At 35.6% G+C, this 133,081-nt stretch overlaps 18 protein-coding genes across 21 annotated transcripts in view; 6 read left to right on the top strand and 12 right to left on the bottom strand.

Annotated features, from left to right (window-relative positions):
• The window catches only part of LOC18614376 (zinc finger protein ZAT1), a 1,978-nt gene extending 768 nt beyond the window's left edge, over window positions 1–1,210 (bottom strand). The window contains exon 1 of the mRNA XM_007052112.2: window positions 1–1,210. This exon is cut by the window's left edge and continues 768 nt beyond it. Within this exon, the coding sequence (XP_007052174.1) occupies window positions 1–826 (826 nt within the window). The 5' untranslated portion in view covers window positions 827–1,210.
• LOC18614377 (tetraspanin-7) lies at window positions 3,663–4,620 on the bottom strand. Its single transcript, XM_007052113.2, has 2 exons — window positions 4,108–4,620; window positions 3,663–3,980 (listed from the first exon to the last, which is right to left on the bottom strand). The coding sequence occupies exons 1-2, from the start codon at window positions 4,618–4,620 to the stop codon at window positions 3,663–3,665; spliced, it is 831 nt and encodes a 276-aa protein (XP_007052175.2).
• LOC18614378 (putative expansin-B2) lies at window positions 5,918–7,341 on the bottom strand. The gene is made up of 4 exons (XM_018118454.1): window positions 7,158–7,341; window positions 6,953–7,065; window positions 6,547–6,734; window positions 5,918–6,245 (listed from the first exon to the last, which is right to left on the bottom strand). Exons 1-4 carry the CDS (start codon window positions 7,339–7,341, stop codon window positions 5,918–5,920), a joined length of 813 nt encoding a protein of 270 aa, XP_017973943.1.
• LOC18614379 (putative expansin-B2) lies at window positions 11,705–13,435 on the bottom strand. The gene is made up of 4 exons (XM_007052115.2): window positions 13,160–13,435; window positions 12,955–13,067; window positions 12,507–12,694; window positions 11,705–12,197 (listed from the first exon to the last, which is right to left on the bottom strand). Exons 1-4 carry the CDS (start codon window positions 13,341–13,343, stop codon window positions 11,864–11,866), a joined length of 819 nt encoding a protein of 272 aa, XP_007052177.2. The 5' UTR covers window positions 13,344–13,435; the 3' UTR covers window positions 11,705–11,863.
• On the bottom strand, window positions 20,077–21,477 carry LOC18614380 (cyclin-U2-2). The gene is made up of 2 exons (XM_007052116.2): window positions 20,634–21,477; window positions 20,077–20,536 (listed from the first exon to the last, which is right to left on the bottom strand). Exons 1-2 carry the CDS (start codon window positions 21,041–21,043, stop codon window positions 20,272–20,274), a joined length of 675 nt encoding a protein of 224 aa, XP_007052178.1. The 5' UTR covers window positions 21,044–21,477; the 3' UTR covers window positions 20,077–20,271.
• LOC18614381 (transcription factor UNE10) lies at window positions 27,526–32,183 on the bottom strand. 2 transcript variants are annotated; one of them, XM_018113996.1, is made up of 6 exons: window positions 31,747–32,179; window positions 30,929–31,631; window positions 30,702–30,800; window positions 30,323–30,388; window positions 28,181–28,540; window positions 27,526–27,822 (listed from the first exon to the last, which is right to left on the bottom strand). In XM_018113996.1, the coding sequence occupies exons 1-6, from the start codon at window positions 31,845–31,847 to the stop codon at window positions 27,739–27,741; spliced, it is 1,413 nt and encodes a 470-aa protein (XP_017969485.1). In that variant the 5' UTR covers window positions 31,848–32,179; the 3' UTR covers window positions 27,526–27,738. The 2 variants fall into 2 exon arrangements, with proteins under 2 accessions (XP_017969485.1, XP_007052181.2); XM_007052119.2 differs by lacking the exon at window positions 30,323–30,388 and having other exon boundaries at window positions 31,747–32,183.
• On the top strand, window positions 34,305–37,429 carry LOC18614383 (F-box protein At5g51370). The gene is made up of 2 exons (XM_007052121.2): window positions 34,305–35,887; window positions 36,654–37,429. The coding sequence occupies exons 1-2, from the start codon at window positions 34,596–34,598 to the stop codon at window positions 36,925–36,927; spliced, it is 1,566 nt and encodes a 521-aa protein (XP_007052183.2). The 5' UTR covers window positions 34,305–34,595; the 3' UTR covers window positions 36,928–37,429.
• On the top strand, window positions 38,924–39,304 carry LOC18614384 (protein transport protein Sec61 subunit beta). The gene has a single exon (XM_018125140.1). The coding sequence runs from the start codon at window positions 38,926–38,928 to the stop codon at window positions 39,169–39,171; it is 246 nt and encodes an 81-aa protein (XP_017980629.1). The 5' UTR covers window positions 38,924–38,925; the 3' UTR covers window positions 39,172–39,304.
• LOC18614385 (CCR4-NOT transcription complex subunit 1) lies at window positions 39,485–57,767 on the bottom strand. Its single transcript, XM_007052123.2, has 51 exons — window positions 57,482–57,767; window positions 56,481–56,778; window positions 56,137–56,365; window positions 55,631–55,970; window positions 55,409–55,522; window positions 55,166–55,294; window positions 54,891–55,082; window positions 54,598–54,792; window positions 54,193–54,330; window positions 53,969–54,091; window positions 53,625–53,878; window positions 53,231–53,334; window positions 52,633–52,727; window positions 52,270–52,506; window positions 51,566–51,754; window positions 51,408–51,489; window positions 51,197–51,264; window positions 50,186–50,331; window positions 49,962–50,070; window positions 49,726–49,872; window positions 49,528–49,575; window positions 49,318–49,446; window positions 48,951–49,190; window positions 48,729–48,869; window positions 48,547–48,632; window positions 48,352–48,457; window positions 47,773–47,868; window positions 47,492–47,644; window positions 46,890–47,063; window positions 46,587–46,801; window positions 46,364–46,499; window positions 46,154–46,279; window positions 45,581–45,625; window positions 45,261–45,338; window positions 45,049–45,165; window positions 44,504–44,630; window positions 44,327–44,427; window positions 44,063–44,200; window positions 43,898–43,981; window positions 43,001–43,147; window positions 42,759–42,890; window positions 42,611–42,658; window positions 42,393–42,539; window positions 42,259–42,320; window positions 41,516–41,669; window positions 41,229–41,420; window positions 41,048–41,152; window positions 40,669–40,806; window positions 40,165–40,401; window positions 39,970–40,071; window positions 39,485–39,885 (listed from the first exon to the last, which is right to left on the bottom strand). Exons 1-51 carry the CDS (start codon window positions 57,578–57,580, stop codon window positions 39,736–39,738), a joined length of 7,242 nt encoding a protein of 2,413 aa, XP_007052185.2. The 5' UTR covers window positions 57,581–57,767; the 3' UTR covers window positions 39,485–39,735.
• Window positions 60,235–63,888, top strand: LOC18614386. The gene is made up of 9 exons (XM_007052126.2): window positions 60,235–60,658; window positions 60,748–60,814; window positions 60,910–60,987; window positions 61,383–61,435; window positions 62,263–62,346; window positions 63,025–63,077; window positions 63,168–63,232; window positions 63,325–63,383; window positions 63,563–63,888. Exons 1-9 carry the CDS (start codon window positions 60,353–60,355, stop codon window positions 63,650–63,652), a joined length of 855 nt encoding a protein of 284 aa, XP_007052188.2. The 5' UTR covers window positions 60,235–60,352; the 3' UTR covers window positions 63,653–63,888.
• On the bottom strand, window positions 65,443–66,734 carry LOC18614387 (GATA transcription factor 4). Its single transcript, XM_007052130.2, has 2 exons — window positions 66,259–66,734; window positions 65,443–66,141 (listed from the first exon to the last, which is right to left on the bottom strand). The coding sequence occupies exons 1-2, from the start codon at window positions 66,487–66,489 to the stop codon at window positions 65,554–65,556; spliced, it is 819 nt and encodes a 272-aa protein (XP_007052192.2). The 5' UTR covers window positions 66,490–66,734; the 3' UTR covers window positions 65,443–65,553.
• Window positions 71,650–77,293, bottom strand: LOC18614389 (pre-mRNA-splicing factor CWC22 homolog). 3 transcript variants are annotated; one of them, XM_018129755.1, is made up of 8 exons: window positions 75,418–77,293; window positions 75,118–75,307; window positions 74,418–74,521; window positions 74,196–74,298; window positions 73,785–74,089; window positions 73,254–73,559; window positions 72,447–72,825; window positions 71,650–71,968 (listed from the first exon to the last, which is right to left on the bottom strand). In XM_018129755.1, exons 1-7 carry the CDS (start codon window positions 77,041–77,043, stop codon window positions 72,448–72,450), a joined length of 3,012 nt encoding a protein of 1,003 aa, XP_017985244.1. In that variant the 5' UTR covers window positions 77,044–77,293; the 3' UTR covers window positions 71,650–71,968; window position 72,447. The 3 variants fall into 3 exon arrangements, with proteins under 3 accessions (XP_017985244.1, XP_007052195.2, XP_007052194.2); XM_007052133.2 differs by having other exon boundaries at window positions 71,689–72,178; XM_007052132.2 differs by lacking the exon at window positions 71,650–71,968 and having other exon boundaries at window positions 71,985–72,825.
• Window positions 78,563–84,098, bottom strand: LOC18614390 (T-complex protein 1 subunit alpha). Its single transcript, XM_018114197.1, has 17 exons — window positions 83,816–84,098; window positions 83,636–83,700; window positions 83,177–83,266; window positions 82,987–83,073; window positions 82,788–82,847; window positions 82,636–82,686; window positions 82,185–82,280; window positions 81,735–81,800; window positions 81,378–81,595; window positions 81,069–81,165; window positions 80,892–80,978; window positions 80,320–80,454; window positions 79,835–79,939; window positions 79,421–79,549; window positions 79,215–79,318; window positions 78,996–79,086; window positions 78,563–78,905 (listed from the first exon to the last, which is right to left on the bottom strand). The coding sequence occupies exons 1-17, from the start codon at window positions 83,886–83,888 to the stop codon at window positions 78,822–78,824; spliced, it is 1,638 nt and encodes a 545-aa protein (XP_017969686.1). The 5' UTR covers window positions 83,889–84,098; the 3' UTR covers window positions 78,563–78,821.
• On the top strand, window positions 85,343–87,109 carry LOC18614391 (probable plastid-lipid-associated protein 11). The gene is made up of 4 exons (XM_007052139.2): window positions 85,343–85,868; window positions 85,954–86,019; window positions 86,388–86,523; window positions 86,818–87,109. The coding sequence occupies exons 1-3, from the start codon at window positions 85,399–85,401 to the stop codon at window positions 86,485–86,487; spliced, it is 636 nt and encodes a 211-aa protein (XP_007052201.2). The 5' UTR covers window positions 85,343–85,398; the 3' UTR covers window positions 86,488–86,523; window positions 86,818–87,109.
• LOC18614392 lies at window positions 100,859–102,044 on the top strand. Its single transcript, XM_007052141.2, has 2 exons — window positions 100,859–101,140; window positions 101,539–102,044. Exons 1-2 carry the CDS (start codon window positions 101,043–101,045, stop codon window positions 101,810–101,812), a joined length of 372 nt encoding a protein of 123 aa, XP_007052203.1. The 5' UTR covers window positions 100,859–101,042; the 3' UTR covers window positions 101,813–102,044.
• Window positions 106,609–108,090, bottom strand: LOC18614393 (metalloendoproteinase 4-MMP). The gene has a single exon (XM_007052142.2). It carries the CDS (start codon window positions 108,004–108,006, stop codon window positions 106,930–106,932), a length of 1,077 nt encoding a protein of 358 aa, XP_007052204.2. The 5' UTR covers window positions 108,007–108,090; the 3' UTR covers window positions 106,609–106,929.
• Window positions 116,170–120,212, top strand: LOC18614394 (squamosa promoter-binding-like protein 7). Its single transcript, XM_007052143.2, has 3 exons — window positions 116,170–117,702; window positions 118,042–118,163; window positions 119,646–120,212. The coding sequence occupies exons 1-3, from the start codon at window positions 116,993–116,995 to the stop codon at window positions 120,098–120,100; spliced, it is 1,287 nt and encodes a 428-aa protein (XP_007052205.2). The 5' UTR covers window positions 116,170–116,992; the 3' UTR covers window positions 120,101–120,212.
• LOC18614396 (squamosa promoter-binding-like protein 8) lies at window positions 127,051–129,591 on the bottom strand. Its single transcript, XM_007052145.2, has 4 exons — window positions 129,445–129,591; window positions 128,368–129,136; window positions 127,526–127,707; window positions 127,051–127,432 (listed from the first exon to the last, which is right to left on the bottom strand). Exons 2-4 carry the CDS (start codon window positions 129,027–129,029, stop codon window positions 127,281–127,283), a joined length of 996 nt encoding a protein of 331 aa, XP_007052207.2. The 5' UTR covers window positions 129,030–129,136; window positions 129,445–129,591; the 3' UTR covers window positions 127,051–127,280.

Below are 133,081 nucleotides of genomic sequence, written 5' to 3' on the forward strand. Positions count from 1 at the left end.
TTGATTTTGTGGGAAAGAATTCTTCGTGTGTGATAACATCGTGGTCTTCATCAGCTTGACTATCATCGATATGATCAAGCCGAGCTGCAAAGCACCCCTTAACCTTCTTGTGACTAGCTCTATGTCCACCCAATGCTTGGTGGGAATTGAACACTTTCTTGCATGCTTTGCACTCAAACAACCCTTTGGCTACGCCCTTGGCCTTGGCCTTGTCCATAGGTACCCTACATGCAATAGGAGCAATGAAATTCATTGTATTTCTTCTCTCCTCTTCTTTGCTGGCAGAAGCACAAGACTCCTCAGGCTCAGTGAAGAAAGGATCAACGGTTGCATTAGATAACATCATTAAGCAATTGGCAAGATCTTCCTCTTCGCTTGACGGGCAATTCGAGTTGAAATTACCCACTTTAGCTCTCAACGACCTTTTCCTTTTAGACCAACCGCACCCTCTCCTTGTCACACCATCGTCACCGTCTGATCCTGGTGAGGACACAAGCGACTCGGCGTCCTCGGAGCTACATTTACCATGCTCAAGAAAAGATTTCCAAGACAAAAACTCCTTCCCACAATTCTCACAGACCCTACAGCTCTTCAACCGATTAGGGTTCGTTCTTAATGCATACATGCGCTTATTGCTAGGTGGCACATTCCCTCCTAATTTGTCTTCCCAATCACTTGCAGGATCATCGTCATCAATGTGCCCGCTCTCGTCGCCTATTCCATGCGCCCTCATATGCCCACCAAGCGCTCTCCCACACCCAAATCCTTTCTTGCAAATTTTACAAAAGTGTTTAAAGTTTGATTGTTGATCCACAATAAAAGCCATACAACGAAACGGGAAAAGGGAAAATCTGATGAAGTGAAAGAAGAATAGGGGAGAAGGGGGGATGAGGGAAGTTGTTCTTAATAGTGAAAGGTTGTTGCAGAGTTTTATGGTGAAAAGGGGCACTAGTCCTAGTTTTTAGTAAGAGTCATGGCTTGGTTTTTTGTGGATGAAAAATAGATTAGAATAGAAGAGGGCAATGGAGAGTCGAGGAGTGTGGTGACAAGTGGTAGGCGGAATAGAGGCTAAGAGACTTTTTCTACTGCTTTGTGGTGGTGGTGGCGCCGCCGCCGGTCAAACATATACTACAAAAACCAACGGAGTTCCGTACAACCAGTTAGTGTTTTGCAGTGTGAGCTTTTGGCTTCTGTTGCATGTGTGTGTGTGTGTGTGTGTGAGAGAGAGAGAGAGAGAGTGAATTGAGTGATCAGTGAAAGAGATTAAGAGAGAGTGGTTCTAACTGCCATACCTATTCATATCCCTTCAATTCCAAGCCAAGAAAACTAACCCATGCTTCTCCTTGTCTGTCGGTTGGTTCAATCTGCTTTTCCACAGAATTTTCATATCTCAACACATTATTATTACCTATTATTATCTTCAAAAACCCTTTTTTTGGAGGGTGGCAAGGATTAAATATATATGGTTTTCTCTTGCTTTTTCCCTTCATATAACAATTCTTTAATTACCACAAGAGGAAAAGTAAATTAGCTTCTCAATAATTAGCTTTAAAGGGTATATATATATATTATATAATTCCAAGAGGTTGCTCATGCTAATTAAATTCCTAATTAAACATAACTATGTCATCTACACAAGAACAATGAATCAAGTTAGGGAGATAAGGGGATTCAAAGTACTAATAATTAAGATAAAAGTTAAAATTAAGTTATAATTGGTTTAGTCAATGTTAATTGAAGCTTAATCCATTAGGTTTAAGAGAATTTATACCAAGTTAGTAGTGATTAGATCAAATTAGCTAGTCAGTGAAGTACTCTTGGCTAAGCAATGACTTTGCTTCCATCGGTACGGCAGTGGGTTTAGTCTCTTTAATCAATCAATGATATCATTCTTTTTGCTTTGATTCAAAGCATCCCCAAAGCCAACTAGCCAGTCAATTAAGTAGTGACAGTGATTAAGCAAAGAGATATGATTCCTGGTTAGTCCAGGCCATGTTGAAGTAAGCAGTCTACTGATCATCAACTGCATCTTGAGCTCACGAAAATTCACTACGATTGGGACAATTCATGATTAAATTTGATGGTATGTAGAGGTTGATGGCAGCCACCTACCATTTTCAATTAACCATTTGTATTTTATTATTCTATAAATCGCCCTCGTATATAAAGCAGTATGTATGTTTCTTGGCTAAATTTTTAGACATTTTCAATGAACAGCATGGTGAAATTGCAGTATTTAATCAAGGCATTAAGGCATTAATTATTTTGAGATGTAATGTAGCTTTCTGTCTGAATATTTTCCATTTCACAAGCTGAATTGCAACTTTTTTTTTTATGGTTTTGCTGAATTATATTTTTTTTTTCATTTTTTTGATAGGCAATCTTTATAAGAAGCTGTATAATGATACATCAAAATATTCACTCGAGTCTCGCATCCATTACTAGATTTGATAATTTTGGACACGATACATTAACACGACACGAGAAGACACAGGTTAAACAGGTTTTGGGTTTACCCTTAACGTGTTTCGTGTCTAATCGTGTCTTAACGTATCAGACACGACAAACACGTTTAAACAAGTTTACTTAATCGTGTTATCGTGTTTAAACATGTATATGTGTTTAAACGTGTATACGTGTTTAAACGTATATATATGACACGTTTATTAACCTATTAAACATTAATAGTTAAAAACTATTTTAACCTTATATAAATAATTTTTAATAATTATTTAATGTGTATTTTAACCTTATGTATGATAATGAATTTTATGTATGTTATTTATATTAAATTTTATTATATTTGATGTTATTATTATTTTTTTTGTTATAATTATTTTTATAATTATAGATTTTAAATTTAAATAATAAAATTATATTTAATTATAAATATTTTTATTTAATCGTGTTTAACGTGTTATTAATCATGTCGTGTTGTATATTGACACGTTAATAAACGTGTAAAATGTGTTAATCGTTTCGTGTCGTGTTACACGTGTATTAAACGTGTATGTGTACGTGTTTTAAATTTAAGACACGAATATTAAACGTGTCGTGTTCGTATTTAGTCTTAACGTATTTCGTATCTAATCCTGTCTGACACGTTTAAAATACGAAAACACGAATTGTCATATCTATCCGTTACCATGAACAGCTCAATTGCAAACTCGATACAGTATTAATTTGCTACTAATTATTTCGATAAATCATAAGACAATTAAAAGGAAAAATCTAACTCAGCCATCTCACCTGTAAAAGATGTTAGAAAATACTGATCTTGATTTAAAAATAAAAAGTAAACAAATATATATATATATATATATATATATAAACAGATTCCTCTCCCTAATGGCTTTAGCAAGGGTACATTCCAACTTCTAATGGACTGAATCCTCCTATATATATTGGATACTAAGTCCAAAAGAGGTTGCTTAAGCCCCCATGGGTAAGCTCGGGTGCTAGCCAATTTGAGTTAGCCAGTGAGGGTTGTCCAGAGCCCAATCATGATCACACTTGTTGAGAACTGGTCCAAAAATGGGCTAAAATAGAAGCGAGAAGGGATAGAAATTGAGATCATGTATATATATATTGACGCAGACACCAACAGAAACAAATAAAAAGAAGCCATCAAAAAATGAAATAAACCTAATTGAACAAGCTGATCAAGGCTTCAACCCTCGGTGATACTCAGCATGATCGTCTCGCATGCTGTCTCTGAAAGCACAGTAAGCACAGGAATATACAATGATGAGGAAGATAAGGAATATGACGTTGATACGGGCTACCTTATGCTTCTTCCAGGAATTCTTGACGTTGTCTAGAATCCCAGCCTTGCACGATTGGCAATTGAAGCATAGAACTTTTGGATTATTATCCCATTTTTTGCAATCGGGATTCTTATATATCCCATGCTCCTTTGTCCAATTAGTCGGATTCTTATACGTAAATCCGCAGTCGTTTGACGGCTTACAACAACCAGACTGCATTTATAAAAAATAAGGGTTCGATTAAGGAGTGTTTATTAATTTTATATTAATTACAAAAATCGTTTTACAAAAATTATATTATCAAAAAATTTAAAAAAAAAAATAAAAACGAAAATCGTACCTGAAGAGCATTCAAGGGCTTATGGTGGAACTTCTGCAGACTATCATTGTGAAACTTGCTATGGAAATCGGTGCAAATCCTGGATTGAACCAAACAAGTCTTAACCTTATTCCAATTCTCAGCGTTGTTCACTATCCTTTGAAGCCAGATAGAATAATCCCCCAGCCTGTACTCTTTATATCCCTTCCCGGATAACGACCGTCCAGCACCTTCATTCGTCACCACAAAAGCGAAGGCAGTGAAAACGACGCCGCCCAAGATGAAGAGAAACATGAAGACGAGGTAGATCCAGAGCAGTCCCGGCACTCTGCAGCACGTGCCGATGAGGGCTGTCAAAGATAGGAGCATGAGAAAGAGTCCGACCAAGATAAGTGGCTTGTCGAGGAGGCGTTCGCATTCCGTGACGGCGTTCTTGCTTAGCAATAATCCCGCCGCGAAGATCGTGATCGAAACTAATAAGGTTATGAGGTTGAGGATTCCGCTGACGTCGTTGCTCGGACGGATCGATGACATGATAATCTTTTCCTGGTTGGGTACTGGGAAAAATCAGGGATCTGACGGGAAAAGAGAAAAGGTTCGAGGAAGTGGAGTAGTGGGAGTCTTCGCTATCTGGTTGGTTTTTAAATATGCGCGGGGGATTTCGATTCGGGAAGGGAAAGTCCGTTAAATTTGGGCACGTGATTAAGGGAGTACGTTAACTTTACACATTGGCAAATTGTGAGCGCGTGAGGGATTTTTGGACTCCTGTTTGACTTTAATTACTGCCGCGTGGCATCTATGGAAAATACATTATTTTTTGGGGGGGAATCAAATTATACTTTTTTCATTCAATCTTTTCAATTTATTTCTAAACATTATTTAGATTACCCAATGGATAGAATCTGAATTATACCAAAAAAGAACATACATTTTCTTTTTAATTTTTGACACCCTGAATAATGAAATTTTAGAATTGAAATTTTCATCCAAATTTTTTATCTTCATCGATCAGCTCATTCTTATATGAATTTTTTTATAAATTATTAAATTATATATATACTGATAATACAGATTTTTTTAGATGAATTATTATATTATAAAAGATACAATATGTAATTAAAATTGATTATAAAATAAAGTAAATTCACTTGAATCATATAATAATATTTATTTAAAAAAATTCATGAATCATATATTTTTAAGGACGGCCAAGAATTTTACAAAAATAAGTGTAATTTTCTAGATAAAAAGGTGCTACATGTCTTTTAAAAAATTAAGATAATGATAGAGATAGCTTTGATTCTATCAAGATAAATTTCTAGTACTTTAATTGATTTGAAATACTTTTATTCTTTAACCTATTCTTTTGTATCCTTATCATGTGTAACTTAAATTGAACAGAGTCTTGAAGCCATTTAAAGCCAGCTAGCAAGGCCTTAAATCATCTCTCTTTATACTATTATCCATCTTTTGTTTTTGGAATGTCTTTAAATTTTTTTTTTCACTTTTAAACATTTAATATTTTCGTGAAAATGAAAAAATATTTAAAATAAAAAAGGAATATTGTAAATAATTTTTTGTTCATTTATATATATATATATATATATATATAAGCCGTCACGTGTGTAAAACGGGTGCTATATATATAAATTGTCAAACAAGGCTATAAACTGTATTTTATTGATAATTCTCCCATAAACATACATAATCAAGCAATTAAGACATGGAAGAATATCTTCAGGTTGACTAACAGGACAGTTATAAACGTGGTACAGAATCGAATACATTATATCGTATAGAGATCGCTACGTTTAGGGTGCCTTACTAGGCATTAAAAATTAACGACTGATGTATAGGTTTGTCCGGGCTGCCAACCAGCAGGAATGACACCGGTTGCCACAAGAGTCTGGCCAGAGGTGAGTGATGTCAGCCTGATGGAGAACGGAGGCCGCAACGTCGAGCCGCTGTCGAGTTTCCAGACTGCACCCCAGGATTGTTGCATGGGAAGCCAGGGGTCAGAGTTAAGCGCCTGTTTGAGTTCAACTAAGGCAAGGTCACCATCTCCATTTTGGTATATAACTAGGGTGGCGAAATAGTAAGGGTTGGAGCCGGCATCAACTTTGAAGGCAATGGACGTCCCGGGATAGTTACATTGCACTCTGTAAGCCAATTTTTCGTCAATGAACTGAGTGGTTAGAAAACGTTGAGAATTTGACAGCGAAATGAAGGTTTAAAATTATTTGAAGAATAATCTAATCCCATAGGCAGTAGGCTTGGTTTAACAAAGTCAATTCCCAAGAGTAAATACCACCTATAGTGCAATTAACAAAGTCAATTCTTCTTCACCTTTTTTTGCAGGCTGAGGATATGTTAAATTCTTCATGGAAAAATTGTACAAGAATATTGTCATGCTACTTCTCTGTTCTCATCCTCTCTTTCTAATCGTACGTAGAATCTTACCTTCTATATTGAATCTGCAAGACTCCAGCGTTACGGAGTTGATCAGCCTGGCCAGACTTTGCCATGGCACCAAAAGCAGTACCACTTAAGTCAAAATGAACGGACTCCGAGACACAGCCAGGGCATTCATCGGTGATAACTACAGTCACAGGATTTTCCGAGCACGCTGAATTTGTCGTGCACTGGACCTGAAATTAAACCATATTATGCATGTTAAACAACATTGAAAGGTACCCTTTGCATGCGAGAGTAGGAAAAAGGAAGTATATGTATATGGAGAATCATCATGAACACAAAGGAAGTTTATCAATCTTTCAAACTGACAGAAAAGTTATGGAGTTTTTGGACATGGGAATGAGGCATGATAACAAACTGATGAATATATATGTATAAAATTGTATGTCACCTCGTAACAGGCTCCACATCCTTTGCCAGATTTGAATAGGGAAGGGCCCCCAGCCGACACCATCGCCGAAAATGGGGCTTGCTCCACAGCACCCCCATAACCACAAGCTCCACCTAGATACAAAAAAAAAAAGGGTTAAATTTCATAAAATTAAACAATTTTCTATGTGTAAATAGTCTCAATCATTCTCCATGCTCATCGTTACCATCACTTCCAGCCCCCGTGGGGCTGCCATACCACGTTGCTCCGGCTGGGGACCAATCGGACTCAGATGCTGCCAAGGAGGCATTAAGGAGCTTAGGGTAGAAGCAGTAACAGGAGTTGAATAACAGAGAAAATGTGGCCGCAAAAGTGAAAAAAGAGAGCATGTTTCGAAGAGCGAAAGCCATGAACACTTCGATCAAAGAAACTACTAGTAGAAAGGAATTAGCAAAGCTAGCTAAATGCAAAGTTTAAGCTCTGTTTTGCTGATGGGTTTAGCAGATCAACGACGAGGTACTTATAGAGCCAAAGGCTAGTGCATGTGGTTCTAATGCAACCACTTAGTGAAGGACACGTGCACGTTTTTAGAAGGATTTATGCATTATTTTCTTCAGGAACAAGCGAAATGAGTAAGATCCTTGAGATACGAAATCCTAATAACCTATACTACTTTAATAGACTTTAAGTTAGAATTTGGCTAAATTCCCATACATTTCTATGACATCAGCTAGAAAAGTCTAATTACATTCGTAAGCACATAATTAAATTGATTGAAATCGGAAGTACAAAATGCCAAAGAGTAACACAACACAAAACCCCAGAGAGACCAGAAACCAGAATCAAGAACAGAAAAATCAACTCCCTGTTGTCCAGGCAAAATTTGTCAGAGAATCAGAAAATCCGTCTACTTCTCTATAATTGAACAAAAATACAATTCATTTGAGAATCAACCAAACGTTCCATGGCCTAATAATTTCAATCACCATGCACACACAGTTGAAAATAAAAGAACTTTTGTTCTGTCCAAATCACAGTAATACTCTTGCATGGTTACATCAGTCAAATTGCTTGTTTCCAGGCTTCGTTGCCGGAGCCGGGGGAGAAAGAAAAAAACAAACGCAAGATCTGATTTGCTCTTTTTATCTCTGTTTCTCTGACTCAGACGTACGTTTACAGACGAAACCTAACTACCAACATCTCTCTTTTGTCTGTTTGTGACAGTCTACGTTTGCAATCGACCACAAAGCGGTTATGTCTCCGACCCGCCCCCGGTAGGAAGGTTAACATCGGGCCCACGTCATCGACTGCTCCAAATTAATATTTTCGTATGTTTCTTGCCCCAAATTCAAGGGAATACGTGTTCGTTGATTTTGCCGTTGATGGTGGTTAATGCCGTTTAACATTCCCCATCCGATGGACCGAGTAAACCCTGAGGATCCTTCCATTTCCGTTTAAAAACTACAGCACGTAATATTTGGCGGGGATTTGGGCTCTGTAATTTTCAAATCGTTTATTAATAAATAAGATTGATGAGATTGTATGATTGCGATTTAATGCTTTTTTTTTTTTACACCGAAATTGTAAGATTGACATCTCAATGAAATATATATGCAAAACAATTTTATGTTTGATATTCTGTTAATTTAATATTTTATATTATTAGGTAATAACGGAATATCAACTCATAAATATGTACAAATAAAAGTTCAAAAGTTTTGTAAAATAAATATTCTTTAGAGTATAGTGTTTATTTTTAAAGTTTTATAATTTTTAAATTTAAAATTTATATTTGATGCATTGTCAATTTATATTATTTATATACTATTTTTTAATTACATAGTGCCACCTCATGAATGTACAAAGTTAAAAAAAATTCAAAATAAATATATTTAAAATTATGTGTAATTATTTTTTATAATTTTCAATAATTAAATTTATTTATTATTGATATGACAATATTTGATTCTCGCTTCTACTGTATAAAATTTGTACACTAATAATACATTAAGTAAATATAAATTATGAAACTTATTTGTTAACAAAAGGATAACATTTGAATTACTAATTTTTTCTAAACTTTATACACCAACAATATATTGAATATAAACCTTAGTTGTTTTTTTTTTAATGGGAAAAAAAATTCAAATCTGACCTTTTAAAAAGAAAAATTATGCATAAATCAATGTACCAGATTTAAGCTTTTCTTTTAAGCCTAAGAAACCAGAAAGCGTTTTTTTTGTTTTTTTGACCAAGGAATGAATTTTTTATATGAAAGAGTTTTAGCTGAGGGAAGCCCACATGGCTACCTCCATCAAAGTGGAAGAATGAGTCCCTACTTCCGAACAAGGTGATTGAGACTACACGTGGCCGACGTTTTCATGCCAAAGATGAGGTGAAGAGAGATGTTTGCGATAAGGAGAATTACAGGACAAAATTAGTCAACTATTATTAAAAGTCTAAAAACTGAAAAATAAAGATTAAAATTTTTAAAATTTAATTAATAATAAAAAATTTCTAATAGATAATAATTTTATATAATATATAAATTAAAAAATTTAAAATAATCTTTTAATAATATTGTGCTCAAAGATATTAAATTCAAATTTATCAATTGTTAACCTTGTACTAAAAGGCATTCGTTTCTTCAAAATTGAATCTTAGATCCTATAAATTATACAACAATACGACTCTAGCTTCCAACCGTAGAAAATAAGCTTAAAATGTATAGACACATTTTTTATAAGATTATTGATATATATTTTAACTTATTCAGACAAATCTTTAGTTAGTGACATAGAACTAGGAAAAAACATATATCCCTTATGGAAAATTCGCATTATGCGTGCATTTAATGTTGAATTAGCAGCTGATCACCAAAGTTAGAAAAGATTCTATAAGATATAAATAATAATTACTATATAAATTATATATGTTTTTAAAGTGTTAAGTTAATAATTATATATTGAAAAACAATTACAAAATAGATAAATAATGTTTTAATTATTTACGATTAAAATTTTATAATATTAATTTATAAATTATTCAATACTATAAAAATTAAGAAATTTTTTTTAATGACAGTCATTTAATATGATTAGAAATTTTATTTACAAATGCTTAATATTTATAATAAAATAATATTTTCAATCAAATTCATTCGATTAAATATGTAAAGTTGTTATATGTATTTATAAATTTAAGATTTATTAATATTAAGAATAAAGAATTAAAATGAAAATTTAAAAATAAAATAAACAAATATAACTATTTTCATCAATTAAAAACCTTTTCAACATCCAAACTTTGATATAAAAATATAAATATATTTATTTTATAGATGTGGATATTGCTTTATTCCTCACCCTTTAACCTTGTTATCAACTAGAGGATTCTTACCCTGCCTATTTTTGCAATCTTCTAGAAAGGACCCTAGAGCCCAATAATTATTTTGGACCATCCAACGCCCTATAATTTGTGTTGGCAGAGCACATCAAACAGCAAAGAAAAAATGGTCGAAGCTGCTAACAGAAACCAATTCAGGGCCTGAACGATCCAATGTTCTTCTGGGGTTTGGACCCCGGAAACAGAATAGGCTTCACCAGATATACCAGGCAACGCCCCCAAAAAACAAGACCACGTTACCAATTGACTCGGGCTGGGGAAAATGGCTCATGACCCATTTAACCTCGGACACCCTTTGTGCTAGCCCAGTTATAAAATACCAACTATCTCCATGAAACTTGCCTTGAATGTCTTCCTCTTTCGTCATGTTCTTTGCCTTGTGATTTGTTGTGAAGGTTTTTGCCTTTCGTTTTTCCTTTTTGCTCCTTCTTTAAATGAAAATTGGAGAGAAGGATTTGAGTTTGAGTTTTTTTAAAAAAAAATTGGAATTCGATGTGGCTATTTAATTAAAATTTAGACAAAATGGTGGCAATTAATACTAATAGCTACTCTTTTCTCAAAAGCAAAATTAGATAATGTATAAGTAAGTAAATTGACAGTGGTCGTCTCTAGACCTATAAAATCTATAACGTGTATATACTTAAAAGTTCAATCAAACTTCTTTATTTATTTTTATTTTTAATGATAGTGACATAACTTCTAAGTGACGTTTGGTCTCTTACAATATAATGTAATTATTGATAATGTAATTATAAAAAAAATAATATTACAACATTTGATATATAAGAGAAAGTGCTAATTAAAATATTTAAAAAATAATATTACAGTATTTGATTTACAAGTACTTACTAAGAATATGATATTAATTTTTTAAAATTATTCTTATATATGAAAATACAAATTTAATATACTTATATATTTTTTTGTGAGCATCACCTAAAAAAGATGTATCTTGTAGTGGAAAACAAAAATGAAAAACAAAAAATATTTAATATATTTCAGCTTTTTTATTTTGATTATTTAAGAAAAATTGATAATGGAAAAAAAATGTAAAACAAGAATGTTTCTTTTGATATGTGAATTAACCTAAAAAAATGTTTAATAAAAAATGTTTCTTTTATTTTGAAATGCATGTGCATCACCCAAAGGAAAGAACGATAATGTCAAAAAGTGGGCACTGCATGTATATGTGTATATATATATTTAGACGCTTAATATTTTTCCTTATATATATAATATTTTCATGAAAGTAAAAAAAAAAGATAAATATTTCAAAATGGAGAAAATATATATTATAATAATTTTTTGTTCATTTGTTTATATAAGCCGTCACGTGTGTTAAAATGGTGCTATATATATATATAATTAGTCAAACAAAACTATCAACTATATTTTATTAATAATTCTCCCATTAACATACATAATCAAGCAATTAAGACATGGAAGAATATCTTCATGTTGACTTAAAACTCGCCAACAGTACAGTATTAAACGAGGAATACAAGCGTACAGATAGAGGGGCGGGCCTTAGCCATTAAAATTAACGACTGATCTATAGGTTTGTCCGGGTTCCCAACCAGCAGGAATGACACCGGCTGCCACAAGGGTCTGGCGAGAGTCAAGCGATGTTAGCCTGATGGAGAACGGAGACCGCAACCTCGAGCCGGCGTCGAGTTTCCAAACTGCACCCCAGGATTGTTGCATGGGAAGCCAGGTGTCAGAGTCAAGCGCCTGTTTGAGGTCAACTGAACCAAGGTCACCATCCCCATTTTCATATTCAACTAAGGTGGCGAAATAGTTAGGGTTGGAGCCGGCGTCAACGTGAAAGGCAATGGTTTTTCCGGGGTAGTTACATTTCACTCTGCAAACCAATTTTTCGTCAATGACCAGAATGATTACAAAATGTTGAGAATTTGACAGCGAAATGAAAATTTCAAATTATTTGAAGAATAAACTAATCCCATAGGCAATAGGCTTGGTTTGTCAAAGTCAATTCCTTGACATAAAGACATTTCTTCTTCATTTTTTCCTGCAGGGTGAGGATTAAATTCTTCATGGAAAACTTGTACAACAATGTCATACTGCTTCTAAATTCTCATCCTCTGTTTCTAATCTCCCCCAAGTCCCAACAACAAACCCCACACGCATAGAAACGTACGTAGAATCTTACTTTCTATATTGAATCTGCAAGACTCCTGCGTTACGGAGTTGCTCAGCCTGGCCAGACTTTGCCATGGCACCAAATGCAGTACCACTTAAATCAAAATGAACAGACTCCGAGACACAGCCAGGGCATTCATCGGTGATAACTACAGTCACAGGATTTTCCGAGCAGGCTGAATTTGTCGTGCACTTGACCTGAAATTAAACCATATTATACATGTTAAACAACATTGAAAAGCACCCTTTGCATGCTAGAGTAGGAAAAAGTATATTGGCATATAAAAGGAAGAATATGTATACGGAGAATCATCATGTACTCGAAGAAAGTTTATCAATCTTTTCGAACTGACAGACATATTATGGAGTACAAAGTAATGAGGCATGATAACATACTGATGAAGTTAAAAAGTATACGGATATTGTGATAATGTATATATGCAAAAATTGCATGTCACCTCGTAACAGGCTCCACATCCTTTGCCAGATTTGAATAGGGAAGGACCTCCAGCCGACACCATTGCAGAAAATGGGCCTTGCTCCACAGCAGCCCCATACCCACAAGCTCCACCTAGATACACAAAAAAAAAGAGTTAAAGTTAATAAAATTAAACAATAATCTATGTATACATAGTCTCTATCATTCTCCATGCTCATTATTACCATCACTTCCAGCCCCTGTGGGGCTGCCATACCACGTTGCTCCGGCTGGGGACCAATCAGACTCAGTTGCTGCCAATGAGGCATTAAGGAGCTTAGGGTAGAAGCAGTAACAGGAGTTGAATAACAGAGAAAATGTGGCTACAAAAGTGAAAAGAGAGAACATGTTTCGAAGAACGAAAGCCATGAACACTTCGATCAAAGAAACTACTGTCTTTAGTAAGAGGAATTAGCAAAGCTAGCTCAAATGCAGGTTTAAGCTTGGTGATGGTTTTAGCAGATAAAGGATTAGGTATTTATAGAGCCAAAGGCTAGTGCATATGGTTCTAATGCAACCACTTAGTGGAGGACACGTGTACATAATAAGAAGGATTTAGCCATTATTTTCTTCATGAATAGGTCAAATGAGTAAGATCCTTGAGATATGAAATCCTAATACCCTATACTACTTTACTAGACTTTAAGTAGAATTTGGCTAAATTCCCATGCATAGCTTTGACATCAGCAAGAAAATAATAAATTAGTAAGCACATAATTAAATTGAATAGTAGTTACTTCAAAACAATTGATTAAAATCAGAAGAATAAAATGCCGAAGAGTAACACAAAGCACCAGAAAGACACAAGAAGTCAGAAGGAACAACAGAAAAATCAACTCCCTGTTGTCCACGAAAGATTTGTCAGAGAATCCGAAAACAATGAATCAGCCAACGTTTCCATGGCCAAATATTTTTTATCACCATGCACCCACAATGCAAATGGCAAATTTTAATCCACATATGCAGCAAGAAAAAACCAAAGGAAAGAAATTAACTTTAACTTTGTTCTGTCCAGTTTACAGTATACTTTTACATGGCTACATCAGTTAGATTGCTTGTTTCCAGGCTTTGACGCCGGAGACGGCGGAGGAAAAAAAAACGCAATCTGATTTGCTATTTTGGTCTCTCTTTCTCTGACTCGGGACTTTTACAGACGAAACCAAACTACCATAACGTCGTGCTTTTGTCTGTTTCTGACATCAACCCGCGAAAGCGGTTATGTCTCCTGATGTCTGGCCCCACCAGGACGGTTAACATCGGGCCCACGTCATCGATTGGTCCAAATTAATATATTTCGTATATTTCTTATCAAGTTATCCCCAGTGCCCTAAATTCAGGGGATTACGCTGAATTAATTTCCAATTAAGCGGCTTTAGTTGAGAGCAAAACAAAACACTTGTTCGTTGATTTTGCCGTTGATGGTGGTTATCACCGTTGAACATCATCCCACGGTCCGTTTAAACCCTGAGGATCCTTCCATTTCCGTTCAAAAACTACGGCACGTAATACTTGGCGGGGATTTGGGCTCTGTTATTTTCAAATCGTTTATCAATAAGATTGATGAGATTTGATGATTGTGATTTAATGCTTTGTTTTACGTGGAAATTCTAAGATTGATATCTTAATAAAATATACATTCAAATTAAGTTTACATTTGATACATTGTCATAATATAGTATTTATATATTATTACTTAACTATAAATATGTACAAATAAAAATTTCAATTTTTTTCAAATAAAATTTTTATATTTAATACACTGTTCATATATAATATTTATATATTATAATTTAACTACAAAGTATCACTTTATAAATGTGAAAAAGGTAAAAGTTTAAAATTTTTCTAAAATAAATTTTTTTAAATTATAAATATTTATTTTTAAAAAATTCTAACAAAGTAGTTACATTTGATTTAGTGATAGTGTATAAAATTGATATATTGAAAGTGCATTCAATATAAATTTTTAAATTTATTTATTAACAAAATAATAATATTTAAAAATCCCTGATTGTGTATAAAATCTACACAATAACAATAAATCAAATATAACCCAAATTTTATTACCTTTTTCTATGCAGACAAATTTAACGTTTAAAATACCCTGAGGGGCTTTTTGACCATGGAAGGAGAATTCTTTATATGAAGAGTTTTAGCTGAGGCAACTCACATGGCTATCTCCATCAAAGTGGAAGACTGAGTCCCTTATTCCGAACAAGGTAACTGAAACAACACGTGGGCGTCGCTTTCATGCTGAAGATGGGGTGATGAGATAGATTTGCAACAGGAAGAAATCCCCCTACAGGCTATACGACAATATGGCTCTAGCTTATGACCATAGAAAATAAACATAAAATGTATAGACGAATTTTTGATAAGATCATCACTTTATAATAATTTTTCCTTATTCCGGACAAATTTTCGGTTGGTGAAACAGAATGTTGCTCCTAAAAAACATGTATCCCTTATGGAAAATTGGCATCATGCATGCATTTAACGTTGAATTAGTAGCTCATAAAGAAGAATTTCTATTACCAAAGTCATTCCCAAGATTAGAAAAGATTCAATAGGATAATCTCTTCGCTTAAACTCTATTTACATTTCTTTTATGTTAATTATATATATAATATTTTATATCACTATTGATTTCAAACAAGTTATCACAATATATCTTAATATAAAATTTAGTCTATTTGTTTACATTTACAAGTAAATTGATAAATTTTATTAAATAAATTAACGATATAAATGATAAATAGTGTTATATGAAAAAAAATTAAAATCACAAAGTTAACTTTCTGGGTATCGGTTTAAATAATTAATTAATGTAACTTTTTTTCAAAAAGGGCACCATATTCAAATCAATTAATGCAACTTTTCTTGCTTTTGGATTACCTGACTTTAGAAAATGTTTCCAAATCAGATTTGAATTTTTGTAAATTATTTGAGGAAATGGCACATGCACGCCATGGTTGAAAAGAAATACGTGTTCTCTCTAGATTAATTAGAAAAAAAAGCAATACACGTTCTCCTCATTTTGACGTTGAAAATCATAGCCTTGATGATAGAGGATTATCGTGAGGGTTTTAAGGGGAAAATATGTCTCTCAGTACCTCAAGTCTACGCAATTTAAAATTCAACTATAGATAGAACTTGTCGTGGATGATAAGGCGATATACCATTGTAATCTTCTTTTAGTATTTATTGTTAATTGTTATGTGTATATGAATATTTGTTCTTTTTTTAATAACAAGTATATAAAAGATAAAGGATACTAATGTATACAGTTAACTATTATAATTGAAATTTAATTATATATAAAATGCAATTAATATTTCAATTATTTATAATTAAAACTTTTATTTACAAATGAAATAAATCTTGTTAATATTTATAATAAAAAAATATATTTAATTAAAGTCATTCTATACCATTAAAATTTTAATATATATAAAAATTTGATAACTCTTATTAATAGTATTAATATAAAATTAAAATAATAATATAAAAAATGAATAAATATGATTATTTTCGTCAATCAAAAAGCTTTTCAATATTCGTACTTTTGTATATATATGGATATAGATTTATTCCTAATCCTCGCTTTAACCTTGATACCAAGGAGAGGATCTTACCCTGTTTTTACAATCTTCTAATGGACTCCGTATGACAAAAGATCCTGGAGCCCACAGCTTAGGCCTTACGACACTCCAATGGAACACTTTCAAACGAACGAAATGGTCACAACTCCAAACAGGCACAGCAACCAGTTCAGGGCCTGAAGAATCCAATGTTCTTTTTGGGGTCTGGACTCTGGAAACAGCATAGGGCCTCACCCAACATATCAACGTACCAGGCCAACGCCCAAAAAATTAAGACCAATGTTACCGCTTGACTCGAGCTGGGGAAAATGGCTCATGACCCACTTGACCATGGACACCCAAGAAACTTGCCTTGATTGTCTTACTCTTTCTTCTTTTCTTCTTCTTTGCCTTGGGTATGATTGTGAAGGTTTTTGTCTTCTTTTTTTTGTTTGGAGTTTTGATGTAGTTATTTATTTAAAATTTAAACAAAATTGTGCCCATTAATATTAGTAGTTATTTTTTTCTCAAAAATAAAAATATATATATAAATAATTAAAGTGAAGGCTAACGTTATAACTCATAATTCCTAATTATCATTTTTTACCATAAACTAGCTGAATAATATTATTTGAAAATCAAGATAAAAAAAAAAGTCAACTGCTTGGTACTATTATCAGAATTGCCTTCTTCTCTTTGCATAATCATATTATTAAGTAGCAGCATGAAATTCTGGCAGGACATAAAATCAAGAGGCATATCGTGCATTTAAATTTTTTTAATAAACCCATAATGAACGTAATGGAATTATTTAGGTGTGAGCGTTTGGTGGGTGCTGGGGGACATGGCAGCATGAATTTGGACCTAAAACAAAGCCACATGTTCATTTAACCGATTGCAATTTACAATTAAAAAGAAATGCTTTTGATGATTGATGATACTTTTTCATCATCATCATTAACCCTTTTATTCACTCAAATCATATAGCATAGCATTATCAATAAAACTGATTTATTATGTCAAATCAAACTACGGAAATCCTCTTGTCAGGAGGACCAGACCAAGCTCAACAAATATGATTGCATGATTGAAACTTTTTCTTTTTTAATTTAATTCTATATCATCACCATAGTTATAAAGCTGACTTTAATATATGAATATTACATTAAAATATTAAATATAACTCTTACTGAATGTCAAAAGAGGAACTCACCACAAAATAGTGAACAAATTCAAATTATATATGTGAATTCGAACCCAAATCAACAAGGGCAATAAGCAAAGTCAACAGGAAAGTTCATGGCAGAGAAGTGGAGTTCGGGATTGAGCTTGAACAAAATAAAAAAATCAATCAGGGTGCATCTAAGACTGTGTCTACTAGGAGGAGCAAATTCAAGGGGAATAATTTGTCTGGTAAGAAAGAGAGCTCAGTTGGCTGAGTTATTAATTACAAGTATTAATAATTTAATATGTTAAGAGTGGGTCGATTGGGGGACAGCCTTAGTTGTAACAAAATAAAATAACAAGTAACCAAAGAGTTGAAAATTTAATGTCTGTTTGACCATTAAGAAAGTGGTCGTAGAGAATGATAACACACCAAACTAAACAGGGACATTGCCGCCCTTAGTCTTAACTCAATCCATTGTCGTTTTCTTCAAAGCCCAAGCTTCCACCTTCTTTCTCTCCGTTGCATTTTTATATATATTATTGGGATTATGAACCTTTTGGTTTCTTTCGGGATGGGGTGGGAGAGATGATTGACTTTTCCTTCCACTTCGGAGCGGCCACGATTCCTCCTTGGTTTTAGTGGTTGCCCTACCACCGAACCAAAAACCTATTTTACTTTTCTATCCGTACATCAAATCATCACAGGACGACTAACTCTTTTCTAATTATGTTATGTTTAAAGATAAAGCTTTTTATTAAGAAGTCATGACGGAGCTATTTACCCTTTCTTATATAAGTGTAGTGACAGCTCTTTAGAAGCGTTACAATGCAGTAATGTAGCGCGTTTTTACGTGACATGTCGGATTTTCTTATTCATCTACTTGATTCATCTCTTTTAAAATGTGTGCGTTTTAATACAATTTACGATATAAATTATATTTTAAAAGATAAAAAAATGAGATGAGACACATAAATTTACAATTCATCGTCTTTATTTGTATATATTTTCAATGTTAATAAAAAATTTTAAGAGAACAAGCGGATTCATTGACCCTTTTGATTTGCTTTTAATTGTAAACAAAATGAGAATATAATCTTTTCTAATTTTTTTTGTATGGTTGCCCTGGAATTTCCCAAGAAATTTATGAATAATAGGCGACGTAGCTCGTCGGTGGGTGGCACGGCCACATCTTCTAAAGAATCAAAACAAATTCGGCTTTATTTGGGGATGAACACACAGCATTTAGACGCATATCCACTGTAATTAGATTCTGAATTTAGCCATGGCAGAACATGTTTTAGACATTAACAGCTATATCAAATGAAGTAATGTTTACTTAGACCAATTAATCATTTTCTAAACTTTCCCCTTTTTCCTTTTTAGTCTAAAGTAGAAAAGGGGATGCTTCCTTTCCTATTTCCTCTGCCAGAAGTTGTCTTGTGTTGGTAATACATTACAATCAAACTTCGATGCAAATGCTTTTATTGGGTTTTTACATTTTTTAATATTGGTCAATTTTTGTTAATCTTAAATGTTTTCTTTTTAATTTTTATGGAAATTGAGATAAAAAATGAAACAGAATTAATACATAAGAGTTGATGTGATGCAGGCCTTCGCTTTTGCTTCAAACTAAGAGAATAATTTTGTTGGATAAAATTAATGTTCTTCCCAATTCTACATCAAAGTTTCAACAAACTGGATTTTATTACATTAATGGATGCACTTTTTTTCTGAACAGAAGTCATTTTCTACATATGTCTAGTTGGTTAGTGTGCCATTGAAAGGATATATTATAAACAAAAAATTGTACCATTGGGAGGAAGCTGGATAGTGAGATGAGAGCTGAATTAGCCTTTAACAACTTTAAATGTATAAAAATGTTTATGTACTCTACTGTCTCACTCATCTGTTTATGTCAATTTACTGGAAACTTTTAACCGTTTCCTTCAAAACCAAATTGGGTTTTAGTAAAATAGAAAGACAATGAGACAATCTCATTGTGTTTCTAGTTAGCTGTGAAGAATATTGAGAGACTATAGAGCCAGCCAAGGGCCCCCAAGAAATTGGTCTTATACTCTTATATGAGAGGAATTCAAATTTCAAACCAAGGTTGTAACCTGTACCCTTCAAATATGCTTAATTAAATCACAAGAATTGTGCATTCAGCTTTCAATTTTCATATTTTTTATTACAAATCATTTCTCGATATCAAGGGATTTAATGTTTTAACATAAATTTTACTATCTTGTCGATGTTTTATGAATATTATTGGAAGTTCACACATAAAAATAATATCAAAAAATATATTTATATTTAATCCATTGTCACTGTAATCAAACACATTTATGCAATATAATAAGAAGTATTGCATTTGTTGAAAATCATAGCATAGTTTTAGTTATACAACACTCCCCTGAATTTTGGCCCTACTTCAAAGCAAACCATTCATATTTTACACTTCCATCTGTACACAAAAAACCTACAGTATTAATTACCATTGCCGAAAGCAAAAAATTGGGAGAATGAAAATTCCCTCAATGATTGTAATTTACAACATAATGCGAGCAATCTGATTGTATCTTCTTTCTTCGTTCTGTCTTGATTTGATTTCTTCAGCACATCTTAGAGTCCTCTCGATGTGGTAACCTCCTCCGATGCTTACTTCCCTCTCCAGGTGACAGCAGTAGCTCTCGAACACGCTCACGTTTACATGCAACTTGAAACCCATCAAGAACAAGAATTCGAGCTCCAAGTTATTCAATTCGTTCGTTGTCAATCCTCCCACTCGTGCAAAGTATGAATTTCTGTAATTCCTGCTCAAGAAGAAAAACACCATGTCAGGGCCTGAAGTTCTTGATTTTAGCATCAAAACGAAGAAGAAAGGTTAAAAGAGAAAGAAACAATACTCACATGTCCTCGACATACTTGGAAGCCACCATGATAGTTGTGATGAGAAGCCTATGTACATTTCTTGCATTAATCCGAAACCCAGGATTTGCCTGGCAAAACCGATCAATATATACATATGCAACAACATAAACCGACGGTCCGGCTTTGGTGTATCGGAATATTCTCTCTAGGTAGGATTGAATTGTCATGTCCGGCGTCTCATGGCAATCGAAAACTCTGCTCCTGTAATCTTTTGTCAACGACCACTTACAATTCTTGGCAATCCTTTCATTTCTTGTCATTGTTCTCTCAATCAGAGAAGCAAGGACTGATATCACCAGTGGGGTGTTTGCATCATTCTGATATGAATAACAGTACAGATCGGATCGGAGCTTTCTTGGAGAGATTGTAAGGGAATTAGATGCAGCCATTTCTGAGAGTCCAAAAAGAAACGTTTTTCTCTGTATGGGGTCACACAGAGAAGGGGAGGAATGTGGTTTGGCTAAAGAAAAGGAAGTTATGAGAATGATTTATAAGAAGAATACTTCTCTGAGCTTGAAACCTTAAGAGAAAATGAAGGGGAGACCTTGGCTGTGGGGTATTGAAAACAATGTGAGATTTTAATGAGGATTTATAGCAGGAGGGGGTTGAGATAGAAGAATGGGAGGAAAGGGTTCAGATAATTAGCTGTGACAGTGAATAAAGAAAGAGAGAAATGACATTGGTTTGGGCCATTTGGAAGGTGGGTGGAAGCCAAGATAATACTAGTATGATTTCCTTAAAGATTTGAATGCTTCCTCCTTGTAAAGCCACAGTACAGAGAAACCAGCTAAGCTTTTCACCATTATAAAAATCACACAAAAACTTCATCTGTGTTATCTAACTAACCCCTTTTGCTTTTGGGGTCAAATAAAAATGAGCTCGCCGACAGTGTGTTGAAGGGCAAAGGATGGGCATGAAAGAGAAGTGTTGCGCTGAGCAGCATCCCTGGTCAGGCTTTGGACCCACAAAAACCAGACGGCATTTATAGTTAGAGATGTACTTGTACTGGCCTGGAGATTCGTGTCCTACGAAACTCGAAAGACTCAAGTCCAAGTGGACTACTTCCAGTTCCAGGTTACACGTGCAGTAGCAGCTATTTGAGTCTACCAAGTCATCAAAAATCTTGGTTTTCTACTTGCAGTTGTACCACGTGCAGCTTCTCCATCAGGGTGATTTCACTCTTCAGCCGGCAATTCATTTACTACTAGATCATGCTTTTCTCCCTTGCTGATCTGAGAGTAGAACCTCCACGTCAACAAGATCTTTGGGTTTTCTTTCTTTTTCCTTTTTACCCTAAAGTTATGTGCATATTTTCATGACACTTGAAGCGCACCGACACTAAATTCAACTCTTTTATTGTATCTGAATGTGATTGAGAAACATATCAAACTGATGGGGAAGTCCTAGCAATTATATACCAAAGATTTCTTATAGTACGAAATTATTATATATTAAAATCAATTATATCAGTAATATATAAAGAAAAACCTATACTACTATTTTGTGATGCAAGTGGCCATAGTCTAAAATGATTAATATGATTAATCACCATTTGACTAGATTCCCAGCATCAAATCTGAATCCTAAAAAAGCAGAAAAATAAAGTCATTAAGGCATATGATAATATCAAATAAAATCCCACTGTGCATTGATCGAAAGATCTGCATTCTTTTTTCTTTTTCTCTGGAATTTGCATGATTATTTTGATTATCCAGTCCTGCAAAGTGGGTCGAGTCGAGTACTCTCGTTAAGATGACAAGTCGTGGTGCAGAGCTTGGTACTCTTACTTGTACCCTGATCCTTCTTAACCAAATTAGAAGCACCATCTAGTTTGCAAAAATTAAATACTTTCAAAGGGATTTCGGTCTTTTGTGCAAGCTATCGGACGGTCCATCCAAGAAAATATCTAACCAAGTTTTGAGGCCAGCTATATATATCGGACTAGATCTTGTCGATAATGGTCATGTCTTTTAATCATATCATATAATTATAAGATATTAATGAACATATTTATTGGATTTAAATATGCACACGAATATATTTATTAAACATGTTATATGATACGATACGAATAACGATTTTATTCAACAAGTCATGTTAAATTTTATACGATATATACGATTAACAATTCATTTAAACATAATTAACACAGTTAATATGATGAATGTGTTCAAACTTGTAAATAATTCACATAAATCGAATTATACAAGTTGACACAATAATCTGATTAATTATTAAACAAATTTTAAAAACAGTTAAGTTAGTTTCGTTTAAAACATATAATTATTGTGTCTTAAATGTAATCATAAAATTAATACCATTAAATTTAAATTTAAATCCGTTTAATCGTATTTTCATGTCTTGTACAAAGTCACCATATATGTATCTAACTTACTATAAACCCCTTGGAGTTCATTTGTCTCTCCTTTTACCCTTAAAATAGCACCTATAATGTGAGCTTAATTATTCGAACCGACACTTTCACTGGTTGCATCCCATTCCTGCCCAAACAGTTGAGATAGGCCCAAGCAGTTCCTTGCTTGAGACTTACCAAAACTGTGGCTTGAAAATCTCAGCTGGGCCAGACTCTGTTGCAGATCAAGTCCCATTCTTTCATTGTGATCCACAATTTTTTGTTGAAATGAACTTTGATTGAGAGTGATTTGGACCACCAGAATCTTATACATAGTTGATTTTGCCTCAAACTTGCCTTACTAAATCTTTCTCAATGAATAGAAAAAGGGAAAAAAAATCTGTATTGTTTTCCTTGATGTGATAATAAAAAATGAACCCCAACTGGCACTTACTTTTCTAGATTTTGAGTACATCTAATTATTAGTATATGTATGTGATTTTATTGTGTAAATATAAGATATTAATAATTATATGGATAAACGTGAATACAATATGATTAATTAATTGTGTTAAGATCTTAAACGCGTATACAGATATATTTAATAAATGTGTAATACGATACGATTAATATATTTATTAAATATGTCGAGTTAAATTTTATACGACACGACACAATTAATATAATTAAAATTTATACAATTTATGACATGTTTACACAATTGATATGATTAACACAATTAAATTAAAATATACATGATTTTATTATTCAAATTTACAATAAAAATTTTAAATAGAATAATATTTATCAAATGTAATAAAATTCACTATAGATAAATCTTAATTATCATAAAAATATTAATATTTACATAGATTAATAAATGGGTCTTAATCGTGTACGAAATGTGTCTACATGATACGTAAACACGGTTAAATAAATAAATAATAAACAAATAATTGGTAATATAAGTACACGATAACTCGATTAACTAATCATGTTTCAGATGTGTCTTAGACGGATCAAGCAAATTTGACACGATTAATACACGAAATATAATTAACTTAAACTTAAACTAGCTTAAATCCATGTTGTATTACCATATCGTATATAAAATTATTGGGTCTAATTTCGAGTCTGAATGAAATTTTGCCCAAGTCAGGCCGAGAGAATTTAGTTTGCTAGGCCAGACCTGACCCCCAAGGCCACAGAGATTTTAGCCAACTTTAGCATATACTCAAATTAGCAAAAAGATTATATTTTATGTACATGGAGATTTTGGGTTTTTTTGACCAACAAAGTCCATCTTATCAACCAGAGCCCAACAGGCATCATATGTACACAATAAATGGGATCCAGGCCCAGGACTAAGTCTCCTTCTTTAGGTACAAAATAGAATTCCAAGGCATTAGTAATTTTTTTTTTTTGGGTTAATATAACCTATAATTTCAATTTATTCATTGATATTCTCCGATTTAAGTTCAAAATATTTCAAATTTTTTTAATTTTACTTTAAAAAAATCATGAAATATGTAATTGAAGGAGAATAATTACTACATTAAAAAAAACTCTTTTCCGTTCCTCAATTTTTGTGTTTTTTTACTTTTATGAGAATTAAGATAAAAATTTTAATTTTGATGCATTTTACATTAAAATTTTAAAATATATTTATAATATGAATGTGTAAAACTTTTTAATATTAAAAAATTGGGAAAAAATTTATAGCATCAAAAAAAGAATATTAAGTATGTAAAAAAATATTTTAAAAAATTAAAAAATGATTTAAAAAAAAAAAGGAATGAGGGAGTATAAATTTTGTCTGAAAAGGATATGTTGTGCATAGTTATTGTCAAAGTTGTTGTTAACGTAAAGCAAAAAAAGAATAAAAGTAAAAAGTTGTTGTCAACGTAATTATTTTTCGATCACCATCATATATTAAACTCTTTTAGAATTCACATCATAAATATCCACAAGAAATTGAGATATTTTAGAAATTAAATTAATTATTGGTATAATACTTACAAAAATGTTTAAATTATTCAAAAAATTTTAAAAAATTACATTTAATTAAATTTTTATATTTTTATTTTAAATTAAATAAATTCTTATATTAACAAGATGCTTTATTTATCTATCCATTGGCATTCGCTCTTTATTTTTTTGTGTGATTCACAAATACTTATACTCTTGGTCTATACCCTATTTGATTCTCCAACAATGTAAGAAAAAGGAACATGATCCATAGGCCAGATAGGACATGATCTTCCAGCCCATTAGCTTTCTTTTGGATGAGTTAAGAAACTATAGCCATGCAATGCAAAACATCTCAAGTGGCTTTCTGAAAATGACCAACTCTGTTGGGATTTGTAATAAAAAACAAATGGTCCAAAGGCATCTCTTGAGAGTTACAAGGTCAATTTGCATACAAAGAGTTTTTTTTTTTAATAATTTCAAAAAAAAATTAATATTTTGAATACAAAACCATTCACCAATCACCAAACTCGATATTAAAGTGTAATTTAGTATAAAAAATTTATAAAATCTTTAACATATGACACACACATATATATATATATATATATATATATATTTCCACTCTTATGATCTTTCAGATTATTGTAAAATCATATTCGCAAAATTGACACTTATTTATAATTAATCAATCTTGCAATTCATTATAAAATATTATAAAATTTTTGATATATGATAATTAATTATTTTATATATATATATATTATCACTTCTTGCAGCAACTCGAATTGTTGTATCAAAATGAATGCAAATCCCATCATTATCTAGCTTCCAGAGTTGCTTTGGTCTATTGTTTTTCTTTTTCTTTTTTGCTTTTCATATCCCATTAAAGAGGTATTCGAAGAGATCACTAAGAAAAGTTGACTTCATTCTTTCTCTTCTGTATATTTGTTGGCCACAACGAGTGATAGAAGAGCAATGAGATTGCAACCAAAATGGAATTAGAACAAATAATCTTGTGATGGGACAGAGCAAATGACATGTGCATCTCCAAATTGGGGAAAAAAAAAAAGGTAAAAAGCCAAAAGAAAAAAGTTAGGACATAAGAAGAATATGGTATAATATATTTTTTTGGTAGAACATGGGACTAGTATATCATATCACGGTCCATGCACAAGTCAAAAGTTTCACGTTGCATATGATTCTCCCTTCCATTACATCTATTACTTCCCTTTGTTTTTTCTCACCTTTTTCTTTTTCCTTCACTTTTCCCCCCAACTTTCCAATGGCATTGAGGGGACTCAAGGATGATTTAGGACCTTTCTGTTTAAGGCCTAGACACCCTTCAACAAGACCCTTTAGGGATTGTTTCCTAGGATTTGGTCCAATACATCCGACCGACAATTTTTTCTTTTTCGTAAAGTAAATAATAAAAGTATCAATCAAACATATCAATATCGAATTTCAATAATGCTTTTAAAACATTATTGATGCATTACAAAATCTAAAAGTCTAACAATTTTTTGAGAATTTAATTATCCAATCTGAAAAATCCAACATTAATGTTGAAGCGTTGGATAGATTAATTTTTCTTTAGGTGGGGAAAAATCGAAAGAGAGGCTAACTAAATCTTCAAACATAAAAGGCATTTTGTGGTGATCTCATGGTCCAAGCGTCACGTTCTATAATCATATACTCTTATCTCTCTCTTAAATTCGATGAGGCCGGCAGCCTATCACATTCACATCACCCAAGCACTACGATGGTTACAACAGCTCAACGTGAAGTATGTTGGGGTCCCTCGTTGAAAAGTAGCATGAATGTTTTTCTTCATAGGTTTTTTTTTTTGTAAAGATAAAAACAAAAACGGTCCCATGGAGCATTCGTCTGGTATCTCATGGCGTTATATCCTTGTTGAAGAAATCATACAAGGTGCCTCAATGTCTATCTTTGAAGCTTTGGAAGGTTGATTCTTGGTGTGTAACCATTGTTTCAAAAGTGAAAGTTTAAGCATGGTTTTCCAGCAGAACTCAACTTACAGGTACAGCCTGATCACCAGAGACTCCAAAACGGAAGGGAGAATGTGAAGGAAAGGAAGAAGAATTTGTACTGTAGGCTTGGGAATTTTCATTTCTCTCATGATTTTGTCCGAAAAGGCCAAAGTCATTCATTTATTATATGGGGCAAATGATAGTGTTGTGTGGAACCCATTGGAACAAACGTGTGGTGATTCCTAGATTCAAGTTGACAAATGAGCATCCAATCATTTACATGTTCATCTTTTCATGAGCATTACACGTTTGATGTCTCCCCTTAGGCTTCGGAATCGACAACCAACTATCAGATATTGATTGAATATCCACCATTAAGTCATTTTTTATGTGAAAACAGATATGCTTTCTCTTTTGCAGGGTTAAGTTTCAACGCAGAATTGAACCTTCATTTAGCAGAAGGAAGAAGCCTTAGATCAAGTTTCAGCTGAAAATTTTGCTTTTAAATTATATTTGATTGAGACTTGGAAAGATACAAAATTTTACACAGAATAAAAGGTTGAGGAAAGGGGAAGATTCGAAGCTCTTGGATCAATGGAACCATGATACTACAAATTCAGAAAACAACAAATTTGCAGCAAAGTTACCACCCACAACGCTAATAATTACATGAACTAGATCGTACCAAAACCCTGTGCCAGTGTGAGAATTAAAACCCAAGTTCAGGTTTTTGTACATAGAAACGCAGCTAGCTAGGAGTAAGGCATGAAGCTTAGTTCTTCGAGCTAGAAGCCGGTGGATGTTGCATCTGCTGATACATGGCGGCCATTCGGCTGTAAGCATCCATGGTGATTGGCTGCAACAAGTTTTTGCAAATTGATCAAACAACTGGTATATATACATATATCTCACGTCCATCTAGATTATTTGAAAATTTAATTATGCTGATTTTTAAGATACTGCGAGTTGCTTCTCTTTTTCCTTAATGAAACATATATAGTAACCACTGATTATAACTAAATTTAATATGATTTGACTAGTTAATGACCTGATTGGTACACCGCAACCACCGAAATTTAGTAGTTCTACAATGAGACAAGCATGCTGGAGCCTAGAGCCTAGAGCCTTTAATATGGACCTTTCAAGTTTCAATATACTACAGAAACTATAGTATAGTAAGATATTTTTAACATGATATAGAAAGCAAATGCTACCTGTGACTGGCACGCCAGGAATGCTGATAGAGGGTCTGGCATTACAGCTGCTGAGGCAGCTTGTAACCGGTCACCAGAGCCATCCCAAGGAGTCATAGTCACGAAAGGATTAGGCAGAACTGGAGAGATGCCGGTGATGTTTGGCCGTCCCATGGTCCTCATGTCCATGACCCCCATTCCTATGCCCATGCCCATCCCCATTCCCATCCCCATCGGGGCCATCATTGACATCTGGAGTTGCTGTTGCATCGTCATCGGGAACATCATTGGGGGGATGTTCATCCTACTCATCATATGCACTTGTGCTTGTAGTTGTTTCAGATATTCAATCACTTCGTCTAGCATTGAAGCTTTGTCAGTCTGTAATGAAAAAAAAAATCGCAAAAAGCTTGTGTTAAACAAAATAATATAGTGAACACCAAATTACTACACATTATAGTAACTTAGAATAACAACTAAAACATAAAAAACTTTTTAGTTTTTGAGTTTGTTATTTGTACTTTGTAAATGAGAAATCTCGAGAAAGGTACACCCTAGAACATCATTTGAAGAACCATGTTCATATCATGCTTTTCTTTTGTTGATCTCCTAAACATGCAAAGCATCATATGCCCGCTTGCCATGTTTACTGGAAATCAGTCTTTGATATGCGGGTTTTCTACATTAGTTGCATTGAAATCAACTTAATCTTCAGTAAGACTTGAACCATTCCAATAGTTCCATGCTTGTTTACCCTTTTCTGATACATAGTTTATTCACATACAGTTGGAATCTACAGTTAATATCAGTTGTTATTTATTCAGTTAAGGATAGAATGAGCTCAGAGTTCAGACTAGGCAGAAGGCTTAGGCACTTTTCATAGGTCAAAAGTATACTCTACAGGCCCTTATGGCAACTGTCTGCACCACACAATTCTTCAAATCTTTTTATTTTATGAATAATCAGAGTCAGAAGAAACACACATCTCTCCCTACAGTGTTAATTGTGTCACTATATTGGAATTGCATTGCTTGCAATGCATGACCGACTCGGCAAGGCGTGTACAGCACCATACTTACTTCCCTATACCATTTTCCAGTTAATATGGATTAGAATCATGGCGATGAGAGATTTCAGACAAGCCCCAGAGCAACAGGGGCCTACCATGAAAGGGTATTTATGTGGTAGCAGGTGATTGTCTCCACACCTAACAACCTTCCATCAAGTTGTCCCCATGGCAAAATTGGTTATGTGGCCTAGGATAATTGAAACAGTCCCGAAATTCCCACAACCATTTGAACTAAAGAAAAATTGTTTTGGACCACATTAATATCATTCTATGTCTGCAGCTGTCTACTGCAGACTAATCTGGGAGGTTTGAATCTCTTAATCTGAAGTCATGTTGGATATATATGTTGATGCATGCATGGAATAGATCCCAACTTTCTACTGCTGTCTCTCGGCGTATAGTTTTTCAATCTGCCAAGAACTGGCAAATATTCCAAACTGCATAACTGTTCTATAAAATATGGATACCATCTATAAATCAAGCTACCAATGGACAAATAATCAAATCTTAGATATGCAACTACTTTACATCTAATCTTATATCCATAAAGAATAAAGTTCTTTATGGATCCAACTTGTTTCAAGTTTAAAAGACACGATAGCCATATCAGTAAAGGTAATTCTCTCCGTTGGAACAGAAAAAAGAAGTACTCTTTTATCTTTTGGCAAATACATGGGAATACCCCAAAAAAGTATCTAGTCGAGGATAAGGAAGAACTACCATAGAGAAACCTCAGCCCACAAAATTATTAAGTGATAGCGAAGGCAGGAAGACTTCTACAAATAAAACTAGTACCATTTTTTCGTCGGCCTTTTTGTTCTGTTTTTTTCTATTATTGCTTACCTTAAGGTGGGTCCTTTTTGAGATATCCTACAGATATGCCTCCAAATCTTCTTTAACTTTAGCAGGACAAAAGATGTACTACTACTCACTAATTACAAAGAAATAAAGCAATTTCTGCCAGTATAAAGTAATCCTACTGTGTTACAATTGTGAAGGATATTCTTGAGGCACTGCCAAATTTTGCAGAGATTTAGTAATGAATACTACTTGTGTGTTTACTATACGTGAAAGCTGCAACGAAAATTTTGTACCTTGCTAGAATTGGGTACCAGCTTCTGTAATGTCTTCATCCTTTGATTTATCTTATCTCTTCTTTTCTGGGGAAACCAAAAATCAAAGGAAAAAAAAAGAAGGTAAATACTACTCCTCACAAAGAAGGAAAGTCAAATTCCTTTCTTTATCCTTTCTGACTGTAGCCAATTGAAAACTAGTCAGTAACTCACTTTTGCCACTAGCATAATCGAATCCAATCATTGACAGTGAGCATCAGGTTATTGTCCCATTGATGAAAACAGTTACTATAACTATTTTCTTAATCAAATTATTTACTGATGTTTAGTCCTGATTAACTGCAAAACTTGAGAGAGAGAGCGAGAGAGAGAGAGAGAGAGAGAGAGAGAGAGAGCATACACGTTCGGACTGGTTGTGGATAGCAGCAGCCCTGCTCCTTTTAGTTGAAACTGAAGATTTCCCAGTTTCCTTCCTCTTGTCTTCCTCACCGGCCTTCCTCTTTAACATAACAAAAAAAATTCACAAACAAAAAAGTACCAAAAGAAAGTTTGTTTCTCTCTCAATATTATTGTAAAACAAAACAAATTACATGCACATGCAATAATAATAGAATAGAAGAACTTTACCTGGGGTCTACTGTGGCAGACAGAGTCATGATCATCGGCAGTGGTGGCCTTGGTGCAGGGTCTTGGAGAGCTTGTGTTTTCAGGGGAACCAAGAGATGTGGAAGTGAATCCCACACCGAAATCTTTTTCATACGAATCAACAGTCACGTGCTGGCTATCCGTTCCGAACGTGGCACTGGCGCTTGCGTTTTGGTCCTTGCTGCTCCACTCGGGGGCTACAGAAACACGCGCCTCCCGTGCGCGTTTCCCTGTGAGGAGTACACCGTCGTCTTGGGTACCAGTTGGCCCACTACAGGATCCCACCATAGTGGAGCATCCCACCACGCAAGTGCCTCCTAGCCCTCGTATAGATTCCATCACGTGCGTGGTCCGGTCCTCGGACCTGTTTGAGCAAGGTACCAAAGCATCCATAGTCATGGTGGCTGATGACGACGCCACCGCCGCCGCGGCGACTGCAGCACGGTGGTGGTCGAACCAGGGTACAAGTTCGTCCCTGCCGCCATCGAGAGAAACATTACGATATGGAAAGCTAGTGGCCTGGTTCACTATGGACTCCAAAGTGCCACCAGCGCGTGGTTTATCCCAAGTGTACTTAGAGGGAGAGGTGGAGTTTAGGGGTTTGGCCGGCACGCGTGGCGGACCTAAACTGTGCATCGCTAGTTGCCCATTTTCCCATGTTAATTCCGCAACTTCATAGTCTAACCTGCAAAGCAAATCACAAACATCAACAACAACAACAAAAATGGAAAAACACACAGAAACACACGTACATAAACACACCCTACAGAGAAACAGAAAGAGAAAGAGAGGATTTTTACATGGGCACATCAGGGGCAGTAGAATTGGAGTTGGAACGGAGGGAGTGGCGTGCAATAGCAGGATTGTCGTCGAGATCCCAACTGGGAACACACTGACTCATTTTGACAGAACTTGCCGGGAGTACTAGCAGATGAGCTTTTGCAATCCGTTTTGCTTGACAACTTTCATGTATCAGACGGGATATATTGGGTCTTTTCTTCTTTTTCTGTTCAGATTGTTCTTCAACTGATAATGGGATTTGAGAATAGAGTCATACAGTGGTACTGCAAAAAAAATGCCTTCCCCTAGCCTTTATTATTATTATTATTATTATTATGGAGATAACAATCACAGTCAATCAAGGAGAGGAGACAGAGGGAGAGGGAGAGGGAGAGAGAGAGAGAAGGGTTCTGGTCCATATGTAGTAAAAAAACGAGGAAAGTGCTTTAAAACTAACAAAAAATTAAAATAAAAGGGTACGAAATAATGATGATGGGGTTTACTCACTGGGGTACTATAACAAGCCGTATCCACTGGGAGACAGCCGCAGAAAAAAGAGGCCAAAAGAAAAGCTGGGAAACAAAAGGAGAGACTCCCAAAAATAAATATCGACCCGAATTGTGGTGCGGGATAAAGGCAAGCACATTGAAAACAGTCAGTAACCACGCGGGACCCCCTTCATGGAGGCCATTGAATCATATGTTCCAAGCCCGCGCGTGGACAGACTGCTGAAATCTGGTGCAGAGGATTAACCCCAGCTCAACCCTGGAACAGTGATTCTCACTCCCAGGAGCAAAAGCGCCACGGGATCTTACTACGGTATACGATAAGGGTACTTCCAGGACATATAGCCAAAAACAGGGGAAGAAGGAAGGTTGAAACGTTGTTGTTGCAGGACCAAGGCTGTCAGTGTAAAGTTGAAAAACTATATCTCCTGTCTGATGTGTCTAGATCTTTTTCTTTTTCTTTTTAAAACAAAACTACCCTTTATATGCCAATAGTAATATAGGTTCAAAGAAAGAAGAGGATGTAGCTATGTGTTTTTTCACGGTTTTTGCGGTGGTTTTAAGCAGCCATGTTAGTGTGACCCGGTCATTCATGGTTTTCCTTTTTGGTGCAAAATCACTGCTTAAGTGAACAGGATTCAATCTGATAAATTCTTCTCAATTTTATAGCTAAATGCAATGGGAAACAACAATGGTCCAGAGACGCCGGATGCGTGGTTCATTATTTCCAAATTCCATGATGGTTACCTGTCCAAGCGCCTTGATTTTGCATGGATATTCCACGGTCCGAACATTAATCATGGGAGGCCAAACCCCTGTATTGATTTTCATGCAAACCCTTCCAACATTTTTCATATCCTGTCAGCTTCTCAATTCATAATAAAGAGGGCTTAAAACTTCAAACCCCATTTTTCTTTTGGCTACTAATCAACTATACTTGCTTAAACACCACCCAATCCCCCACCCCCCCCCCCCCCCACCCATACTGCACCATTGGCAAAAGGCTATCAATTACTTCACCTAAAGAAAGCTAGATGAAGTGATCATCTTATGATCCCCGACCTTGGTACAGTTGCTTCATGCCAGCATTACCACAGTTGGAAAATGAAAATTGCTGAAACAAGTTTGCAAATGGATTTGGAACTGGCAGCTGGGCCACGAACTTTTTTTCCCCAAAACCATCCTGCAAATTTGTATGGGCTCGCATCTGGTTCTGTATTTCAACAGGGTCTATTGATGGGCTTTGCCCCCAGCCCTCTATTCCCCTCATTTATTATTACCATTACGTTACTTAAAAGCAGAATTCATTCATGTTGATTTCCCTTGCTTCGGTTTCAATGAACTTCCCAGGAGTCATGGCCACCTGACTGCTATAAATTTAAGAAAAGGAAATCCGAACTATCAATTACAGGACAAAGCAAGTTTCACATAAATGCAGTTTGTTCTACTGTTTTGGACCTACAAAACTTCATTAAGTAAGCCGAAAATAAAGTAAAAAAGTTTTGAAGCTAAACCCAAGTACTAGCCCCTTCATCTAATCATACTTCAATGATTACTAATGTGATTAACTCAAAAGGGAAATGACCCTGAATACCTCATCACTCAAAACAACATTATTTTCAATTAGCCTCTTTTTCCTTTTTTTTTGTACGTTTATTCCCTGCAGTCAAAGCTATAATTATTTTGCTTTACCTGAAAAAGGCCCATCCTTTTTTTTTTCTCCAAGATGATTCCTTTTTATTTTTCAGAATAATTAAAAAAAAAATTTTGGGACATGGCTGGCAATGGGGGAAAAGGGGGAAGCAAGATCTTATCCACTTAACAAAGTCAGCCGCTCAAATCACAGACTACTACAAGAGACAAAACTGAACAAAGTTGTAATGGCAAAACACAAGGGCGAACCGACAGGAAGGATCAACCAGTTTCAGGTCATAAGTGTACCGATCAACTGCACCAAACCTCATGCCCGCCAACTCCAATCATTGTATTTTATTATGCCACGTCATTCGAAACACTTCAACACTTTGCAAACGTGGCACCCTTTCAAAGGATTTTCCTTTAGTTCATGGGGGTTGGTCGCTTTTGGCTAAACGTTTTTTGACCCTTCTTGAAGGGATTATCATCGGGAAGGGGTTAATAGGAAGAGACAAATGGTTATGTTATTGTTGGGAGTCAATCCAGTGATGGAAAGTGGGAAACTACAGAGAGGAGAAGCTGAATCCTTACTACAATTAGACAAAAGATAGAAACAGAGAGATAAACTAATTAGCTAATGCAATTAATTAGTTTATGCTTTTTGGATTGGATTTTCCAGAAATTTTCAAACTCTTTTTTGGTTTAAAAAAACCCCAAACCCTTACAAAATGTCACGTTCACCAGAATCACCAAATTCCCCAAAGACAAACCCTAGCGCTAACCTTAGCCCTAATTCTGACCATTACCATGAAAACTTAGACTTAAAGCCACCGCCATCACTAAATCCCAAGGGGAGGTCAACGGCTCAAAGCTTATCAGACATTGGGTTCAAAGATCAAGCTCTGAAGCATGTTTTTTACAAGATGCAGCAGCAGTTCCAACATCCTCCCGGCAACACCCCATCACCATCCCCGCCATCCGAGCCTGATTTAACATCATTTCAATCACTTTCCTTAGACCCCACAGCACCAGATCACACCTCCCTCCTCTCCGACGAACTCCTCCTCAGAATCTTCTCGAAGCTTCCCATCTCTCAGCATGTCTCCAATTCCTTGGTCTGCAAACGTTGGTTGTACCTTAGCGGCCGCCTGGTGCAATCCCTTAAAGTTACAGATTGGTCATTTATCATTTCGGGCCGGGTTTTTAACCGGTTTCCCTATCTCACCGATTTAGACCTCGTCCGTTCGGGCATTCGGACGCCGAGGAGCTCTGGGATTTTAATGACCCACAAAACGATGACTGTTCATGTCGATACTGATTTTACACCCAACGGGTTTCTCCAAGAAAGAGCGTTGTTACCGTCAAATTCTGTTGACCAAGGGCTGAAAATGATAGCCGAAAAGTACCCGACTTTACAGAGGTTAGTGGCGATTGGGGCGAGCGAAGAAGGACTGTTAAGAATTGCGGAGGAGTGTTCCACATTGCAAGAATTGGAACTATATTGTTGTGGGGATATGGCTTTGAAGGGTATTTCGGGGATTAAAAACTTACAGGTAGTGAAATTGATTGGTTTTATTGATGGATTTTATAATTCGATAGTTTCAGACATTGGGTTAACATTATTAGCTCAAGGGTGTAGAAGATTAGTTAAGCTTGAGCTTTGTGGATGTGAAGGGAGCTACGATGGGATTAAAGCGATAGGGCAATGTTGTCAAATGCTTGAAGAATTAAGTCTTCGTGATCATAGAATGGATGGTGGGTGGTTAGCTGGGCTTTCCTTTTGTGGGAATTTGAAGACTTTGAGGCTTAAGTCTTGTAAAAGTATAGACAGTAGTCCAGGGGCGGATGAGCATTTGGGATCTTGTTTGACTCTTGAAGAGTTGCATTTGCAGCGGTGTCAGATTCGGGATAAGCAAAGTTTTAAAGCTTTGTGTTTGGTTTGCGAGAATGTGAGGGACATTGTTTTACAGAATTGTTGGGGTTTGGAGGATGATGTATTTAGCATTGCAAGTATTTGTAGGTATGAGACTTTTTTCATTTCGATTACCGTTTTCTGTTTCTTTTACTTGGCGTATTATAGTTTTGTATGTTTTCTGCTTCTGATTTGAGATGATGTATGTATCAATAGGACGGTGGAGTAAAACTAGCTAATTCTAGGTGCAAAAGCTTTGATAATTCAATTTCAGTGTTAGATTATTTGCAACCTTTTATCCCTAGAAAGTACTTTTTATTGGCATTGCTAATTAGGAAGCAGAGTATTGGTGAATTGATGATCTCATTAGAGAATGGTTGAATTGTTTAACCAAGTTGATGGGTAAAATTAGTGATCAGGTTTCAAAAGGCTTCTGTTTTCGAGCAATGGGCCCTTTAATCTGCAATATGACCAGAGGAAATTTTAAGACTTAGTTGAGGCCTTTGACAGTTGATTTCTCTTGAAATTATCTGCGCGAATGAAAGCAATGAATTTCTAGAAAGTTCAGACGTATTCCAAATAATTAAGAGGACATTCCCTTCCTCTTGATGCTTGATAGGTTTAAATATCTCATTGATATGCTTATGGCATTCCTTTAGTATGATACTTTTGCTTCTGCCTGTTTCCTTTGTAATTTTCATATTCAAACAGTAGTTAATAAGGAATTTTAGTTGATGATAATGATTCATCCTTAGCTGTCTAGTTTTTTTCATCACTTTTTCCCTGGATAGTCATTTCGTGACAGTAATTTTTTCCCTCTCCATTATTCGAATTATGGTTACCTATTTCTTTTTCTCTTTTCCCCACTTTGTAGGAGAGTGACGCTTCTTTCCCTGGAAGGGTGCTCATTACTGACACTAAAAGGTTTGGAGTCGGTAGTGCTTTCTTGTAAAGAGCTTCAGCGATTGAGAGTAATGTCATGTAACAATATTAAGGATACGGAAGTCACACCTGAACTGGCTACTTTGTTTTCTACGCTTAAAGAGTTGAAATGGAGACCAGATTCCAGATCTCTGCTATCCTCAAATCTTGCAGGTACTGGAATGGGAAAGAAAGGTGGTAGATTCTTCAAGAGGTCAAAGGATTGATTGTTCTTCCTGATGATGCTATGCATCTGCAACAAGATGTGAAAGAAACACATACACACCACCCTGTTAGACTCCATGATCACCAAAGCTTTCTATACTTCAGATGATGTTCATTTACAGTGACAGCCTGATAGAAGAGGATGGTTTCGTAACAAGCATCAAGCCAGCCTAGCCTAGCAGAGTTGTCATATGAATTATTTTGATTCCTGTCTCTACCCGGTTGTTGTATATGGGGTTATAACCTGTATGCCAAATGTCAACATCAAGCAAGAATAGCCTTGTTAATGTATTATTGGTGCTGGGAAGTCTGGTACCATCTAATTTTTTCAGTGAGCTTAGATTTTTTTCTCGTTTCATTAACAAGCGTAGTCACCTGACTTTGCTACTTGATGTAAAACAGAAAGGATCATATAGTTTTACACTCCCCCATTTTTCCATACTCATTAATTGTAGCATTTCTCCAGGTTAAATTTGCTTGTTTGCAAGGAAATATTTGATACAATGTCGGTTTATAATACTTACATAATTGTCATTCAATCCTAAAATGCCGGTTCATAAATGTGTAAAAGCATATGTTCAAAAGTGTTTTGAAATAAATATTTTTAAAATTATGGATTTTTTTTTCTTTTGCTTTTAAAAAAAAAATTTATGGATATTTACTTCTAAACAGTTTTTAAAATTTATTTATTAACGATATGATAAAATTCAGTCTTGTGATAATATATAGAATTTATACATTGACAATATATTAAATATAAACTCATGTAAAGATATATTTTTTTCACTCGAATCGATTAACGATAAATAGAAATTGAAGTCAAAAAATGGAAAATATCTTTTTCTGAAAAAGATATAAATAAGTGTGATATGATATCCATATATATTTCTGTTGATTTTTAAATTTTATTTATTTATTCTTTGGTCCATTAAAAGGGCAAAAGATATCTCAAATTGCGCCAAGACAGCCCACAGAAATTGGGCCTAGTTAGCCCACACAGTGTTCGCGTCGGCAACGATGGATGCAGGCAAGTTTGATCCCCACTTTGTTCGGACTGTAAAGGATGACGTGGCTAAAATGGATTGGTCATTGCTGCGTGGAAGCGCCCAGGAGTTCCGTTTGCGTATATATTTGAACTGGAAGCCCATCTTTTGCGTTCTAAGTCAAAGATATTAATCAGGCATCTTCAAAAAGCTTGCGAACTCACGATCTGGAATTTGAGTCGACTCAGGCGAGTTCTTCTTATCTTTCCCTCTCTCTCTGTTGTCTTCCATTAGATATTAATTCTTGCGATGCTATAAACGATGGCTTGATTTGGGATGTATCTCCATTTGGCATCCGAATAGAATAGATCGATCCGCTGGGTTATTTGAGTTTAGATCTTGTTTCTAAGATTTGATGTTTTTTACATCATTTGATCTGTTGTTTCTTAAACCTTTCAAGTTTAGGGTTTTCGAAATTCTTTGTATATGATCGCTGATTAGGATTCGGTGCATGCGTGAACCTTTCAAATCGAATTAGATTGTAATTTGATTGAATCTTAAATTTCCATGGGAGGAATTCTATGATTTTCTTTTTGGGTGATTCAATTAGCATAATTCAATTGGCTTCGAGTATAAAGATTATTTATTAGTACTAATCAATTACATTATCATATCTTCGATAGGATCGTAAAGATTGGTTTAAAAGATAGCATAATGATTGTTGTTGAAATTTTTTTTTATAATGATGCTTTGTGAATTTTGGGTATTGTAGCGCCCCCTTTAAACTTGTCTACATGCATGCCTGCTGGCTTAATTTTGTTTAAAACTCTTATTTGTTCCTTGCAATTATTGGTAATTTTCTTCAGAAATTGTGTACTACAGCACATTTTGCATGGCAGCCATTTTTCATTAATGTCCTTAAGAAAAATACTTTTCATGTCAATTCGTGATTTGGCAAAGCTGCTGCTGTTTTTTGTATTGGAATTGAAGTTGCGAGCTTTGGTGGTTGTTACAGAAATGGCAACAGGAACAGCTCCACCAAGAGGCAGTGCAGCAGCAGCTGCAAGCATGAGGAGGAGGAGAACCACAAGCGGTGCGGCTTCAGGAGGGGCTGCCGGGACTATGCTTCAATTTTACACAGATGATGCACCAGGGCTCAAAATCTCTCCAAATGTTGTGCTTGTCATGAGCATTGGTTTCATTGCTTTTGTAGCTATTCTTCATGTGATGGGCAAGTTGTATTTTGTTCGTAGGGAGGCTTGAAAAACTAAGTTTCAAACTGCTATTTTCGGTTTTGTTTTGATAGATTCAATTTCTCACTCTTTTCTTTATAATGAAAGTACATTTTAATTTTCATTTTCTAAATATAATTGCTCTGTTGTTCATTATTTTTCAAGATTACGACATTGCAAATTACGTTTAATTTCGTCAGTCCAGAGTAATTTCTTTGGGCTCTACCCCCCTCTAAAATCCCTTTTGCACTCAGAAGGTACATGGGCAAAAACTAAAGATGTTTAGTCCTTGGGGTATCTGATAGATGATGACGGACAAGCCGAGCCAGCAACACTTGATTTGGTTTTTGAGCCAAAAAGGTGTTAATTCAAATTTCTATACATGAATAATCAAATTCTCCCGATGTATACAAAGAACTTTCAGCCCTCTTATATTTACAAGAAAATAAAACAGGACCGCAGTAATCTCTAGTAAGTTTAAACTGGTTTTGTTACAGGATACAAGGATAAACAACAATGAAACATGATATACAGATAACAAGAATGGGGATTTTTAAATTTAAAAAGAGTTCCCATCGTATGACATTAAGACAAGTCAGTGCGCGCTGTCAGATACCCAACCAGAAACCATGCTCTCGTCCACAGGTTTCAGGCCCCCACATGATCTTGCGACAGATTCAAAGAGTTTTTCAATCTCAGGTGCACACCTAATAAATGATCGATTCCAGAAGTTGTATCTTGGATTCTGAAACATAAACATGAGCAACCTCAAGGGGACATTCTGTTTCAGAAAACTCAAAAATAGGATCAGATTGAAAATAATTTTTACCTTTATGAGCTCAATGAAGGTAATGAGCAGACCCCATGGATGAGGTTTGTTAACAATTAGCCGTTCCAACAGAACTCTTGTAATTTGCTCTTGAATAATTTCCTGATGAAAGCAAAGTATATTCTCATAAATCTGAAATGAGCAGCAGAAATGCAACAGATAACCAATGTAATACCATCCAACAGAAATTCTCACCTGATTTGATTCGGCAAATAAGTATAGTAAGATGAAGGAGAAGTAATGTGTATGGTTGTTTGGATATCGCAATTGGTTAGCAATTGCATTAAGAAAAAGGTATCGCCCCTCAGTATCAAGTTCCCCTATTAGACTCTGGAAAATATCCAAGGCAGCACTAACCAAGAACACAGACAATGGAACAGTGTTTCCTGTTGACTGTGCATGAGATCCTCTTGACTGCAGTTGCTGAATGGCCTAAAAGCAATTTGTCACAAGAATTAATTAAACAGTGAAGTTAATTCATGAAATGCAGATGATAAATTTTCAGTAGAAGCCATTCATTCTAAAGGTTTTTTCCATATCCATACAAGGCTTCCATAAAAAAACCCTTACTCTAGTTAAAAAAGGATGAGATCGGAAACCAAATGATACATGCCTAAAGTAGCAAATAAAAAAAGTGCCCATCACACTGAAGAAACATTATAGATAACATACAGAGAAGTAGAATAAACTCTAGAATACCTGCATTCCAACATAAAGCACCAGAGAGTTGATTAATGGTACATTATAATGGGTACCAGCAGATGCTGCCTCGCTTGGTGAAAGGAGCAGTCTTTGTTTCAGTTCAGTAAGAAATGAAGATCCTCCTTGTGGCCTTGTCTGCAGCAAATATTTCAGACGATTTTGAGCAAACAATTTAGGAAGGTATAATAAATGGATCATTTACAAGAATAAAAACATTTGGATGAAAAGTAATAGAGAGAACAGCAATTCTAATATTTGAGGAATGTTAGATAAGAAAAGTAGGTTGGAGTAAATAATAAAGACAACCATCATGAAATTTAGGAATGGGCAAGAAAAAAGCCAATTCATACAGTCCAACACCATGAGATTGAGGTACCTTGAGATACTCATCTACATCGGCCTTCATCTGTTTTGCTTTAAGAGCAGCATCCACCTCAGAGAGGATGCGGGGGGGTTCTCTGATTTCTGGAAGCAAGTCAATCTGCGCACCAAGTGATTATAGAATTAAATTCATAATTAAACAATCCGAAGAAAGATCAAGCTTGATCAATTGACACCTTTAAGTTTGGTGTAGATGGATCTGGCAGCCTCATATTACGTGGAAATGCACTAAGGATAATATTCCGCATCTGTATGCAGCTTGGAGGAATCACATCACAGAAGGTAAAATGATAATCACACAGGAATTCAGGAAAGTCGTGAAGCAGCACTAGCAGCACCCTAAGTGTGCCTTTATACAGACACTGAACCTACACAAACAACACAAGAAAGAATAAGTGGGATATCATAATTTTTTTTTACAAAGGCAACAAATAATGAAATTAGTGTTTAGAAAGAGGCAAACCGGCACTCCAAGCTCAGCATTCCTTAAAAATGGCTCAAGGAACTGAAGCAAGTCCACCAGCAAGCGTTGTATATATGCCCAACCCTTCTGAGCATTTCCAGTGAGCAATTTTGGCATGAAACTCCTGTGACTGACCAGCTCTAGCCATGCAAAGCTACAACAGCACAGTGACAATCAACATAAGCAGAAATAATAGGACTTTTAAGTATCATCTTCCAGAATTGTAAAGGAGCATGACAAAATAATCATGCTGAACAACCAGTTACTGCTTTTCCAATTTCTTCCAACTGGACACAATGTCCTCAAGATAATCTTCATTCAAGTACCCAAACAATTAATAGAAAGCAAGCCCTATGGGATTAGGAACAAGTAACCACAGAAATCCAGGTGATGCAATTTTTGGACATTAGATAGTTTCACTACACTGGATCATACACGAGAAACAAAGCAGTACAAGAAGCACTCATTTAAGTTTGTTACAGAAGCTATTTTATACCTGCAAACCACAGCTACCATATAATTTAACCAAACAGGCCAATTTATTAGAAACCCTAGTATAAGGTAAGCCAACATACTACAGATGCCCAATCAAGAATTAATTCAAGATAATAAGAAACTAAACCAACCCTTCGCAAGGAAAATTTTTGACTCAGACTCAAATTGCATCATAAATGCTGCCTTTTCAAGATGAGACAGCACATTATAAAAGCACATTGATAACTCAACAAACTCACAATTCTTACCTGAAGGCAGGAACTTTAAGGGGCTGCAATGCATGAAATGCATTGGCAAAGGCTATCAAAATCTGCAACAAACACAATGAGAATTAGATATTTAATGGCAATAATGACAACTAAGTATATGCAAATGAACCTACCTGAAAACTTGCACCATCAGTGACAGGGTCCAGGCACCCAAGATCTGACAGCCAGTTGATAAATAATCTGAAATATGGTCTTGGATTAAAAGATGCTTTCTTATCCTCTGCATCTTTTTGAATAAATCTCAGAGTCACGGTCAAAATCTGTTAAGCACCATAAATATCATTAAATTGAAGACAAAATCAAGACATACAAAATTGAAGAGAATATTCACCTTGGACATAAGAAAGAGTTTACTCGATCCCTGTTCCACTGGGCAATACTAAAGAAATTGCCAAAAAATAATTAAGAAAAAGTTAGCAAGGTTTAGATTTAAAATGAGAAGATCATATCAATATAATGTGCAAAAGATATAACAAGACCTTAAGGATTGACAACACAAGTTTTGCATAAATATCAATGGCAAGGAAAGAAAGAGTCTGAGCCTGCTGAGGTGATTGCAATGTGCCAGAACTCATAACCTCAGAAGATAGGCAATGTGAGACAGAAAGTTCCTAACATGAAGGAAAAACAAAAAATGAGTTTGGCCTCCTCAGTTCTCTGGTCAATATATGTAACAAGAAGGGAACAGGGAAGGGGGTGGTGCACAGGGGAAGAGATTCACTGTGATAATGCGAAAAAAGCGTTCTGTCATATCATCCCCTTTGAGCAGTCCATTTTGATGCAATTGCACAATGTAATGATTACAAGGTCCATCATTTGCACCAGGAATCTCACATATCTGGTACCATTCTGCAAACAGCATGGAAACCTACAAGGTTTTCGAGAGAAATTAATGACTAAGAATTTCATAATAGTCCCACTTTCCCTACACATGCAGGAGAAAAAAGGGAGGGCTGGATAGGGTAGACAAAGGACACAAGAAAAAGAAGTGATGGAAAGAGAGAGACAACAGACATAGAGAAGATAAATGATTAGAGTAACAACAATATGAATGCTGCATGCCTGCAGGAAGTACTTGCATTATGAAGCAAAATATAAAAAAAAAATAGGCACATATGCAACAGGAAGCAAGGAGTTGTTTAAAAACTTAAATGAGCCCCATCCTATTAAAAAATCTCAACCTCCATAGAATCAAAGGTGGTGACTACTGTAATTTGGATACACTCTCAGACCATATTAGGGCAATAATAATATGCCTACACCACTCATTGTGGCAGGAGACAGGCCAAAGATTGCTTGCTTTAATTTTGAGATGGTTGCCGTCTCATTGGGGAATACTTTGACAAAAGATACAACAGACTATTACTCTGTGCAGAGAACCCAATTACATGAGCTTTTAATAGGCTTTTTTGTTCATGAACATGACACCACTAGGCTTATCATTTTCTTCAATATACTTAACATCCTCCAAAAATTTCCACTCTCATCAATTCGATACTTTTAACTCCATTAGATTATTAGTGAAATCTATAATATGCACAAAGCATTCTCAGAATTCCTTCTTAGATCTCGAAACAAATTAAAATGAAAAAGGCAGAGAGAAGCAATTTCAGGTCACCTGCTCCTTGAAGCCAGCAGGATCTGGTTCTAGATTCTCCACATTACTATTATCATCCCTATTAGCCGATGTGTGCCCAGGTACCTGCTTCAAGAGAACAATTTCAGGTCAGAAGAAATATTAGTAGACTTAAGAACAATGCAATACCATGGATGAACCATTGACCTTTTTGTCTCTAGATTGCCTAGCCTTATCCTCCTTTCCAGCAGTGGCACTAGATAAAGCAGCCGCACTAGCAGAAGGATTTCTGATCATCTCGATCAACTGTTGCAATGATTCAGGAGATCCAGGTTTTGGCACAACCTGCAAGTTCAGAAAAAATAAGAGAGAATCTAGAAAAAAATGAACAGAAGAAGTGAGGGAGAGAGAGGGAGAGCAAAGAAGAAAAAGAAAGGAAAAAATTAGATAACAAAGAGAAGGATGACAAACCTTAGCCAGCGCATCCACAAGATTATGGAGCTCTGAGATGACTCTGGATTCATCAGTGACCAAAGTTTGAAGAAGGGACATCGCAAATTCCATCGCAGCTTCTGCATATTTAACTTGATTAGCTGAGTTATATTATTTAGAATTTTGTTAAGTAAAAGGAAAATTCCTAATACATACTATTCCTTCCTCCATCAATAAGTTTTGCCATATGAACATTGTACTCCGCAAGGTTCAGCAATTCACTTCGAATAAGGCCAACTGTGATATCTTTGTTGAACTTTCGCTCCTCGTCTGAATATATCACCTGTAAGAGATGCATGGACAATCAACACAGATGGAGAAGACAATTCTAGACATATGCAGAAAGAGAAGAACAAACCAAAAAGAGGTGAAGCAAAAAGCCCAAAAATGCAGAATAGCTTATCTAGCAAACTCACTCAGTCAGAAAACATCACATTACCTATTATGTCCTAACAATTGCTGTTAGATGAAGAGTTTTTTTCATGGAACCAGAAAGAGACTAACAACTTTTATAGCAGTGGTTTTTTTCGCTTTACAAGTAAAACCAGTGACAAGTTTAAAATCCAAAGCAGTGGAGCTAACGGATATCACAACTAACATTAGCAGGTAAAAATGCAACTTGGCTGCTGTTAGACACCAAGGAAAAAAAGCCTCCAAGGTCTAAACATCTTCAAAAGACAAGAATGTGGAATAGAACATACCCAACTAGTAAGCTCCTTAACAGCAAGCTTGCAGACATCACGGACAGCAGCCAGAATAGCAAGATGGGCACTAACATTAAGACTGTTTGATGCATTCTCATATAAGCCCTTGAAAACCTGTATCAACATTGGAAGCAGTCAAGGATGAGAATCATTTCAAAAAAAAAATGCAACAAGCATAAAAAACTTTTGCCCCACAATCATTAGAACACCTTTTGAGCCACAGCCAATGCAGCCTCGTCCCGACTTACACATCTGAGTATGATTTCAGGTACCTCAGAGATCACTCCCTACAAAAATGTCAAGAATTAAATAACAGTTTTTCAAACAATATAACCAAACAAAAATGAGAATTCATTTCAGGAAATAACAACTTGTTTTGACCAACAAATGTAGGTGGCAAGGAAGAACATGAAAGCAGAAGAGACAGATACATGGAGGGAACAAGTTAAAAAATAGGCCATATATGGCACTGATATTTCAATATATATATAGCAGCAGTGCACATAAGCAGAAGAAGATTAAAGCATACCTGAATGTCAACTTCTCTAGAATCGCTTGTCACCGAAGTTTCCAACTGAAAACATTTGACAGAGTCAGAAACATACTGAAAACATTTCAAGCTCAAATAGATAAGAACACAAAATTAAAAGGAATGGGAGCTCTATAGCTGAGGGATCTCCTTCCTATACTTGTGTGGGAAACTATGTTTCGTGTTGTGCGTCAGTGTTCCTTGACAGGAGATCCAAGAATTGCAAAGATACAACCATTAAGATCATTGTAGATAAAAATATGCATCTCCCACAACAATCAAGCACTGGCACCCGAGCATTTGGTTCATTGATTGGTGCATGATCCCCCTGCTTAGAAAGCAGGGTTCGAATCCCCCACCCCAATTAAAAAAAAAAAATCGAGCAGTGAAAAAGGAATACAAATGAAGGAGAAGATTATGAAAAGGCGTCTTGTCCACCATGACATTATGACCCGCTTGTTCTGGTCAGACAACAGAGTCATCCATGCAACTGCCAAATTCTCTCCCACCCCAAAAGATAAAGGAATAAGTAGAGCAAGAAAGAAAGCAGAAACAAAAGGAGTCATATTCAACCTTCTGAGCAACAATCTGATATTTATCCAATGCATCCCTTGTGCTCAGTGAAGTTTCAGAGATGGTACTTCCTAAACGGTCAGTGGCAGCAGGTGAAGGTAATGGTTGTGCTGTAGGTCCCAATTCCTAGCAACAAGTTGGGAGCATGTATTAGTAAAAAGCATGAGTCTCTCTACCAGTACAAAAACTCACCCATATAAAATTTCTTACTTTTACAGCATCAGTAGTATCCACTGAATGTAATTCAGGGGCTGAAATTGTAGAAGAGAAAGAAGCATTGAGAGGATCGTTTTCAGTAGTCTGCTGGGTAAGACCAGCTGCTGAGCCAATATGAATTGAGGAAGCACTGAAACAAAAAGAGTTCAAATAGATCAGCAACAACAAAACCAGAAAAAAAATCATAGAACCCAAAGCAGCATTTAAAATGTAACACCTCAAAAGGGCAGCTGAGGTAGATTCAATTGCCTCAGAAGCAACATCCAATTGTCCCAAGTTTCCTTGGCTGGATGCGTAACCAGGGGTAACTTGCCCTGATGTTGAACCAAATGTGCCAGTGAGACCACCATCACCAGATAAGCTTGAAGGACCAGCAGACATAGAATGTGAGCTCTGACCAGACTGATTTTGCCAAGGAAGCCGAACAAAGTCCTAAAAGATAGAGGGGAGGAGCAACTCTCAGTGCCTTTGTTCTCAAAACTAAGGCAATCCTCATGAAAATGGTTAATCATATGAATACCTCATAAACTCGCTGCTGAGACAGAGACAAGTGACCTGGTTTAGGTCGAAGAGCCTCAGGCACAACACCCATAGAACCTTGTCCATACATGCTTGGATCAAAAAATGAGGGATCCCTATGCTTTCTTCTTAAGGCAAGTTGATTAGCTATTTCTCCATCAATGGTTTGTATTGCCTATATATTAAAGTCAAAGGGAAAAAGAAAGATAAAAGTTAGAACCAGGAAGAATAAACAATAAGTGAAATTCATTCACTATATATCTTTTCCAAAAAACCAGCCACCATGCAGAAGAAAACCTCCATCCATGCAGGCAAAACTCCCATATGAACCAAACATTACAATAGAGAAGGAAGCCTAGAAAACCAAATCTGAATCTAATAGTACAGCATTGAAAGACCATAGCAACTTTAAGTTTTGCATGAGAAGCATTCTTTTCATTGGAGCATTCAGAGTCACTAAAGCTCCCACTTATGAATGTAATCCACAAGATTTATAAAAATAAAACAAAATCAACTTAAAACCAATTCCACCAACAACAGATTGAGCCTATCTGTTCAATGAACATGAGCACAAAACAGATAGATCGATGGCAACAAGCTGACCTTATCAGTAGCAGCCTGTTCAATGACCGCACAGCCAAGATCAAGGTTATCATTAGTAACAAGCTGAACAGCTTGTTCCAGAAGATCACTCGCAACATTCAAACCCTGAAGTGAACTCCTTAGTTGACTTGATATAGAGCCACGTAAGGGTTCCTAGAACACCATAAAGAAAGATTAAAACCATCTATGGAATATAAAAAATGACCCCAAAAAAGCACTACAAATAAAAAACTCAGAAAAAGGGAAAAAGATATAATGAAATGCTTGTTTTGTGACAAAACCTTGCATGTTACGTGAGCTAGACTTCCGGCCAAACTTGCAACCATCAAGTGTGCTGCGTTATAGATCCGTGTCTCATCTGATTCCATAGCATAATCCTACATTGTGTTTGATTAAAATGATATTAAGCTAAGAATAGTGATTGAATGGCTTGTTCAAAACATCGTAATTGTTCCAAGATGATTCCCGAGCATTTTCACATGTACACTGGTAGGAGACAAATCTAAACCAAATAAACAGAAGCTTGACAAAAAGCTATCCAATGATTGTGTGAAGAAACAGAAACTATAAATAGATGAAGTGATGAAAAGCAACACTAGAAAACATAAAAGTAGTAACAGACAATTTTTGAAAACGAGCCAAAAACAGTGGAGCTATTATGGAGACAAAACAATCGGAAAGTCATCTTATTGCCCTAACAAAATGAATTGAATCAAGTTGAAGTGCCAAAAAAAAAGCATCAAACATGGGCATTAATTCAAGAAACACAACAATAATAAAGAAGGAAAGATCAATTTGCAAAAGTATTGCTATCAACCAAGTACTTGGATCTAATGCTTTATTGAGTTGACTTTACAGACCTTTAAAACAAGCTCCTTTGTTGTCTGAGTTGCAATAGAAACACTGCGCTGAACAATACCAGCCACAATCTCCTTGATGGCTCTGTCCATTGCAATTGGAACCACCCTGCAACACATGTTCTTTGGAGTTCATCGCCAAGACCAAGCAATGTATACAACAAGCAGGAAAGAATTAATATGGAAATGGCATCAAACCTCTGAAAATGCAAGTGCAAGCCCAAAGCACTGAGCTTCTGATTGATAATAACATGAGTTCCAATGTTAGGTATTGCCGCAGAAAGCTACAAAGAAGACAAGAAGCAACAATTGAAATAAACAAAAAGTTAATAATTCTTAGATCATTGAAGGATGAGTTAAAAAAAAAAAAAAAAGACAACCTGATTAACAGAAAAAGGTGACTGTGATGGAGTGGCTTGAAATAGCCCTTGTGCAGAAGGAAGCTGATCAGACAAGCCTAAAGCTGCTAGTTTCTCATCCTCCATCAATGCACCAGAAGAAAGACGCAAGGGACCAGCATACTAAAACAACTCAAAGAAAAAACACATTAACACACATGTAATAACTGCTGAGAGCGGTGATAAAGTACTGAAGAAACAAACCTGAGATAATAAATGTGTGTGGCCACCAGAATTAGGTGGACTAGCAACCTCAAGAGGTAGTTCAACATGATTAAGTGGAGAAATTATTCCTGATTTAACTTCGGCAACCATCTGGGGCTGGCAAGCTCCAACATCTTTATTGGAAAAATCAGGATTCCCCTCAATTTCTCTTTTGCGATCCTTGAGAAGAGAAGTAGGTGTTATGTCCTTCATATCCACACCAAGGTTCTTGAATAGTACCTAAATCACCAATAAAACACAGTAGGCAGATAAATTAATAGATTACCAAGCTTCTGTGAGTTAAGCTACAATAATGAGGGAAAAAAGACCTTGTCTTCATATGCGTGCTTAAAACAAATGTCAATACCTCTATGTCAAACTTGAGGTTCATTTTCAAGTTTGGCATTGAATAAATCTCAGCCAGTAACGCCAGAATGCCCATGGTCCAGGGATTAGGGGGTTGATATGCCAGACTGCTTTGACATGGCTCAAGAATCTGCAAAAGGTAACAGATTTTTGGAAATTCACAACTTAAGTTCAGAACAAGAAACTAAGTTAATCATAAAAATAATCATACCTTTGAAGTAAATGGAATAACTGCAATCATCAAACCCTTCTCATATGCCTGGAAAGAGCACAAAATAAGAACAAAAACAAAAAGGATAAATTCAAAAAAGTCAGACCATGAAAATATACTGGATAGTCCTCGATGAACATATGAATGACTGAACCTTATGGCATAAAACCAACTAAAATAAACTTAAGAAACAAGTACCTCTATAATCAGAGATTTGGGATCTATTTCACGGGCCCTCAAAACTTGATTCCGGCCAATAGTTAACTTCCCAAGCCAACTACCCAAATTTTTTAGCAATGACCGCTCCTCAGAGCTTGATTTTATAAGCTCTGATCCCAACAAAACCTAACAACATAAATGGAATAATAAATATTTTTTCTGCTATTTGGTCAAATATATCTCAATGCATGCTAAATTACTTAAAAGACAGAAACCTTGCAGTTCTCATATGTAGCTTGGACAATCTCCTTATTCAAAGCCTTTGAATTAACTTTGTCAAGAAACTTCAAATACAAATCATGAAAGTTTGGTTCAATGCTTGCTCTGCAATAAATTAGCAGAACATGATTAAGTTAATTCAATTGTACAAAGAAACAGGCACACCATGCAGAAAGACGCATGAGTGGACATATGTAAGTGAAGAGTATCAAAGTTTGACCTTTTCATAACCATATATTCTGCAAACCAGGGATAGTACTGCTCTTTCAAAATTTCATTGAACTCTTTCCCTTTAGCTTCAATATTGGCAGCAGAAATATTATTAATTATGAATGATATCTTGTCTTGAATCTCTGATGCTGGAGCCTGTAAATAGAATCCAGATTAAGAGAAGGATTAAGTTTGCAGCACTAAACCATACAACAGCAAAAACAAAGAGATTCAAATTCTGATTGACAATTACAAGTACAACCACCAAAGCAAAATGGACATTTTCCAAAAAGCAAAAACATCCCCACAATCATAATTGGGTTGATTAATGTTTTGATAAAAGGGAACCCGAAACTAGAACAGACTAGGGGATTTACACTATCCTGGAGTTTTTTAATGGAGGGAAGAGGGTATGAAGGTGAACTGAACCCCTCCAAATCCCTCATATTATCCCACTGTAAATGCCCTCCGCTCAAAAGTATTGGAGAGTCAAATATTCCACTTTAAAGATTTTAGCTTGTGATCCCTTTTTTATCCCTCAAAAACGATTTTAGTGATGACTTTAAACCAGGGTAAAATGATAACATAACATATCATAAACTCACTGCTCTACCCTCTCCAGTCCCAAATAAGGTAGAGGAGAGAAGTGACTCTCCTACTTTCCACCAATTTGCTCATGCTCTCTTTCACCTTCAAACTTGTAAGCCTGAGCAGGTAGAAGCATACCAATGGTCCAAAACCTCACAATTCATATAACCATGCCAAATTGAACCTAAACAGTTAACTTGAATGTTTTTAGCATCTTCATCGTAGTCTATTGTAAATCCTTTTCTCTCAAATCAGTACAGCCCAAGACCAAAGTTACCTACGGTTAGATAGCTACCATCATCAATCAATATAAACTTTTATTCTATCCAAGCTGTTCATTGCAGAAGCATAAAACAAAAACTATGATATACATGCTGATTAAACACTTCCATTAACAATTTGAATGGAAGAAAGATCAAGGTTCATTAAATACCTCAATGGGAGTCTCTCTTCTCTCAGCAGCGGCCACTAGTGTTTCAATGTTTAAAGCAGAGCCAAATCCTGTATTGAAATTTAAAAAAAAAAAAAAGATTGGTGTGTAAGCAAGTCCAGATGTAAACGTTTTATGGGAGACTCCAAATGAAACATCCCAATGCAAACTAAATAGAACAAAATAAAGCCATTAAGCTATGGAAAATTATTACTAGTAGAAGTAACTCCTCGAGAAGGACGAACAAAACCAGGGGAAGCAGACAGCATAGACGAACCACTGACTGCATTCTGCAGCTGCAATTTTGGTAATAATATTAGTTCTAGAGAACAAATTCCACATGCATCACAAACAAGAAGTCACCAGGCATACTTTATGAATGCTAGAAGCATCACTCAAGGAAGCAACTGAAGGCTGCCCTACAGAAGATAGAAGTGGTTTCACATCATTAGATGATGTCGCAGGGAGTTTATTACGGTCATCAAGAGAACTATCATGCCTCTGAAGCTTAAGCGGAGAAGAAAGCTGTGACCCAGGCTGAGCAATGGTAGAGCTATTTAACTGCAATGGTGACAATTTTAGAATAAAAAGATAAAAAAAAAAATCATATTGCATAGATCAAATAAAAACCTATATAACAAAAATCCAGGATAATTCTCTTAACTGGAAAATCCAAGCATAATGGTGATCATATTATCAGCATGGTACAGATTATTTATCATTTTTTTACTTCTCCAGCCAAAGAGATTGTACTTTTTCCCTTTTTTTTAGTTTGCAGCATGCAATCAAAAGCATGTCCTTTACGTTTTGAGATTTATAGCATGGATCTAAAGAGAATGATCTCCAGTGCCAGCTACATAGAGTAAAGAATCAACTTGTTCAAAACTCAATTCCTGTACAATGATACCATCTTAAGATCATGTCATTGTCATAATATTCTACTGAAAACTCTTAGATGCAAACCAAATTGCTTATCATTCATAGGCAGCAAAACATCATAATATTTATTTTGTGACACTGTTATTTATAAATTTAAATTTTATTACATGAAACAAAAAAAAACACCATGGTTTTACCTCCCCGTTTCCTGAGGTCACCTGAGAGGAAACTTGGTGTTGAACAGAGGGGTTGTTGCTCCCATCTGATTCCAAGTGCCCTGACGAAATCCTGGCAAGAGCTCGTTCAATGAAAGCAACAAGCTCTGAATGAGTGGCACGCAGGTGAGATATCTGTAAAATATGGTTGCAATACTGCGGCCACTCAATCAGGCGATCCACAAACTGCTCCAAAGCCTTGGTTCCAAACAAAAACATCTGTACATGCAAATGGGCCATCAGCCATTCGTTAACACCACCAATTAGAGAATTCCTTTACACCTTTGTGGGTAACAACCAATGAAGAGAAAGAAGAAAAGACTATTGCTAAGAAATAACACTAACTTTTGAATCTGCAGGTTTACGCAATGCATCTAGAACACCACGCAAGGCAATTCCAAGGGTGAGGTGAGTTACAAGCTGCTGCTTGATAACAGAGCCTGAAATATGTGCAAAGGCACAACATAAGTTCAAAGAGAAAGTGGGTATATATTGCTGGTGCTTGATAAAAGAGTCTGAAAATTATCCAGAGCCATAAAATAACAAAAAATATGCATATGTCTGTCAGAAAACTAAGTAGTAAGTTGAAGAAAATAAAACCACTAATACTGTATAGACTAGACAACTCAAGTTCTACCTCAATAGCAAACACGACCATCAAGTTAAACACAGAACCTTTGAATCAGAATGTGCCAATCAATTGGATTCTTGGTATTCCATATGCTACACATGCTCTTAACAGATTGATCTTTGATGGAGTACTTAGATAAGGACTTCACAAAGTATACCCCTAAGAAAGAAAAAAGTGATGGTAGAATTTGAACACTACAACTGCCATGACTTAACCAGTTACCAAATCTTATACATATGTAATAAAGATCTACAGCAATTATTGACTAGGACACCGATTGGTATATTAGAATTATATTTTATAATAACTCACCAAAGAGAACTGCAGCGATTTTGAGCTGTCTTTCAGGATACTTGGGGAAAAATCGGTATTCTTCAAACAGATTTGCAATCATGCACTCAAATATCGACTGTTCCCTGTCAATATTAAACATCCCATCATATCATCATCTCTTAGACACGAAATTTCTTGTAAGAGTTAAGTTTTCAAATGATGACAAAAGTAACAGCAGATATAGAATGTGGAACAAAAAGATACAAGATCCTTCCTCACTTGACCAAAAACAAAAATCAACTCAATGCATGGCAATTGAAACAATTAGATAACCTATTAAAAGACCTACAGACAAGAATGTACTATCAAAGCTAAGAAAATATCTCAAAAAATGAATGCAAAATCTGCGAATGGTACTGAAGCAACAACATGCCTTTTCACAGAAGATTCCTTGAACCGTGCAAGCATTTGAACCATTGAATCAATGGTCAACTGACCAGAAAACATTTGATGAAAGTAAGAGTTTGCTTCTGCCTCGATATCATCTCCATATCCGTCAGAGGTTGAGGAATCTGTGGTCCCACCATTTTGCAGCTTTGGATTAGAATCCATAATCATTGCATGCAACCTTTCCATTTCCTCGAGAAGCTGAGTAGAGGCTATCATCCCAGTATTAGCTTTAAGGACCTGAATAGGAGACACAAAGGGAAAGCAATTAGTGTACAGATAAAAACATGTTAAATAGGAATCATAAGAATAACCTAGTAGAAATAATACCTTGAAAAAGGTAGAACTAGCTTCCAAATAAAGATTTAAAACAGCAGTAGTATGATGGAAAGGTTTGGCAGAAAACTCTTGTGATCCACCGAATTGTATCTCCTTCAGGAACTTTAGGCACTCCTGAAAATCGCACCATGCATGTCAACCCAAACATTCTGATAACTAATAGCTCAGAAATCATACAGGCACCAGAGGCATGGGTGTGGAGGACTCGATATTACCTCAAAAAAAACATCTTTATATGTATTCAGGTTACCACCCAACCAATTCTCAAGATCTAGAACCTCTTTCTGAGAAGCAAGGACTGCTAATCTGATGCCAGAAGGAAAAGGTATCATCTCCAACACCGATGATAGAATCTGCAAAAGTAGATAGGAAACATGATAAGATACAAGAGAGTTTACCAAAGATAGAACACAGAATGTAACACACAAACTAAAATCCTGAAGCAATCTTCTAAGCAATAAATTATGAAATCAATATTGAAGATAACTTAAACACACACAGAGAGAGAGAGAGAGAGAGAGGAGGAGGAACATGACATAATCAGCAATATGATGCAGCAGAAACGTTCTCTCACAGCGTGATGCAGTAGAAAAGGAACATCAATGAAAATCCAAATTTACCTTTAACTCTTGACAAATTTCCAGAATTCTAATCATGCTGTCTGGCTCAGTGTTGTGTACTTCTACAAATCCACGCAAGACAAGATTAGGGTTCACGTGCCAAAGTTGAAGTATCACACCCGCACCCAGGGCATTTTTAATGATCATTGGAAAAACTGTGTAAGTCACATCATGCTGGAGGAGATTATAAGCCGTCTGCAAGTATAGATGCAAAATTTATCAACCCAAAAACAAAGATGCAAATAAGAAAGATTGCACAGCATTACCACATATGTGATATTGTAGATATGTACATTAATATGTGCCATCCCAAGAAGCAGGACTTCGGGGCAGTGTTTTAAAGGATAATCAAGCATTGATCGAACAAAGCTTGTATGACCCCTTTCAGCTAGTTGACACAGTATATCTAAGAGGTCAAGACACAACCAGGCATGATTTGCATTTCCAAGGTGAAGCTTATGGCCATGCACGGCATCCATATAGGCCTGCAAGATTGAACAGTATTCTTACAGCAAATATGGTGACGAGAAGAAGAAAAGGTAAGACCACATTTGCATTGAGCTCTTACCAGCTGCCTCAAAGAATGGGCAAAGGTAAATACTTCTGGCAGTGCTGATACAGCATATTTTAGAAAAGATAGCTGACCTTCAATATTCTTCCATACAGACCCACAAATGGCATGGAGAGGAAAGGGTTCCTGCACAACTCAATTCCACAGATTAATTAAACAAATGAAAAATAATGATTAAAAAAACTAAAACAATACAACAAGCATGCAACTTGACACATGCCAAAATAAAAACAATAATACCTGGGATGCATGTCGATATACAGACATGAAAAAGGAGAATGCCGCCTCATTAGGAATGTAGAACCCCTCATGATCCAGGTTTTCAATAACTCGAATCCAGTTGGTACCGGGAGCCTGAATTCAGATGCATTTCAAAAGTATAGAAATATGTTTCTTCTAAAAACAGTAATTAGCAAATTGGAAGAAAATAGAATTACAGAAAGCAAACAATGCATAACTCACAAGTTGCTTTATAGTTTTTATAAGAACATCAATGTTCCAGGAGCACAATGGAGGCAACTCAGATGAAGTGCTGCAACCTAGGGCCAGGCAAAATGTAGAAAATGCCGTTGGGTTATCCTCAAGCCCAACATAGGTGTGGGCAATTGTGCCCAGTATTCTAGATATGGTCATCTCTGTCAGAGGTAAGCAAAGAGATAAAATATCTTTACAGCGTGCAGCATCAACAGTGCAACCATAACCTAGTTCCTTAATTATATCTCCCATGCTCATCTCCTTCTCCATTTCTGCTAAAAGAGCATCAAAATCATTTTCTCCAGATTCATTGAAGAAATCCATATTCCTGCAGCAGAAAAGAAAAGGAACAAAAGAGCAAGCATTTAAGTTGATGGTTTATCACAACATACTGGAGAAATAATAAACAGAACAACATGACTAGAAAGCTCGTATGATTAACTGCTGGTTTGGAGGAGAAGAGAGAAAGGAAATGGCTATGCAAAAATCAGTACCTTAAGAAATTAGCCCCACGCAATTCATCTGAAAGTATTGGAGTTAAAACAAACTGCGCGACATCTTTCGCTTGCACTAAAGATAACATCTGCATAAAGGAATCTACATGCTTGGAAAGGGCGTCAGAGCTCTGGAGGAACATAACAATATTCTGAATTTGCTCGGAAGAATCGAAAGAAGCCGAATTAGCATGCAATTCCTCAATCTGAGCCATACAGAAATTCTTCCCTAAATAAATGCAAAAGCTTTACTTTCATCATTCTGATCAACAGTGTCAAAGAACCTAACTAATCAAGAGAACATCCTTTCAACAACCAATGCCCATTCAAACAATGCAACTTACCGCACATTCTTGTGTCAGGATTTTCAGAATCAGACAAAGCAAGACCAATGCCAATTTTTTCAGACACAGATAACTGCATAGTTTTTGAGAAATTCAGCAGGAATTCCTCACTGATATCTGTACTTCTTAGTGACTGACAGAAGACAGTACAAAAATTTGGCTTGTCCATGGTATGTCTAAAAATTGCTGCTACAACTTGGTCAGATTGCAAGTTCTTTGCATCCGTCTTGTGAGAATTCAAGCAATCCAAGCAGGTTTGCAACACCAGAATGCTTCCCTCGATCCCATATTCAATGAACTGCCCACAATAAACAGACCATATCAGTATGTCATTAAGAAAATTGCATAAAATAGGAAAGAATCAAACAAAAGACCCCATCCCAACCCACTGGACACCACTACCAGGACATCATTCTCACACCTCACAAAGTTTATAAATCTTGACAAATTCACTCTTCATTACTATATATGCTGCAACATTAACACAACTGGAACCCAGCTTACTTGACTTGAAAAGAATAACAATAGCATTTCCTAGCTCATGGACTTTTAAATCTAATTGTATTTGGGAAAATAAAAGTAGCACCAGCAATGTGATACTGTAATTGATTAAATTTTATTAGCTACAAATTATATTAACAACGTTTCTACGGTTTTTTAAAAAGGAAAAATCAACAGAAATGCTCGCATTTGAGTAATCTTAATTTTCAACCTTCCAGTATCTTAGTCTCCGTTTCCATTTGTATATATATTCTTCCTATGGATATGACGGCATCGAGCTAGCTAATTGTATACGAAAAATAAGTACAACGCGATCAAGAAATAAGTTACAACGAGAACAAAACCCAATCTAATTGTATAAATACACATCAAATCCAACGTTAACTTTTACCTAATTTTAGGGTTTTTTGAGCGATTAGACAAATCTTGAGAAATGCAATAAAAAATAATACCGAAATGGCGTGTGTGAGTACGGAAACGTTGAAAGATAAAGAAAGAACCTGAAAGAGCTCTCGAGAAATGGAGTCAGCGTTGGCTTCGGTCAGGGACTGGAGTAGGAACCGAACGTGAGTCGACAGTGTCGAGGAAAGCTCGAGCATGGTGAAGGCAGATGGATCGCGAGGGTTTTCGGTGGAAAGCGCCAGTTGAGATAAATAAGAGATATTAATAGATAGAAAGAGAGAGATTAGGGTGATGCGGTGGGGAGAGGGGGCCTTTGAAGAATGGGGGAGACTGAAAGAGAACCGTCGAGAAAAGTGAGAGTCGAACGTCTGAAAGTGTTTATGTTAAGGGCAAAGACAAACGCTATCCGTCTGAGTGACATGCGGGTCATGCTCTATATAAAGGTGTCGTCTCATGTTTGGCTGCAAGATAATGGAATAGTCCTCCATTATTCCTAATCTCTTTACAAAATCGTGAGTAGTTCGTAAAATTATTTTTTTTAAGAATAATTATTTAAAAAGAGATAAAATAGCCATTATGGAAAATAAATAACCATTATAAATCTCCTTTTAAAATTATAATTAGTTCATGAAATGATTATTTTTTAAAATAATTATTTCATAAGAGGTCAAAATAATTATTACGTAAAAAAAAATAACCATTACATGTATCTTTTAATAATGACTGATTCGATTGTGTAAAAATATATTAAAAAAGTTATTAAGTAAAATTGTTCTTAATCAATTTTAAAATTGCTTTCTTACATAACACAAAACCTACCCATTTTTCATATCTTCTTTCTTTTTATACGCATCTGTGTCTTTTTATCCTTTTTAAATTTCCTATAATGATAGACTAACTTTTTATAATAATTGATTAATTAAAAATTAAAATAATTTTAAGACGTATAAAAATTGAATGTTGAAAGCTTTTAATCTTTTTTAAAAATCATAGTTATTTCATGAAATAATTATTTTAGAAGACATAAAATAGTCATTATTCAAAAGATAATAACTATTACTGATCCCTTTCGACATGATAATGGCTATTTTAATTGTGCAGGAATATATTAAAAAAATATTAAATAAAATTATTTTTATCAATTTTAAAAATTACTTTCTTATGTAACACAAAACTTATTCATTTTTCATATTCTCTTTCTCTCTACTCATTTGTCTCTCTTATTCTCTATCTAAATTTCCTATGCTATAGAAGAATGGTGGATTAACTCTTTTTTTTTAATAATTGGTTAGTTAAAAATTAAAATAATTTTAAGACATATAAGAATTGAACAATGAAAGCTCCTAATTAGTAGGTTAAGAATAAAAAATAATATTAACATAATTTAATCATTAAAGTCAATGTTAATCATGATCATCATATACGTATCTCAGAGTTTTAATTAAATTATTTTTGTTTAATGATGGTTTTCAATGTCATATTCAAGAGTGAAAGGGTAGATGAATATTCAAGTTTAATTCATTAAAAAATCAAATTAGCAATTAGATTTAGAAATGTGTTCGCAAATGTAAAATTTGCTTATTAATTATAAAAGAAAAATACTCTTATTTTTAAAATTTGATCAAAATTACACAAAAATTTATTATTTTTTAAAATAAACATTCAACCTCGATATTTAAATAGTGTTAATGTTAAGTATAAAATATGTAAAATACCCTTTTTCATTGTTTTTTTCTCTCATATTGATAAGTAACTTTAAAGAGCATCAGATTGATGCTCCCTGATAGCACTAGGGCTCCCAAAAGAGCATCGAAGCTCTCAAAGGAGTGCTTTATTAAGAGTCAGATCAGGGCATTTTTTTTAAATTAATAAAAAAAATCAATAAAATTATAGAATGGTAATTTTTAAAATTAATAAATAGTATAATTATCTTTTTAATATTTTTACGTCATTATTTACTATGACATGTCAATATGTTATTTAATGCCATATGATATATAATGATAAATAATATTTTAAATAAATCAATTATTAATCATAAAATTTTATTTAATTTAAAGTAAAAATGTTAAGATTTATTTGGTTCAAAATAAAAGTACAAATGTTTGTTTGAATACAATAAAGGTATAAAGATTTGTTAAAATTTTTTAAAATAATTTTAAAACTTTTTTAGATAAAATGTCTTAATTACAAAGATTTCTAAATAAATAAGTATGTTACAAATTGTGCACGTGGTAACTTATATATATATTTTAAAAACAAAACATCGAGATATGTACCTAACTGAATTTTGAAGAAAACAATCAAGTGTTAAATAAGAAACATTAAACAAATCATATAACGAAATATTCAATTAAAATGTATTAAAATTATGATAATTTGATTTTATAATTTATGAATTTCAAAAAAGAAATTTATTGTCGAGAAAAAAAGATTGGGACTATAAAGAACATAAATGTAGATTATTACTATAAATAACAATCATATTGACATCAACAAAACAATAAAAACATTATATTATTAAGATAAGTCAGTGTAATATAATTTATTTATATGAACTCAAAACTCACATGATAAAAAACAGCTAATTTATTTTTAAAAATATATAAAATTATTGTATTGAGTAACAAAATTATAAGCTTTTACATATATTATAACTAAATGTGAAATTAATATGATTAAACTTTTCATTTTATCTAAATATATAGGCTTTCCGATTTAGGAGACAACATCACAATTCACAACAACATTTAAAACAAAAATAAAAAATAAAAGAATATTGTAAAAAAAAAGAAAAAAAAGAAAGAGGGTGGAGTGTTAAGAAAAAGTGAAATTGGGCATTAGAAGAAATAAACAAACGAAGGGGAGCATTGAGCAAAGTAAAAATAAGGGGCATCGATAGGATCCATCCAAGCGGGTTATTCTGACCCGGAAAAACTACCGGATCCAGCCTCTAACAAAACTTCCCCATGAGGATGGCCCCTGAGACGGTAAAACACAATCACCACCCCATGGCAACGGTCTCTGAATCACCAGAAGATAGCCCAAATCCAAAATCACCGGCGCCAACGCCGCTGCCTCCGCCGAGCGATTATCCTTCTAAAAGTGAATCGAAAGTGCTAGAACAAGCCACTCCATGGATCGATTACGCAGTGGAGCAAGCTCTTTTGTATCAAAAGATCATCGAACAGAACATTAACGCCACAATCGAAGCTTCTAGATCTCGACTCTCAGAATTTGGCTCCACTTCCGCTGCACATTTTAATCAAACCATTGTTCGCTTCTCAAAATCCTTTATTTTGTTAATTTTTAAGCTGAGAATTAGGAGAAATGGCAGTTTATGTGATTTTTTTGTAATTGATAGGATTCACTTGAGGATGTCAAGTCCCAGCTTGCTGTTTACGAGAACATGATGTTTGGCAAAGTTAAAGGTCTGTTGCATTAATCCTTTCGCATTCTGTTTGTATCTGACAGACTATTGGTTTTTAGTTTTGAAGGTTTTGAGGTTTGACATTTTTTGCTGTAGAGGGGATTAAAATTGCAGCTTCGCATCCAATGATCACGGGTGGTATTGCTGTTGGCTTGGGAGTTCTGGTACTGAAAAGTATGGTTCTGTTACATTTGTAGGCTGTTTCTGTGTTCCTTGTTTGTATTTGCAGCAATGGCATCAATTATATCCATCTCTGTCTCTTTATGTTATATGTCGAAAATGCTGCAACTATGTACACGCAAATGTACAAACATAACTTGTTATTCATTGAAACTAGCTCTTTCTAACAATGTAGAGGTGCTGCTTTCTCATAACCAACTTTAATGATAACCATTAAAGTTGTTGCTTAGATAACTAGCAGGTTTAGGATTCCTAGCCTCGCAAGTCTTAGATATGCATATATCCTTAAGTGACTTATTAAGCAATTCTCTTCACCTACTTAAGTTGCTTTAATCTGGATTTAGAATTTAAACTTAATTGTTCTTGTTTCATTTACTTGCAATGCACAGGGCCAAGGCGTTTCCTATATTACAATACTTTGCGTCTTTTTGTGAGTGAAGAGGTGAGTCAATATTGTTTGTCTGCATTCGTCCTGCTTTATGGTGCCCCCTATCTGTCCTTGCAATGTGCTTTCTGTTGGTGTATTTGTTTAGCTTATGGATTTGTATACTCAATTTGGATTTAAGAAGCGGACATAAATGATATTCAATCTGCATGCAAAGATTTTATCTTATTTATGATTACCCAGGGCATTGCTTTGTGTAATTCTGTATACAGTCCTTTTTCACATACCAGCAACGGCATCCTCAGTTTGTTGCTTAAGCTGAGAGTTGGAATCTCTTACCTACTCATGGTTGTTGCAAACTTCTCATAGGAAAAGTATAAACAAATGACTATTATAAATTTGCGGAATCCGTTACCTACTCATGATTGTTGCTAACTTCTCATAGCAAAAGTATAAACAAATGGCTACTATAAATTTGCATTGAGTATCTGAAAGAAGTATTTAAGTTTGCAACAGTAGAAGGATGTTCAATATGAATTGTCAAGGGACAGTTGGAATTGCCTATTGTATTAATGTTGGAGCAGCTTTTCCAGCTTCTAGTAATTCCATGGCATATTGTTTGAATGTCTCCCTCAACAATTGGATTTTGTTCTGTTTGTGGGATTTTCTATTTCTTTTTTGCACATCTTGGTCCATGCAGTGATATTTTTATCAGTTTTAACTGTTTATGAGTCAATTGCTCACGGAGCATCTTTCTGAATTTTATCAGATTTTTTTTTTAAAAAAAAAGTTTTATCAGATTGTAGTGGGGGGGCCCATCAAGCAATCAAGCATCTTCCCGGTATAAAACATTATCAATTACTTCCTACTATTTGTTGTTGCAGTCCTGGCTTTCCAAAGCTGACATTAGAGTAAAGGAGCTGAGACAGTCAATTGACCGCCTTAAGGCTGAAAGTGTGAAGCTGGAGGTACACTTTGTGTAGTGGATATCTAATAGATGGCAACTGTTGACAAGTATTCTTTCATCATGTGCTTGTGTCATTTCATGCATCAATTATCTTGGACATCTGTGTGTGTATAGTGTGTGTTTTCTACATGTGTGTTTGTCAATGAAATAGAACCTTTTCCCTTGGAGTTTCAGCTGATCTAGGATACTTTTGCATTAAACTCATAACTTTTTTTCTTTATTTAATAATAATATAAAGGACAAAATGGAATGCTATCTGAACTTGCTGTAATTAATAAATGAAACCAGAGAATTCACTGTTTCCATATATATGCTTGAGCTGTTTTAAATAGTGTTGTATGTGTTGAAGAAAAATTGGTTAATCCCCTGGAATGGAGAAACATTTTAATCGCAAAACTGATTTTCCAAATAGCTTTCATCCAACAAAGTGTTCATGTACTGATGTCTATAGCTGTGAATAGCTTCTTTTTCTCAATAGAGTTCCTGGAATTACATTCACATCTAGTTCCTATTCTTTCATAGGTACAAACTTGAAAAAATGTTAACATATTATAAAGTATCCTTAGAAACTTTGTGTACTACACAGGAATTATAAGTTAATCATTGCCTTAGATCAACTTAATGCTTTAGTTAAGCATTTTGTGCAATATAATTGATAATGTACTATTGATGTTTCCAGCGGAGTGCATCAGTAGCCGAAGAAGATTTGATCCGTGGCAGGAAGAAACTCAGGTTGTGACTTCAAATGAAATGCAGTGGAATATTCACTTCTGCTTCTTGAGGCTGATTTTTCCCATTGGGGCATATTCAATTTTGTTTCAGGCACGCAGGCAAGCAGATTCAAAGTGTGATTCACTCAGCTTATAAGATTGAAAGACAAGCAGCAGGTATTCAAGTACTTTCTCTCTTAATTAGGTGCATTGAACATTTCAGCATTTATGTGGCTGAGAAAACACACCCATATTCTCTGTTGCATCAGGCTTGAAGGATATCCTTGGAGAACTTCCAAGTAGAGAAGCATCTCGATTTAGATCACAGGTAAGTTTTCTGAATATTAGCATGCAGGCTTTGTGTCTCAAAATATATATTGCTAGTGCTATAATGAAATTGCAATGTTCCTTTATTCCCATTCCTGTGATTGCATAAACCGTAATCATGGATGACTGTGCAGTTTTCCTTGGGAAATTATTGCTTAGATGGAATCATTAATTTGGCAGGTTTCCAACCTTGCTTCTGAGGCAAAGCGAGAGCGGAATGCTTTGGCAAAGGAGGTTTCAAAAATCAGTAATTATGGAATTGCAGTTTGAGGATTCTCTTGTCTTCACTCTATTGTTGCATGTGCTTGAATTCACAGGTCACGGTTTTCATCACTAACACATAAGATGTTGTGGTAGATTACTTTGTCATTACATTTGAATTTTACTTTCGAGCCTGATGCATGCAAATGTGATGTTTGCACGTCAGGGAACATGTATAAGTAAACAATATTAAAAAAATCCTACATGAATTTCAGTTTTACAATTTTAAGGCCTTGTTTTCTGAATTTTCTGCTTCTCAAGGTTGATTTCAATGCCTCTAGTTTAGCCAAAACTGTGGAAAAATATTCTAATGCTAGGAAATCAGCACGAAGTCTTCATTGGAAAAAGAGGAAAAACAGAATGAATCCCGTATATAGGGTTTAAACTGGCTGTTTCACCATTGGCTCATGGTTCAATTTCCAATTGTAAAATGGTGAAAAACCGACAGGACCCCCAGATTGCTCATCTGTTTGAGATAAACCATGTTCTCCTGATTGGTACATGCTTTCGGAATTGGGATCAATCATTTGTTCTGGAAATTTGGCACCAATGCTGATAAAATTCGTGAATTGGGATCAGAACGATCAATGGGTTTATCTCCATGGCTCTGTAGATTGTCAGCAGTGGTCGGTCCAGCTGAGTTGAGCCAGAATCTTCACAAAGAGGGAAGGCCACTTTGATTGGGAAAGTAGTTTAATAATGTATAAAAAGATCAGAAGGCTAGCTGGCTACAGGAATATGTCGATGAACGTGCCTAATGCACATGCATTATCTCCCTCACCAACAAATAAAACTCCCACTTACACTCACTTGTACTAGTGCTACTACTATTTCTTTTGCGTTATCAACCTCACCATGTCACGTGATCCTTTCAATCCCCTTTCCTTTTTTTATCGAACTTTCACCAATTAGATATAACAATTAAAAAAAAAAAGAAAAAGAAAAAGGGATGGGTCGATTCATGCTGATCATATGATTGAGATCAGACCTTCCCCTATTTTGGGTCCCACCTAAAATCTCCCACTGGAAGAAGGCCCTTCATCCCCTATCAGAATCAGAAAGTGCCGCTGACAAAAGGCCAAAAAGGGCCGGTCCCACCACCACCAACCCCCATCTCTCGACTCTTACCGCTCATACTTCCTATGTAACCAAAATCATGGACTTTCACTCATTTCCAAGGTAAGATTAAGCTCTCTTTTTTTTTTTAATTAATACCTCATAAACAACTTTTATTTTAATAAAAGATTAACCTGGAATTTTATTTAATAAAATTATAAAAATATTTTTAAATATGAATAGATAGATTAATTTTGAATTAAAAATATTTTGATAATTTTATTGGATAAAATTATTAAAAGAATGTTAATTGAAAAAATACTGGTATGAATTGAATAAAAAATATAAATATCACGTGGAAATTTTTAAATTATTAAAAATAATAGTTTTTTTATTTTCCTTTATTAATTTTTAACTCTTAGCGTTTTTACGGGGATCCATGTGAGAACCCTTTATAGAGAGAGAATATTCGGAAGCGTCTAATCAGCTGCCCTACGGTGCATCACGTGGAAAGTCACTCTCGTTCACACTAAAACATTAGTATTCTCTCTGTACCTTTCAACGAAGCGTTAAAGAAGCAACCAATGGTGGTTGAAACTTTAATCTCCCAACCCCAACCCCAAACAAATTATTTAATGACCTTTGTCTCTTTTTTTTTTTTTTGTTCCTTTCTTTGGGTTAAAGAAAATTACTATTAAGTCATAGAAGAATAAATAAACTAAATAGAAAAAGGCCAAAAAAAAAAGGAAAAAGAAAATCGAAGCGTTTGATGAACATGGCCGACGGGCCCCAAAAGAGAGTACTGTCCGATTGAACGTGATTACAGTAACAACAACTGAGATTTTGTCAACACGTCAGCACACCTCGAAGTCATGCTGTTGGAGGCGGTGGTGGTGGTGGTGTTGACGGTAGGGTTGCTCTTGTTGTTGATGCTGCTGCTGCTGTTGTTGTTGTCTCAACATCTCCTTCTGTCTACGCAGCTCCAACACCTTCCGATGCGAGTTCGAGTGCTGAGTCAGCACGAATGTCGGACTGGCTGCGGGTCGGTACTCGGGAACAAGCCGACCCGATTTATACCGAACCCCGCACGCATTGCACAGTGTCTTGGGTCCTAACGGCCCCGTCCGCCACTGCGGCGTCTTCTCCGAGGCGCAGTGCGTGCATCGTCTCACCCCTCCGTCCACCGCTGGCGATGCTTGACGTTGGATTTCCTTTTTCGTCTTCGAATTTCCCGTAAAAGGAGCTGCCGCTTCCGACATCGTCGTCCAGGTCGTCGTTGTCTTCATTGCAGTTGCCGCTCTCGAACGCTTGCTCCTAGCTTTGCTCGAAAACGATGAGTCATTTCTAGGGTTTAGGGTCCCGGCGATCGAGTTCGATGGGAAGTCGGTGAAGGAATCCTCTACGAACTGCGACAGCCACTCCAGCTCAGCCACGTCATCACTCTGCAAAACAAGTAGCAAGAGTATACAATCTAATTACGCCAAAGAAAACCAAAAAAGAAAGTAAGTAAAAAAAAGGGAATTAATGGGGATAATAATGTAACAATATTATGTCATTACGGGAAGGCAAAGGTCGTGGGTGAAGTCGGCGGAGAAAGAGGGATGAAAGGCGGCGGAGGAGGAGGAGGAGGAAGCAGAAGCGTAGCTGAAAGGTGCTTCAGAAGGAGGGAATTGGTCGTTGTTGGTGGAAGCGGTGGAACTGGAAGCAGAGGAGAAAAGCTCTTCGTTAGACAAATCCAAAAGATCATCAATACGAAACAGTTCCGGAGCCGAAAGCCCGTACATATCCATTTCCTCTTCTCGTTTTCAAACAAAAACAACTAACTCTCTCAGCCCTCTTTCCGTTAAAAGAGAAGAGAGAGCGAGCTCCAGAGAAGAGACCAGGAGAGAGAGAGAGAGAGAGAGGAGGGAAAGGGAGAGAGGAAAGCGGAGTGATATATTGATGGGAAGAGGGGGCAGAGGAACGTGCAAGGAGTGAGCATGCAGTGTGAGAGAGAAAGAGATTGCCTGTGTAAGCGACTGATTGGCTTCTTTCTTTTGTTTTCTTTTCTTTTTTAACGGGAATTTATATGAATTATATAAAGCGTACAATTACAAACACATGCATGCATGCATGTGTTTGTCTATTATAATAATAATAGTACTAATAAAATAAAAAATACACTTTTTTTGCTCGTAATTTTATTTTTACAGAAATTAAAAATAAAATTTTAAACATAAATAATAACAATAATTACAAGTAAAAAAAAGAGACAGAGAGAGTAATAATAATAGTAAATCAATAAGTGACTAGTTTTACAAGTAATAGTAAGTTCCTTCAAGAAAAAAGTACATGGATGGATGGAATGAGACAACGATGGGAGTAATATGGCTCCACCACATGAAGTTACAGGGCATGCTATGGGCTCCTTTTGGCATACCTGCTCCCTTTCCTTCTAACAAATCACACTCATTTGCAGACCCTTTCTTCTCTTTTTTACTATCATCCAATTCCATACATACCTTAGGAGCCTTCACCTTTGTCTTCTTCTTCTTCCTTTGTTTACTTTCACCTTTTACTGTCACAATTCCTTCCTTCTAAGGACAAAAACAGAACAAATTTGCATCCTACTGCCTTCCTGTTACATTGGTAAATCTTTGTACGAATTAATGTCTCTTTTGGGGTACAATGATCTTTTTAACTAATCGATGTTTTAACTTTTTTTTTTTTAGTTTCTTACTGTATATGTAAAATTACGAAGGAGGTATCAAATGGAAACATCAAATAGAAATAGAGGATTTTCAATCGTAAATTCTTGTGTATATAATGTTATTAATTAAGGGAAGAAGAATTAAAATAGTAGAAAAATGTAGTAGTGTTACTTTATTGTATTCTATATAAGAACAAGCGAGCTTGACCTTTAGGCAGCATTTACATTTACTATATCCAATTAGGTCAAGAAAACCTTGTATGCCCTAGCTGGCTGCTATAGCATAATACCTACACCAAGTTCACCAATAACGAGACAGTTTTAGTTGTTAACATTAATTAATATAATGGCAGCAAATTTGCAATTGATTGATTCACTTTTTAGGGTTTTTAATTTCTATACATAACATAAGTCAAATTAGGGTGAGCATTAAGTTCAAATTAAAATAAGTGAATGGAATAGATTGAATTCATTAATTCGAGCCGATTTAAATGGCATGGAAGAAGTAATTAATTTATTCGTTTATTTTGATCAATTTTTAATATTTAAAATTTACAACTGAACTAATAAAAAATTTGATCGAGATAAGTTAATTTCAATTAATTTCAAACTTTTAATATTATAATTTGATCGATTTTTATTTTCTTTATTCATATTAGATTAATTAATTTTTGAACCAATCAAATGCTCACTCTTTTAAGTCAAACAATATCATAGAGGCAATATCCTTAACTTTGTGAACAGCTTTCTAACGGTCTGAATTGTAGTTGTCCAGCGGATTTGTTCCTGAAAAAGATGATAGACTCCTCAAAATTGAAAAAGGTCTGAAAACTCTAAGGATAGAGTCCATATAGCTTTACTATTTTAATAGTATAATTATTATAAGTTGAACCCCAAGGTTTCATGGGGGCACTTAATTGCAATAGCTCGGTAATGGAGAAGTGATTAATTTGAGATAAGATAAGTATAGCCATAAATGCTTCTTCTTTAAGAAACCACCTAAAGGCACCAATTCTTCTTCTTCTCCTTTTAATGGGCTTAGGGTTGTATTTGAATGCATATATATTCCTTTGACTTTCTACTAAATCGAAGCTGATAAAATAGTATTACAAGCATGAGTTTTAGGGCATGGCAGAAGGCAAAAAAAAATGTAAAGAAAAAGGTGGTAAGAAGCTTACCTCATTCAACTCAACTGCCCACAGCCCACTCATTCACGAGAAATTCTCTTTCTTTTTTTTTTGGGGGTGGGGGGTGTGGTGTGTGGGGTTTGCGGTTAGCCCTAAAGGCTATGGCCATTGCATTATCTGCGGTTAGTCATTGCTCATACCTGCTGAATTTATTATTCATCTCACACAAAAGCAAGCAGTGTCGGTAGGGTAAGAACTGGAAAGAAAAAGAGAAGGGTAACACCCTAGACCTAGTTATCCGTTTACCTTGTTTCATTGTTTGCATTTACTGGCAGCAACACATTGCCTTCTCTGTCTGTCATCAAACGTTTCTGGGTCAGAGTTGTTCTGTCACAAACACACACGCTTTCACTGCCAAATTATTTAAGTTTGTTAAATGCAGACAAAGCAATGGAAAATGACTTGTTATGTAGCAGGAGGAGGGGTGCATGGTTTTTATTATTTCTCTACCAGGTTTTCCAATTTACTACCCTACCATATTTCAAGGGTGGACTGTGAAGTGACCCTGTTGCTTCATGTTTCAGTATGCTGAAATGGGGGTTAGCAGGAAGTTTCTTAATCCCCGGGGGAAGAGAAGCAGCAAAGCAAAGGCAAAAGAAAGAAAACGTGGAGGCAGGCGGGGTAGCTGTAGCAATAAGATAATTAAGCTCAAAGGGACCACAAATATATTTTCTTCTTCCCCTGCTTAATTATTAATAACCAAAGGGAGAGTAACGGGGCGAAAAGAACTATGAAGAGAAAGAAACGGGCCGTGTTCCGTTACGTTCGTTGAGTTTTTATTATCCCTGACGCCAACCCACCCCCCTCCCATGATTAAACACTGAGAGAGTAGTAGGAAAGAAGGAGAGAGAGAGTTTTAACCTACTACGACAACTGGTCACAACTGGCACTCTTTCTTTCTTTTTCTCTTTCTCTTGTTGAATTCGTTTGTTTTTGGGCTTGTAGATGGCAAGGCAATTATACAAGGAGAGGAGTTGGGTGGCGGTGGAGAGAAAACCAACGAAGCCTGTCTTTTCCTCTTTCTTTTTTTGAAAGGAAAGTACAAATCCCGTACATTCATTGCACCGCTTTGGTATTTCCTCCTTTTTGTCATATTGACGTTTTTCTTTTCACCTCTTAACAAATTGACGTGACGATAATCATCAAAATATGCAAAACAAGGGCTCTTGCCAGCCAGTCTCAGACTGTCTCTGTCTCCCTTTTATTACATTAATAAAATCAGGGATGGTTTAATAATTTTAAAAAATTAAAATTAAATATTTAAATGAGGTATTTTTTATTAAAATAAAAAAATTATTAGATTTTTTAGTTAAATTTTTAATTCAATAAATCAACTATCATATAAAATAAAAACAATATAATAATATAATATAAATTTTAAATTAAAATAAAAAATTTATAAATATTAAAATAATAATACTGAATTATTGAATATTTATTACAAATAATAAATGAGACTCACGGTTTTATGAAAATAATAGTATAACAGACTTCTTGCATGAAAGTTAAAAGAAAAAAAGAGTTAATGAGAAAAAATGATTCAAAAGTAGATATTATTAATTGAAAAAAATAATTGATTTTATATATAAAAAATAACTATTGAAGATGATTAAATACGTTAATCGATTGAAAATAAAAAAAAAATTGTTGAAGATCATTAAATATATATTAATGTTAGTTGATTGAAAATAACAAAAATAATTAAAAATATATTATTTTTAGATTTATTAAGCGTATGATTAGAGATGTGAGAGAATATATTATTTTATTAATTATCTTAACTTTTATATAAGAAACGAGTCAAATAGTTGAGAATTAATAAAAATATGAAAGAAAATATAATATACATATTTATTAAGTCTAAGAGAATAGATAAATATTTTATTAATTATATTAAATTTTTATATATTATTAATATAATTAATTATATTATTATTATTATTATAAAATTAGAGATCTATAAAAATTTAAGATCTAAAACCACCGCTTTGGTGGCTTTACCTTTGAACCGACACCAAATAAAATATGAGATAACTATTAAACTTATAAGTAAGAGTTTTCTTTTATTACGATAAACGCATGTTACGAATTTTAGATAAGAGTCGGTACGTCTCATATCCACTGTGTTTTAAAAGTATTTTTAACCTGTTGGTGTGGATTATGTGTGTGTCACGTGACGTGCTATTAATGTACTGAATTACAGGGAAAAATAAACCTATTGGTTTTTTTTTTTAATATTCTCTGCAGCAGAGTCTTTGGACGGTTGGATATTATATAAAGCTTGCGAAAGAAAGAAAGAAAGGAAGAAAGAGAAAATAAATAATGAGGAGGAGCAGCTGCTGCTGGCTAAGGTTTCGGCATTGGTGGAAGAGACATGGCATCACGTGACATGGAAAAGTGGTGGTGATCCCGAAGCATCAGCATGGCACGTGCGTAGCCATGTGCCTATAAACAGGATGGATGGATTATAATACCCTTACGTGACGTGATGATGTATTTAATTACACTAAAAACTACAACTACTGTTTACTTTACTTCTCATTCTAACTACTTGTACTACAATTTCCCACTACTACTTTTTCCTTTTTTAAAAGGCATTTTTTTAATTGGATTAGCCGAGGATCTTGGATATTCCCTGATTTAAATGTTTTTAATCGTTTCGAAATTAAATTTATATTTAATGTATTGTTAATATTTAATAATTATAATTTAAAAAATATTAATATTAATATTAAAATTTTTTATACGTTTTTAAATTAATATTTTATAATTAAGTGATACGTCGCAACATAAATTGAAGCATGACTATTATATTTCAATACTGAATTGTTTAGATTTGGGCCCGGTACCCGAACTAATCGAAGTTGAAACAATACTTTTAATGGGCCAGAAGGGCCCAATATGTGCATTCACGTGGGTGTTGTACACCCACAGGAGACAGCCCGATCTTGAAAATAATAAAATCATTTAATAGTCTCCCCCACTAGGATTTTCTTTTTCTTTTTTTGGGTAAAAAACACTTGATTATTCAGTATATATATTTATCCTAGAACTTGTAAAAATTAAGCAATTCATCATAATAATGCCCATAAATAAGCCATAGGCAATTAAGGTAAAGATTAACCAGAAAAACAGAACCTCAATCCTTGCGGAATGATGGGTTCATTCTGTTCCGACAAGCACTGCTGAAATCGTGCCTCATCAAAGAAGTATGTACAGCTCTGGGGAACCCCTACACCCCCGATAATGTAGCAGCCACATGTTAATAAGAAGCAAGGGGGGGAAGGACACCATAACCAACCTGCTGTAAATGCACGTGTGCCCATGTGTAGAATCACGTGGCCTTTTCTTCTACGTACAACATGAACATTGCCAATGGGCCATTTCTAAAATCTGCACTCAATGAAGATACATCAAAGAGATAACTCTTAATTAATAACAGCAATATGGTACACCCGAGAAACACAAGGACAAGTACACGTCGACCCAACCCTTAATTGAGGACCGAAGCCTTATGGTTTATGTGTCCAGGTCAAAGAATACCAAGAAGCCATTGATCATAGTCTTCCCACAAATTTCGAAAGTACAAAGTACCTAAGCAACCTGCTCAGCCATGTCGACAAAACATAATGACTTAAGAATAATGCCATGGGTGATGTGTCTCAATCTAAAAGCAAACTACAAGCTGCAAAATAGTGGCCATAAATTATTCGGCTCTATTAACATACAAAATTACAGTTATATTTGACTATCTAATGAAAACTCTGCTAAAGTAGTATAACAAGATATGTCAAAAGTTGGACGGTAAGCAACCAACAGGTATAAAGATGCATAAGCCTGAAACTAAACTCCTCAGTGAAAAGGCCACTACCTCATCTCCTCCTCCTCCTCTTTCTGCGCCTTTCACTTTCATCAGAACCTGACGAATTTGACTCTGAGTCAGAACTAGCAGTTTCTGAATCAGATGAACTCGAGCCCCCAGATTCAGACGAGCTCGAGCTCCCAGATTCAGGTTCTGCTTCTGAATCAGATGCTGTTTTCTGTTGTTGCATGATAAGCCGTGGCATGTTCTTCAAATACTCACGCAAATTCTCAGTGATACCACCAAGCCCAATGGAAGTGAAAAAGTTGATGGAAAATCGTGTGTTCTTGGGATTATCTCTTGGGAAAATAGATTCAAATGAATCCAGCATCGTGGGATCTGAAAGCCGCTCATTCAGTCTGCGAATTCCAAGATGCTCTGATAATTCCTGTACCATTACCAAGTATCAAAATCAACATAACAGCTTTATGCAGAAAAAAGAAATCAAATAGTTGACTAGCATATGAGATAAGTTCTAGACAAGAAAAAAGAAAAAATGAGTTAAACAAAAGGTTTGCTTCCAAACAGAAGATTATACTTTGTGATGTTTCTCAATTTATCCACCAACTAAACTCATTTATCCTAACGATTCCAATGTCCTACAGGAAATGGATTTGTTATCACTTGAAATGCCTCAGAACTGGACATGATAGAAATCAACATACTAATATTTGTTTTATATCATTTAAGTACCCAACTTTAAACCAACTGCCCAAATGCATTGGTTCATATTTTTACCCAACTCAAAAGAATTGGCAACTTTGTTGTTTACAGATGAAAAGAAACAGGTAAAATATCGAATACTCTTTAACTTACCTGGAAGAGAATCTTGATGAAAATTCGGGAAGAAGAAGTTGTGTCCTCCTCAGTTAATCGTATATAGGCTAGCACATGCCAAGGCAGAGCATCTGTGCCAAGTAAATGTGCAAAAAACTTCGCCACATTACGTAACTTGTTTGTTTCAAGACGATGAATCATAGAATACTGCTGAACGAAGCATTGATCAAAATTTTCCTGATAGACTTTGTTGATCATGCAAAAACGCTGCCCCAGAAGACCATAATATCGAAGGTAAGTTCTCTCTTGACTGCAGCACTCCAACAGCATAACGCATAACTCCATCTGCACAACCAAAATCAAGGTGACAAGTTTCTTAGAATGCAACAATAGGAAACAGGAAAACTGACCCCACCGTAAAAGAAAGGGAAAGCTATTCAGTTTTGCAAGAGAGGGAGGGTAAATACATATACTCTACAAAGCCAGAAGGAAAATATTGAGTTTTCTTGAGGAAAGGCAAACACCTCTGATTGACTTACAATAATTGTACCATCATTTGTATCACCTTACCTCTTGACCTGGCTCAAGCTTAATTTTCAGCAGCTTGTGTCCAGCCTCTTCAAAATCTACACTGGACATGATTGTCAGGTAGATTGTCCTCCGAAGATTTATAAGATTTGTCTCTGTCTCATCTCTTATTTTCATCTGCTGCTCATCTTCTTCATCAGTTTCGTCATCATCATCGTCATCCTCCTCATCACCTGAAGCCACATCAGACCCCTCTTCATCATCGGATTCCTCACCAAGAATGGTTTTCTTCAACTCTTCATAACGCTTTTCATTCTCCAAGAACTGAGGATCTGGTTTGAAAATGTCTGCACGAAGGACAATTAAAGGTATTGACAATCACATACCACAGCGAATGAACCAAGCAGGGTGAGTCATCAGTAAAAGAATAGCTAAAGACATTTTGAGACATACCAAGGGTGATCTCTGGATCTATCTCATCTTGGAGAGATATTTCGTGAGTTAATTGGTCCTCGTGCTCAACAAGGTCTAGTTCTGAACGAACAGCAGGGTACCCCTGGGAAAACAAAGTTTTAAGTTGTTGCTATTGTCAGATGCTGAGTATTAGCAAAGGTACGTGTGACCTAAAATTTTCAAAGGAATTCAAAAGAATTATTTAGGGGAAACGAAAGACACCTGAAACTTGGCTTTCCTTATAGCAAATAAGCCCTCTATCAGAAATTGAACACGTTTATCTATCTCCCCTTCATGAAGAATGCCCCGAAAACGCTCAAAAATACCTGTAAACACAACATGCAACATTAATTGAGAAGGAAAACAAATGAATAGTCTCATAAGGTACCAGTAGACTAGAATCACCAAAGGGGTGTGTGTGTGAGAGAGAGAATAACCAAAACTTTTTCCTTTACTTTGTTTCACAGAAAATTACACAAACACTAAACTAAATTTCTATTATTAATTGTAAATAGCTTCCTGCAGTAACCATTACAAAGCAACCAAGATGATGGAATTCAAAAACCTAACAAATAAAGTCATATCATAATATAGTTTTTACCATTGTGGATGAAATATTTTTAAAACCAGTAAACAGTAACTTTTTCAAACCTAACTCATCTAAGAGACCAGCATGATAACCACACTTTAGGTTATCAATTAAATGAAGTTCATCTTAGATTATTCAAGAAGCTAAAGCAAGATAAACAGACATGCCCAGAAAAAATTATTTGTCATGCATTACATGTATGATTAACAAAATGCAACAGAAGGCATTTCATGCATTCCAACAACATAATTTTATGAAATCTAAACCAGTATCAATCATAATACAGAGAAGAAAAACCACTGCATTATACATAATTCAAACAGTAGCACTCACCATGGAGGCCTTTTGGTGAGAGATCCTGAAGTAATGATCCACACTCGGTAACAAAACCAACGGCCACCTCAACACTGTCATCAGTAGGGTTCTCCAGCAAAACAGTGAGCAGTTCCAAAGCAATAATCTCATGAGCCACTTGCTGGTTCACAAGATGTGCTATAAATTTAACGGCAGCTAATAATTGAGGCTGTCCAATAAAAGAGACAGTCAGTAACACACCCAACTGGAAAAAGCGGTACCCTTTAGACAATGATAAATAAATAATTAGAATTAGTCAAGAATGGAGCAAATACTCACCTTGTCATTCCGCTTATATGCTCTCTTAAGCTGCAAAACAATCCTTCTCAACAACAAATCCCCCACCTCAGGAAACTTGGTGTTAACAACGGCCACAAATGCAGCAAAAACATCTGTGAACCCTGGAGATGCCATCTGAGATTTCATACATGAACGACAAAAGAGACCCCTTCCTCGAATAAGATTCTCAGCAAAGAGTTCTGGAATAATATTCTTTATATTAGTAGCATTGACTTTGTTAACTAGTCCATTGATACTTTTTCTAAGCGCATCCCATGTTAATCGCTGATATTCAACACTGCTCTTATCTTCTGTCTCCTTCATCATTCTTGCTAGTTTAAATGGAGGAATATAAACTCCTCCACTCCTACCTAAATTCGCCGTATCACCATTCAAGTTGTTTTGTTGCAAAGCTGGTTGTTTCTGCTTGATTTCTCCTTCTTCTTTCTCCTTAAAACTGTTATCATCTCTGCTTCTACGGCTGGGCTGATTATCATTGTCTCTCCTATCACTTTTATTCTCGCGTTCTTTATTTCTTTGGGACCTTCTTCTGTAATCCTCATCATCATCTGAATCATGCCGTGAATGACGGTGTCGGTCCCTATGTCTGTACCTATCTTCTTCAGATTCCCGCTGTCTATGGTTATGCCTATCCCTATGTCCATTGTCATGCCTATTCCTTCTATCCCTTTCTCCCCTCCTATCTCTCTTGCCTCTCTTCTCTTCCTCATCAGAGGATTCAGAATTTTCCTCCACTGCATCTCTCCGCCTATTCCTATCATCATCACGAAGTCTCTCTCTTTCTCGCTTTCTATCTCTAGCGGCATGCTTGTCTTCTTCTTCATCAGAAGATCTAGAATGTTCTCTCCGCTTGCTCTTACCATCATCATCACGAATTCCTTCTCTTTCTCTCCTTCTATCTCTATTGTCAAGCTTATCTCCTTCTTCATCATCACCATCATGAATTCTTTGTCTTTCTCGTTTCCTATCTCTATTGGCACGGTTGTCTTCTTCATCAAAAGATCCAGGACGTTCTCTCTGCCTATTCTCACCAACATCACCATCTTGATTTCTTTCTTTTCCTCCTCCTCTTTTGCTTTCACGCCTCCTATCTCTATTAGCACGTTTGCCTTCTTCCTCATCAGAAGATCCAGAATGCTCTCTCCGCCTATTTTCCTCCTCCTCGTCATGGATTTTTTCTCTTTCTCGCCTTCCATCTCTATTGCCAAGCTTGTCTTCTTCATCAGAAGATCCTGAATGTTCTCTCCGCCTATCCTTAACATCATCATCACGAATTCTTTCTCTTTCTCGCTTCCTATCTCTATTGGCACGCTTGTCTTCTTCATCAAAAGCTCCAGAGCGTTCTCTCCACCTATTCTCATCACCATCACCATCTTGATTCCTCTCTTGTCCTCCTTCCCTTACGCTTCCGCTTCTTCCACCTCTATTACCACGCTTTGCCTTCTTCCTCATCAGAAGATCCAGAATGCTCTCTCCGCCTATTCTCCTCCTTCTCATCATGATTCCTTTCTCTTTCTCTTCCACGCCTTCCCCTATCTCTATCTGACCTAGAATGCCTGCTATCACGATTACGACGCCCACCACTCTCATCTCTCGAATCATCATCACTCGATTCACCGTATTGCCTAGCCATATTATAAAATTCCTATCGAATACGGAAAAGCGCGGCGAAGAAGGTGTTGAAAACCGAAACAACTAGGATAACAGAAATTCGACAGAAAGAACAAAAGGCCTCTAACCAGAGAAATTAGAAGAGAAGTAAAGGAGCGAGGTAAGGCTGACCTGAGTGAGTGTCGCGAGGGCTCGAATTAGAGAAGCAGCGAGGAAACGCTGTAATTTGAATTAGAGGAAAGTCGGATGCGGTTTCGAAGAGAGATAAGGGCAAATAGCTTGGGCTGAGATGGGATAATTTACGAAGCTCATTGGCCCAATTAATAGAATTGGGCTTTTATTTCTTTGAAGCCTGATTTTGAAGGATATTCGGCCTTTTACAACAAGATTATAAAATTACCTTAATAAGTAATAATTTATCATCACATAAAGGTTTTTTCTTTTTTCTTCTTTTTTTTTTTGTAAAAGGGAAATTAAATTAATCAAAACAATAATTTACACCATTCTAGTCCATGATATGCCCAGTTTATCTGTCAATAAAATAGAAGAGATATGAGGAGGTGGAACATTAAAAATATATAAGCCTATCTCAAAGTCTTCATGCTTTGTTACCATCTAATTGGCGCCTCAGTTGATCTCACGAAATATGTGAGTAATAGTACAGTCCCAATTTCGTTGTAGCAGCGCCTTAATCTGCCTTAATTAATTTGGACATGGATCCAGAGAAGAGTTGGAACTTGATACCTTTTGAATAGCCACCATTGAATCTGCTTCTATTTGCACCTTGTTAAAATCCCTCTCCCAACATAATTTAAGGCCTTGGAGAATTGCCCAAAGTTATGCTACAAGTGGGTATGTTACTACTCCCACACAAAACCAAAAAGCCAGTTCCCTTCATCATCTATACTAGTATTTTTTAATTTTAAATAAAATTAATTATATTATAAAGACAAAAATTTGGTTTAGAAGAATCGTGAAAATAGAGAAAATATGATATTATTTGTCAATCTACTTGTTGAAAAGATGAAAAAGTAGATAAAAATTTATTTTCTTTTCGCCTTTTTGCTTGCTAAATTTGAAAAATGAAAATTACAAAAAAATTCTTAAATTATCTGAACAAAAATTAAACAAACTTTTATTTTTTTTATTATGCTCAATTAAACTCTTAAATTTTTGTTTTAAATTAACTAAGTTATCATTAATTAAAATTTCATTTATCATATTTTATCCACATCTGCATCACTTGACATAAAATAATATACAATATTATGACTAATAACAATTAAATAATCATTTATTATAAAATTTTATTTGATTTAAAATAAAAAATATAATAACTAATAAAATTTTATTAAAATTTTCTTAAATAGTTTAAAAAATTATTGTGTTAAAAATAAATACTTTTGTAATTTGTAAGGCCTCGACTCACATCGTTCTTATTTTCTCCCCTTTGATCTTTGCAATTTAAAATAATTTATTTTTGTAAATAAGGATGGCACAAAATTATCACAGCTTCTCAGATTAACAGATTCCTCTCTGCATTGAAACCTGTTAGGAAAATGCTCAACTGTTCTTCCCCAAATAATCATCGTACAACAAAAGGGGAATGATGGTCTTAATCACATAACAAAACAAACATATATATTCAATTTAAGACCAATAACAGGAATAAACATGAAACCATAACCCTCTTCAATGTTAGAAAATGGCATCCGAATCCCTTGCCCAAAATTAACCTACAAAGACGACCGTTAACAATGAAATCAACCCCACTAATCTTGATCCTGACTTTCATCTTTGACAAGCTTGATCATATCATCAATTCGAAGAATTGTTATGGCTGCTTCAGTTGCAAACTGGCAAAGAGAGAATGGGAAACTACTACATTAGCCGGTTGGGTGCAAAGTTGGATAACATACTCAAATCAAAACTCACACGTTTTTTACCTGAATAATCTTCACTTTGCTCATCGCAGGCTCAATGACTCCAGCTTCTAAGTTGTTACGAACAGTTCCATTGGAAAGGTCCAGACCCATGCTGCAACATCGAAGAGGAAGCATATTTGAATACAGAACGAATGTCACATTCAGTGCCAAAACTCTCAATTATCCAATATTTTCTTTGATGAAATTACTTTTGTTCACTGTTATATGTGCAATGTATACCTTGAAAAATGTTTCTTATCAGCCTTGGTTTGAGCAGTGTGGTGGTAAGCCCGAAGTTTTGCAACTAATTCAGTGGCATCCTTGGCAGCATTGACCGCAAGCACCTATGAATGATCAATGTCATTGATGTAAGTAGTTACTTACCATATCAAATGATAAAAGATAAATGTCTGCACAAGCTGCAGCCTAGCCATAACTAATGCTACCTTTGGTATAATCAATAGTGATTCAGCAAACTCTGCAATTGCCAACTGTTCTCGTGATCCTAAAGTTGTGGCAAGATACTCCAAATACACAGACAAAGCAGCTTCAACTGCACCTCCGCCGGCTACCACCTAACATTTCCAACACCAAAATGGAGGTTAAAATGCATTACAAACATTGCATTATGACTATTGATCTAAACACTGAGGAAATATTAAAATAATCTCTCCAAATAAACCACCAAAAGACAAACAGCCATATCGTATTAAAGACGCTACCACTAGAAATCCATATTCTAACAATTTAAATTCTATCAACCAGCTAATGAGCTCAAGTAAATTATTCTATCATTAACATCAATGTTGCATCTTGAAACTCAAAAAAATTAACATTAGGCAGTAAGAGTTTGAGGTTACCGTATTCGACTCAAGGGTCCTCTTCACAATAGATAAAGCATCATGTAGAGCTCTCTCCATCTCATCAAGCATATAGTCATTTGCACCTCTAAGGATTAAGGAAACCTTGGAAATGGTTAAATGAGAAGAGTCAGTCTCATGTGGTCATTACAAATCAAAAGTTATTGCCAACATGTGACAATCTATATACTAAACTCGGATACATAATTTCAAAACCATTATTAGCTTGCTTAACATTTTTGCACCAATAACAGTGACATATTAACACAGTGTTGCCTTTGGCTTCAACCCGTGATAGCACGTCTCATATCAAAATAGCCCACAAAGTTGTTTTCAAGATATAAAAAAAAAATTAATAAGAAAGGGCAGAAATATCTGAAGATACTTTATCTCAACCAGGATTTAAAGGAATTAGATTCCAAGTTTGGAAAAAAAATGAGCAAGTTTAGAAGTTATAAATTTTACTCAGAGAGCAAAACACACACCGCACTTGTACTTTTGGTCCCCTTGATCATAACCACGTCATCATCAGCAATGCGCTCCTCCACAACTTCATCTGCATATCCAAGAAATGATGAATCAAAAGTTTCCTCCCCTTCCATATCAGCAAATGTAGAAACCTGCAGATCCATCAGCAAGGAAGAATATTATTAGAAAAAGGCATTTGGTAGGCATTAATAGGCCGTTTCAAACTACTAAGAGTTGTGAGAGTAATGACACAAAGTTCTTTATTTTTTTTTAAAAAAAAAGGCAGTCAACACAAATCCAAGCTTCTCATTTTTTTTCAAAAAAATTGTAAATAACAAAGTTAAAGTGACGAATGATGCAGCCCTAACTAAGATATATTCCCATTAGCTCAATAAAACACAATTCAGTTTGGCAGGATACAGTCCTAGCAAAGGATTAATTATTAATCATGAGCTTTAATTAATTCAATACCATAAGCACCGTGAATATGAACTACGTTATAGCACAAACTATAGCCTACAGTAGAGAATGCAAATATTCCGATGGTTATGACAATTATTATGACTTTTAAGGTTGAGTACGAACATACCATTGTTGCACCAGTTGCCTTAGCAACATGGCGCATATCCTCTTTTCGAACACGTCTGACAGCTATAGCCCCAGCCTCCACGAAATACTGAAAAAGCAATGAAGAATATTAATTTTAAAAATAAAAATCACAAAACAAGAAAGCAATTAGACAAAAACAAATACAAAAGAAGCTTGCCTTGAGTGCCATGTCATCAATTCCTTTTGTAGTCAGAACAACATTGGCTCCAGCTCTAAGAAGTTTCTCAATACGTTCTTTTGTCATATCAGCTTCTCTGTTTAGACATAGACATCATCAGTGTCACATTTTATAGATATGTATGGCTGTTTAAAATTTACACTAGGCATGCTCTAGATAATATGATAAACTTTTATGTATTGCAGACACACCACAAAAATTAAAAAAAAAAAAAACCAAGGAAAGAAGCTGTAAATGAGTAATCCACAATGGTGACTGCAAACAGCTTAAGAATGTAAAGATTATCACCTCTGACGAATTTTCTCAAGCTCCCTAGGATCTGTGACCAAGACTTGGACTCCCAACTGCATTTTTGTCTTCTGAAGATTAAAGTCAAGACAAGCAATCTTGGCAGGGGCAACTCTTAAGGGCATTCCTTGGGCAGCACGACCAGTGTTAAGAGCATACCCATTCAGCAGGTAGCTCTCTCTGGCACTTTTTCCATGTGCTTTCAAAATATTAATTCCCTGCAATATGAAGAAAGCAACTAATGACTGAAAACAGATACAATGAAGCTCCAATCACAGATAATGACGCCATCTTGTAACATGAGCTCGTTTGAGAATCTTTATAAGAAATGCATTAATCAGAGTTCAACTATCTTACCTTGATTGGATATTTGACTTCTCCTCGTGCATTGGTCATCTTTACTGCTAGAACTGCTTCTACAACCTATGCAGACAAATTCAATACATGAGCTAAACAAGCATGCTTCAGGTTTGATCCCTCGTATCTCATAAACGATAGGAAAGAAAGCATTTAATGATTTCTATTCATTAAACAACAAGATAAGATACGGCAAAATTAAAAAATATAGAAATAGTACTGCTGAAACCAGAAATCCTTATAATAGCACGGGGAAACAAAGTTAAAGATATATATTTGCAGCAAGTGTTTTTGAACGTGAACACAGGTGCATCAGCATAGGATGTCAAGTTTATCCAGGCAAAAATAGATAGAGCTTAGAAGGAAAGGAAAATATGGCAGTTAAACGAGTCTTCAGATGGCTGAGAGTTGAAAAATAAGTTTAAATTACTGAGCTAGGCATGATCATACCAAATTAGCAAAGAAGTCACTGTCACCAGCTATCAGCTTCGAGGACATGCTTGTCTTGGCACAATTTATTAGAGAATCTTTCCCAAGCTTCTCAACCTAATAAAGAAAAATAAGGATGAGTAGAATAAAGGCACAACAGCTATCGAACATTGCAACACCAAAAGATCAATAGCATAGAAGTCAATCAGTTTTAGGAAATTACATATTTCACACTAAATCATTCCATATGAGAACAGAATATAAGGAATAAGATAAGGCAGAGTAATTTGGATGTCGTACAGCAAACCCCCTAATGTAATCAAAGTGATAAGAGAAGTCATGGCAATCAGAAGTCTTTATACAAATGAAAACAGATCTATACCAACTGTCATATATGGAAACCAAATTGTCAGATTTCACATGCAAGTTAATTATTATTCACTTTTCAATCGCTTCTCCATAAGGCACTTACTTTCACTGCCAACTTTTCTTCAACATATTTGCATGCTTCCCTCATAGCAAGCTGCTCAAATAAAAAACCCAAAAACATGTTCAGATTATGCCATATGGATATCTTATAGACAGAAAAATATGAGCATGCTAGAGGAGGAAAAAGTTACTCACTCTGTAGCCACTAATTATAGATGTTGGGTGAATTTTATTCCTGACCAGGTCATTCGCTCTCTGTCAAATTGTAAGTAAATCACATATTATCAAGTCACTATCTCTCAATAGTAGAAACATTCTTAAAAAGCAACATGGCTCCTAAATGAGTATTTTTTTTATACATATATAAAACCTCTAAATAAATGGATGCAGTTACCTTGAGAAATTCTGCAGCTACAATAACAACCGAGGTTGTTCCATCACCAACTTCTCGATCTTGAAGCTCAGCCAACTCTACAAGTACCTGCCACCTCAAAGAAGAAGATTGAACATAAATTACAGCAGTAAAGGAATACGGCAACAGCAAATGTCTCATTTCAACATGCAAAATCTGGCTATTTATCCACCTTGGCAGCTGGATGCTCTACTTCTAACATCTTGAGGATCGTAGCACCATCATTTGTTATCGTTACATCACCGATATCATCGACAAGCATCTGAAAACAATCGACAAACCAAGCAGCCAGTTAACTTAAATCATCAAAACAGATACACAGCCAAATCAAAATTTTAAAAGTTTTTAAAATAAAAACAACTGCAGCATCACTGGCACATCAATAAATCTTATAAGAACATTACAGCAGGACATTTTCCTGAAAACATTGTAATAATCATCCACCTCGCACTAAAATTAAAACTACAAATACTTCATTTTTTAAATAATGTTTCCAAATCCAGCCCAATCATAAAACAAAAAAGAAAATATAACCAAAAAAACAGAAAATAAAATTAATACTAGGGCCAAAGCAAAAGGGATTTCGGCATTTCCACAGAAACCAACGAAGGAAATCGTTGCTGTCTAATACCTTGTCGAGTCCAACTGGTCCAAGTGAGGATTTAACAATGTTCGCAACTGCTTGACATGCCACCACTACCGAATGACAAAGAAAAAACGATGAAGAAAAAACAAACAAACAAATTTCAGTGAAATTTGTTAAATAAACAAAGCACGGCAGGGAAATAAAAGGGAGAGAAGGAGATAGTACCATTTTGAGTGCGAACGTCCTGACCAGATTGACGCTCGCCTAGAATATCTGGTGCTTGTGCTGCAATCGACATTTACGGCTAAAGATTCAAAAAAAAAACAAAGGAAAAAGAAGGGAGTGAAAGAAAAAGAGTTGGAGACGAAACCCTAGATCGGGATCTGTGGGTGGAGAAGAAAGGGACTTGCAGAATTAGAAGAAAGGGAAGTAGGAAGTGGGAAATGACTCTCGCTCGAATGTTCGAAAGAGAGGCTTTAGGTTCAGGGTTCTACACTTCTTCTACTCTGCTTGATAGTTTAATGGGGGGTTTTTTGCGTGAGCCAGAAAGAGAAAGGGTTATACCAGACGACGTCGTGTTAGGTCCAAAATGATGATTGTGGAGACAAAAAACCGGGAATTTTCCTTGGGGTACATTTAACCCTAAAGCCCGTAAGCCTTCTCCTGAAGCCCAACCCAATTTTGTGGATTTATCTCCTCGCTCGACCCTTTTTTTAAAATAAATAAATGTCATATTTTAAAAATATTTTAATATGATATCTATATTAAAATTTTTAATGTGATATTCCAATTTTCATTTTTATTTTCAATGCGTCCTAACATCTAATATTGTTAAAAAAAATTGACAATTTCAATGAATCAAGTAAAACAAATTTTGTGAGCAAATAAATATCACATATTTTTTCGAGTTAATAAATAAAATACATACTTGATATAATCTCATTTGTTATTTTTTAGTTTTTTTAAAATAATTAAAAAATTAGAAAATAACATTGTACATTTAAAAAATAAAAAAATTTATAAAATAAATTTTTATTTTGAAAGGCATATTATTTAATATTAAAAATCAACCTTGTATTGTGAGAGTATATTCCTAATTTTGTAAATATTTATATATATATATATATATATAAGTTGAATATGTGATAATGTAACAATAATTATACATCCCAAGCATAGAGAAGAACGTTTTCTTTGGTTTTAAATAAACGACCTTGAAAATTGAAATGATGATATCATGTTGTAAAATGGCAATGTGATAGAGCTTGCTTAACCTTGTCACCAAGCACTTAACACAATATAAAAATCTCAATGCTATTTAATCCAAATGCTTATATGCTACTTAACTTTTTTTAATTTTAGTGATATAAAATAATGATGACAAAAGTTAATAAATTATCATGAATTTAATTACGAGATTCAAATATATATATTTATTAAGAATAACCTTAATGTAATATTCATTAATTATATCAATTAATTTTTTAAAATTTTTTATCATATTTTTTAAAAGAATAAATTGAAAAAGTTACATCCTAATTAAAAAAATATTAATTTTAGGAAATATTAAATCAACAAAATGATAAATTAAATTATTGAAAAATATAAACCATTTTGAACATTGAGAAAAGTACTTTTTTTGGGCTTGGCCCAAATATTCAGAAAGTGCCACGTGCATTGCACGCCACTTCTACGATATTGTTCCCCAAGTCACACCTGAACCGCCAATTTCATTTTATTATTTTTTTTTTATGGAGGAAAAACCGCCAATTTCTTGATTTTCATCGTCGCAGAAAGATAATCCCACTATGACACTCGCAGCCGTCACTCTATCATCTCCTCTCAGTCTCGCTACCAAATTAAAACGACGGCCACATCCTAAAATCACCTGCTCCTCCGTCACTACCCAATCGCAGTCAGCCAAACAGGACCTCCTCAATCTCATTTACGACCAAGACCGGGGCCTCATATCCCAAAGAGACCCTGCCAAACGCGATGCGATCATCAAAGCCATCGATGCCATGGCCATCCTGGGTCGCGATACTGTCACCACTGGCGATTCCCTCTCCGCCACGTGGCGGCTTCTATGGACCACGGAGAAAGAGCAGCTCTTCATTATAGAGAAAGCTCACCTGTTAGGTACTCGAGCCGGCGACGTTTTGCAGGTCATTGATGTCGAGAAGAAGACTCTTAATAACGTGATCACGTTTCCACCTGATGGAGTTTTCTTCGTTCGATCCAGCATTGAAGTTACTTCCTCTCAGAGAGTGAATTTCAAGTATTTATTCAAACTGAAATCAATTTTAATTGTTTTTTTTTTCTCTCGATTAACTATTTAGTAAAGTTTTATTCGAATTCTTTAGATTTACGAGTGCGGTTCTGAGGGGAAAAAGCTGGGAGATTCCGTTGCCGCCGTTTGGGCAGGGTTGGTGAGTTCCTTATCCTTTTTTGAAATATTTGTGCCGCGTGATTCGAAATGCTGATTGTTGATTGGTCTTTTACATTCGGAATTATTGGTGCCAAGTTGAGCATTAGCCAATTAGGTCGACTCTTCCTAGCTGTTTACAATTCGACTAAACATGTTGTGTGGATGGTTTGAAGTTTAATCCCTTCATCTAACTTAAATACTAGCTATTTTGTACTGTTTTATGGTAATTTCTTGTTCATGCACGTCTTATCCGACCTCATCTCTTTCTCTTCTGTTTAGATAAAGCAGAAAGGGACACGGACTTGGCTGCTATAGTTTAGTTTTACTACCATTACTTCCATGTTTCACTGATCTCGAGGTTTTATGTAGGTTCGAGACTGTCTACCTTGATGATGATTTTCGAGTTGTGAAGGATATCAGGGATGATTACTTAGTTGTTGAGCGTGCTCCATATAACTGGAAAGAATAAAGTGCATGATTTTTCCTCTAGTCATAGTAATCAAATGTGAGTCCCTTATTCCTATAATTGAAAATTAGTTGTACATATGTCATTTCTTCCTTCTTGTTTTTTCGTTTCTGCTTTGCTTTGAGGTGGGTTTGAGGGCGGTTTGTGCTTTAGGGTGGGTAAGAAATGCTAGTAACTAAAGAAGCCGAAATCTGTGCTGCTTTTATTTCTCATTTCTTTTGGTGTTACATCAGTATGCATGGTTCTTTCCTTGCATGCACATGTATGTATATGAGGAAATACCATAAAGGCTTTTCTTTTTACTTTTATTCCATTTTCCATTATTTCAATCAGGTGATTGTTCCCGGGATGTGCCTCTGCTTCCAAACAATTATCTGCAGGATTTATGGCCTCTTCCCCTCTCTACTGGTGACACAAACATTTAACATGCAATGTATATTTGACAAATATATACTGTACATGTGAATATTTTCAGGAATATGAAGGCAGAATTAGAGCACATGGTTTTGTAACAGCTGATGACTACATACTTCAATGTTGATGCTTTCCGCAATCCTTTTTTTGTATTATATTTCTGCTTCATGCATATAAAGTTTTTTAAATTCGATTGATTGACTTGGTGCAATAATTCTCATATTTATTCAATTTCAAACTCAACACATATGTTCTTTTTTTTTCTTTTCCCTTCATTAAACAGCTTTCAACTTGCTGTACACAATATTCTACTCATTTTTGTCTCAAATGTCAAATATATGAAGCCTTCACTGTCAAGGCATATTTGTCTTCTTAGATCACACTCATGAAGACATATTTTACTCATTTTGTTTCAGTTTTGGACACATATCAATTAATCAGAGAATTATCTGATAGTGCTTCTTTACTCTGATTTCATGGGCCTTTTCTCCTTAATATTCTTCACATTGTTGAGGATCATTTCAGGATTGGAGAATCAATAACTTTTTGTAACCTTCTGCTTCTAATTATGTATAAATGTTTTTCTTTCATACTTCTAGTTTGAGTTTAGTTTCAGGTAATTTTATTAGCCTGAAGGTGCAAAAAGATGAGGGTTCAATTTGTCCCTAGCTGCGTACAGTTTTGTTATTTTTCAAGCTGCTTGCCTGTGCCAAAATGATCCTCACAAAATGATTTTTTCTTTCAAGATTAAGTTTGTGCTAATTAAATGATGTGTCAACTTAATCTAGATATGTCCAATATAATTAAAGGGGCTTGGTAACTTGAAGCATTGCAGAAGATACTTGGGGGCATGTTGGTTGATGCCTCTGTTTTACATTGTAGGCACGGAGTTCTCATAGTCTCCTTGTTCTGTTACCAGGAATTTTTGTTTTTGTAGTTTTATATGAATGCTTTCTAATTTGAATTTGGTTTGACTTAAGCTAGGTTGTGTGGGGCTCTATATCAATGTATGTACATACACATGTAGGCACACCTGCATTCACACTTTCAAAAGCTTATATGCAAAGACCAAATAATAAATGAAAATGATCTGTTATCATTTGCCTGAATATATTATTGTGGATGGGAATATGCCGAATGAACAAACAGAAGTGTTATAAATAGTAATAGGCAATTGTGGGCCTAGATTATGAGGAATCAAGAAACACGTCAAACAAGCAATCATACATCTCTCCAGAAAAAAAAAAATCAAGAAAGCAAGAAAGAAAGGCACTCATGCATCTGATGAGGATGAAAGGTTGTAAATGGCAAAGTAGGGTGCTATTTAGAGAAACATCTGGAGTATCATTGTTTCATGCTTCCTTTGCCTGCATTAAATCATACTAGGATATTGTTGGGAGTTTTAAACCTTTAAAAGGAAACATGATCAATGGAAAAACTAGGGAAATAATGGAGAACTTGAATTTTAAGAGCTTAGAGAAAGGAAAGGTTTGAACTGGTTTTGTTTTCACTAAAAGCTTCACAAAAATCCTCAATTATATGTGTCTATGGGATCTTCTATTACATCTTTTGTGCTTGAACTTATAGGCTCTCTCTTGTTACTTTCTGGTAACCAAAATCTACATGCTCCTTGTATGGCCTCCCTCTTCCCAAGAGCTTCCAATAGTGCTGCCTCCTTCCCCACAGATTCTACAGAAGAAAAATGAATCAATTCACTCCAGATCTACATGAGAAAGTTGCATGGTAGTCCTGCTTTTTCTCCTCTCTGCCACACATTTTCTCTGAAAAACTTTTATGACCTTTCAGGATAGTTTTGCAATTTTGTTATTTCTCCTTAAAATTTGTGAGCCTGAAGTGCAAATTTGTCAAATATAATGCTTGTTTGTAAATATGTCGGGTTTGGTTTGTGAATGACATCTCAAGGGCGTGGCTGCAGTTTTATCAGTTAACAGTAATGCATTATGGAATGAATTTATTTATTGATCTCCTTCAAGGTAGAAATAAGATTACTTATTCTTTTTACTTTTCATCCCATTTCATGTTTCTTTTTTCTCCCATTTATTGCTTTTGGTCTCTTTGCTCGTATGAGTAGGTTTTCTGATGAAGTGGTTGTCTAATGGGTTTAATTAGCCAGTTTTATAAACAGGTTCGCATCTGTATTTATGGATTGTAAATTTCAGGATTGGGAAGGATATTTGTGATGATTGTTTTGGTGGACTTTGCTCCTTATGATTGGATGAAGTTGTATACCATTCTTAGTTTAATTTTTCCATTATTGTTTGCATGATTTAGACAATTTAAGCTGTGTTAATATTGTCATATGTCCACACCAGTTTGTTGGTTTTGCTTTTATTTGCTAAATTCTGCTCTCTGATGTCATTCAGAGCGTGCCTCCTGGAAATAAACTTTTGAAGCCCCTTGCTGAGATGTGACAGACTATTAGTTTTACTATTCACATAATAGCTCTTTCTGAACCTATGTAGTAGTTCTCACGACTTGCGTTATTGCTGTTCAGCCTGTGTACTATGTGTGGTGCATAAATACTCCAGTTCTTATGTTTTTCTTCAAGCTTTTTTCTGTACGTTATTGCTTTTTTTCAAGCTTTCTACTCTTTGAAGCTAAGGTTGCACCGTAAAGACAAAAGGTCGCATCACTGTGAGGAAATCTTCAGGAGTGATACTCTAATATTCAAGTTTATGTCGACGTGTTACTTGCATAGTCATCATCAATAGTGCTCCCTTTTCTCTCTGACACACTCACATACATGCATATTGAAATGTATGACATGTAATATTGTTTAATTAGTTTCCTTTGCAGCGAAGTTCTCTTTGCTGCTCAAAGACAGAGATGGACCAATATTCAGTACGAAAACCTAACTCAACTCCTTGTTATTTCCTTCCCTCTTCCTCTGTTTCTCTTTTATATATGTAGGTCAGAGTTGCCAAAAGCTGTAGTTTAACAGCAGGTTTGAAGTATAGGCAGTGGCTTTACATTGATCCTCTTACATTTTTCTCAAATTATTTATTGATAACTGATAAGACAACCCATGCTTCTCCCTCCCTCTAAACCATAGGAGAAAGACAACATTTCAGTATTTTATTGTTGGGCTTTTCGAATTTGCATTGCATTAAGAAATATTATTAAACCCAAATGAGCCCCCACCCATCGGAACAAAAAGGCCCTTATAATTAGCATCAGGAAATCAAAATGTGGGGCAGCATATCGTATGTTTATGCATTAAGCACTAAGCATGAGTGTAAAATCTTATGTTCCGATAGCTTTGGGCCATCTCTTGTGGGCATGAATGTGCGGCCTTATTCTTGAATAAATTACTCTGAAGCCTCTTTTTGCCTGCTTTGGCTTTGGGATTTGAGTATTGGGACCCTCAGTTTTGTGCACGGGTTCAGGTTTTGACCTATTTGTTTATTGCTTCCGTTGACTGATTAATCTTTTATCTCTTTTGTGTTTTTTTTTTGCCACTATCTGTACAATATCTTGGATATAAATCGATTAGACTTGGAACTTGATTGGATTCCGAGAAGACAATTGTGACATGAACTAGGTAAGGATTAATTACAGTTTCCCTGTTTTTGAGACATCTTTTTCCTTCTCTACCCCTCGTGTCCGTACCTCTCTACACCATCCCCAACTTTTTGCACGACCTGGTTGCCAGAGATGGACCAGTGTCTTGGTCTTTATGGCAAGGTGAAATTATATTTTAGGCACGTGACTAGAAGTAGTAACTTGGAGTAATTCAATATGCAATGATCAACCAGCTGCTCCCCTTGGTAAAAAAACATAAATGAGTTGGAATTGAATGTAGGGAAATAGAATTACTTATCCAAAAGTTCAGAAAGAGAGACGGAACAGAGGAAAAACTTTTATGACCTTTCAGGATAGTTTTGCAATTTTGTTATTTCTCCTTAAAAGTGAGCCTGAAGTGCAAATTTGTCAAATATAATGCTTGTTTGTAAATTTTTAGGGTTTGGTTTGTGAATGACATCTCAAGGGCGTGGCTGCAGTTTTATCAATTGACAGTAATGCATCATGGAATGAATTTATTTATTGATCTCCTTAAAGGTTAAAATTAGATTACTTATTCTATTTACTTTTCATCCCATTTCATGTTTCTCTTTTTTTCCCTTTTATTGCTTTTGGACTCTGTGCTCGTATGAGTAGGTTTTCTGATGAAGTGGTTGTCTAATGGTTTTAGTTAGCCAATGTTATAAACAGGTTCGCATCTGTATCTATGGATTCTAAATTTCAGGGTTGGGAAGGATAGTTGTGATGATTGTTTTGGTGGACTTTTCTCCTTATGATTGGATGAAGTTGTATACCATTCTTAGTTTAATTTTTCCGTTATTGTTTGCATGATTTAGACAGTTTTAAGCTGTGATAATATTGTCATATGTCCACACCAGTTTGTTGGTTTTGCTTTTATTTGCTAAATTCTGCTCTCTGATGTCATTCAGAGCTTGCCTCCTGGAAATAAACTTTTGAAGCCCCTTGCTGAGACGTAACGGACTATTAGTTTTACTATACACATAATAGCTCTTTCTGAACCTATCTAGTAGTTCTTACGACTTGCATTATTGCTGTTCAGCCTGTGTACTATGTGTGGTGCATAAATACTTCAGTTCTTATGTTTTTCTTCAAGCTTTTTTCTGTACGTTATTGCTTTTCTTCAAGCTTTCTACTCTTTGAAGCTAAGGTTGCACCATAAAGACAAAAGGTTGCATCACTGTGAGGAAAATCCAGGTGAAATTGGTTTCTTCAGGAGTGGTCCTCTAATATTCAAGTTTATATCGATGTGTTGCTTGCATAGTCATCATCAATAGTGCTCCCTTTTCCCTCTGACACACTCACGTACATGCATATTGAAATGTATGACGTGTAATATTGTTCAATTAGTTTCCTTTGCAGCGAAGTTCTCTTTGCTGCTTAAAGACAGAGATGGACCAATATTCAGTACGAAAACCTAACTCAACTCCTTGTTATTTCCTTCCCTCTTCCTCTGTTTCTCTTTTATATATGTAGGTCAGAGTTGCCAAAAGCTGTAGTTTAACAGCAGGTTTGAAATATAGGCAGTGGCCTTACATTGATCCTCTTACATTTTTCTCAAATTATTTATTGATAACTGAAAAGACAACCCATGCTTTTCCCTCCCTCTAAACCATAGGAGAGAGACAACATTCCAGTATTTTATTGTTGGGCTTTTCGAATTTGCATTGCATTAAGAATTAGTATTAAAACCCAAATGCGCCCCCACGCATCGGAGCAGAGGAATCAAGGCCCTTATATTTAGAATCAGGAAATCAAAATGTGGGGCCGCACATCTTATGTTTATGCATTAAGCACTAAGCATGAGTGCAAAATCTTATGTTCCAATAGCTTTGGGCCGTCGCTTGTGGGCACGAATATGCGGCCTTATTCTTGAATAAGTTACTTTGAAGCCTCTTTTTGCCTGCTTTAGGCTTTGGCATTTGAGAATTGGGACCCTCAGTTTTGTGCACGGGTTCAGGTTTTCACCTATTTGTTTATGGCTTCCGTTGACTGATTAATCTTTTATCTCTTTCGTGTTTTTTTTTTTGCCACTTTCTGTACAATATCTTGGATATAAATCGATTAGACTTGGAACTTGATTGGATTCCGAGGAGACAACCGTGACATGAACTAGGTAAGGATTAATTACAGTTTCCCTGTTTTTGAAACATCCTTTTCCTTCTCTACCCCTCGTGTCCGTACCTCTCTACACCATCCCCAACTTTTTGCACGACCTGGTTGCCAGAGATGGACCAGTGTCTTGGTCTTTATGGCAAGGTGAAATTATATTTTAGGCACGTGACTAGAAGTAGTAACTTGGAGTAATTCAATATGCAATCATCATCCAGCTGCTCCCCTTGGTAAAAAACATAAATGAGTTGGAATTGAATAAATGGAAATAGAATTACTTATCCAAAAGTTTAGAACGGTAGACGGAACAGAGGAAAGTCCTATTGTTTGAGGTACTGGGTAGATGGCGAAATAGGCTTAGTACTAATTCGTATGGAGAGCAAATGTGTACGTAGAATCTGGGTCGGACCCAAGCTTTCACTCAGCCAGATCTAGGGAGGCCCACCGACGATCGTGATTCACATGGAATGGCGGGTGCATGGGACCCGACCGACCAAGGGTAGATGAAATTTCATGGCAACATTTGCAGGAGTCAATTTGGATGGTGGGTGCGGGGTAGGCCCACCAAAAGAAGCACACTTTTATTGCAAAATGGGGGTACATCGTCCCTCTGGCTCCTCTTCATAACGGTGTCCCATGGGGGGTTGGCTGTACGGAATTAAAATCCCCTCCCCGAAATGCCCAGGCAAGAGGGGTGGCTGTTGGGCTTGTGGGCACAGCATGATACGTGAAAAGAAAAAAGAAAGTGCCAAATTACAGAGAGAGGGGCGATGGGGAGGGTGACAGGGTGGGGGGGATTTTGTGTGGGGTTCCCTTGCTTCTTAGCCTTACGATGCTGGACCCTTTTCCCCCCACCTTCCGTAGGTGTCACTTTCGACTTGACACTGATGCACATCCACCCCCTTGGTTTTCATGAATTTTGCTGTCAAAGTTTCGTTATGTCGGCGACCTCGGTTCAGAGAGCCACCCTCTCCACCTCCATTTCTACTTTAGAATCCCATTTTTTTCATCCTTTTTTATGTGTTTTTTTCCCTCAACAATAACAAGATCGAACTTAGAGAAAAATAAGGTGGCAACTTTCTCTTTTTTCGTACTTAGCAAATTTCTAGTTTTATTCAGTTTCTCAAAGGAAAAATTATGGCATAACTTTGTTAAGTGTTGGAAAGTTGGGTTGGCAAAAAGGAAGAAGATTTAAAATTTTAATATATATATATATATACATATATTTTCGTGATTGATTTTCTTGTTGTGAATTATAAAATATGAACACAATCACATGAATCTACCAACAAGGGAATATGATACTATGAAGATGTTGACCCACGGGATCGGTCTTGTCATTACGTAGGGATTTAGAATTATTATCGTATTGGGTGGAATAGATTGATTAAAATCGGCACTTGGAAAGTGGTTGATTGCATATTGGAAAAAAAAAACAGCCAAAATAACCAATTTCAAACATGTACTTCACGTTGCATAAACAGTCAAGTTTGTACTTTCCTCCATGACGCTTCAACTCCTTTCAACACACATGAAAAGATGACCCTTTTTTGTATCGATTCTTAGTTCATGGATGATTTCAGCTTCCCATTTTTCTTCAAAGTAAACAGTTGTTAAATGTTTGAACAAAACCCACCCCTGGTTGGCAAGCTCGTGCAATGAATGCAGCCCAAGTTTTTTCAATATTCACTTGATTTTTGCCTCTATTATTTGTACCCGGGAGGCTTGCAACTCAATCGGCTTCTGCAGTGACTGCGACGTTGTACTTGAACCAACGAGTTGAGTTTGGCCAAATCTGCATGATTAATCGAATTCATATCTTGTCCAAATTTATTGATAAAATATCTTAATCTGACTTAAATTAATCCGAGAGGATTGAATTCATGTTCACTTACTACTCATTCTCATCCCATCAAAGAGCAAGTGATGATATATATATATAGTCATAAGTGCAGATTATAGTATACCTTAATGTCTGCCACGTGGATGTAGAGCACTGAAAGAAATCTGAGTGCAACAGACTGTAAATGATCCCAATTATGGAATTCTGGCGCAGATATGTGGTGGTCCCAATGATCCATGGTTGTAGGGCGTCAGCAAAAAGCAATGACAGAGCTGCTTTTCTTGCGGGCTACACTTGCGTGTGCTTTACATACACAAAACCTGCCGTGTCCTTGCATGCTGGCTTCCTGGATCTCCTCCTTTTTCAGCTCTCAGGTATATCAGAATGAAATGAACATGCATAACCCCCCCGACCCTCACCATTTTCTTTTAAATTTTTTAGCATTACGTCCCCATTCTACATGTAAATATACTACATGGGAATGCATGGAATAACTCCTAAACTACATCTTTTGTATTTACATTCATCAAGATGAAAGAGTTAATTCAAGTTTCAACCATGTGCGTTCATGATTTAATACCGAGAACATTCCGCTGCCTTCTATAAATCTTATCAATATTGCACCCACTTGTTATCACATGCATGCATTTCTCGGCCTGTAACGAGGTTTTAGTTGTTTCTATTTTAAGGGAAGAAAGTATTTTATTGACGTGGGGTGTAGTAAAATCACAATCAATCACACAACTTAATTATGTAATCATGATAAGCAATCCAAGAAAGTCATTACCAAAAATTCATAAAGCAGAGATATCGAATCTTGCATTTGGTACTTTTAATATAATCGGAGATATGTTTTATTTTTTGAAATACAATAAAATAATTTATAATTTAAAAAACGTATAATATTACAGAAATCACTTTTAATTATAAAAAAATGAAAAAAAAATTCAATAAATAATATTAAAATAATCAAATCTTTTGTATCACTACGAAACATGAAATATAAACATAAATGCATGATTAAACCCTTTTTTCCCCCTAACTATATGTTTTATGTTTAGAAAATTAAACAAAAAATTGTTACAGTTTCATGAACTCGATCCACACATAACTTGGCTTGCCCTGTCTTCGATGGTACCATTTATCACAGAACTATTCTTATATAATTATATCTGATTATGAAGCTAATATAATTTTTATTTGGGTCTTCCTCATTCTCCAACAAGTCTTTAAAATAAACTATGAAATTAAGCTAGTTGGCCACAAACTTTTAATTCACAAATGACGTCCTTGTTACGTTGCATTATCGTTGGAAGTTGCAGGCCAATAATCTCTCCTTCTTTTTCCTTTCTAATCTTAATTATAGTTGACTAGCTGAAAGATTTGTAATGGTTTCTTAAATCATTCAAATCCGAGTAACCTAAACACTAAATTAAGTTAGATTCGAATCTACATCGATGTGATCCCGACAACGGTGGAAGCAAATCCTTTTGATAATCAAAACAAAAATTTTTTGGATGTGGACATTTTGCTGGGACCCTAAGTTTTTCTTTTTCCTTCTCTTATCTTCCTCAATCCCTTTGAGGAAACCAAAATGCTTTTCCATCTCTTAATTTTCCTATCTTTCTATTCATTATTTGCAGCATGATCTCTCGAGTGTAAGAGAAAAAAAAGGATGGGTGTTTATTGTAACCACACATGATTAATTTCGTATGATTCACGGGTTAACAAAAATATCGATTTTTCTATCATTCCGTAATGTTTTATATTCTGGGTTTCTGCTCTAATAATTTTTTTCTGTCTCTCAAGGAAAAAAAAATTAAAAGACTACTAAAAAACTTTAAGCTAAAGTACTCTAAATATGAGATATGTACTTTTAATCTTAATTATTGATGATTACGTAATGGTAAAGCTAGACTTCCATTTCCATTATTCATTGATGTATAACTGATTGTACATATTAATGACAATTGACATCTTGAAGGAAAGGAAGATTAGTATAGTTAAGTTTTGTAAACAATGATGACCATTGATCAAGTTAGTTTGAGGAAAAGGACCAGTATTTTTCTTATTGATTGTTTGAATCCCAGTCATTAATTATCTAATTGATTAACTCGGCCAAAACCTAATCTCAAAAGGCATGCCCGCGGTAGCTTTGCCAAACTCTTCTTCGGCCTGTAGCCATCAGCACACCCACAGGGCCACAGTCACCATTATGCATCAACATCAGCCTACCAAGTACCTAACTAATTAATTAATTACATAAATTTCTTTTCATTGAGATTACATATGAAAAGGAAGATACACGTGAATTACGAAAAAAGGTATCTAATGACAGATAATTTCCTTTTATTTCGTTTATTTTAAATTTTGTAAAGTGGGTAATGTTATCCCATATCTTCAGTTTGCTTGAAACTTAGGGTATCTATTGGCAAAATTGAAATGTCAATTACAAATCAAAGTCTATGATGACTTTTATTTTATTTTATTTTGTTTTTAATTTTTTTCCACAAGCCGAGGATGACTTTTTTATTCCTCAAAGATGTGGATGATTACCTGGCTGCGCCATTGCAGAGAAACAGGAAAAAGGAAATACCCAGAAAGTGACCCAAGATCCAAAGCATTGACATGCTGAAAACCAAGTCTACCAAATGATGATGGAACTAGACCTTGGAAATTTATTAGAAAATTATTGGAAACTCAGCCAACATCTTGGTTTTGACATCTCTTGAAAAAGGCCTACGCAAGTGGTGATGGAACTTGAGATTTGGTTGCTGATATTTATCATAATTATTTTAATTTTTTATTTATTATTGGTGTTGCATGAAGTCTCCCAAATTATTTCAATGATGAATTTTAACCACATACTTCAAGCTTATTTCATAATTATTACCTCTATATCACAGTCAAGATTTAAGACGTGTATATATATATATATATTTAATTTTGTTTTATATTTTTCTTATTTGGTTAATTTAATCATATATTAGATTTTATATTTTATTCACATAGATCATGTATGCCAAATTTTAAATTAATTAAAAATATTTGAATATTTGGTTGATTTAATAAAATTTTTATTGTTTAATATTATATTAGAAAAGGTAATATTCTCAACTGATATAACAAAAAAATCAAAATATTTTGAAATTTTACATGCATATAAATAAACTATTAATTATACATAAAATTGTAAAAAATATAAGTAAAATTAATTGACAATTTCTGCCGAAGAACCCTAAAGCATGTCATGTAAATGATCAGAATGATGCCACATCAATGCTGAGGTACAAGCAAAGGTCACCATTAGGAGCCCACCATGGGAATTTAGAGCATAAATCTCGACGTTGAAATGGAATATTTATAGTTTAAATTAAATTCCTTTCTTCTTCAATCGTAGGCCACAATTCTTTAATAAATAATTAACCAAAAAATATATATAATTTCCCCTTAGCATAGAGAGGTGGCATATGCTTCACGCTTCTAGGGCTTGAAAAGGATGGGAGAAAGGTCGCATATCGAAAAGAGAAACAAAAAAAAAAACAAATTATTTAATCACATTTTAAATAATGGGAATAAGTCCAATATATAGTGAAAGAATAATAATGTAAAAATTTTTATAACATCATCGCGTATTTGTGTATGAATCATTAGTCAAAATAATTGAAAAAAAATAAACAATTTTGTATGCATTTGAATAGAAAAGAGTAAAATATCTGTCAATAAATTATTTCAATTTGAAAATTATAGTTGAATTGTTGACTATAAAAGAGATCATTAATGTTTTTGACCCGGAATAACTTTAAGTTATAAATTACGTCATTCATCGAACTCAAATTAATCTTAAAATCAAAATCAACAGAACCAATCAAGAATATAGAGATTCTTGAAGCAATACAAAATCAGATATATTGTCTCTTGGCAAAGATCCCATGTCATAATACAATTTGTTTTTGACCATTAATGAGGTGAATGGCACCCAAAAATCTAATAAATGGCCACTAGTGGAGGGGGGAAGACAAAATTGGACTGGAAGAGGGAATTGAGGTCTTACATTTTTTTCATTAATTTTTCTACATTAAATTATTAGTTGACCAAAGACCAATAATATATTTTATTGTGGAAGTTGTCTGGTAATTCAGCTATTTAAAATGGGCATAATCAATACAAAATCATTCCTGCCACCAAACAACTTTTATTAGTAACTCGTCAAAACCATTTTCTTTGCTATATAATGGCACACATCGCAAATGAGGAATTTGGAGGCCCAAACACATCGGCTGCTTTTCGTCCCGCATGTCAATTTTCGTAAACATAAAGCAGATGTAAAAGCTCCCTTTGGCCCCACGTTATGCTTATCAGCTTCCTGCCCTAGTCTGTGTTTTCCCTCATACCATTATATTCATACCCCCGTTCCTCTTCTCATCGTCCGATTAACAGGGGCCTTTTTCATCGGATTGTCAGGGGAGCTTGATGTTGACTGAATATATTTTTACTTTTTTGTTTAAAACAATAAAAAATTTATTAAACTATATTCATTTATACAAGTAATTTTAATGAAACAGTCAAATTTAATGGGAACTCATATTTTATACTCATGTAATATGATGTAATCGAATAATTTATTTCATATCAATTATGTAATCACGTTAGTTATGATGTTGTCACGTTGGTAATTCATCTATTATCTAAATAGAAAATGTTGATTTATATTAGATATAATGATAAGTTTTTTTTTAATTAAAAGATAAAAATTTATTTGAGTATAATAAAGATATAAATTTAATTAAATAAATATAATTTAACAACATTTTAATATTTAAAATTTTTCTTTTAATTTATAAAATAATTTATTAACCTTTAAATAAAAAGATCATATATTATTGGTCATTGGTGACTTTATTTGAACTATTCTTGATTTCCTTATCTTTTATATTAAACAACGGTCAAGATGCGGTGAATCCATAGCGAGCTTCGTGGAGCTGCGGAGCATAGTGGCGAAGCACGGAGGGCTGCCTGCCTTTCCACTTTTGATTATGATGCTGTGGACTTTGTTTAAAGGTCACTAAACAGTAGTACTGGGGGATTTTTTCGCCGCTCCCCAAAATCCCCACCGCCAATTAATTTAATGACAGTTGCGTCCCACGCTTTGTCAACAACGACAACAAGGCAGAAAGCTGAACCAAGTTGACCATGTTTCACCCTTCACTTTCACTGTTTCACCACTTCGCTGTTTCCAACGAATTCCATCCCCCACTCTCTTCATCCGCGCGTAGGACCACGCTTTACTTAAACAATATTATTTCCTTCTTCTTTTTAGTAATAGTAGTAATCACTAGTTAGCATTTGGTATGCTTTGTTTCTTTTTTTTTTTAAATTATGTATACAATAGAATGGTATTGTATGCATTAAACAAGTCTTTGCATAGACAAATACATCGAATTTAGTATTAATCAACAATAATTGGTTTTTAATCGAAAAGTAATAAGGTCCTAAGAAAAGTATGTATATAACTAACTAATCCTTAAAGGTGGCTTGTTTTTAAATAAGAAAAAGATGGGTACCAATTTCATGAAAGAAAACATACTTGCGAATGGTAATATTTATGTTATGAAATATTATTAAGTATAAAGATGGTGTGTTCATTTTTCTTTTCAAAATAGAGAAGAACAAAGCTTATGATATATAATTTTCAAAGCACTACTTTAGAGAATCAAAATGCTTAGATTTTGGGTAATTTTGATTTTGATACCTAAAAAAAATTTCAATTTATTTAAGAGAGATTGAGATACCAATGCAAACTCTTTTTAATGATAAAACTCGAATTGAATTCATATGTTGAAAATTTGAATATTAATACTTGATTTTGTTTGATTATTATATAATAAATAAATACATATATCTGAATATTTGATTTATTAATTAGAGTAAAATTTAAATTTTCTTTCTCTAAATGAAAAAAAAATACTAACACATTGCAAAGTGAATTAAACTTGCAAGACAATCAAACCAAGTACCACTAATTGATTTAATCATTGCTTAAACTATTCAAAGTATATAATAATAAAAAGGTAATAAATAAATTTTTAAAAATGGGTCGTTTATTTGAATAACGCACATGTTTTGATGATACCTAGGAAGGTGTTGGAGAGGGACAGAGTGGGGGGAGCGTGGGTGGTTCCCCAATTATAAATGGCAAAGAGGCAAAGAACCAGAAAAGGACAAAAGATGGGAAAAAAGAATAGGTAAGAAAAAGAAACCAAAAGCAAAGCCCAGCCCAGGACATAACTGTCATTTTTTAGGACATAAATTTTAAGGTTCACATCTCTCTTCTCTCTCTCTAACTGAAAGCGACTGCAAGCAACCTGTGGTCTACCTGTGAATATATATATATTAATTATATTTATTAATTTATTTTTCCTTTTTGGTGTATAAAAAGTAAAAATGTATGGGATTTATACACCGACTCTGAAACCTTCACTCCTTCTTTATATATAGATATGGCTCTCTTGTAGTTATCTCTCTTTCTTGGGCTTCTTTTTTTTTGGGTTCTCTCTTTCAATCAAATCATCTTCTTCTTCTTCGTATTGTTCTCTTAATTATTCAGCGAAATTCAAAGCCTTCAATAATGGTGGATCTTCAAACTGTTTGCTGCATGTGCGGCGACGTTGGTTTCCCTGACAAGCTCTTCCGCTGCAACAAATGCCGCCACCGTTTTCAACATTCGTATGAATTTTTGTCATCATTTAACCATCGTCTTCATCATCATCATCATCATCATCATCATCATGTATGCATATGTTATCATCATCATCATCATCATCATCATGGGCTTGACAGCTACCCTTAACTGAATTCATCTTATCATCATCACCGGTAGATAACTGGATACCCATCTCCACCAAGCAGCACCACCCAACAACCACCACCAAACATCATGCTTTCGTAATAGCACCAGTGAAAACATCCTAGGCAATCATCATCATGGACATGTTCATCATCCTATAATCATATTCTTTCCAAAGCTTACAAATATAGTTCAGCTTTCATCATACCCATGCGAATTTCTAGTATATTTTATGGCTTGACACTTGTACTTAAAACGATTTTATTGAATCTGGCAGGTATTGCAGTAACTATTACAGTGAGTTGGCAGAGCCAATTGAACTGTGTGATTGGTGCCAAAGCGAGGAAAGAAGCTCAAGGCACGGAAGCTCTTCAAAGAAATCATCAACCGGAAACGAAACTGGAATTACAAACCGATCCGAGTATTCGGGTACTGACAAAATCAAGCAACAAGATCGAGACGAGAGCGCTGAGAAAGGAAAGAGCAGCGGGACTCCTTCTCCAAGGCCTACGACACGCAGGTACAAGCTTCTCAAGGATGTGATGTGCTAAAAAAACAAAAAGACTTGAAAAAAAGAAAACCCACAAAGAAAAAAAGAAGAGAGTTTGTGTCGAGTCTGTGTTGATAGTAGCAAATGTTCATAAGTTGTTTATCCCAGTGTTTTCTTTCGAGGGTCATGGATGAATTTTGTTGGAAGTATGGCTTTCACTTTTCTTTCAGTAAGTTGTTAATAATAAAATAATGTAACTTTAATCAAATTGGTTCGGTGGCACAAGTTTTTAAGCCTTTTTTTCTCTTCAATCCGGTGTCTGCCTCCCCTTTCTGTCCTCCTAGTAGTTCAATTGGACATATTTAGGCCAAAGTTTTGCAAGATAAGAGAAAAAATTCTTGATGCATGACAGATGAGATAGGTTTCGTGCATGAAATATGTTGGATCATCTGACTGACATAACAAAAGTTGGATAACCTATTCAAGTCCTTGGGGAATTGGTCCCTGGAAAACAGTGAATTTTCTTTCCAGGCTGAAATGTTTGGATCAGTGACCTAGCTCGCTAGCTTTTTTGCATAAGAAAGAAACAAGAGTGTGTATCATGTAGCTAGGGTTTGTTTCGTCATTGGGGAGGAGTTGCACCTTCGTTTCCTTTTTACTTTGTTGAGTCTCTTAAGGAGAATTCAATGCACTTAATTGGTTGCCTTTCGGCCAAAGAATTCATAGTACCTAAAGCTGCAAAGTTTTTACAGATTCATTGAAAGGCCTTTAATAGCTAGGCCCTCCATTATTACTTTTGAGGAAGAAAAAAACAAGCAAAGAATTGCCTGCAAAAGATGGGTATTTTATAGTAAATTATTTCATACAAAAAAAATTTTATGATTACTGTTTCTTGGGCTTTAACTAGAGACAGGAAGAGGACTTGGCTCCTTGGCCATTCGCTTAAGTCATTGGACTGTTGATATTTCTTACATGCTTGTACTGCAGTCTGGACCCGTAGTTGTTTGAAATTATCTCCCAAGTACAACAAGCTGATAAGGTCTCGTCCACTGTATCTGTTTTGGCCATTTATGAGAAACCAACAAAAACCCTTTCTTATTGGGGGCTCTTGAATTTGACAATGAAGCCAATGACCTCTATCGACCGCAATCCCTTTTTTCTTTTCTTTTTCCTCTTACCCTCTGTTGATGGCACCCAAGGATGACTCAATCATTTCGCTACCCAAATCTCTTTTTCTCTGTCTCTCGTTTTATCTCCTTCTACTCCTCCTTTGTTTTTTCACTTTCTCCTCCACAAGTTTGGTCTGACCTCTTCATGTGAACCTGATTTGAAGAAGAAGGAAAGTCACCATAAATAAAGACATCATGACCCAAATTTCCATCTGCCGATACTTCCTTTTTCCTTTCGAAACAATCATGAAAGAGTCACATGGTCGCTGCTCCTCTCTCCTCACACCCTCCTTCACCTTCCATTAACCAACTTACAAGCAAGTCGTTAGTATATTGCAGGATCTTTGCAGATTAACATGCAACGATTCCAATATTCTGTAACATGTCTTTATATTTGTCCTCATTCCATTTTAAAAAACAAGCCCGTCCTTAGGATTGCATGTGAGCAGGCATATCGAATTTAAATATTTTAAACTACTATTAGGGTTTTAATTTTTATTTTATGTCTCAGGTAAAAGTTTCAATATCTGATTCTGTACTTCATCATGTGTCATTTTCTTAGGGTTCCCAATAAAACCAATAACTTTGTTTCTATGTTTCTATTCCTTCTCCGCGTATTCATGATTAGAGAAATATATGTATACGACTGAAAAATATATTACGTTATATTCTATTAGATTATAAACTCATTAGGACGTTATATATGTGTTATGGTTAGGAAGTAAATGAGCCAGAACGCTTGGACATAGCAAAAACTAGCTTAGCTTGAACTTGAAGTGATTTTTAGACTCAGCAGTATGAAAGAATATTCTAGATGATGTCTGTTTCTTCATACCAATATCCCCCCCATTAACCCACACACGAAATTTCTCGAAAGAGTTGAAAGTGATAACAATACTTTTTCGTTGTTTCTTCCATCTTTATTCACTTTGTCTATGAAAATGTAAGCTTTAAATTATTCATAAATAATTTCTCTAGCAGCCAATTGAAGTAATTTCTCATTGAAGTTTTTAAGAATCTTTAAGCAGATAATTCGCTGATTAAACTTGCATAAAGTTCCAAAGCAAATATCAAAAACATTCACATCTATTAAATTAAGAATATATTGTGAACTTAAATATAATAAGACCTCTCTAGTTACAATCCATCTTATCATTTTCAGTTACAATTTCATTTTTAAAAAAATTAATATCATATTTCGTTGTTATCTCTCAGTGATAGATTATCATATGATAAAAATATATTAAAAAAAAAACCTCATGTTCATTAAATTAAAATATGGTAAAAAATTTAAATTGCTTGATTATTTGTTGGGTGAAGTGTTAATTTCCGCCAAGACAAAGTTCGTGGCCTCGAATTGCGTATAAAATTTTCGCAGTCGGTACACGTGGACAGGCTTGTGAGTGAACACATGGATGCCATTACATCGAAATTGTCAACCCTAAAGCACCTCGTAATCTCTGGTGTCTACTCAATGATGACAAAGATGATGGGAAAAAGGCCGATCACAAAACTATTACTGCTTGTTAATTTTTAAATACCAATCGGTCAAATTTTTTGCTCAAAAGAGGATGGGCAATGCCCCATTATCACGTTGCTGTTGGTCAATTCGCTGTTTGGCTTCACACTAAATAATTTAATTTGGTACTGCAGCTTTTTTGATAAACATGATCAGGTTGGTTGTAACGATGATAACCCTTTGGTCCTTTTCTATTGTTTCTCAATATTATAATGCACGTTAATCAACTCGTGAATTTGTTGGTGGAGGCCATTGGAGAGAGAGAGAAAGAATTGGCATGGCTGAGGTCCCCCAATGCACTAGCCATAGGTTAGACTTGGAGATTGAGTCAGTGTGAAGAGGCTTTCACCTGGGTGTAGATGCGTAGCATTTGCTTGAAATAGAGATTTGATCATATAGAATATAATTAATTTAATTATTAATTAGACATCTAAAAGATTATCATAATGGAAACCATATCTATTCCAGGCTTCTAGTTCTTTCTTTGTCCTTCCAAATTAATAAGTTGACATGTGGCAACGCAAATAATCAAGATCAAAAAAGATAAGATCAATATCTCCAAAGGGGATGAGCATAATTTGATAGGACTTTCTTTGAGATACTATGGGGTTCAGTAGACTTGGGGACCACAGAATATTTCTCTTGTGATTTGATATAAATATTTGATAATTGATAGCAGTTAAGTTGATTGAACAAGAACGGAAACAGATTGCTTTCAGTAGACAACGCATGCATATGTACCCTATATCTCTCTATATCTTGGAATGATAACTAAGTAAGACGTGTGGAAATGAATTCAATGTGTTAATTATCTACACCTGCAAAATGTCGAATGAGATGCATGAATCTTATCCATGATTTGTGCTCAAAATTACACTTACAACAGAGAGCAGGCCAGGAATTTATCGTACGTGACAAAACTGACCTCCTTTGTATCTTAGATTTCCCTCTAACATAGGTTAGATTTGATGCAATAGGCAATGCTTTTAATTATTGTCTCCTTTTAAGTTGTTGAATAAAATCTCTGACTAATCTTTGAATCATATTTTAAAAGAGATAAACTCGTTCGCTCACCAAATAAGATGTGCAAATGATTTTTATATATTTCTGTAATGTTTTGAGTCAACAGACTCATCTTTTATACTCCTTTTAATTGTGCACCTGTTAGCTTAGGGGTTTTAATTAATTAAGAATATTATTTAGTTATTTTATACTGACATGATAAATAAATACATTGGGAAATTTTTTTTTTGTATTAAATGGAAAGTGTCGACCCTTTTTGAACGCAAAGAGCAAAATTAACTGTTAACAGCCTCCAAACCTAACATCTTCTGCCGCTTCTCTACCTTTTAATTGATTTCATTTTGATTTACTTTCTATTTGGGAAGGGATAGAGATGGTTCATGAGCAGCCCGAAAGTGAGCCAAAGAATCCGACAAATATGCACAGTGGCAATGAAAGAAAGAAAGAAAAAAATAATTCTTGCATTGAATGGGGCGACGGGCATTACCTGACAGGTCTCACCCTTTCGTTCTTGTTTAGCCATAGAGATTAGACCAGAGGTTTGAGCTAAAGGATGAGGCAGGGATTACCGAATAATCTACCAGACAAACATGGATTGATTTATAGTTGAAAAAAGAATTAATTAGGCAAGTAAAATGAGTTGCTATATCTAGATAGTTCTGGGTCCCAACTGCCAAGTCTTCAACCACCAACTCTACAGTCGTTTACTCCTTTTAGATAGCTTGATACTTTAAAAATTCATAATGCCTTTTTTGGGGTTCTTCCCATCAACTATCAAAGCAATTTGTTTAAGCTGAAATCGCCGCCCTCCTATGGTGGATGAAGCCACCAAGAGTCAATGCCGCCGCCCATGTTGATCACATCGGGGAAGAATGAAGGGTGGAAAGTTGACTTTGACATTGACATTTGACTTTGTTATTAGAAAAATTAAAAATGATCTCATGAAATTAAGATAAAAGTTTTAATTTTTATATATTTTATATTAAAATTTATAAGGTAGGCCGATTTGGTTCCATGATAAGGTAGTACTTATTTTTCCTTTAATTTCCCAGTCTTGAGTCATGAAAATTAAATGTTGGACTTGATTATTTCCCAAGTCATTTTGTTACAAATTAAAAAAAAATAGAAAAAGAAAAAGATGAATAGTTTGGTGGACCTAATAACTGATAATTATATACATAAATTTTTTGCAATTAATTGTAATAATCACTTTTAGAGTATGTTTAAAGATTTACATGAAAATAAAATGTTATCCTCTTGTAGCTTCCTCCTATATATGATGGGGACAGTCATTCTTCTGCTCCGTTTGATTTCGGAATCTCCATTGATGACTGCAAAATTAAGTATCCTAAATCAAGGGTCCCGGCAGCTCTTACTATGCAACAGAGACCGCAGAATCGAGACCTGATCACCATTCTAATCTTTTGTCTTTGTTCTCTAAAGAAAAAGAAAATGAAACAAGGAAATTTAAATGCAGAAGCAAGCTGCCAGGAGCATCGACATGGCCCATAAAGATGGTTCGAATCTCGAACCAACGGCGGGGTTTGCTGAAGTATCAGATTCCAACGAAGAACTGAATGTGAAATTAGGGTTTGTTCCGTAGAGAGATTGGACTCCTTGTATGTCATCAAGCGATAGATCAACTTTCTTTACTCTCGGTTTCAAGCTTGGGTACATGACAGCCCCTTTAACTGGACTATGAGCTAACCCTAACAAATGCCCGATCTCATGAACAGCTACAGATTCTAAATCTATGGCTACCTTCGATTTCTCCACTTGAAAATCAACTGCCCACATCTCAGCCGCATCGAGATGAAGCTTCCCGCTCTCGGGAGAAAACGAGTGGCCTAGGATGCCCAACACCCCATCGAACGGCTCTCCGTCACCATGATCACCAGCGTAAAACCCTATCTTGATATCAGCAAACCCATAATCATCTGTTTCTACAAATCTCACGGGAATAACTGATTCCCATTTCGAGAAAGCTCCTTTAAAGGTTTTTCTTATGTCCGATAAGCTCAAGTACCGAATCATATAGTCGGGGGAAAATCCATACGTCAGAGTCATCGGAATGCGACGTGCCCATCGAGGTTTCCCAGGAAAATATACGTAGTTTTTTGTTGCATGCAAAGCAGGAGATGATCCTGCGTCGGGAACACCACATCTTGGAGCTAAAATTTGAGAGAGCGTATCGAAATCGAGCTTACCGGTGACTTGAAGCCCAAGCTTTGATTGGTAATAAATGACAGCCGATTCCAACGGAGCATCGAACATGTCATCTGATACGTCATAATCTTGCGATGTTAGATAACCGAAATAGTGGAAGTATTTCTTGATCTCCGACAAGCCGCTGACGTGGCTGCCTCTTCGGGAATTCAGGAACCTATTGTGGTAGTAGTAGTAGTAGTAGTAGTTACTGGGAGTTGTTTCGGTTAGTTGGTTGGATGCAAATTCGGGTTCTGGTCTTGCCGCCATGTAAGGTGGCAAGTTGTGGATGAAGAAGATGAGGAGAAGGGAGAGAGGGGGAGTGGATGGTAGAAGCATGATAGGGCAGGGGGAGAGAGTGGAGATTTTTGGATTGAAAGCGTGGAGGGAAGCGTTGTTATAAAGAAAGAATCGAGTTTTGTAATGATGGGTTGGTCAGTAAATAATTAGGATTATTGAAAATATGATAGACACATGATTACCTTTTTCTGTTGGTTTTTGGGATAATGGATAAGATAGATTCATCATTACATTAAGACTTCCAAATGTTGTAGTGAAACAAAGGGAACTTTATAATGAAATTTTGAAGTAATTGTCTAGAATTATCCTCCGCATTTCATTATTTTACTTATAAGAATCATATATTTGGTTTTTTAATAATTTTACGTTACGTATTTTCTAAATTTTTCATAGTATGATATAATTAAATTTAAAATTAGAGTTTGTAATTGATAATATGAAATTAGACCTATAATACAAAATTATGAAAAAAAAACATAAAACGAAACACAAAATGGGTGTAGAAGATTTTTGTTATTCCCTTGCTTAAATTTTAAATCAACTCACATTTAAGTGTCTTAAAATCTATTCTTACTTTCTACTCAATTGGTGTTTCTCAAATATTTGTGGCATATATGTTGCTCAATGCATGGATGGGGGGGAAAAGACAAAGACTCAAGGATCAAACCTTTGAAATTTGCATAGAGTGAGTGGACCCAGAATTGGGTTGTGTGGCACAAAGGGCAGGGAGAGGCCGAGGTGAGGAGGCATGTCAGGCCTAACAAACTCTTGTTGTAGTTTTGTTTTCTCTTTGAGGTGAGGAAAAGGGCTACAGTGGTTCGGGAAGCAAAGTGGTAAACTGGTCGTTAGGATTTATCATTGTTGCTGTTGTTGTCAGCCACAGTTGTAGACGTGCGGACGACTCAATCTGCATCTTCTGGAAAAAAACAAACGCTCTATGAGAAAAGCGTCATGGGGGAATACTGCTCGGCTTTCGCTGTTTTTTTGGACGTGTAAAAGACTCAATCTTCAACTCTCTTTGAAAAAGTAAAGAAACTACCATTTTTAGGCAACTACTTTTAGGGTTGCTTGCTGATATTCCAAATTGCTGTCTCTTTGGTTCATTTTTCATTCTCGCCAAGTCAAAGTACTGACAGTACCCCCTCGCCTTTATCCAAACCAAAATTTTTATTAGCTTTAGCTTCTGTGAATTTCATATGAATCAAAGTCGACTAGTGATAAATTTGACTTACCATCTATGATATATAACAAAATAAATTATAACAAACTAGTCAGGATACAAGAAGATAGCTTTAATTTGAGGGAAATCAGAAGTTTACACTTTCTATTTTTGAGTTAGAGGTTTGGGATTTATGAATTGAGACAAGGATTACCTTACATAACCAAAAAAAAAAAAGAGTGACGAACAAATTTATGATCTAAAGCAAGCAGGAGTCCAAATGTCATGTTGGGCCTTAAACCTGCTCCTGTCCTTAAGGAGGGAATAGGACAGCCGATGCCACAAGTCTATTTTCACTGGGCCATGGCAGTGAAGTAGGAGGAAGGTTTATCCTATAGAGAGACCAAGATGCCTCTTATGAACCCAACCACACTTCAAAAAGCAGAAGACCCAGCCAGGTCTCTGCCCACAAGAGTTTTTCTGGGTTTCCACCAGTTGAGGGCCCGAGGATTACCTTTTTTAATAAATGTCAGAATATCCAAGCGAGCAAGGAAAATCTGTACAAAGAATACTGTACAGCAACTGTTTTCCACTTTTGGTTGTATCTGAGGGGTGCTTTATTTCTTTTTCGTCCTTTGGGGGTGTGTTGTTAGGATCCATCCTAGGCTAATCTTTTATTTTGTAGCTAAGGTCAAAGTAGTTTGGTAGCCCTTGTGAGTCTGTAGCTGCTTTACTCAATCATGAAACTTTTCCAACAGATAATCTGAGATGTATATACTCAAAATTTTAAATACTTACAACAAGATAGGTCCATTTTAGGGTGAATTTGAAGCTGATCAAAACAATCCTGACCACAATGGGACGGTTGACTACATTAAACGGGCACCCATCAAAGTCTGGATCGTGTGTAACAAACTTCTATATATGGTGAAGTAAATGAGTGACCCTGTCTCGAAATATTTTGTCATGAAAAATGAAAAAAAAAACGAAAGAAAAAAGAGAGAGGGAGAGGGAGAGGGAGGGAGTGAAAAAGTGCTAAATAATTGAGGCATTCCCTCCATTAAGTGACGCTGAGGTGATGTTAGGAGATGGGTCCATATAATGCTCAAATCCAGTTGTACAATTAAATCAGCAGACAGGTTCTTTTATGAGTTCTCAGGGACAGGGAAAGGGCCCCTCTTGACTCAGCCCCAGTCAGCTTTGATTGAAAATCTATGCCTGGGTCCCTTTGTTTGCTCACCTTTTCTTGCAACCATCATGATTCTCTAAAATGCATGACTTTCAACCTGTATATTGGGATAATCCATCCCCTCCCAATCTCCAATTGATGCATCCTATTCTCCTTTTCTTTTTCATCATCTACTTTTAGCCCTGTTGAGATAAGGTTGGACGGAATTGGCTTCTTCTTCATGGGCAAGTGATTTCAGTTTTATTTTAATTAAGTTGATTATGTACCATTCGATTCTGCTGTCAATATGCCCTCCTGATCGCCACCTATTTCTCCAATTTGGTGACAGGAATAAAGCTTGGGCACTCCATTCAATCTTTCACGAGTCATTTAAAGCTTTAGCCTTTACTTCTTGCCTGTAATTATTTGGTAACATGACTATGAATGATGCCATGTATTTTCGCTATGACATTGACGCCGAGAACAGATTCTGTCCAAATGGCATAAATGTTTTGAATCAGAATAACTACATACAAGTAAGATAAGTACTTTCAAAGTGTATTGGCAGGAGCAATCAAAGATTAAAGAGTTACTTTCATCTTTCCCATTGACACTTTTCCCCTACTCCCAAGCCTTATCTATCTTGCATTAAAGCTTCCTTCACTCCTCGGTTCTTTCTTTTGAGTGAAAGGTCTCATTCACCTCCTCCTTTTACACACCCAAACCCTGTCCTTATATCTATGTCTCCCTCAGTTTGAGGAAGATCGTTTAGCTCATTGGGAGGTAAGAAAGTCATTTTCCCTTCTCCCCAACCACCATATCCTCTACGACCATAATTTTTTACCAATGAACCGCAGGGAATTTACTACTCGAACAGTATCAGCCAGGATGAGTGAAGATCTGATCAGGATAAAGGAGTGTATATATATATAGTGTTGTAAATAACTATTTCAATACTATTTGATAAACCAGTTGGGAAATTTGTCTATTCCTTGGGATCCAACGCGTTCATAAGCAAATAAAGAGAATGTTCCATTTATAGATTTAAAGCCACAAATTTGGATGGATCAGACCTTTCAAATGGTCCCCCTCTTGTTTTGTAACATCCCCCCCAAACCAGAAACAAATAAAAATATGCAAAAATGGTCCCCTCCCGTCATCCCCATACCCCCAACCCCCCCCCCCCCCTTTTTTTTTTTATGTTTATCTCTTTTGTAACCCTTCTTTGTGTTTCATTAAAAGAAACAATATAGTCTCAGACTTCCAATGTCTCTCAGTTCCCCAACTCTGGTTGAAGTACGGGAGAGACGAGGGGGGCGAATGGGAATTTGGAAAATTGGATCCTGATCAAGTTTGTTGATTTACACGTGTCAAACACCCACTTCGCAAGTACAAAGTGGGAGTTCCCTCCCCTCTCTCTCCCAGCTTTTCAGGAACTCCTTTGTTTTATTCTACAAATGTTAATAGCAGTAAATATTTTTGCCATCGTCTGCAAATGCAACCGCCCCCCAGTTGGACCATGATGGTCGTACACGTGGTTCGATCTAAGGTCCTTTATTGTTTGGGGTCCCACAACTTTGGATACCCCCGATGCCTTCAGACTTTTTTAACTATACAATCTTTATGACAAAACCTGATGGTCAGCAACAGCCAACAGGGGGAACCAAAACCCTACCTTTTTAGAGCCCGAGTGTCCCGATTAGCAGATTAAACTACATAAGGATTTGATTGAAGAGATTAGCGTAAGCAGTTTAGTTGGAAAATTGCCTTTTATATTCTTCTGATATTGACAAGTGCCCATCAATGTCAGTCAGGGCAGCTAGTAGTAGGTGTAATATTTTTTTACTTAATAATCCAAGGCAGAGAAAACTGCAAAAAAGCCTTGCATTTCCATACCTGGAATAGCCATGGGAGTTTTGTGGTAAACAGTGCACGGGCTGGGGGGAAGCGCGTGGGGCTGAGGGTTCCCACTGCTCTCAGTCACTGGTCATATTCTGCTGCTATCTGTCAACCCTTTTCTTTACCATTTCACAACAAGCAAAAGAGAAAGTAATTGATCGGGGCAGGACTTTTTTTCTAATTACAGCCCGTTCCTGAGGGATTTGTCTCAACTTTTTCCTTCAGAAAACATTCAAAGCAAACGTAACAGGTCTCCATGTCATGTTTTATTTACGACCAGTGCCATCTTACACGGTTCCCTTATTCACTGACCTGAAGAAAAACCCAATGACTATTCAAAAAAGAATGGCATCATGCCAAGGTGTGGTCACCATCAAAACTAATATGGTCGATCTCTGGTGTATATTTGGAGGAAGATCTTTGCCTGGGAACCCCATTTTCCGGACACGTGTATGGCCGCCCCTGATCGAAGATTGTGTCCAACACACTTTACAGTCTGTGTTGCATTCGATCACGACTGGGACTCCTTCATGTATACTTGTTTGTATTCCTCCAAACTTTCAAATAGCCCACTGCCTAGTAACGTAAACATACCAGCATGTTACCCGCGCGTTACGGCAAGAAACTATTACCGTACTGCAGGCTTTCATTTAATAAAAGAAATATTATAAAGATTTTATATAAATAATAGTAGGAAAATGTTTTTAACATAAAATTTTTTAATAAATATATTTACAGACAAAAATATTTCATGTATTGATAAATGTAATTTATAATTTAGTTAGGTATAATATTTTAAAAATTTTTTAAATTATTTTAAATTTTTAAATAAATTTTTATTATTTTATTATTTTTAATTAAATTTTTATATTTTTATTTTAAATTAAATAAATTTTTATAACTAATAGTTGATTCAGTCAAAATTTTACTTATTATTTTATACCATATGATGTTAACATGATATATTAATATATCATAATCAATTATAATATAACATTTTAACATATCATAATCAATAATAATGTAACATATTATTAAAATCATATAATATTTTTTATCTTTCACATCAATTTTATATAAATATAACATGATAAGTAATATTTTAATTAATAATAATTAGTTAATTATTACTTATAAAGTTTATTTGTTCTAAAATAAAAATATAAGAACTTAATTGATCATAATAAAAAAAAATTATTTCAATTTATTTAAATAGTTGAAGGGTTTTTGCAAGCTCCAAAATGTATACATAACTATTACAAAAAATACTATAGTAGCTAATATGGTGTTGTGAGTGTTAGTTTTTTAGTGTCAATTTACCCAAAAAAATTATAAGCAACTTGAATGGGAGTTGACAATATACAATTTGTCCTATCAACATAAACCCAACAACACTGAATTCATTAATATGTGTAAACAAAATAATTTTTCTTTGTAGGTTGGGGGGTTCCCAATGTCTTTTCCTTGTTATTATCCTCCATTAAAAGAAAATAGAAAAAGCAGGAAATAGTAAACGAAAAAAATAACCGAAAAAAAAAAAGAAATGAGAAAAAAAAGGCTTCTTTAAGTTTTCCCACGTTGGTGACGTGTGATGACTTCCCCTTTGGTGGTTTATAGGTCAGGAAAATGTACAACATTGACTAAGAAACTAAGGATTAAATGAGTTCGAAGTTAAAGAATGATTGACAAAATAAAACTGAATCAAAGAAGATCCCAAACAAAACAATAACGAAATTAAATCGTCCCTGTCTCTCTTTCCAAAGCTAAGAGAAAGACCCAAATATGCAAATAAACTAAAATGAGATTCATTAAAATGGAAAATGAATACAAAACAAAGTAGAAGTGCAGAGCTCAAACTTTTACCTTATATAAGAGCCAGCTTTTAGCTTTTAACCTGCATAGGTACAACTGAAACTCGAAAGTTAAGTTAAAAGGTTCCAAATTACGTAGCAAACAACCACGTACAAGAAGCCATAACATAATAACCATCAAAATATTAAACATCAAAGGAAAAAAACCAAAAAACCATGTAAAATTTTAGAAATATGAAAATGCCCTCTTACCAAAGGACAAGGGAAAAATTTAAGTGGGTGTTTGGTTTTGTGAAAGTGTCGCACATTCTTTGCAATTTAAAGTGCATTGACTTTGTAATTTTTGTTTGTAATAAAAGAAGGAGAATGTGTTTGCAATTGCAATTAGTTTAAAGAATGTCATTCCCTTGACTCACGGAAGGAGTAAAATTTTTGTCTCGACTTATCATTGACACTACTCTTCTTATTTTATGTTCTTTTTCCTCTCCTTGCTCACTTGTACATTTCGGCCAACTCTTCTTCTTCTTCTTTCTCCTCTCCCCGCTCATCTGCACATTTCAACTACCGAAACAGGCAGAGAAATACAAGGGGAACCATCCTAGCCTGCAAGAGTGGTTTAGAAATGTAGTAATCTCCAAGCAACCCAAAAACTCCCACATCAAAACAAAAAAGCAAACCCAAAAAAAAAAAATCTGTGCAAGCAACAATCAAAGTAGCTCAATCACAAAACATAAACAACGTAGAGTTGCAGAGAAAAGACATGGGAACAAAAAATTGCAGCAACTAAAGCAAGGGCAGAAGCAGAATCCACCGAAGCATTCCAATCACGCAGTAACAGACAATAAAAAGCGATTGATCAATTGTTATTAATTTTAAAAAAATAAAAGAAGAAATCATTAGCTCAAGAAGTTAAAAAAAACTGAAATGCTTTGAAAATTTAGTGGAAAACCAAGGATACCCTCAGTGCTAGGAATGAACACAAAATTTAAAATACTAAAACAATCTCATGATATTTTAAAATTCCGAATACATCATATCTCATAAAAAATACCTATAATCTGAAAAGACATACATACCTCTCTTATTTAGCAAAAGCCCAAAAACACCCTCACTTGATTTGTCATCAATTATTGAATCTCACAAATTTACTCCCATGAAATTGAAATATGCCATACAAAATTGGCCATCAATTGGTCAGGCCAAGGGTCAACCAATTACATGGATTAAAAGACAGCTATTATATATAGGTATAGATATAATACACTTGTACTTAGAATCATGAAAAGGATTAACGAGTGTTGGATAACCTAATATAGCTTGTTCTTTTAAATGGTTTATAATAATGGTAGGTTCACATTCGTTAAAATTGAGATTGAAATAACTTAATATCGCATTTTATGTAAGAAATTAATTTATACACGTTTATCCGCATGTAATTTTTTTCAATAAATTTATCTGCTGACGAAGCAAGGAGAGTAATGAGAGCCCTTTCATTGCAATACATTATTGACCCTCCAACCCAATTGAGTTTCTTATTCAGCTTTGGTAGCATTAATTTTAGTAATATTTAGCTATAAAAAGATGGCCAAGTGTCGAACTATGAAGAGCTTTTTACCTACCCCAACTTTGGATAGAATAGAATAGATTCCCCACCACACCCCCCCCCCACCCCCACCCCCCCTTCCCCGAGGCCTTTTTGTGGAGGTTGGGGTAGGGGGTGGGTGCCTTTTGTAGGTGGTCGGGTAGTGTAGAAAAACGTTGTTGCTATGATATTTCTATCATTAATTAGCTTGAATTTCAAACCACGTGGTCTTTTAATTTTGGTTGTGTGCAAATTTGTAGGTTACTATTTCTGAATAGTTAAATAAAACAGATTTGAATTTTAGAACTTTGGATACAAAAATTGATTGAATAACTTTTCTCTACAAGTATTATGAAAAAGGATTTCATTTTCTCAAATGAAAGAAGTTAAAATTTTAATAATAATGATATTATTAAATATTTCTAACTCAACACGTAAGACTCTCTTTTATTATTACTCTAATAATTATAATAATAACTTATGGTAAATTCATTGAATGTATATTAAAGTTCCTATTATTAGTATTAATTTATATGTTCACGTCTCTCTTTTGTTTGTTTTAAAGCCAAGGGAAACAAATATTTGGCGAAAATAACGAAAGGCAAAGGAAACGAAGAGGGATGTTGGAAGCGATATATTGCAGACTTTGCACCCGTTATCGGGATAAAGGATTCTGACAACCCACTCGAAGCGCGTTCCGAAGACGCTCGGTTCGTGTAAAGATAAGAAGAATCTATCAGGTGAAACTTGAAGTTCCCATTGGAAGCTTACGTAGGAAATGCATGCAGCTTAGCAGCGAGACAGCAGTGTAGTACACGCTCCTTGGACTGCGTCTGCAACTACATTTAAACCTGCTTCGTTCATAAACAAAAAGAGGAGGGTTTTTCTTGCTTCTCCTCCTCGTCTGTTCTTTATTCAGTCCTATCAGCCATTTTTTTTTCTTCACTTATTGCAGCTCATATCAAATCAGTTCCAGCCCAACTTGGATTGGCCCACCTTCCTTCACTCTTCCCACGTGGTAAACTCTTCTCTCACGTGCCTCTCCATCGGGTTCAGCTTCTCTCTCTTTCTGTCCGTAAAACTTGCAGCTTTTTTCTGATTCTGAAGCTCCTATCACTTCCCCATAGGAGTACAATAACGAAGAAACCTAACCCTTCATTCATATTCTCTTATTATCTCTCTCTCTCTTTCTTTAAAGTTTGCTTGTTTATTTATTTCTCTAAGTTTCTTCTTTTGTATAAAGCAATCAGGGGGGCATGCTTCAGTCCTCTCTGCGTACGCAAAACCGGCAAAACTAGCAAAAAGGATATCCCAAAGCTATACATCGACCGTTATCGCTTATAGATAGGTAAACAGAGCAAAGGGCACTACGGACACTGCAAGCAGCAAGTGGAAAGACACAGATTATGGAAAATGGTGGGAGCATGTTCATGGGGAACCGGGGGCAAACTGGTAATAGCAGCATTAATCTCGCTTGGGATATGCGGGGGCTTAGCCCTACAACTGCTACGGTATTTGATTGGGGAGGCAACAATAATAATACTACTAACGGCTTGAACTTGTACGCCACTAGTACTGCTACTACCGCCGCCGCCGCCGCCACCAGGGCGGAGACTACCGCCTCCTCCTGCAACGCGCTCCCTGAAATAAGTACAGCCCACCCGCTCATGTTTCTTCCTCACCATGACAACGCTACTCTTGCCCACCACTTGAACCAGCAGCACGCTCTTTACACCGGAGACGGGTCTCATATGCACCCTGACCCTCATCTCGTTTGTTTGAAGCTTGGCAAGAGGCACTATTTCGAGGATTCTACAGCTCTGACCGAGCGGCACGTGGCCGCTGGGTTCTCCATTGGAAAGAAAGGTAAACCATACTACAATAATAATAATCTCGGTGGTGGTGGCGGGGGCGGCGGCGGAATAGGGCCTTCCTCATCGACAGCGGTGCTGGGGCCTCCAGCGACGGTGCCAAGGTGTCAAGTTGAAGGATGCCATGTTGCGCTGGTCAATGCTAAAGACTACCACCGGAGGCATAAAGTTTGTGAGATGCACTCTAAGGCACCCAAGGTGGTGGTGCTAGGATTAGAGCAACGTTTCTGTCAACAGTGTAGCAGGTGACTGTTAATTCTCCAATTGCGTTTCCTTTTCTTTCCATCTTAGGGCTAAAAAACTGCCATAAAAGGTTAGTTAAAAATAGTAAGTACTACTATTCTAATTTTAGGGGTTCTTTTACTTCTTTTTAATGATTAAAGAATGAAGGAACAGCGCAAAATGTTTGATTTTTTTTTTGTTGTCTTCCTCTTTTCTCTTCATTCTCATCTTTTTTCCTTCTCCTTTTCAATTATTGTGTCTTGGTATGGCGTTGGTCAAATTTGGTAGATGATAGGAAAATGAGTAGTAAGAAATCTTTGTATTTTAATGAGCTGATGTATGAGTGGGCACATGGGCAATAGGTTTCATGTGGTGTCAGAGTTTGACGACTCGAAGAGGAGTTGCAGGAGGAGATTGGCAGGGCACAATGAGCGTAGAAGAAAGAGCTCCCATCACGATTCTGCTTCCAGGAACTCTGCTCAAGGTACATGGAAATTCTTGTTTTTATTTTTAATTGAAATTCCTTGTTGCATGATTTACATGTGCCATTATTTTAATACTAGCTAGTCCTTATGACTGCATTAGCGGATATTAATCGTGTTTTTCCAAGATGCACAAGGCTTCATGTCTCGGGAAAATCAACTTTCCTTTTTATAATAACTGTTGGAATAATCAGAGTTTTGGAAAGGCAAAATAAAGAGTAAGGTAATCTCAATGCTGCCCCCTTTGAGCTTACTAATTAGAAAAGTGCATTTTTTTTACTATGATTTATGAATTTTCTGCCGTTGGTATAAAGTTCTTGTTCCGTTAAGACTTGGGTTTTTTTTGCCTTTGATTTCCCTTTTGATCTGGATAAGGTTTATCTCGGTTGAACCGGTCACTGTTTAATCCCTGTAGTTGCAGTAAAGGATGGTCGATAATTAGATGCTCTGATATTAAGCCTGAGCAGTGAGCTGGTTAACTCTCTTATAAGATGTCTCACATTTATTCAGACTTTGTAACTCAAAAGTTACAATGGCTGTCGTCAAGTTCAAGCAGCAACAGAAGCATGTTTCATAGACATTTCATTAATTTTACCACAAAGATATGCCATGGAATGCACACTTTAGTAATGTTAATACATTTAGGTGTTATTCTAACATGAGTTTTACTGCATTTGTGCTTTAATTAAACCTTGACTTTTGTTTGGGTTAAAGAAAAATCACTAGAATAAGGCAGTTCTCATGTAATCTTTGTCCGAGAAAGAACTGATATCAGATTGGATCTTTTGAAGCTTTTCCCCAATGCTATCAGGCCAGTCCTCCTATATTATCCCGTTAGACCTTGTATCTGGCAACCATCTACAGATAGGAAAGTGGGAGTAGGGAAACTTCACTGACAGGACTGGGGATATTCTGGCAACGGATCACGAAATTATCCCTTCCTTGATTTGAATAATACATTATTTATTGATTTACATAATATAATTGCCTAGTGAGCTTCTTATTGAAACCAAGACCGATCATGGTGATAATGCATGCGCATGAGTTTTTATGTATGCTAATTAAGGAAAACACATTTTAGTATGATCAAGTTGCATTTGTTCTGATATTACCTCAATGCATGGTTTCATTGAATTCAACAAGGTTGAGTGTGTTGTGTTGAGCAATATTTCCATGCTGAGCTATGAAATGGGAGGAAATTGGTTTCGAATTAAAATAAATTTGAGAGGCCAAAAGGTACCGTAGGCATGCTTGTTGCTTCTGCTTACTTCTGTGATATTCTTCCTGTGAGCACTTAAAAACACTTTAGGAGCATTGATCATGTTATGAATATGACTGTCTTCATTGTGTAAGCTTGTAACTGCAGACCATGAAAAGTAGATCACGCTAACTCATTTGATTCCAATTGTGCTTGAGGTCAAAGTAGTGTAGAACTTTTCTGGTTTATGAACTCGGAAACATGTGACTTTGTATGTTCTCAATAGATAATAAATTGATGACTGGGAGATTTCCATACCTATCGTCGCCGACAGGACGTGCTCTCTCTCTTCTGTCATCCAGGGCTGATTCTTGGATTTTCTCATCTGATCTCTCCTCAAGATCTAGTGCTGCCTTGCGTGAGCTGATTGCAGAAAATCGTGCTGCCATCCTGGCTCGGCAGCTCATACTCGATCGAGACTGGCATTTGCACCACCATGCAATGGAAGACCTAGGAGACGCCCAACCTGGGTCCAGTTCTGTAGCAGTACAGCAGCACCCTTCATTACCTGAGCCTCACGGTTGGGACAGGTTTCCTGTAACCGGTGCCCAAGTTACATTAGACCTCATGCAAGCTTCAAGCTCAGCATTCGAAATGTTGTCTGTGAGGGGGAAAACTAAGGAAGAGGAAGAAGAGTGTTCCGAGTTGTGGAATTCCTTGCAGGGAACACACGTAGTTTAAAATTCCCATTATTTATTGGCTTGTAACAGTTTAATTGCTTTGTTTTCTAGGATGATTATTGATTATCGGGACTGTATAATTCATTCATAGTTTGATCGCCATTTCTTTGTAACAGTAAGTCTGACCATTTTCATTCAATCTTGTAGGGACATTTTTTTATAGAATAAATAAATTCATAAATGCGTTTGAAGAATTTTCCAGCTTTAACTTGACTCTCAATTTGAAGTGATTGTTGGACCCAAATTTATTTCTTGGAACATGCTTGATTCGATGGTTAGCCTTTCACAGTCGGTAGAAGCAGAGAGTGACTACAGCTGCGGACCATAACCATTTACTTGGGGCAACATTGTCAGGTTGAACCTGGCCCCTGGTTTGTTGACTGGCATTAAACTTTTGCAAGTAGAACTGTTGGGGCTCACTCCAGTTTTCATTTTTGAAATGGATTAACGCGGCAAGCATGCTTTGTTATCAATAGTTCAGTCATTCTTCACCATATACCTTGCATTAGAAGTTAATGAGATTAATCTTTTGTTTCTTAATAGGAAGGGAATTTTATTAGAAATTTGGAGAAAAGAAAGCATAAAGTTTTAGGAACAAAAGTTAAGCAACAAAGGGAAAAATTTTCTGTTTTTGCAAATTCATCTATAATAAAATTTGTCTCCCTAAGAATGTGTTTGAAGAAATGACCTAAAGTTCGATGCTCATTACTCTAATGCAATTCGAAATATGCTTCATTTGTAAAGAAACAATGAAACCATTGTTAGAATCAGTTTCAATAATAAAAGAATTTGAGTAACACATACGACACACCAAATATTAAATATCAATAAACTCGATAAAACTATCAATGAATTAACACATAAAATTGAAAATATTCTATTGCTGAAGGTGCAGACCATTTTCTCAAATTAACCCATGGAATTCAAAAAAGGTTCGTCTTCAAGACTAACCATCACCGTCCAAAAACAAGATAAAATCAAGGCAAGTGCCTAAGTTTTCTTTTTCCTCAAAGTGCATGCTACACAACTATAAAGATAAGGTGAAGCTCTTTTTGCTATATCGGGCATGTTTGTCAACTTAACAACTCTGTGATTGATTTAAGTGACTGGTTGTTTTCATGTGGGAAAGTTCCTTAGAGCTTAAGCCATTTAGAATTATATGTTCTGATTGGGCGTTGGAAAGTCATGGAAATCCAGACACACATAACATGTAGACATGACAGTCTCCATCTTAGTGACCACTTTGTGCCCCTACTCTCTCTTCTATCACTTTCAATGGAGTTCTCTGTAGAGCATTCGTAGTACCATATACACAGTTTGCTGATAATCAAGTTTGAACTTTTACCTAACATTTAACAAAGTGGGAATTGGGAGAAATTAACTTGATTAAGGGGATTAAGTTCAAGTTTGTCACCATATAGTGATTTTATGTCGAATTTGGTTATTATATTAAAATTTTTCATGAAATATTCGTTACGTAAGTAGTAAATTTTTGTTAATTTTTTTATGTCTAAAAATGAGTAAAAGTAAAAGTACAATATTTACAAAATTTAATGAAATTGAAGTACAGTGAAAAATTAGATTTTTCTTCCCGTTTATACAAAATTCAATATCATTAAAACCTTAATAGTATGATAAAACATTGTTGTGGCATTCAATTTAATTGATTTGTCTCATAAAATTGGATAATTTTCAACTTTTACTTAATCATTCTTAATAAGACATCTTACAAACTTTTACCTACCAATTCTAGTTCTAGTCTCGAATTATCTTTGGATCAATTAATTAATCATAAACCCAAGACATTGGGGGCTGTTGTCTCTTCCCCGAAGCATAATAACCATTTTGTCCCTTGTTTTCAAGTCGTTGGGCATAACTCAAATTCTGCCGCCCAGGGTCCAGCAGATTCACCGACCTCAACCAACTAATAATACCCATCTTTCTCTAGGAAAGAATGCAGGACTGCTAATAATTGAGGCCGAAAGAAAATTATGTCTGGCTAAGTGTAGATAGTCATAAAGGAAGGAAATTATAACAATGGCTAATGCCATCGAAACCCCTGTCAGCTTTAGATTAGGGTTGTAGGGATATGAGTTGGTATTCAGATGTACAGAACATAAAAATTATGGGCTATATAGTAAATTGCAACAAATCTCCTATGGTGCAACTGTGTATTGAAGGGAAAAAAAATTTATTTTAACACGGTGTAGTTCAATTTTGATATCTTTTATAAAAGTTTTATATTAATGTAAAATATTTTTTAATTTAAAAAATATTTTATTTTATAAAAGATATCTTTATTTATAAATTCAAAGCCCAATTTGTTCTATTGATTTGAAATCCCTAACTCAATCATACGCTTTTATTGCCGTTCAAGATCGACAGTAACCCTCCAACGAAAATTCGCTCTGGAAACCGTTTGTCCAAGTCCCCACAGAGGACAGCCCGTCACCGATGATCACGTGCGGTGCACGTGAACCTGCAACTCCGTATCATACCAAATCAGTTGCGGCCCCACATTTTACACGACTGCTACACCAAAAAAGAGCGTCCACGTGGAGAGTGCAAGCTTTGAAAAGTATTCCCTCCGACTGCCGTAGTTTGCATACTTGCATTGAAAGATTAGCGGGTCCCATTCACAAAGCGTATGATCATCAGAGTGGGGGTAGGACCCAGCGGCAATAAAAGAGGGAAAAAGATAGTGTTCGGACGTGGGAAGGGCGGGACCCACGAAGCTGGAGATTGGGGAGCCAAGGGATTTGCTGCACTCCTTCCGCGAAGCAATGCGTGAAACGTTGCTTTCGTTGCTTTGTCCACACATGGTGGGAAAAGGAAAAGAAGTTCCGTTTCGATTGGTTTTGGACCACTGTTTTTTATCCATGTCCATTCTAATATTCTCCTTACTCCCGAATGATTATTGCTTACTTAAATTTAATGTGATTTTAAATGTCATAAAAACACCTGATTTAAAAACTTTACGTGCTTTTTTATGATTTCAATATTTTTTATATAACATCTCGTGATTTTTTTTGTCAATTAATACTTTGTGTATAACTTTTTTCCTTTTGCTCAAATAATTATTTTTATTAATAAAAAAAATTATACAGCATCACAATTCAGAATAATAAATTGGAAAAATAAAACACCTAATACAAAAATATGCTAAACCACAAAAAAATAAAAATTAAAAATCCAAACATTCTGCTAATGACCGCCAAAAGGCATCACCATTCTGCATTTTAGGTTCAACCCAGAATGCACACTACTCTTGTCAAGTATATTAAAGTCGATTTTTGTTGTAGATATCTGATAACCAACAGCCATTGAACATATTTAAGTCGATTCACTCTCTTTTAACAAATGTATCCTCAAAATGATATAACTTTTATTCTTATAAAAAGTTATATCGTTAATTTTACACAATAAAATTATAAAAATATTCCTAAATATAAAAAAGAGATTAATTTCTAATCGAAGCGTATTTCAAATTTGATAATTTTTTTGAACAAATTAAATTAACGATCCAATCTTTTTCGTGAGAATAAAATTTATCTATGAAGTGTTCAATAATATTAGTAACTATTTAAACTATTTATTAGGAATTTTTTGATAAAATCAATGCAATAATTTGATTTATTTGCTTATTTTTTTCACGAAAACTGTTAACTTAACTTGTAAAAGGCAAATATCAATTGTTCTATTTTGGCATCCTTCCTTACATCATTTTCCTATCTCTTTGTCCATGAGCTAATTATTTTGGAGTGCCCATCAGCTTTTTTAAGGTTTGCCTTCGGCAGAAAGATCTACAAAGTTGTTACACTACTTTAATATCCTTTTTGTCTTGCAAAAAGAAAAGAAAATAAAAGAAAACATGCACATGGGCTGATGAAAGAGCGTAATCACTTATTTATTTCAATTATACAAAACATCCAAAAGGATGAGGGAGTGAATATATCATTTTCATAATTTTATTTCATGTATTTACTAAATTTTTTATATTAAAGTCACTTTTATTGTTAAATTATTTGTTTTTATTATTAGAATTAAAAATCGAAATCCGATGCTATGAAAGAAATATAAACGAGATACTAAACGGAGACCGAGAATATTTATCCTATAAATTGTGCAATTGGACTTTTGATGTTATCATTAATTTTTTTATATTATTTTATCTTATTCGGAGAAAAGGTTAGGACCCAACCAACAGAGAAAAGGGTTGGGAAGAGGAGCTCGTGGGTCAAAACCTCAGCCAAGTCTCCACTTTCTGATCCGTAAGGTAAGTGGGCCATGTCCCACCGTAGACACATTCATGTGCTGGTACCAGCAGCACCTTAGCTTTATTACTACTTCTTTCGTCTGTTGGGTTTCGCAATAAAAACCAACTCCTCTTTCCCTTTATCCTTTGTTACTTTGTTCTTCACACAATTAAGTGCATCCACCGGTTATTCAGTCTGCAAACTTTTTATCTTCCTACTGACCAAAAACTCTTTTCCAATTATTTAAATTCTATCTACACCTTTTATAATTTTTTTTATTAACATTATGTGAATATCATTATAAATAATTTTTATTCTCATCAATGTTTAAATTATTAATTTTATCGAGTAAAATTAAAAAAATATCATTAAACGTAAACAAGAAACTTCAACAAATTTTTATTTGGTTCTTGAGAAAAAAAAAACAGATTTAAAAATTCATAAAGAATATAAATAACTAATCATGTGCCCTGCAAATAAACGAGCAAAGTCGCAATTATTTGTTCATGGTTGCCAACCAGCTGTACGAACAATATGAATCCACGAACTGTCGGCTAGATTCAAAACTTTGGAGTAGATGCACCTGAGAGGAGTGAGAGGTAGGGATTGGCCCCATGGAAAATTTTTTTCTTTCTTTTTAACCAAGGAGTAATTGAAGTCTATATACACGCACGAGTGACGTGAGGTACACAGCATTTGCTTTCCAAGCTTAGTACTATTTATGTAGCAATGGAGTCGGTTAAGAGGATGAAAATAAAAAAATTATTTTTTAAAAATTAGACAACAAAATGATAATTTTTTTTAAAAAAATAAAAATTATTAAATTTTAAAATTTTAAGAGGACGGCCCCTATCGCCCCCTCCCTCTGCCTTTGTACCCACGGTTTCTCTCTACTAAACCAGAGAGATTAGGTAAAAAATCATGTGGTATTCATGAATATAAAGACTATTGTCTCATCCACATAGAGGGTGGAACATGGTTTTGATTAAAACAATTATGCACTTAGTCCAAGTTAAATTTTGATTTTACCAAAAAATATGGTTAAAGATATATATATATATATATATATACACATATATGTGTATTAGCTAGTGAGTTGAATCAGTCTTCTTTAATATCAGGCTCAGTTTTTTAGAAAAGTTAAAATGGGATAATTCAATCTCATATAAAGTAGGTAAGAGGATATTGAAACATCTATAAGTGTGAATGCTATATAGTTTATCAAGTTAGTTTTTTTTTAAAAAAAAGGTAATGATCTCATAACAAATTGATATCAAATTAGATTCGAATCATGTCAAAACACTTGCAAAAAGAAAGTAACCAGGGTGACCAACAATGACTAGTAATGCAATAAATGTTATTATTTTCATTATGAACTTAATAGTGTTAATTAAAGTTCTTCTAGAATGCAACATGACATCCCCAACTCAAATCAAAGAATGTGAGACGCGACATCTTTTCGTAAGATTCTTCTTTCTTAGAAGTTGCGAATTAGACCTTTGGGTATATTTGGGGAACAAAACAAACAACAAAAGATTAGGGTTGAAGTTAAAAAACAATGACATCCTTAAATGGGAACAAATAATTTTTTAAAAAAAGTGAAAGGACCCACAATTAAATTTCCTCGGAAGTTACAAGGAGGTTTCCGAATGATTCGAACACATAATTTTCATGAAAGGAAGGAAGCGGGGCATCGGAATAAAAACAAACACAAGACCTCAATCATCCATCCCTTTTGTAATCATCATTAGGAACAAAGTGCCAACTTTCATCTCCCGAATGTCGTGTGACCAGAAAAATAAGAACAGGGCTTTGCCGCAAGCTCACTTCCATCACCTTTTGTTTTGTCGTGGAGCAAAACATTATGGTATGCCTAGCTTTGAACTAACTGTACGGACAAGAAAAGCTCGGCGGAGAGTGTCAAATACCATCGACAGCAGAATTGTTTTTTTTTTTTTGGGGTTTTAGGGTCGGAACTTGACACCCTTTTTTTTGGTTTATGAGAGAGGGTAATTATTCAAAGTCGAAGGCAGGGAGTTACAAAGGAAATGTGGGTACGTTCCCTGAGCAAGTTAAACCGGTTGGGATCGATCAAATCAAAGGTTAAATTTTGCTAGGTAGAGATCTAGGAGCGCGATACTCTGTCTGAGGGTAGGCCCCAAGGCCCAAGCCATGGGCCACTTTCTTTTAACGTCTTTACCATTATCCCAAGTCCTAACAAAAACATAGCCACACAGAAATGATGATGATGATCGTGTGAGGAAGAGAGAGAGAGAGGGAGATATTCTGATACATCAGATTGATTTTCCTACATGATAACTTTGCTTTGGTACGTCCAGCCTCCATAGAGGAGACAGCTTGATTGCTTGACCTCCTCCCTCCCTCTTCCTTTAACTTTCAATTTTCTCAGAAAATTCGTACCATGTCTCTCGCTCTCTCTCTCTCTTTCTTTATGTATTTTCCGGGAAAATTCCAGTACCAGACAAAAGGATAATAATGCCATTCCCAAAATGCAAAAAAAAAAAACCTGCAAAGTGCACAGCCTGTTGCTGCCTAAACTATACTACTACCTGAAAAGAAAATTTCTTTGATCAATGTCTGTCCAAATTTCCCATCTCTTCCAAAATTATATTCCATGCACAGAATACAAACATTGGGAACTAGAATTTTAGTACATAATTGGGAATATATTTGCAGCAAAAAAAAAATATAAATATATATATTAGATGCTCTATCAGTCCAATTTTTTTTTGATGTTAGCATAAGCCAACACAAACTGATATTAAACATTGAAATTTCAGAGAAAAAAGTGAAGAGAAGAACACTAGAGCCATTTAATCAACTTGTTATTTGCATAAGCTTAATTTCCATGGCTTCTCTCCCATCTCCATACATTTCAATGGCATTACTTATTGAGATTTCTAGTTACCCACTCGAGAAAAAAAGTGTGCTTGATGATGATGAAGATGCCGTTGCATTGTAAGGTCTTTGCCTGAAACAATCCAATGACATCCGTGGTGGCGAAACTGCCACCGTCACTGAAGAAGAAGACTGAATCCCAGAATCCGGCGGCGACCCTATGAAAAATCACCGAAAACAAACAAAAATTCTCCAACTAAGAAACCTCCCTCAAAAAAAAAAAAAATCTTGCCTATCCGAAAACGACTTACTTGGGGGGTTATCAGCGGAGGAATTGCGGCCATTTTCGAGCAGGAGGGGCTTCTGGTTTTCTTGATTATTGGGTTGTTGTTGTTGTTGTTGTTGTTGAGACTTTCGCCTGCGACGATTGTGATCGGCCAATCTCTTTCGACAGCTACGCTTTCCGTTGTCGAACTCCGAGAGGAGATGGAATCTGTGGAAAAGTTTTGAGAACCCAAACGTTAGTCGAAACAAAGCAGTAGTGCAGTTTTATCAACTGGTTTGAGTTGAACAAAGCCAGCACAACAGGACATGTCGAGGGGGGAATTAGCATGATCCTGAAGACGATAATGCCCTCGGGATTTCCACAAGTACGGGAGAACCAATCATTGGCCTCGGGACATGATTCCCCGGAGCACTTTCGTCAGCTCAATCCTCCTCCATGGTTTTCAAACAAAAGAAAACAAAGAAACAAAACTACTAAGAAACAGAAAGAAGAAGATTTTTTTTTGACGAACTGCGGTAACGTATTGCAGGGAGAGTGAAAATATGAATGCATGTGGAGGGCATTTCTGTGATTTGACGCTAATTAAATGTGTCTTTCAGTTAATAACAGCCTGCTATAAGTAGCAAAGCAAACGGTACGTAAACGCAAAGAACAGGGAACTTTTACGGACACAAATGCCCTAGGGATCACCCCATGTACGGGTCGGCAATCATTAGCCCTCGCAGATTTCTACAGGGGCACTTCCGTCATTCCGAACACACAGCATTATCCTCATCCCTCCTCCCACCAGAGAGCTTATTGAACACTCTATAATCTACATGATAATTACTGCAAAATGGGAAATGTTATTTCTGTAAATTTCTCAACCTGCTGCACTGCTGGCAGAATCGTTGAGTCAACCCTGCGGCGATGACTGTGGAAGCCTTGGAATGGAACTCGCAGACTTTGTGGCGGCGATGGTAGTGCTTGGCGTGGGTAAGATCGGCATTGCAGCCCTCGGCTTGGCACCTAGGGGAGTTGGTCGAACTAGGATCTCCCGGTCTAGACCTGCGATAAAGCCGGTTCACAAAGTCATCCTCGGCGGAGGAAAAATACGTACGGCCACCTAAGTTGAGACCAATCCTCGCTGTGAAGTCAACAGGTCTGGAAACTTCCTCCGTCTTGGGAACCAGAAAGTAACCGCATCCGCTTCCTCCGGCGCCGGAAACCGGGTCCAGGGAGAGCAAGGAAGGGTGGGGTGTGGAGTAAGCCGACGTGCCAGAGTAGGCGCGTGGGTCGTATAGGGAGTGAAGAGGGGCGTGGGCGTGGGTTTGGGGTTGAGCTTGAGCTTGGTTAGGGTTATGGAAATGGTGTTGGTGAGAAAAGGCAGTGCTGTGTTGATGGGAAAGGAGAGTTTCGTTGAAAGATTGCTGGGTGGTGGTAGTGGTGGCATAGTGATCGAAAATCTGACGATTCGGGTCGGATTCTTGGTTAGGCTCTTCACCCGATAGTATTATTGCTGACGGGTTTCCCCATTCATAGTCCAACATTTTGTCGAAGTCGCAAACTTTCAAGACAAACCCCCTTTCTCCCCCTTGTTCCGGCGAGGTAACGGCTTCTTTTTTTTTAATTTGTCCGTATGATTGCAACTAATAATCTGTCAACAACAAACATCAAAGAATAATAGATAAAACAGACAAAGGAAGCAAAGAGTTATAGAGAGAGAGAGAGAGAGAGAGAGATGGGAAATGTGTCAGCTTTCACAAGAGATAATTGAAGGGAAAGAAGAACAAGAAAGTTTGTTTTTGGGGTTTTAATGGTTAGCTTTTCCGAGGGTGCTATGAGAGGTTAGTAGCATAGCTTTTCGGGGAGGGGACATGTCGGTGTTCAAGGTGGTTTCAGCCCCCGAAGAAAAAGAATAAAAATGAAAAAGAGAGCAAAGAGTTAAACCCCAAAACAACTCACCTTGCACGTCTTGGATTGCGAATTTCGAAACCCTGAACTCTACTTGCCATTCCCCAGAGAGTTCAACTCTTCAATTCTTCATTTCCCCACTCTGCTGGCAAGTTCATTAAGCCCCCTCTCTCTCTCTCTCTCTCCACTCTATCTATCTATCTAANCCCACCTCTCTCTCTCTCTCTCCACTCTATCTATCTATCTAATCTTTAAAGCTCACGCATTTTTCCCTCCCTCTTAAAAGCCAACTTGAGTTAGCTCTTTCTGTCTCTCTCTCTCGCTCTCTCTCGCTCTCTCTCTCTCTCTCTAGGTGGAGGACTGTCTGTGAGAAACTGGGTTATGAGGCGGCTTGCGCAGAAGTGATTGGTGACTATGGACAATGTGGAAGACTGAGAAAATTACCCTTTAACCCACGTGATGGCAACGTATTTGTGGGGGCAGCTAAAACACAAATGAATAAACAGTGCAATGAAATTCCGTGTAAAAAGGTGGGAAAATGGAGGGGAGAGCGACTCAGAGAGAGAGAGAGAGAGAGAGAGAGAGAGAAAGAGAGGGTTTGGCCTTAATCTTTCGTTTTCTTTCTTCCCGTCTTTCCTTAGTCCAACTAGTTAGGGAATTGGGGAAGAGATGGGGGCATCTGTTTGGGGGTTCAGTCTCCAGACAGTAACGCGAATAACCGTGTGGTTGGTTTTTCTCTCTGCAGTGAAACGCCACGCGGTGATCTTTAAACCTCAGGGTCCCACTTTACCCGCCTGCTTTGATCAATTGCCCCCAGAAGCCAGAAGAAAGGGTCATCATTTCTCTTTTGCTTGTTAAAACTTTACCCCCAACCCCACTGTTGCATATCGACAGGACGAATAAGGCTAGTTTTTATCTTGGTTTAATTTAATATTGGAATCTCCATAAAGATTGTACTTAGATTCATATGAATGTCAATTCCAGCTCGTGAGTGTTACTTGTTCAACAGCAACGGTCTGTTTCCCATTTCTATCTAGTAATATCTATTTGCACTCTAAATAATTAGTAAAATTTATACTTTAGATATAATTTTTAATTTGCACTCCCATAAGATTTTAATTTTAATAAAAATTTAACAGTTGTCAGATTCATTCACGTGACATATGACGTATATGGTAATTAACATGATCATATAGATAAAAAATTACAATGGATATAAGTGTGACAATTGTTATTTTTTTATTAAAATTTAAGATTTGTATTAATATAAATAAAAAAACTAAGAATTTTTTATGTAAAATTTAAAGTCTTTTTTTTCTTCTCAAAAAGATGTGAGCACAAAGGAGTAAACTTCAATGAGGGCTTTGGATTAAAGGTAAAATCATGTAAAGTATTTGTTTGCATTTGATGGGGGCCCTTGTACCTGGTTCAGTTCACTTAAGATGCAAGAAACGAAAGCATATGTATGGTAAGTAAGGACATCCATGTAAAAGAAAAATATTTTGATATATGGGGCTCCTCATACCCAATATTTGTTCTGAAAAATACAATAATCCATGCCAAAGTTTAAAAAATATACATAAAAAAAAAGAAGAAAAAGGGCTTTTGGGGTGTGATTAGGTTACTATGAATATTGAGTTCAAGCATTGTACAAAAATATGTCGTTTGCTATAAAGTGTGGGTGGCCAAGGAAATTTGCTTTGGATGTCTAAACCCTCCAATAATCCAAACATCTCAGTGGCCTTTACGCCTGTATGCCAAATTGCATGCTCCATCCTTCGACAAAGACTGCTATTTCTCAACTCGATTTGTGTCGCGAGTGACTTTCTTCCCCCCATTTTCTTTTCCTTGGAAGGGGGCTAAAGGAAACAAGTACGTGTGAGAACCCTAGTCCAATGCAATCATCATGATCGCCGAAAAGCTTTATCAAAATAATTGACATGCAAGTTGAGTGCAGATTGTGATGTTTAAATTGCAATTCAAAGTCTAGATCATCATGAATTACATGCGACATGAATCACTTCACCATTTCGTTTAATCATATGAATAAATAATATCAATTAATATAAAAAACGATGATTATTAATTTTTCGTTCATATTAATGATTTGTATATACATAAAATTTAAACGATTTACAATGTGAAATCGAAATCAGAGAAAGAGAAGATGATCTTAACTCGTACACGAAAATGGAAACAACAGCATTCCCTTATGTTCTCTATTCTTGGAACCCATTGCCCCTTGCATGAAGTGTAATCGAGAGGTGAAAACGACTGTTTAAATTATTGCTTAGAATCAACACATAATAACGAATCCATCATGATATCGAGCTGTAAGTTTAAACCCACCACCATTCCTTCCTCGCCCCCCGCCGGCCGGCCCTGCTCCCCCCACCCCCCCCCCCCCCCACCTCTTCTTAAAATGAAGGGGAAATCATTAAAATCTTTTTGTTTAGTAATTAATTAAATAAATTGGCCGGTTGTTTAGTTCCCTAATCCCAATGGGGGAAAAACAGGAGAATATCTGCCCCGCTGCACATTGATGAAAAAGGTTGCAGCCTGGATTAATGAAGTTATTCTGCCTAAATTTGATAATGTACGACCTCTCCAATACTGTCCCCAATGCATTTCAAAATTCTGCACTCTCTCTCTCTCGTCTAATCAATCAAAAAAGGGCGGGGATTGTTTGATCACTTCAAGAAGGGATCATTCCTTTGTTAGAGAAAAGCTTTTTCGCATATTTATGATCGATCATTCAGCCGTAGCAGTATATATGTCACCTAAACGTCACTCTGATGCAATTTTTAAGCAAAGAGTAATCTTTAGTCGTAATTTTTATTTTTTTAATTAATATTTTATAAAATATTTTTAATTAATTTTTTTTATAAATAACTCTTGTTTTGATACAAAAAATTAAATAATATTTAATACCATAACATGTAAATTGATTACAAGTAAAATAACATTATAAATAACATAAATGAAGTTTGCTTGGAATTTGTCAGAGGAAATGCATTTAAATTATATGGTGCTACTACTTTTTCTTTGGATAGGAGAATTTGGCTAAGTTTTTTAAATTGTAGAATGGGGGCATGGTTGGGGCAAGGCGTGATTTGGCTTTTAGGGAAGGGAGAAGAGGATGAACAAAACATATCAACGGGGAGGGAGGCAGGGGCGTGTCATGTAAATAAAAGGAGAAAAATGGGTACATTATTGGAGGCAGACAAGGGGCGGGGGGAGATAGCCGATCCCCGATCGTATCTTCATCGTACGATGTATTATTTGGTGTTGCAAGAAAAGTTTTGTTTACATCCCCGAAAGGCCCAGCCTCCTGCCCCACGCGCCCCTTTGCCCAATAAATTCGAGACACGCGCTGGGAGAAAGTACACTCCGAAGTTACGTAACTACCCTCAGCCGGATCGAGTGAAAGAAAGGGAAAAGGGGAATGGAGAGGGAGGAGAAAATAGTCCGAGTACAGTGATCGGCTGGTGGCATTTGGTGAAAGGCTGACACAGACGTTGACTCTTCTGTACGGAAGGTCCACTACTTAGTCAGAGAGTTTTTTTTTTATTATTTTATTTATGTCAAATAATAAAATAAAAATAAATATATTATTGGGATGTACAGTATAGGGAATAGTAGTAATAAATTACTCAATCAATAGTACAGTACAAAGAAAAAAAAGGAC

This window comes from Theobroma cacao, chromosome 1 (assembly GCF_000208745.1).
Source record: "Theobroma cacao cultivar B97-61/B2 chromosome 1, Criollo_cocoa_genome_V2, whole genome shotgun sequence".
NCBI lineage: Eukaryota > Viridiplantae > Streptophyta > Magnoliopsida > Malvales > Malvaceae > Theobroma > Theobroma cacao.

Excerpts from the sequence above, each read along its gene's own strand:
- LOC18614377 (XM_007052113.2), bottom strand. The coding sequence starts at position 4,620 with ATGTCATCGATCCGTCCGAGCAACGACGTCAGCGGAATCCTCAACCTC. Across the intron at positions 3,981-4,107 it reads AGCCCTTGAATGCTCTTCAG|TCTGGTTGTTGTAAGCCGTC; the intron begins GTACGATTTTCG and ends TTATAAATGCAG.
- LOC18614378 (XM_018118454.1), bottom strand. The coding sequence starts at position 7,341 with ATGGCTTTCGCTCTTCGAAACATGCTCTCTTTTTTCACTTTTGCGGCC. Across the intron at positions 6,735-6,952 it reads GATGTGGAGCCTGTTACGAG|GTCCAGTGCACGACAAATTC; the intron begins GTGACATACAAT and ends GTTTAATTTCAG. Across the intron at positions 6,246-6,546 it reads TTGCAGATTCAATATAGAAG|AGTGCAATGTAACTATCCCG; the intron begins GTAAGATTCTAC and ends ATTGGCTTACAG.
- LOC18614379 (XM_007052115.2), bottom strand. The coding sequence starts at position 13,343 with ATGGCTTTCGTTCTTCGAAACATGTTCTCTCTTTTCACTTTTGTAGCC. Across the intron at positions 13,068-13,159 it reads CACAGGGGCTGGAAGTGATG|GTGGAGCTTGTGGGTATGGG; the intron begins GTAATAATGAGC and ends TTGTGTATCTAG. Across the intron at positions 12,695-12,954 it reads GATGTGGAGCCTGTTACGAG|GTCAAGTGCACGACAAATTC; the intron begins GTGACATGCAAT and ends GTTTAATTTCAG.
- LOC18614380 (XM_007052116.2), bottom strand. The coding sequence starts at position 21,043 with ATGGCTGCATCTAATTCCCTTACAATCTCTCCAAGAAAGCTCCGATCC. Across the intron at positions 20,537-20,633 it reads TCCAAGTATGTCGAGGACAT|GAATTACAGAAATTCATACT; the intron begins GTGAGTATTGTT and ends CTTCTTGAGCAG.
- LOC18614381 (XM_018113996.1), bottom strand. The coding sequence starts at position 31,847 with ATGAGTCAGTGTGTTCCCAGTTGGGATCTCGACGACAATCCTGCTATT. Across the intron at positions 31,632-31,746 it reads ACTGCCCCTGATGTGCCCAT|GTTAGACTATGAAGTTGCGG; the intron begins GTAAAAATCCTC and ends TTTGCTTTGCAG. Across the intron at positions 30,389-30,701 it reads TCCACAACCAGTCCGAACGT|AAAAGAAGAGATAAGATAAA; the intron begins GTATGCTCTCTC and ends TGGTTTCCCCAG.
- LOC18614383 (XM_007052121.2), top strand. The coding sequence starts at position 34,596 with ATGTCACGTTCACCAGAATCACCAAATTCCCCAAAGACAAACCCTAGC. Across the intron at positions 35,888-36,653 it reads AGCATTGCAAGTATTTGTAG|GAGAGTGACGCTTCTTTCCC; the intron begins GTATGAGACTTT and ends CCCACTTTGTAG.
- LOC18614384 (XM_018125140.1), top strand. The coding sequence starts at position 38,926 with ATGGCAACAGGAACAGCTCCACCAAGAGGCAGTGCAGCAGCAGCTGCA.
- LOC18614385 (XM_007052123.2), bottom strand. The coding sequence starts at position 57,580 with ATGCTCGAGCTTTCCTCGACACTGTCGACTCACGTTCGGTTCCTACTC. Across the intron at positions 54,092-54,192 it reads ATAAAGATGTTTTTTTTGAG|GAGTGCCTAAAGTTCCTGAA; the intron begins GTAATATCGAGT and ends TGCGATTTTCAG. Across the intron at positions 45,166-45,260 it reads CATTGGCTGTGGCTCAAAAG|GTTTTCAAGGGCTTATATGA; the intron begins GTGTTCTAATGA and ends ATGTTGATACAG.
- LOC18614386 (XM_007052126.2), top strand. The coding sequence starts at position 60,353 with ATGAGGATGGCCCCTGAGACGGTAAAACACAATCACCACCCCATGGCA. Across the intron at positions 60,815-60,909 it reads GATGTTTGGCAAAGTTAAAG|AGGGGATTAAAATTGCAGCT; the intron begins GTCTGTTGCATT and ends TTTTTGCTGTAG. Across the intron at positions 60,988-61,382 it reads GGGAGTTCTGGTACTGAAAA|GGCCAAGGCGTTTCCTATAT; the intron begins GTATGGTTCTGT and ends TGCAATGCACAG.
- LOC18614387 (XM_007052130.2), bottom strand. The coding sequence starts at position 66,489 with ATGGATATGTACGGGCTTTCGGCTCCGGAACTGTTTCGTATTGATGAT. Across the intron at positions 66,142-66,258 it reads CCCACGACCTTTGCCTTCCC|AGTGATGACGTGGCTGAGCT; the intron begins GTAATGACATAA and ends CTTGTTTTGCAG.
- LOC18614389 (XM_018129755.1), bottom strand. The coding sequence starts at position 77,043 with ATGATGATTCGAGAGATGAGAGTGGTGGGCGTCGTAATCGTGATAGCA. Across the intron at positions 74,522-75,117 it reads CTCACCAAAAGGCCTCCATG|GTATTTTTGAGCGTTTTCGG; the intron begins GTGAGTGCTACT and ends TTGTGTTTACAG. Across the intron at positions 73,560-73,784 it reads AGCTTGAGCCAGGTCAAGAG|ATGGAGTTATGCGTTATGCT; the intron begins GTAAGGTGATAC and ends TTGGTTGTGCAG.
- LOC18614390 (XM_018114197.1), bottom strand. The coding sequence starts at position 83,888 with ATGTCGATTGCAGCACAAGCACCAGATATTCTAGGCGAGCGTCAATCT. Across the intron at positions 81,596-81,734 it reads AAGTCAAATATCCAATCAAG|GGAATTAATATTTTGAAAGC; the intron begins GTAAGATAGTTG and ends TTCATATTGCAG. Across the intron at positions 79,550-79,834 it reads GGACCCTTGAGTCGAATACG|GTGGTAGCCGGCGGAGGTGC; the intron begins GTAACCTCAAAC and ends TGGAAATGTTAG.
- LOC18614391 (XM_007052139.2), top strand. The coding sequence starts at position 85,399 with ATGACACTCGCAGCCGTCACTCTATCATCTCCTCTCAGTCTCGCTACC. Across the intron at positions 85,869-85,953 it reads TCTCAGAGAGTGAATTTCAA|ATTTACGAGTGCGGTTCTGA; the intron begins GTATTTATTCAA and ends CGAATTCTTTAG. Across the intron at positions 86,020-86,387 it reads CCGCCGTTTGGGCAGGGTTG|GTTCGAGACTGTCTACCTTG; the intron begins GTGAGTTCCTTA and ends GGTTTTATGTAG.
- LOC18614392 (XM_007052141.2), top strand. The coding sequence starts at position 101,043 with ATGGTGGATCTTCAAACTGTTTGCTGCATGTGCGGCGACGTTGGTTTC. Across the intron at positions 101,141-101,538 it reads CGCCACCGTTTTCAACATTC|GTATTGCAGTAACTATTACA; the intron begins GTATGAATTTTT and ends TGAATCTGGCAG.
- LOC18614393 (XM_007052142.2), bottom strand. The coding sequence starts at position 108,006 with ATGCTTCTACCATCCACTCCCCCTCTCTCCCTTCTCCTCATCTTCTTC.
- LOC18614394 (XM_007052143.2), top strand. The coding sequence starts at position 116,993 with ATGGAAAATGGTGGGAGCATGTTCATGGGGAACCGGGGGCAAACTGGT. Across the intron at positions 117,703-118,041 it reads TTCTGTCAACAGTGTAGCAG|GTTTCATGTGGTGTCAGAGT; the intron begins GTGACTGTTAAT and ends CATGGGCAATAG. Across the intron at positions 118,164-119,645 it reads TTCCAGGAACTCTGCTCAAG|ATAATAAATTGATGACTGGG; the intron begins GTACATGGAAAT and ends TGTTCTCAATAG.
- LOC18614396 (XM_007052145.2), bottom strand. The coding sequence starts at position 129,029 with ATGTTGGACTATGAATGGGGAAACCCGTCAGCAATAATACTATCGGGT. Across the intron at positions 127,708-128,367 it reads TTCTGCCAGCAGTGCAGCAG|ATTCCATCTCCTCTCGGAGT; the intron begins GTTGAGAAATTT and ends ACTTTTCCACAG. Across the intron at positions 127,433-127,525 it reads CTCCGCTGATAACCCCCCAA|GGTCGCCGCCGGATTCTGGG; the intron begins GTAAGTCGTTTT and ends GATTTTTCATAG.